Source organism: Aquarana catesbeiana, linkage group LG01 (assembly GCF_042186555.1).
Source record: "Aquarana catesbeiana isolate 2022-GZ linkage group LG01, ASM4218655v1, whole genome shotgun sequence".
NCBI classification, from domain to species: Eukaryota; Metazoa; Chordata; class Amphibia; order Anura; family Ranidae; genus Aquarana; species Aquarana catesbeiana.
In genome coordinates, this window is record NC_133324.1 from 455,427,315 (window position 1) to 455,571,493 (window position 144,179).

The following is a 144,179-nucleotide window of genomic DNA, read 5'->3' on the forward strand; positions in this document are numbered from 1 at the left end:
AGGTCTGGGCCAGGTACGAAGTCTGGACACTGCGCCACATTTTTAAGGAGGGTCACCTCCACTCGTTTGAATGGTTTCAGAACTGAAAAGCAAATATCAACCCCCCCTTGGATGTTCTTCAGGTTCATGCAGCTCAGGCATGCCGCCCGAGCGCAGTTCCCCAATGGGATAGACCTCGCCGTCCACTCAGTTGAATCCTTACTCACGGCCACTAACTTAGATGGTACACTGTCCTCCATCTACTTAAGACTTACATGTAAAGACACCTCCAAAATATTTCCCTTATTCACTGGATGGCAACTAGATATCCCCACCCTGACTGAGGAGGATTGGTCAGAGGGATTGCAGCAATGCATTCCACTTATGATCTCGGCAAGAGACAGATTTGTGCAGTTGAAGTTTCTGCATAGCGTGTACTACACCCCGCATAGGCTGTCCACTATTTACCCAGGGGTGGAGGATACATGTCCCAAATGCAAACAGTCGGTGGGGACCTTCTTTCACGTGGTTTGGTCGTGCCCAGTCCTTCAGACCTATTGGCGCGCAGTAGTGGCTGATATAAACGGAGTGGCAGTACTGCACCTAGACATAGATCAACTTGTATTCCTTCTGGGCATTACAGACAATCTGGCAACTACTAAGCATACAAAACTGTTTGTGTTTTATACAGCCTATTATGCCAGGAAAGAGATCTTGTTCAGATGGAAGCAACCGGATCCCCCTACGGTAAAGGCGTGGCGAGCCCAAGTAAATGCGGTACTACCATTGTACAAACTCACCTACACGGGCCGAAACTGCCCCCAGAAGTTTGACAAAATATGGGCGGCTTGGGTAGAAGCCAGACACCTTACAATATAAATGAATTCTGATATTCTCCCTCAGGAGATTAACCGATTTGTGGCAGGTGTGAAGACCCTATCCCTCCTTGCTAGAGATATAGATACATGGAGGAGTCAAACTCTGCAGAATAATAATAGGTCCGGCCCTTTCCTATCTCCTGCTTTCTCTCCAATTTCTTTCCCCTTCCCTTCTCTTCCCCCCAGGGCTACGGCTGATAGTCATCAGATTACTCTCCTGTGGGAACCCTGCCCCCCTCCCCTACCCCTCTCTCTCCCTTCTCCCCCTTCTTTCCCTGCCCCCCCCCCCCCCCCCTTCATTATAGACGGATCCTGGAGATTAATCCTGGAGGTTCCCCTGTATGTGAGCTACACTGACTCATATGAAGTTTGCAGATAAAGTTAGCCTTTGAAATTGCTCTTATATTTGAGGTAGCTAGATAGCAACTTGGATAAAAGATTCCCTACTTAATGTATACTACTGAGGTTATGCCAATATAATTTGTATACCCTGCTTTACTATGTTCCTGTTTATGATTGTAGCGCACTACCCCCGAAGGAGCTGCAATTTGTGTGTTCTATCCGTAAATCACATTTACAATACCACCTAGCCCATCGCAACCCATAGGAATAGAAACAGTCCATATTGTACTTTTCTCTTGCTTTTATTGGTATAACATGAACTGGGATAGGAAAAGGGTTTTCTGAGATGCTCTTTGTTGCTTCATAATATTTCCTTTGCCTCTCATGCAAAGACTTAGAACATTGCGGATAATGAAAAGTCACTCTGCCATAACTTCTCATTGGGAAGAAGGGAGTAGTCTGGTCCTTGAGAACAATGAAAGTGAATAGCAAAGAGCCACTCTGAATAACTCTTTGCATATAGACTTGGGTAGATTTACTAGAGAATACATAGGCTGTTGTAAGAAAGAGTCACTCTGAATAACTTCTTCACCCGTAGACCTTTTTAGAACAATCTGTATCTCTATTTGTGCTCGGAGCTCTACCGCCGCCTTTTGACCACTACTTCCCATCTGTACAGTACTTCCAAGTTGAGCTAAGGAAGAGATTACTCTGAATAATTCCTCCCACCTGACTTATTGGAACCCTAAGTCACAGGCCATCACCACCTGTCTCACTGACTTGCGTACCAACATCACTCAGCCCCTGGTAGTACCGTTCCCCTGGGCTTTCACTCACTTGATCAAAAGTCCATGTGCCACTCACAAATGATCGATCGCCCAGTTTTCTTCCGCTTAGTTGCTACTTCTTCCGAATGGTTTCTCCATCCCCTCTCTCCAGTTTGGCACGCTCCCCTCCCCGCAGGGGGCATCCAGCGACACCAGCAACTACATGCTGTGCAGTGTCACTAACGCCTCTCCTCCGTGTGGCCTGGTGCCCCCCTCCCTTCCCCGTAGGGGGAGGCTCTGCTTGGCTCCCCGCAGGGGGGCCCTCTCTCTGATCTCTCCCTCTCTGGAACTCCCCAGCATCATGTGACCCCAGCTTATATGGGAGTCCTGCCTCCTGCCAAACAAATTAATGATTGGCCAGAACTCCACACATGAGCTGCCTGTCACTCAGATCCCAAGTCCAACCTCTTTTCCAGAACCATTTCCACTGAAAGCAAGAGGAGGCATCTCTGGGTCCAAGCACAGGTGGCCACACCCTGCACTACACTGACACTCCCAGTTCTCAAAATAAACAACCAGGCCTGGTATCACAATGCAAGCCTGCCTAAATTTACCTGAAACCTTACTTTGTCATTTAAACTCAAAAAGCTCACCTACTTGAAAGTAGGTGCCCGCTACATGATGTATATTTTGTATTTACAAGTGTACTGTGCAGTTCATTCAATAAACATTCCCTATGTTAAAAAAAAAAAAAAAAAAAAAACTCCTGGGATAATGATCTGGTCAGTTAAGAGGGGGTGTTAATCCGTTTCAGCTGCTTTGGTGTTAATGAAATTAACAAAAAGGGGGACAAGATAGGCAGCAATGAGATGACCTCCAAAACAGGAATAGTTTTACAGGTGGAGGCCACTGACTTTTTTTGCCCTACTCATCTTTTCTGACTGTTTTTCACTCATTTTGCACTTGGCTAGGGTTAGTGTCACTACTGGTAGCATGAGGTGATACCTGGACCCTATAAAGGTTGCACAGGCAGTCCAACTCCTCCAGGATGGCACATCAATACGTGCCATTGCCATAAGGTTTGCTGCATCTCCCAGCACAGTCTCAAGAGCATAGAGGAGATTCCAGGAGACATGTAGCCAGTATCTGCTCCTAAGGAGGTACAGGATGAGCACTGCCAGAGCCCTACAAAATGACCTCCAGCAAGCCACTGGTGTGAATGTCTCATACCAAACATTCAGAAACAGATTTCATGAGGGTGGCCTGAGGACCCGACATCCTCTAGTGGGCCCTGTGCTTAATGCCTGACACCGTGGAGCTTGATTGCCATTGAACGCCAGAATTGGCAGGTCTACCACTGGTGCCCTGTGCTTTTCACAGATGAGAGCAGGTTCACTCCTGAGCACATGTGACAGACTTGAAAGGGTCTGCAGAAGCCGTAGAGAACGCTATGCTGCCTGTAACATCGTTCAGCATGACCGGTTTGGTGGTGGGTCAGTGATGGTCTGGGGAGGCCTTCTCTATGGAGGGACACACAAACCTCTACAGGCTAGCCTTGACTGCCATTATTCTAGGTATCGGGATGAAATCCTTGGACCCATTGTCAGACGCTACGCTGGTGCAGTGGGTCCTGGGTTCCTCCTGGTGCATGACAATGCCCAGCCTCATGTGGTGAGAGTATGAAGCCAGTTCCTGGAGTATGAAGCAATAGATACCATTGAATGGCCCCCACGCTCGCCTGACCTAAATCTAATAGCACCTCATCAGACACAGCGCATCAGACACCGCCAGGTTGCACCTCAGTCTGTTCAGCTCAGCGATGCCCTGGTCCAGATCTGGGAGGAAATACCCCAGGACACCATCCGTCATCTCATTAGGAGCATGCCCTGATGTTGTAAGGCATGCATACAAGCACATGGGGGCCATACAAACTACTGAGTACCATTTTGCGTTGCTGCAATGAAATTTTTGCAAAATGGACTAGCCTGCTGCATCATTTTTTCACTTTGAATTCAGCCCTCTGTAGGTTGATCATTTTCATTTCCATCAAACAATGTGGCATCCTTTCGTTCCTAACATATTACTCAGTCCATATAAGTATAGATATCCAGTATGATATTTTTCCCCATTGAGATATGATGTGTTTTCAAAGTGTTCTTTAATTTTTTTGAGCAGCGAATATACATATCTCACAAAAGTGAGTACACCACTCACATTTTTGTAAATATTTTATTATATCTTTTCATGTGACAGTACTGAAGAAATGACACTGTGCTACAATGTAAAGTAGTGAGTGTACAGCTTGTATAACCACTTAAGCCCCGGACCATTTGACTGCCCAAAGACCAGAGCACTTTTTGCGATTCGGCACTGCATCGCTTTAACTGACAATTGCGCGGTCGTGCGACGTGACTTCGCCCCCAAACAAAATTGGCGTCCTTTTTTTCCCCACAAATAGAGCTTTCTTTTGGTGGTATTTGATCACCTCTGCGGTTTTTATTTTTTGCACTATAAACTAAAAAATAGCAACAATTTTGAAAAAAATGCATTATTTTTTACTTTTTGCTATAATAAATATCCTCAAAAAATATATAAAAAAAAAATTTTTTTCCTCAGTTTAGGCCGATACGTATTCTACATATTTGGGTGGCACAGTGGTGTAGTGGTTAGCACTCTCGCCTAGCAGTAAAAAGGGTCGCTGGTTCGAATCCCAACCACGACACTACCTGCCTGGAGTTTGCATGTTCTCCCTGTGCCTGCGTGGGTTTCCTCTGGGTGCTCCGGTTTCCTCCCACACTCCAAAGACATGCTGGTAGGTTAATTGGCTTCTGTCCAAAATTGGCCCTAGTATATGAATGGGGACCTTGGATTGAGGGTAGGGACTGATGTGAGTGTGCGATGTACAGGGTTAGGGACAAGGGTCAGGGTTGTAGACACACACTTACTCAGGTTGAACTGGATGGACTGGTGTCTTTATTCAACCTTACTAACTATGTAACTATTTTTGGTAAAAAAAAAAAAAAAAAAAAACGTAATAAGCGTTTATTGATTGGTTTGCGCAAAAGTTATAGCGTCTACAAAACAGGGGATAGTTTTTTGGCATTTTTATTAATTTTTTTTTTTTTACTAGTAATGGTGGCGATCAGCGATTGTTATCGTAACTGTGACATTATGGCGGACAGATCGGACACTTTTGGCGCGATTTTGGGACCATTAACATATATACAGCGATCAGTGCAATTAAAAGTGCATTGATTACTGTGTAAACGTGACTGGCAGTGAAGGGGTTAACCACTAGAGGGCAGTGAAGGGGTTAAGTGTGTCCTAGGGAGTGAGGCTATGTGTGACACAACACTGATCACGATCTCGATTACAAGGAGCTATGATCAGTGTCCTGTCACTAGGCAGAACGGGAAAATGCTTTACATCAGCATTTTCCCATTCTTCCTTTCCATGAGACGATCGCAGGTATCCCCGCGGACATCGGGTCCGCGGGACCCGCAATCGCACTCACGGAGGTTGCGGCAGGCGTACGCGTGCGCGCCCGCAAACCGCTTCTTAAAGGGCAACATACAGGTACGTTAATCTGCCTGTATGTGCCCTTCTGCTGAAGTATATCGGCGTGAGCCGGTCGGCAAGCGGTTAACAGTGTAAACTTGCTGTCCCTTCAAAATAACTTAAACAGCCATTGATGTCTAAACCCCTGGCAACAAAAGTGAGTACACCCCTAAGTGAAAATGTCCAAATTGGGCCCAAAGTGTCAATATTTTGTGTGGCCACCATTATTTTCCAGCACTGCCTTAAACCCTCTTGGGCATGACGTTCACCAGAGCTTCACAGGTGGCCACTGGACTCTTCTTCCACTCATCAGTGATGACATCACGGAGCTGGTGGATGTTAGAGACCTTGGGTTTCTCCACCTTCCATTTGAGGATGCCCCACAGATGCTCAATAAGGTTTAGGTCTGGATACATGCTTGGCCAGTCCATCACCTTTACCCTCAGCCTCTTTAGCAAGGCAGTGGTCATCTTGGAGTTGTGTTTGGGGTCGTTATGTTGGAATACTGCCCTGTGGCCCAGTCTCCGAAGGGAGGGGATCATGCTCTGCTTCAGTATGTCACAGTGATTGTTGGCATCAGTGGTGGCTGGTGCTCAAGATTTTTGGGGGCGCAAACAAACTGAAAAGTTCTGAAAAAAAACCCCATCAATCGCAGCCACTGTGCCATCAAATGCAGCCACTGTGCCCCATCAAATGCAGCCACTGTGCCCCATCAAATGCAGCCTCACTGTGTCCCATCAAATGCAGCCTCACTGTGTCCCATCAAATGCAGCCTCACTGTGTCCCATCAAATGCAGCCTCACTGTGTCCCATCAAATGCAGCCTCACTGTGTCCCATCAAATGCAGCCTCACTGTGTCCCATCAAATGCAGTCTCACTGTCCCATCAAATGCAGTCTCACTGTCCCATCAAATGCAGCCTCACTGTGTCCCATCAAATGCAGCCTCACTGTCCCATCAAATGCAGTCTCACTGTCCCATCAAATGCAGCCTCACTGTGTCCCATCAAATGCAGTCTCACTGTCCCATCAAATGCAGCCTCACTGTCCCATCAAATGCAGCCTCACTGTGCCCCATCAAATGCAGCCTGTGTCCCATCAAATGCAGCCTCACTGCGTCCCATCAAATGCAGCCTGTGTCCCATCAAATGCAGCCTCACTGCGTCCCATCAAATGCAGCCTCACTGCGTCCCATCAAATGCAGCCTCACTGCGTCCCATCAAATGCAGCCTGTGTCCCATCAAATGCAGCCTCACTGTCTCATCAAATGCAGCCTCCCTGTCCCATCAACCCCCCCCCCTCCCTTGCTGTGGTGTCCTCTCCTCCTGCTGTGTCTCCTTCAGTGGGCACTGGCAGCGGAGGTAGAGGAGTCCGCTCCTCATACTTCCTCCGCTCAGGCACAATGGGAGAAAGAAAACCGGAAGTGACATCGTAACTTGGATGTCAATCAAACCACCCGGTCTTAGTAATACATACTACGGGCGCTGGGCGGAAGCTGTTCACCGCGATGGAATGTGCCGCTAGGCGGGACAAAAGCCTGCAAATGAAGCGCCCCGTCTGCAATCTCATGATTTTTTTTTTTATTTTATTTTTTTTTTTGTGACTGCCTGGAGAGGGGGCGGCGCCCGTGCACCCCCTATGGATGGGCTGCCACTGATTGGCATTCATGGTTTCCTCAATGAACTGTAGTTTCCTCAATGAACTGTAGTTTCCCAGTGCCGGCAGCACTCGTGCAGCACCAGACTATGACACTTCAACCACCATGCTTGACTGTAGGCAAGACGCACTTGTCTTTGTACTCCTCATCTGGTTGCTGCCACACACGCTTGACATCATCTGAACAAAATAAGTTTATCTTGGTCTCATCAGACCACAGCACATGGTTCCAGTAATCCATGTCCCTAGTCTGCTTGTCTTCAGCAAACTGTTTGTGGGCTTTCTTGTGCATCATCTTTAGAAGAGCCTTCCTTCTGGGACGACAGCCATGCAGATCAATTTGATGGAGTGTGCGGCGTATGGTCTGAGCACTGACAGGCTGACCCCCCCACCCCTTCAACCTCTGCAGCAATGCTGGCAGCACTCATACGTCTATTTCCCAAAGACAACCTCTGGATATGGAGCTGAGCACGTGCACTCAACTTCTGTGGTCGACCATGACGAGGCCTGTTCTGAGTGGAACCTGTCCTGTTAAACCGCTGTATGGTCTTAGCCACCGTGCTGCAGCTCAGTTTCAGGGTCCTGGCAATCTTCTTATAGCCTAGGCCATCTTTATGTAGAACAACAATTCTTTTTTTCAGGTCCTCAGAGAATTCTTTGCCATGAGGTGCCATGTTGAACTTCCAGTGACCAGTATGAGAGAGCAGGAGCGATAACACCAAATTTAATACACCTGCTCCTCATTCACACCTGAAACTGTGTAACACTAATGAGTCACATGATACTGGGGAGGGAAAATGACTAATTGGGCCCAATTTGGACATTTTCACCTAGGGTTGAACTCACTTTTGTTGCCAGTGGTTTTGACATCAATGGCTGTGTGTTGAGTTATTTTTTAGGGGACAGCAAATTTACACTGTTATACAAGCTGTACACTCACTACTTTACATTGCAGCAAAGTGTCATTTCTTCAGTGTTTTCACATGAAAAGATATAATAAAATATTTACAAAAATGTGAGGGGTGTACTCACTTTTGTGAGATACTGTACATCACCAATGATCCATGTCAGAACCAGATGGCAACCTATGAAGCTCTGGTGAACTCCATGCCCAAGAAGGTTAAGGCAGTGCTGGAAACTAATGGTGGCCACACAAAATATTGACACTTTGGGTCCAATTTGGACTTTCACTTAGGGGTGTACTCACTTTTGTTGCCAGCGGTTTAGACATTAATGGCTGTGTGTTGAGTTATTTTAAGGGTATAGCAAATTTACACTGTTATACAAGATTATATATATATATATATATATATATATATATATATATATATATATATATACATATACACACATACATACATACATACACATACACACACACAGTTTAAGGACTCATGCACACTGCATCTCAAAGAGGTGGCTCCTACAGGCTTTTGAGCTTTTTTGAGTTTTCATTTTTTTCTGCCTGGAAACTCCCCTCCATGTTAGCCAATGTGTGCATGCACACTATGGCTTTTTCAGGAGTTTAAAGGCATATGCTCTTACAGGCAGAAAAAACCCCACCGAACTCATGTTTTTGAGAAGCGATTTAGAGCAGAAAAGACGCATAAAGGCCCAAAAATGTGCGAAAAAGCATGGGGGAAGCTGCTTTAAGCGAAAAAGCTCAAAGCAGCTCAAAAACAAACAAACAATAGGAAAAATAAGCTGAAGGGAGGGTTTGTGAAAAAAAAAAGCATATGCTCAAAAAAGCCCAAATGAGCTCAAAGAAGCTCAATAACAATGAGCACAAAAAAAGCACAAGCTTCTTAAAGCTGAAATAAAAGCTCAAATGCCTGAAAGCCCTCGTTCACACTGAACACGGCTTTGAATTCATGCAAGTCCATCTGAACTCGCACGGTTTCAAAGCCGCATTTCAGTCTGACTTCCGGGGCGACTTGAAAGACATCTGTGTGGGTTTATGCACAGATGTCTATTGAAATTGCCCCAGAAGTTGCCAAAAGTAGTGCAGGAACTACTTTTGGAAATCGGTGCGGCGCTGCAAAGTCATGGGTTGCACCGATTGAGACGCTCATATTTCCGGCAATAGGCTCCGATTTTACATGCGATTTGGCATGTCAAATTGCGCCGATGTGAAAGGGGGCTAAAAACAGCTTTTGTTTTTTTGAGCTTCAGTGTGCATGAGCTGTAACTGAGCTGAACAATGTTTTGAGTGACACCGGCCTTTATGTATAACTAAAGGCAAATATTTTTTTTTTAGTTTGGATTGGGGGGAGATGGATTAGGACCCCTGTCAGTTTTTATTGCTGTCTGTGTCCCTGTTAGGGAGATTCAACCTCTCTATTTGTCCTGTTTACCCTTACTATTGAAAGTGAAAGTAAAAGAAAATCCCATATTTTGGACTGTCCCCAGATAGGGTTGCCACCTTTTCGTCAAGCCAAAACTGAACGCTTAAGCAGCGCACGCCAATTTTTTTTTTTTTTTTTGTAGTACATTAAATTCATTACCTCTGTACAAAGCAATGCACAGCAATTTTGTTATGTAGTATACACTATACATATATTTTTGTTATTAAATAACATTTCTAATCATATGGAATCAATCACAAGTGTCTTCCTTTACATCAGAGTCAACAGAGTTTCCCTTTAGATCTGATTTTGGATTGAGGAGTGTGGAAGCTATGATGGGGGCAGTATGTACAGGAGAGGAGTGCGGAGGGGATGATGGGGGCAGTATGTACAGGAGAGGAGTGCGGAAGGGATGATGGGGGCAGTATGTACAGGAGAGGAGTGCGGAAGGGATGATGGGGGCAGTATGTACGGGAGAGGAGTGGAGTGCGGAGGGGATGATGGGGGCAGTATGTACAGGAGAGGAGTGCGGAGGGGATGATGGGGGCAGTATGTACAGGAGAGGAGTGCGGAGGGGATGATGGGGGCAGTATGTACAGGAGAGGAGTGCGGAGGGGATGATGGGGGCAGTATGTACAGGAGAGGAGTGCGGAGGGGATGATGGGGGCAGTATGTACGGGAGAGGAGTGGAGTGCGGAGGGGATGATGGGGGTAGTATGTACAGGAGAGGAGTGCGGAGGGGATGATGGGGGCAGTATGTACAGGAGAGGAGTGCGGAGGGGATGATGGGGGCAGTATGTACAGGAGAGGAGTGCGGAGGGGATGATGGGGGCAGTATGTACAGGAGAGGAGTGCGGAGGGGATGATGGGGGCAGTATGTACGGGAGAGGAGTGCGGAGGGGATGATGGGGGCAGTATGTACGGGAGAGGAGTGCGGAAGGGATGATAGGGGCAGTATGTACGGGAGAGGAGTGCGGAAGGGATGATAGGGGCAGTATGTACGGGAGAGGAGTGCGGAGGGGATGATGGGGGCAGTATGTACGGGAGAGGAGTGCGGAGGGGATGATGGGGGCAGTATGTACAGGAGAGGAGTGCGGAGGGGATGATGGGGGCAGTATGTACAGGAGAGGAGTGCGGAGGGGATGATGGGGGCAGTATGTACAGGAGAGGAGTGCGGAGGGGATGATGGGGGCAGTATGTACAGGAGAGGAGTGCGGAGGGGATGATGGGGGCAGTATGTACGGGAGAGGAGTGGAGTGCGGAGGGGATGATGGGGGTAGTATGTACAGGAGAGGAGTGCGGAGGGGATGATGGGGGCAGTATGTACAGGAGAGGAGTGCAGAGGGGATGATGGGGGCAGTATGTACAGGAGAGGAGTGCGGAAGGGATGATGGGGGCAGTATGTACAGGAGAGGAGTGCGGAGGGGATGATGGGGGCAGTATGTACGGGAGAGGAGTGCGGAGGGGATGATGGGGGCAGTATGTACGGGAGAGGAGTGCAGAAGGGATGATAGGGGCAGTATGTACGGGAGAGGAGTGCGGAAGGGATGATAGGGGCAGTATGTACGGGAGAGGAGTGCGGAGGGGATGATGGGGGCAGTAAGTACGGGAGAGGAGTGCGGAGGGGATGATGGGGGCAGTATGTACAGGAGAGGAGTGCGGAGGGGATGATGGGGGCAGTATGTACAGGAGAGGAGTGCGGAGGGGATGATGGGGGCAGTATGTACGGGAGAGGAGTGCGGAGGGGATGATGGGGGCAGTATGTACAGGAGAGGAGTGCGGAGGGGATGATGGGGACAGTATGTACAGGAGAGGAGTGCGGAAGGGATGATGGGGGCAGTATGTACGGGAGAGGAGTGTGGAGGGGATGATGGGGGCAGAATGGTTAGGGATTTCCTGCAGTGTCTGTGGGGTGACCAAAGAGTGATGTTAGGAAGATAAGGAAAGGAAAGTGACTATGGAATGATGTCCCTCAGCTGAATGTATAAAGTGGTCTGGGGGTGATATAAGCTGGGAGGAGTTGGGGGCTCAGAAGTGGTCAGATAGTGATGTCTATAATCAAAAAAAGCAGCAATAAATCATACAGCAGGATAATTCAATGAAAACAATCTGGTATAAACTGTAAGCACATATACATATATATAATCCAGCACTCTGTATGTACTGTACAGATGATGTGAAGGTAATGTATGACAATTCATATATTATAACCCGATGTTATCCAAGCTCTGTACAATCAGAAGTGTAGACTCATCACATATACAGTACAGGGTTACATGAATGGTCACACATTACTTTCACATGATCTGGTCTGAGTGATTGGTGGAGGTTTGTATAGACATGTGTGCTGTTTAGGAGGTATCTGTCAGCTGTGATCTCATACTCCTCCCTCCCTATACACTCACTGTCTCATTCTCCTGTTACCTTAACCCTTCACTGCATCACCTGCAATACAAATACTCCTAAACTTTGCAGCTTTGCTTCCTAGGAGACTTTTCTCAGGCAAAAAAAATTCAGCTCACTCTTCCTCTGGCCAGCCCATCAGAAGCTTCAGTGAGCTCCGCCTCCCGATTCTCTCAGCACTCTGCACTGGTGATTGGAGGGTGGGAGGTGGAGTCAGAGATACCAGAGACTGCAGGAGACTGGAGGTGGGAGAGACAGAAAGGAGCTTTGGATTCCAGCACACACCGCAGGCACAGTGTACTTATTTAAAAGCAATGCAGCTGCTGCTGTCTCACAGTGACAGGTGTGCTGATGCGCCGCCCCCCCCCCCGCCTGAATGGTCTCTTCCTGTTCTGGGCTGAATCATGTGCCCAGGTTACAGGCAGTACAAAATCCTGGAACATGATTCAAGACCCGTACTGTCCGGGTGAATCCCGGACAGGCGGCAACCCTATGACCCCAGAAAAGAGGGAAAATATTTCAATGGACACACTAGTTCTGGTGACCTGGGGGTTCCCAAGAGATTTTCAGGGATTTCCTTTCACTTCCTGCTTGGCTATGGTACAGGAAGTGAAGGGGAATCTCCCCAATGGGACAAAGATGGCAAAAAAAAACCTTACAGAGATTATAACCCTCCCTTACTCTATCAAAAATGAAAAAAATAAGTTTTGCCTATAGTTCTACTTTAAGGTCAAGCACATTCAGGGACAAGGTTCTGGAATGCAGAAGAGCTGTGTAAATACTGGTACCACCATAAATTGTTCAGCCCTGTCATAGACTTTGAGGCTCCATTCACACTAACGCGTTTTTTGATGCATTTTGCATTTTGCATTAATGCATGGGAATTTTTTAACATGGGTTCCTATGGAACATGTTCACATCAATGCATTTTTGTGCCTCTGCGTTTTTGGAAAGGGTCGGGGACTTTTTTCATGCAAAACGCAGAGTTTTGCATGTAATAGAATTCAATGGACCAGCATCAAAAACGCAAGTCTAGCGTTTTTTACAGCGTTTTTGCCACGTTTTGCGTTTTTTTTTCTCTTTTTTTACACTGTATGCAGTATGAAAAAAACCACTGTAGAAAATAAAACGTAAAACGCTGCAAAAACGCGGCAAGCACCACAAAAAACACTGCAGAAACGCTCAAAAGCAACATGCATAGATGTGAATCAAGCCTGACAGGCTGTCTGCAGGGGGGCTGGATACTGCACCTGTCTCTCCTGGATGCACTGCAGATAGTCAGCTTCATATGTAACGGGCCTTATTTTAAACCTATAATACATAGTGCTTTAACAAACTATAGGGTTGACTTACTAAAGGTAAATAGTCTGTGTAATTGCAGTTGTTCTAGATCTGAGGGGAACATCCAAGGAAAATGGAAAACTGCATTTTAGCTTGCACATGATTGGATGATAGAAATCAGCAGAGCTTCCCCTCATTTCAGATCTTCCCCTCTGATCTAGAGCAACTGCACTTGCAGTGCGCAGTATATTTGCCTTAAAGGGGTTGTAAAGGTAAACGTTTTTTCACCTTAATGCATTCTATGCATTAAGGTGAAAAAACAACCGACAATACCGCAGCCCCCCGTTTTACTTACCTGACCCCTCGAAAGTCCCGTGCTCGCTACCGACATCCTCTTCGCTGCTCAGCCTGGCCGCTGATTGGCTACAGTGGCAGCCATTGGCTCGCGCTGCTGTCGAAAACATCCAATGACGAGGCGCGCCGGGGGCGGGCCCGAGTGATGCAGTGAGCGGCTATATCACGGGAGCGCGCCCGCAAGAACTAACCACCATGCGAGGGAGCTCGCATTAAGGTGGTGAGTCCTTGTGGGGAAACAGCCACCGAGGGACCCCAGAAGACCAGGTTCGGAGCCACTCTGTGCAAAACGAGCTGCACAGTGAAGGTAAGTATGACATGTTTGTTATATTTATTTATTTTAAATACCTTTACAACCCCTTTAAGGTCAGGTTTACAGCTTGCATTTTGCGTTTTTCAATACACATTTTTGATCCATTGAAGTCTATGGAACCAAAAACCAGAAGACAGTCCCCAGCCCTTTTCCATAAAATGCACAGAACTACATCGATAGGAAACCATGTTAAATGGACTGTACTATAGCGTGTTTCTGCAAAAACCACTAAAAAATGCATAGGTGTGAACCAGGCCTTAGTAATTCAACCTCTATATGTCTTTCAGATAGGGTTTACATCTACACCAGAAGAGCAGAAAGTGGTTAATAAGTAAATGACATTGTCATTCTAGTAATCTATAGAAGGCGGCCTCCATGGTCTGTGTGTGCTTGTCAGAGGAGGGGATAGAGAAGGGGAGTGAATACTGATGATTGTGAGCAAGAGAGGGTGGGAAGGATAGTCTCAGGCTTGTATATAGGCTAAACCCTCACTTCTGCATTTTTACTTGCTCACTGACCAACAAGGAAATCTATTCACCATACAGACTCTTCCCTCAAGTAAGTGTCATGATCTTCTTACACAGTGTGCTTGCTACCTCTCTGCTGTGCAATCATGAGAACTTAATGCTTCTTAGCTGCTAAATGCCTCTCATTTCCAGGGATTCTCCCCGATAATGAGAAATCTTTCCCTGAAAATGTTCTGTTTTTGTCCCTCTGTACAGCTTATAATAATGGTGGATAATAGTAGCATTAAAGAATTGTATGCCGACTGCATGTGCTTTCTTATCCAGGTTCGCCTTCATGGCAGGAGGTCGTTGCAATCTGAGATATGATCATGACACGCTAACTTCTCAAAAAAACATTGTGAAAATTGTTTTTAACTGTTGGCAGCCCTAAGGTCCCATTTACAGTTATAGCTGGGGGAATAAAAATGGGTATTAGAGCTGTGGTGTGAGTGATGGTGTGTGGTTTTTTTTTTTTCTCTCCTCCTTAACCGTATATGCTGGATGGATGGAGTGGTGCTTATGCTGTAGCTGTGATGCTTAGGGTCCTTTCACACTGGGGCGGTTTGCAGGCGTTATTGCGCTAATAATAGCGCCTGCAAACCGACCCGAAAGTGCAGCTGCTTTCATTCCAGTGTGAAAGCCCCGAGGGCTTTCACACTGGAGCGATGCGCTGGCAGGACGGTAAAAAAAGTCCTGCTAGCAGCATCTTCGGAGCGGTGAAGGAGCGGAGTGTATACCGCTCCTTCACCGCTCCTGCCCATTGAAATCAATGGGACGGCGCAGCTATACCGCCGGTAAAGCGCCTCAGCAGAGGCGCTTTGCGGTGGTTTTTAACCATTTCTCGGCTGCTAGCGGGGGGTAAAACTGCCCCGCTAGCGGCCGCATACCGACGGTAAAGCGCCGCTTACAATAGTGTGAAAGGGCTCTTAGCTTTAGGGTTGTGTCAAAAAAATGATTGTGTGTTTGGGCAGTATGAGCGAATGGGGGTCACACTGCAATTGTGTGTAATGCACATGATTGTTCTTTCACCAAATTAACTTCTCTCTGAAAAGAGATACACTGCAGATCACTTTATGAGCACTAAAGTGGTTTGCTGCAATAAAGCTAAAAATGTCAGTGAATTCTAACAAGTAGTAAATCCAACCAATTTTGCATAAAGATAATCTGTACTTGCATACGAATGCAAGATAACATGTATTGTAATTCTGCTTTTACTTTTCATCTGTGCTGCAGCATTGTATGAAATCCCATACATCAACAGGTGGATTGCATTTGCTGTTATTATTCTGCTGGCACATGTGAGAGTGCACCTGCTGTTTTGGATTGGAATGACACCTGCATTGAACAGGTCATGTAATTACTGGTAATCCCTCAGGTGTTATCCTGCTTTAACTTAATTGATGTAATACCTCGACCACTTTGACACTCCCTTTTAGGCTGGTTTCACACGGGCTTTCCGATCAGGACCGCCTGTCAGTTTTTTCAGGCGGACCTGATCGGACCATCCCTAGCTCTTTATGGAGCAGCAGACATGTGTCCACTGACACCATCAGCATCTGATCCAATCCTGTCTGCCAAAAACCTTGGCTCGGATGGAAACGGACAGACAGTCCGTTTCCATTTGATGGCCCCATAGAGAACAGTGGGGCTGTGTCTGCTCTGCATAGCGGCGTGGACACGGACCTGTCCTCCGCCTGCTCAGCGGGGTGATCCCCTGCTGAGCAGGCGTATGCAAGCTATGGACAAAGCCCGTGTGAAACCAGCCTTACACAAATAAACCGCACCAGTTTAAAATGACCTTGAGTACATTGAAGGTAAGTGAGTCAATAAAGCCAATGGTATACAGCTATAATCACAACCTTTATAATAATCTACTACTATGCAAAGCAGTCATAAACCAGCCATAAACGTGGAGATTTTTCAGTAAATGTGACTAGGCCCAGATTCCACCACATTTATTAGTTGACTTGTAACAAGACCACCAATGTCCAAACAGAAAAGCTACAAGAATTTAAATTTAAGGCAACCTCTGAGCCCCGGTTCACACAGGGGCGGCACGACTTGCAGGTCGCCTCACCGAGGCGACCTGCACACGACTTCCACGGCGACTTGCAAAATGACTTCTGTATAGAAGTCTATGCAAGTCGCCCCCGAAGTAGTACAGGAACCTTTTTCTAAGTCGGAGCGACTTGCGTCGCTCCTATTAGAACGGTTCCACTGTACAGATTGGGAGGCGACTTGTCAGGCGGCTAGGTCGCGTGACAAGTCGCCCCTGTGTGAACCGACACTTAAACTCAGAGATGGCCCTGCATCAGAGTTGCTTGCAGGGCTTTGAGATAGATAAAAATTATCTTTAAAGCGGAGGTCCACCCAAAAATAAAAAAAAATTACATTAACGTTCTCCAAAAAATCTATATTAAACAAAAAAAAAAAAAAAATTTGAAGGAAAACACTTTTTTTGTTTTGTCTTTCTTACCAGAAACACCTGTTGCTAGGCAGTCTTCCTATTTCGTGGAGCTGTTCGGTTACTTCCTTTTCCGCGAGCTGCCCCATTGTCTTCTGGGACCTGGGTGTGTCCCAGAAGACGACCGGGCCAATTTACAAAGCGCCGCAAGACTCACGCATGCGCAGTATGAAAGGGGCAGTGAAGCCGCAAGGCTCCACTGCCTGTTTCCCTTAGTTAGGATGGCGGCACCCGATCCAATGGACGGATCGGCCTTGGGGGGGGGGGGGCGGGGCCGACATCACAGGCTCGCTCACTTGACGACAGGTAAGTGCCCTTATTAAAAGTCAGCAGCAAAAGTCAAAAAGCTAGAACACTGCTTTAATAAAATGCATAGACAAGTGCTAATAATTAAGACAAGCGGAGACTGTCTGAAAACTGCAATTTGTCTTTTCGAAGAAAAAAAAAATTTCGTTTTACTTAGGCCCCTTTCACACTGGGACGGTTTGCAGGCACTTTTGCGCTAATAGCGCCTGCAAACCGACCCAAAACAGCCGCTGCTGTCTCTCCAGTGTGAAAGCCCCGAGGGCTTTCACACTGGAGTGGTGTGCTAGCAGGATGGGGAAAAAAAGTCCTGCTAGCAGCATCATCGGAGCGGTGTATACACCGCTCCTGCCATTGAAATCAATGGGACAGCGTGGCTATACCGCCGGCAAAGTGCCTCTGCTGAGGCACTTTGCGGTGGTTTTTAACCCTTTCTTGGCCGCTAGTGGGGGGGGGGGTAAAACCACCCCGCGAGCGGCCAAATACCGACGGTAAAGCGCCGCTTACAATAGCAGCGCTTTACCGCTGACGCCGCCCCTGCCCCAGTGTGAAAGGGGCCTTAGGGACCTTTTTTGATGATGCGCAAGTGGTGAATCTTGGTTAGGTCCTTCTAGAGGTGTTTGTAAGACCCCTTTCACATCGAGGGCGTTTTGCAGGCGCTATAGCATTAAAAATAGCACCTGCAATCCGCCCTTAAACAGCTGCTCCATTGTTTCCAGTGTGACAGCCCGAGGGCTGTCACACTGGAGCAGTGTGCTGGCAGGACGTCGGGAAAAGTCCTGCTAGCAGCTTCTTAAGAGCGGTGTGTTTACTGCCCCTCCACCGCTGCTCCCCAATGAAATCAATGGGGCAGCGCTGTGATAACGCCGCTATTGCGGCGCATTGCAGGCAGTTTTAACCCGTTCTCGGCCGCTAGCAGGGGGTAAAAGCGACCCGCTAGCGGCCAAAATGCGCCGCAAATCCGACTGTAAAACGCCGCTAAAAATAGCGGCGTTTTACAGCCAACTCTGTGTGCAGCTCCCCCAGCACCCCCCTAATATTATCTGAGCCCCATCTTGATCCAGCGATGTTGCAGGACAGACTCTGCTGTCCAGGACTCTCGCTTTTGATTGGCTGAGACACACAGTGGGTGTCATTGGCTCCTGCTGCTGTCAATCGAGAGAGAGAGCTCTGTGTCTGAATGGGCACAGAGTAGTGACTCGGCTCAGGTGCCCCCATAGCAAGTTGCTTGCTGTGGGGCCAGGAGCGCTGGTGAGGGACCTGAGAAGAGGATCGGGGCTGCTCTGTGCAAAACCACTGCACAGAGCAGGTAAGTATAAAAAAAAAAAGTTAACCACATGAAGACCAGGCATTTTCTGTCACTATTTGTTTACAAGTTTAAACTTTGGTAAAATAAAAAGGGGGGGGTGGGGGGGAGTTTAAACTTGTAATCAAAAAGTGCCTGAAAAAGCCTGGTCTTCAAGTGGTTAACTCCTTCCTGACCGGCGCACGCCGATATACGTCGGCAGAATGGCACGGTTGGGCAAATGGGCTTACAGGTACGTCCATTTGAATCCCCCACCGTGTCATTGCGTGGGCGGCGCGCACGCGTGGCGGCTGGGAGCTCCGTGAGTCGGGTCGTGGGTCCCGCTGACTCGAACACCGCGGGGATACCCGCGATCGCCTCACGGAGAGGACGAACGGGGAGATGCTGATGTAAACAAGCATCTCCTTGTTATGCCTAGTGACAGTCTCACTGATTTCTGCTCCCTGTCATCGGGAGCAGAGATCAGTGTAGTGTCACAGCTAGCCCATCCCCCCCCCCCCCCCTACAGTTAGTAATCCCTTCCTAGTACTGACTTAACCCCTCCCCAACCCCTTCACTGCCAGTATCATTTACACAGGAATCGGTGCATTTTTATAGCACTGATCGCTGTATAAATGACAATGGTCCCAAAAAATGTGTCAAAAATGTCCGACATGTCCGCCATAATGTCGCAGTCACAATAAAAACCGCTGATCGCTGCCATTACTAGTAAAATAAAAAAAAAAAATTATTAATAAAAATGCCATAAAACTATCCCCTATTTTGTAAATGCTATAACTTTTGCGCAAAACAATCAATAAACGCTTATTGTGTGTTTTTTTTTTTTTTTTTTTTCCAAAAATATGTAGAAGAACACGTATCGGCACTACACAGGCGCATTTAACCCCTTCATTGGCCGCTAGCTGGGTTAAAATGACGGTAGAGCGCCGCTAAAATAGCAGCGTTTTACCATCAACGCCTGCCCGCTCCAGTGTTGTGAAAGCAGCCTTAAGTAATAAGTCGTATAGAAAATGTCTTACATTTATTAAAACAAAACAGACCTCCAATCAGTTCACTTGTATGTATAATTTAGATTAAGAAAAAACTATATCTTAAATATTAAATACACAAAAACAAGTGATCAAAAAATAGGCTAACTTTACTGTTTGTGTGTGTTGTGGTGGTTGTTTTTTTTTTTTTTTTTTTTTTTTTTGGGGGGGGTTCTAAGTGATTTTCTAGCAGAAAATACAGGATTTTTACTTGTAAGCAACAAGAGTCAGAAAAGATTTAATCTTTAAATGGTTAAACTCCTAAATGGGGAGTTCAGTCCTTTTTGATAAGTATAAACATTGTATCTCTTTGCTTCTTTTCTCAGACTTGACAGGCTGCCCAGATAGGAGAGACAAGCCACTCCAAGGGAAGACTTCAGGCAACTTGCATTGACTTCTTTTACAGAAGTCATTTGCAAGTCGCGCTGAAGTTTTAAATTGGCCTTTTTTTTTATCAGCACAAACGGCCGATGCTGGTCAATTTAAAAATGCCGAAAATCGTCCGATATGTCGGTTGACCTCTAGTCTCTAACATCCACCAACTCTGTGATGTCGTCATGGAGGAGTGGAAGAGGACTCCAGTGGCGACCTGTGAAGCTCTGGTGAACTCCATGCCCAAGAGGGTTTAGGCAGTGCTGGAAAATAATGGAGGCCACACAAAATTTGGGCCCAGTTTGGACCTTTTCACTTAGGGATGTACTCACTGTTGTTGCCAGCGGTTTAGATATTAATGCCTGTGTGTTGAGTTATTTTGAGGGGACAGCAAATTTACACTGTTATACAAACTGTACACTCACGTGGCACAGATAGGTTGTGATTGGCCCAGTCTGTACTATGTGATCACTGTCTCATGGGGCTACACTAATTTGTCCACTGTATCTATGGAGGGAGCCATTGCTTTCTCACAGGCTGGACTTTTTTTGTTTTTGGGTTTATATATGCTTTGACCACCTCCTCCTGCTTGCAGATTAGAAATAGTGTTGTCATTAGGACCATTGTTATCAGATTCACTGACATATAAATGATTCAATCATGCAACATGTCTCATTTGAATAATCTATCTTGTATGACAGGTCAGTAATCATGGTTGTATCAAAGTCCTGGACAATGGTAAAGCACTTTGATGGTGCCCCAAAACCTGAAGATTTCAAGCTGGTTGAAAAGGAGCTTCCAGCACTCAAAGATGGAGGTAGGAGACTTCTGACTAGGATAAAGTAACACTATAACCATTAATTGCATGTGACTATGCACAGAATAAAACTATTGCTACATTAGTACATTGTTACATTTTTGTCATCATAAATGAAATGTGCTTTCCATTAGATGCATTCTATTTCATGCACCTTACAAAACTGTGACTTTAATAAGGAAACGTTCACATTTTTCTCTAACTTCCTATTGCCCACTGGGTTGTCCATTATTTTCAAGAACTAGTAGAGAGGAAGAAAAATGTTGGTTTTAGGGCTCCCGGGGTGCTTGAGAAGCTGTATGTAAAATAATTGTGCACAGGCATCTGATGACAGAATTCCTTTTAGTGTGAATGGTGTGAAACTCAAATGCTAATGGGCTATATCGAATAGCTACCAGGTTATTCGTTTTAAATGAACTGACAGTTCATTCAAAATGAATTGGCTACTTTCACACAGTATGGCATAAGAAGATTGCAACACATCTCCATCTAGTGGCCATAATGTAGTATTTCCCTGATTCACACTATTCTTGTGCAGCGTACACACGGTCGGACTTTTTGACCAGACTTGTCTGACGGACCAAATCCGGCGGACAATCTGATCGTGTGTGGGCTTCAGCAGACTTTTCCAGTCGCAAATCTGACAGACTTTAGATTTGGAACATGCTTCAAATCTTTACAACGTAACTCCGCCGGACCCAGAAATCCGCTCGTCTGTATGCTAGTCCGACGGACAAAAACCAACGCTAGGGCTGCTACTGGCTATCAACTTCCTTATTTTAGTCCGGTGTACGTCATCACGTACGAATCTGTCGAACTTTGGTGTGATCATGTGTAGGCAAGTCTGTTCGTTAAAAAGTCCCTCGAAGGTGCGCTGGAAAGTCTGTTGGACCAGTCCGGTCAAAGTCTGCCTGTGTGTACGCGACCTTAGTGTTACTAAACCCACAACTGTAAAATCAGTCTTTATATGCAGTAAAGCATGCTTGTTATACCCCTGTGAAACTTAAGGGGTTAATCCTCTGCATTGTGTAAAAAAAGGCTGTATGATCCTGTCTTCTCTGATCCTCCTCTTTAACTGACTCCAACCCATCTCATGATAGAACAGAGCATTAGGAGTCAGACTACACATGCTCTGTTTGGTGTGTATTGCTAGTGTTTTGGGTGTTTTTTTTGTTTTTTTTTTTATATGGCCCTGTGCTGACCACATGCACAGGGCCAATCGGCCCTGTCCACACAGAGGATTGTGGAGAATGAAAACTCCTCCTACATGCTTTAAGCAGAGACTGATACAAGTCACAAGACTGCTATATACTGCTGATAAGTTATTTAGTAATTTATATTTGCTAAAACAATTGCATTTCCTTGTTCTGTGTAAGTGGGAGACCAGATATAGTGAATGCAGGCTCCTGGGTTTAGTAACACTTTAAAGAAGAACATCTAGGTCAGATGTTGTTCATTAATAAGAATCGCATGAATCAGGAAAATACTGCATTACAGCCACTAGATGGAGATGTGTTGCAAGCTAGCTGTGTTGTGTTAAAGCAACCCATTCATTCTGAATGAACTACCAGTGCACCTTTTACACACAAGAAAATGCAACTGCACTGATTTTGGTAATGCAGTGCATTACAAAACTGGCTAGCTGAGACATTGAATAAAGGCTTTGGTAACATTACCAATACAGATGACAAATTCAAGTAGTTCTAAATTCCATCAGTTAAAAGTTAGCCTTGTTGTAAACCTCCAGACATGAAATATGAACAAAGAATATCCCTCTAAAGCGTGTACTTGTCTCAGTCCAGAGCACTGTGTCATTTTTGCCTGCTGCTTTGGTTTGCTCCTATCAGCATGAGTCCCTTCTGACAAGTTTACCTGACACCAAGAGAAAAAAGGTGATGGTGGAGGAGGCTCCAGCATGCAGCTTGTAATTGACAATTTTAGCTCTGTTCCTATGTGCTTTGTGAAGGGGGGTGTGTCCCTTCCCACCAATCATCTCTCAGAGCTTTCCTCACTGAGCTCTGCAGAGTGTAATTTCAGCTCTCTGCCCCCTCAGTTTTGAATGACAGTGGGAGGATTTGAAAGCTGCTATTGGACTAAATAGTAGTTCTGGATCTGCCTACTGATACGGGAGTGTTAGGCTGCCTTGTAGTGCAGCTGTGTTGGCAGTTACTATAGAGGTGATTTGGAGGCCAGTGTAAATGAATGGCAACAAAAATCATTGCAAATTATATTTGTTACCACAAATCCAGAGAACTACGGTAAGACTGTGCTGTATATTGTAAGATTCAATAGAAGCCGATTAATTACAAAAGCTGTGTTTCCTGAACCATAATCTTATTCACTGCTTTTGTATATCAGTAACTATGATTTGATTTATTTTTAATTTCATTTTTAGAATTGTTGTTGGAATCGTTATTTTTGAGTGTGGACCCATACATGAGGTAAATTAGATCAACAAAGTTGTTTTTTTTTTTTTTTTTTTTTTTTTTTTTATTAGTTACTAAGATCCATATGAAAGACCTAAGCAGGCCTCTTTATAAGGTTGGATCATTACTAGCATTATGTTAACTAGGTATGTCAGTCTAATATATCAGATGTTTTATAACTTTGTAGCCATTCGGTAGTACAGGGTTCTCCACTTTCTAAACAAAGGGCTAGTTTACTGTCCTTAAGGCTTTAAAGGGGCCAGGCTGTGGTTAGTGGGACTAGAAAACACCCTGGTGTCAGTGGGAGTTACCAGTGCCCTATGATTGGTTTCAGTGGGAAAATTAGTGCCCCATTGTTGGTGCCCGTAGGAGAAATCGTGCCTGATCGTTGGTATTCAAGGGAGGAATAGCGCCACATTATCGGTGGGAGGATTAGTGTCCCATCGTTGGTGTCAGTGAGATGATTAGTGCCCCATCAGTGGTGTCAGCAAGGCCAGATAAAGGTAAGCAAAGGACCATATCTGGCCTGTGGGCCACAGTTTGAGACCACTGCTGTAGTAGAACTGGAAGGTGGTCAACTTCTACAGAGTGATGAGATTCTTTTCTCTTAACAACTGCATAGATGAGGGCTTCAGAATAAATATTTTTAATTTCTACCTACAACCCCCCCCCCCCCCCCCCCCCCCCCCCCAAAAAAAAAAAAAAACTACATTACAATTGAAATGGAAGATAGAGTTGGCAGTAAGTGGAAGTCTGCCCAGTTGGCCCTTATAGCTGTACGTTACTTTTGATCAGCCATAAAAACAGTAATAAGTGGTAGCTAATTTAAATGTCAAAACCTAGATTTAAATAAATCAGTATTCCCAAAAGCAAACTTTTTATCAATTTTATTTATTTTTTATTTGGCAACCCTGACAGTCTGTCTGTCTGTTTTTCAACAAAACAAGATGTCTGGCAAATGTAGCACTTAGAGGGTTGAGACAAACCATTTACTACTGACGGGGCTGTTTCCAATGATCAGCTCTTATTTATGTAAAACCTTTATCCCAGAAGAGAAGAAAATTGTTTGTAACTGCTTATAAAGTGTTAGCCAGAGTTTGGCTTCAATTTGTAAGTGTATCTAAATCCGCTAGTGCCTCTAACATTCCCCTCCCCAGACTGACAATGCTGCTGTCCAAAGGCATCTCTGTCGCTCCTTCATCCAGAGGGGGGGCACTCTAATACAGGTGGTGTGTTACTGGCCGGGTCACCAAGTAAAAACTGAAGGGAAACGAAGCCTAAAAGAAAATTAATACAGCCACCATGTCTAATGATTGGTAAGCTGCAATATGACATTTTTGGTTTGGGCTTTAACCAGTTCCTGCCCGACAAATGGTCAAATAAAAATTTGAGATGGGTACAGTGTTGCTTGACCGTACAATTGTCATTCAAAGTGCAACAGCGCTGAAATCTGACCTGGACAGGAAGGGGGTGAAAGTGCCCTGTATTGAAGTGGTTAAAACCCAAAATGAATGTATAAGGATGAGCAGGTAATATAATTTTTAACTTAGAAGTACAGAAACCTTTACATATGTGCCATGGCTGCTTTAAGTGCATTGTAGGTGTACTAATCCTTGAAGCTGTGGCCGCTGGCAGGATTCTGAAGCTGCAGGATGTTTCTTGCACCTCCCAGGAACCTCAGCCAATGATTTGTTCAGGTTCTGCTACAATAGGGGATGAGTTAGAACCTATGTAAGCTTTTATTGCTGTCTGTGGTCTTGTTAGGGGGGATGTACCCTCACTCCTAATCCAAAAAGCATCAGGGACCATCACACATGGTCATCTCACATAATGTGGCTTTCTGCTCCCTTGCCTCTCTATTGGCCCTTAAGGTCACCCATCACAATATGTGGGCAATTGGGTGTCTGGAGGAGCAGGATGATCACAGCATGACATAACAAAATTTGGTTGCTCTTTTTTTGCATTCTAAAGCATCCCAGGTTTTCTGGTTTTCATGCTACAGATTAGGTAACTGCTGGTAGGTGCCTACAGAAAGATCCTGCTCCTTTTTTCATGACCCTGCTGGAGGATATAGGTTTGTTTTCCGATGTAGATGTGAATAAATGAACATTTTCTAATGTTACTTTTGGTATAACTCTTTTAGCCCTAGTACACACAGCCCGAATGTCGGGCGGCCTCAGCCGTTTCGATAGAAACCTGCCGACGTTCGATCCGTGTGTACTACAGCCGGTGCGGCCAAACAGGGCATGACCGAAAAGGTCTGCTGACCAGAGTGTTCTGGTGGGGGGCCGTCCCCCCTGTCAGAACACAACCGCACAGCAGGGGAGATTGCTTTGTTAGTACAGTGGCTCCAACCTCCTGAGCTGTCAGGGTTTTTCTTCTTCTTCTTCCTTTTTTTTTTTTTTTTTTTTTTTTTTTTTTTTTTTTTCAGCCTACTGGGTTGAACATTAATAGGTTTTTTTTTTTTTTTTTTTTTTTTTTTTATGTGTACGAGGCTTTTATAGTGGATTTTGTGAATAAAGATCATATTTTCATAATCAATACTTAATTCCGTTTACATTTTGTGTACTTTGGCTTTTATTTTATGTTAGAAACAAAGAGTGCTTTGATTGTATGTCATGTGCCTTGTTTTACATCTTACAGACCATACAGTAGCCGAATTATGAAGGAAGGGGACGTTATGATAGGAAGCCAGGTTGCCAGGTAAATCCTTTTCACCTCTACACAAAGAAAGAACAAAAAAAAATCTTATTTATATCTTTTAAAGTGGATACAGGAATTGAGGCCCTTTTTGTGCTACTACATATTGGTGTTTTGAAATTGGGGCTCCCACTTTCCTTGCTTAGCACCTGTTCATTTCTGGGTTTTTGCAAACCACTGACCAATGAATATGTAATAAAGAACGTACCTTGCCAGTGCTGCGGCAATGAAAATTGTCTGAAAGTTTCTAGCCTGGGCAGGCTTGATTACTATCTTCATCTTCTTCTGAGCTTACAGTGTGTGTGGTGAACCAGCAGGCTTCAAGTGGTTTTAGATCCCCTGACACTCTAGCTAAGGCATTTTAAAGGTGACAAAATAAATAGGGCTACATTTTAAAGTGGTTGTAAACCTTCCATATAGCCCGTGAAGTGACTGCCCTCAGCTGATAGAGATGAAACTTATCCTATTACATAAGTTGTACCTGTCTATTTGCAGTCTTCTCTACAGCTGTTCAAAGAACAATGTATAAAGCTTGTCTGAGATATCAGAAAAAAGGGGGTGGAGAGCTGAAGTTGCACTCTGCAGAGCTCTATGAGGAGAGCTCTAAGAGCTGATTGGAGGGAAGGGACATACACCCCTCCACAGAGCTGGGACTATCACTCTGCTAAACCTCTCTTGGTGTCTGGAAAACTTGTCAGTGATTCATGCTGGTAGCATTTTAAGTAGAATATGTATTGGATTGGCCTGCACAATTATGACAGCTGACTATCTTAGATTTCTACATAAGCACAGCAAAATTTTGAGAATGAGGCTGCACTCCACAGATGTACCACTGATAAGCTTATTGTGTATATCTGAAAATTCTAAACCTTTTGGCTAAAAGAACTGATCATCAAACTCCAGCTGCAGTAAAAAACTCGTTAATAAGCAAATGGCAAAGAAGCAAAGTGAGAATATAAAGTGTGCTGCGCTTAGGGTTGATCACATTCATGTAAACATGCAGAACACACAAAAAATTAATAAAGTCCCATTAGGTGATGAAACAAAGTGCTTGTGCTTAAATTGACATCTCCTGTGCAATGGTGTTAAAACTGGGTGCCCCACATAGATGTACACTCACCCTGGATGTTGACCAACTATTGCTAGTATGGTCGTTTAGGCATGTGGGGATACCCTAGGGAGCCTGTTGAAATGCCGTCTCATGCATGGAAGCACCTCATTAATATAGATGGAAATGACAAAGGAGAACCTTCATTGCGCAATGCCATAAAACCAACTTTATTAAATACACAAATTGAAATAATTCACTCACGTTTAAAAGTGCCTTATAGTCCTGGCACCCAGTGTTTGTAGCAGGTGATTATTAAGAGTAATCGGGACTGATGGGGGGGAAAAAACCGCCGTTTGCGGCGTTCAGCTCGATACCTGGTAGTTTTGTATGGCTGGAAGTAATGCGATGACGCGGTGAAACCATTGACGTTTCGGCCGGTCACAAAGCCATCATCAGGAAGTGGTCTGACACATAGCTGACACATTTCCTTCCCCAAAGGGAACACCGCTGTGACATGTTTGGTTTCTCATAGGGTTTAATTATAGAGATCATTAACTCTGATTAAGCCATAGGAGGCAGGGACGTGCAGTCAGGGGAGGCAGGTAAGGCAGAACCTCACATTAAATGAGCATAAAAAAATAAATCAAAACAGTCGACTTCGAGGGTTGTAGCTCGGCGACCAGGGTTCACAGAGACCCAAAGTTGACTGAAGTCCTACCCCACCACTGGTCAAAATTTGGGGCTCCTATACATCTATTGTTCCAGAGATATGGGGCTCCTTGTGCATCATGTCAGAAGCTAAATACAGAGCAGCCACTTTAAATGCAAGCTGGCACACTGTTTGCAGCAGACTGAGGATGAGCTCACAGTGCCTCTCCTCACTTGTCAGAGGCACTGAGCTCAATGGACAGTTTGAAGTCTTGGACCAATGGTAAAGTACCATTAGCCCCAGCTGTCCAATAAAAATGCATGTGTCTAAAAGACAAATGCGCCCAGCCCTCTTAACTAGAAGGAAAAAAAAACATGTGTTTATGTGTATAAGGTTTACCCATAACCCCATGTTTTTCTCACCGTTAAGGAGAATGAGAATCTGCTGCTGAAAAGGTACAAGCTAAATCTTATATTCTGTTATAAGATAATTTCTTATTTATCTATTTACTGTGAAATTACTGGTTTGAAGTTATAACTTCAGTAATTTGTCTGTTAAGCAAAGCTACCTGCTTGAGTACAGTACAGTCAATATAGTAAATTACCTCAAAAATAATATATAATAATTTGTATATTACTTATGGTAATTCACCCTTTGCCACTCAGGCCAATCCTGTGACATTTCTCTCCTTCATGTAAAAATCTCTTTTTCTGGCAAAAAAAAAGAAAAAGAAAAAAAATTACTCGGAACCCCCTAAAACAAAATCTCTTTCTCTTTCCTCCTTTCCCCTTTCCTCCTTTTTCTCTTTCCTCCTTTTTTTCTTTTTCTCTTTCCTCCTTTTTTCTCTTTCTCTTTATATCTCTCTCGATCTCTGGCATTTGTTACGTTCACTAACAACCAATTTGGAAAGGAAATTCCAATATCTATAATTTAATAGTTAGTAATTAAGTTATTTTGAATTTTCATTCTTATTTTCCGAATATTCAGAAAAATTTGGATATTTCAGAATTTGTCTAAATTCGTTAAACTAATTGCACATGTCTAAAATATGTATATTTTATCAGACACCCTAGAGAATAAAAAAAGTTGGTCATTGCAACATTTTGCACTGTATTTGCGCAGCAATTTTTTTCGAACTTTAGTGTTTTTGGTTTTTTTTTTTTTTTTTTTTTTTTTTGATTTATGGAACAGTCTTTACAAAAAAAAAAAAAGTTAACCTTTTTATTTTTTGTATATTATGAAAGATGATGTTACGCCGAGTAAATAGATACCTAACATGTCACGCTTTAAAATTGAGCACCATTGTGTAATGGTACTTTAAAAATCTCCATAGGCGGTGCTTTAAAAATGTTTACAGGTTAAAGTTTAGCGTTAGAGGAGGGTCTAGTGCTAGAACTATTGCTCTCTAATGTTGATGGCGTATGTAACTTGTGTGTATCTGGCTCTGATACTAGCCAGTGCCTCACCAGCCACTGACCTCAATGCACGTCCCTGCTAGGAGGGGCAAAACATATCAGAGCTGTGGCCTAGAGGAGGGGGACTGTCAACAGCTATACACAATCTTACCAGTGGGATGTCTGTGGAGTGTGGCTGGTTCTTCAATTTTATTCCCCCCCCCATTAAGCTTCAGCTTGTTTCAGTTCAAACATGTGGCATGTTACCGCACAGGTTAATGCATGAACCTCTGTCTGCAGTCTGATAATTGAAATTTTCTGTGAGCAAACTATATGTCCCACAATCCCAGGGTCCCTCAGTCTAGTGCAGGTGAAAACTAGCTACACAGTAATTGGATCTTCTAGTCACAAGCAGAGCATTCACAGGCGCGTGCGCACACACACAGCTCACTGATGCAGCTGGAAGATGTATTTTATTACATTAGCACTCCCACATTTGTGATGTAACACAGCCGATGGTAGTGCAGGCATTGGAGGTTGTGTGACCCAGGATGGAAAGTTGTCTTGTCTCTTTTGGTGAATAGGGACAGGCTAAGGGCTCATTTACACTTGCTTTGGCTTCAACACACATTAAAGCACCTACTGCTTTAAAATGCTTTTATGTGTTTTTGATGCTTTTTTGAAGCTTGACAGGTGCCCTGTGTGTGGCTCTCTCGTACCTGTGCCTCTCAAAGCTGCAGGTGCTTCAAGAGAGCTTTGCCATAGACTTCTGTGGAGGCTTTGAAGCACCACTAAAGCGACATGGGGCATAATTTTTGAAGCAAAAGCAAGGTGTAAACAGGACTGTAAGCTAACCATTTTATTTAGTGACAGGAGCTTTGACTAGCGTTCAGAGAGCTTTAACAAAGCCTGTCTGAAGCCTTGTTTTTGAAGCAAGTGTAAACTAGCCCCAACTGTAACAAATTATGGACATAGGGGAAACGATCAGCAATGACACTACAAACTGCAGCCACAACATGTGCATACCTCCTAACTTTTGAACTTCAGAATGAGGGACACTTAAGGCAAGGGGTGAACTGCGGGGCGCATGGCAAAATGTGGGTATGACTGAAGTCTTACCAGTGGGAGGGACTTGAGGGATGTGGTTAATCAAAACCAAGATTCCTTGTACTGTACCTATAAAATATGCAGGGTTCAAGAGTACCTTATATCCAGATTGCAGTGTTAAGGGGTGCGCTACATCCCGAGTGCAGGGCTGAGGGGTGTGCTGTGTACTACCAAGTTCTCCCCCCAAAGTACAAAGTCACCCCCCCCCTCCCATTCCAGCACACAGCTCTTATCCTGCCAGAAATCCTCACCCAAAAAAAAGCATCAGAGTGGGTCTGCTGCAAAAGAGCAGCTACAACTTATCTGGAGGATTGCAGGAAGTGGTTGATTGAAAGGATTGCTGGAAACAGATGACAGTTGTAGCCACTAAGATACGGCCAACCTCCCGGGAGTCCTCACGCACTGCTGTCTCTAGAAATTGCAGGGAATAAAGCCAAAACTATCCAGCAGGAGACCGCTTTGTGAGGAAAACACCAGTGTGGCTGCTGCAAAAGAGCAGCTACAACTTGCATCATCTGTGCAGTCAGCGGGGTTACTGGAGGATGGAGGAGCTTCTGCCGTGGCGCTAAGAGTGGCCCGCCCCTCCCTCCTCTCCTCTGATCTGCTTCTGCTCTCCTATATTTGAGTGTGGTGGGGGGGGTCTGTGTGGTCGATGGGAGAGTAGAGCTGTCAGTTGTAAAGCAGGGAGAAGTAAGCGTCGCCAGAGGGGGCAGAATGTTCCTGCTAAAGACCTGCTGGGGCCCGCATGCCCCTGCCTGGAAAGTCAATGGAGCCAAGTGCTGAAACTTGCTCTGGCACTGGGATCCACTTGGGGACATCAAGCCTCGGGACGGTCCCGATTAAATCCAGGATGGTTGGGAGGTATGCATGTGAGCCCATCATTACAATGTAACGCAAACCACACAGGGAATATGACTACACTAATAGCTGGGTAAAATTATTCAAAAGTGTATAATGCATTTTTTTTACATAGCTACATTGGTCCAATCTGGACCATTGTTAACTATGCACAGTATATACCATACCTGGCAGATGCCCCTGAAAATCACTGAAGCAGACACCACTACTCCAGGGAGCTCGACTTGCTTCTGAGTCCTATGCTGGCCTGATGCATTGTGAACACAGGAGGTCAGCCACTCTGCACGGGTGGCATTTAGGGAATGCTTTTTCTAAATGAATGTAAAGCGTTCCCTGATTGGATGAGGTGGAGACATCATGGTCCCCTGTGTTGAGAATGCAGCAGGCCAGCCACTCAGCATGGGACCCTTAAGCAAGTGGAGATCATTGGAGTCTATTATAGACTTCCAGCTTCCAAGGGCATCAGCCAGGTACGGTATATACATTGATTGGTTCATGCTGTAAAGATGTATACCCCCTCCATTTTCCTCCCCCCCCAACAAGCACTAGTGCATGTCACGGGAGGTAAAAGTGTGAGAGTCACATGCTCCTCCATACCCAGGAATAATATATTGTCTTGTCTGTTAGCAGATAACATATGTATGTGGTGTTGGGGTGGGGGGGCACTAAAGCAAACTTGTTTCTTTACTCTGAACTGACAGCACACAGGTTTGCGTTACGTGTTGACTAATATTGTTATTGCTGTGCTTCCTTTAGTATTCACTGTACACTTCTCAGCATTGCTTTCTGCTCTGTAGGGTAACGGAGAGCAAAAATCCTAATTTCCCAGTGGGAGGATTCTATGTTGCAAATGTTGGATGGACAACACATTTCATATCAGATGGCAAAGGACTACATGCATTACCCTCCAGCTGGCCTGAATCTCTGCCTAAATCACTGGCACTTGGAGCCGTTGGCATGCCTGGGTGAGTTGTACAGAACACTACTTAAAAATGCTTTCTTTTATTTATTTTCATTTTCCTCAAATAAAAATATAATCCATATTGAAAGGTAAAAAAGTTTTTCTGAACGTATGACTCTGACGCTGAAACAGCAGAACATTAAACATAGGAATGAGAAGGATGTAATGCTGATCACATGGATGGGAAAGAAGTGGGCAAAAGGTGTTAATATAGTGGGATGTCCATGCCCAGTCCTACAATGTCATGGTGTCTTAACACCTCCTGCTGATACCACCGTTCTGACAGTAAAAACCCTATACACAGTTTAAGGTTAAACAGCTTCTCTTCCAGTTTCAATGAATGGCTGTATTTCTTTTTACACTCCCTGCCACTGTTTTTTTTTTCCCTATGCTAGAATCACCATTAAGGTACTCCCCTTTTTTTTTTTTTTTTTTTTTTTTTTTTTTTTTTTTTGCAATCATATCTCCTCTCAAGCGTCTCTTCTTAATGTTTTTGTAGTCGTTTTTCAGAACTGAGGCCCTCCCAATCCCTTTTTATTTTTTCGCCCTTCTCTGGACTCTCCAGTTCCAGCACATGCTTCCTGAGGACTGGTGCCCAGAACTGTATGGCATACTCTAGATGCAACCAGACCAGACTCTTGTAAAGTGGCAGAATTATCATTTTATCTCTTGAGTAAATCCCCTTTTATTTATGAATGCTAATTTTTAGCTTAAACTGCGCTACGGTGAAATACATAAAAAAATAACAATTATAGCCGCGATTCATCTATGTAACACAAACAGTGAAATTAAATGAGAAAAAAGGGGGGGTTGAATGCGCTAAAACAGATTTGGTGATCATACACATCATCACCAAACCAAATATTTAGAACTAAGTGAAGAGTTCCCCTTTAGTGTATACAAAATATACAAAACACAGGTCAAATGAATAATCAATCCAAAAATAAAATGTTCAAAGTGATAATAAAAAGTCCATGTATAAAAAATAAATCACCCAAGTGGTATAAAAGTATCTTAAAGTTCCAAAAAACATAAATTCTTGCTGTGAGAAGAAAAAAAGCATGCTTGCTCCACCACCGTGAAATCAGACTGGCCGCTTACCAGAAACTCATGATTCCCCCCCCCCCCCCCCCTCGGTTACAGAGGATCAGAGAAAGCTGTTTGTTAATACTGCTTCGAACCACGACCAGTGGATCAGAGACCCTGTACCGAGATGGGACATCAAAGACTGCAGGGTCAGGCTAAAGATGTTCACACTGACAGGTACTCAGACATCAGCCCACAGCTCCATATAGTGTAAAATCATTGACTTTATTGGATAAGTAAAAGGTTAAACTCACATGTTAGTAGGCATGTAGCGTAGTCTGGAGCGCTGGCCGGAAGCTCACAGACAGCCCGTCCTACTGGAAACAACAGCAGCAGTAGGAGGTGACAAACACGTTGCCCCGCCCCGCGACGTGCCCCTGCAGCGTGTTCTCGTCGCCTCCCATTTTATTAGCTAGACTTTTAGCGTTTGTGTACATTCCTGCTTGTTCGTTGTTTTGAGGCTGCAATTGGGATTGGGCCAACTTACCTTGTGTTTAGGTATTCTAGTTATTCTACCATTAATGCCCCCATTTATTACCCGCTGAACCTTGCTCATTGCTGGCAATCACTATATCGAGTCCCTCTTCTCCCCCCACCACCTAGTTTAATATTCCCTCTAACTTTCTGGCCATCTTCTCTCCAAACAGAGCTGCGCCCTCCCCATTTGTAGATGCAGTCGTCCCTGCTAAAGTGCTGGTAACCAAATGAAAAGTCAGCCCAGTTCTCCAGGAACCCAAACCTCTAGTTTCTGCACCAGTTCCTCAGCCACTTGTTAATTTCCCTAAGCTCTCTGGTGTGGCTCCAGGTACAGGCAGTATTTCTGAGAATACTACATTGCAGGTCTCCTCTTCTTTCAATTTCGCTCCCAAGTCCTTAACATCTTATTATAATGATAATTTTTTTTATTTTTTTTTTTTGGACACTCCACCTCCCTCCTAACTTTGTCACTGGTACCAATTTGTACTATGACAGCGGGGTCCTCCCCAGCCTCATGCAGCAATCTGTCCATATGATTCATGATGTGCCAAACTCAAGCACTCGGTAAACAGACCATTCAGTGATCACGGTCTTTGTGACAGGTAGCCCTATCTGTCCTTCTAATAATTGAATTCCCTACCACCAGAATCTGTCTTGCCCCGTCCTCACTGGAGGAGTTGTTCCCCTGGCAGCTAGGGGAGTTGCTCTGCTCCAGCAATGCCACTCCTTGACTGGCCTCCCGACATCACGCAACAGGGCGTACTTATTGGGATGTGCCAGCTCAGGACTGGCCTCCCTGATGCTTTCCCCTCTACCCTGCCTAACTGTCACCCAACTACTCTGCTCTTGTGTCTGCTCTCCTGTATCTCCACAAACCTCTGTGCTGGCCCCTACCAGCACCTGAGGGGTATGGTCCATACTCTTTCAGGTTGGCAATGCTTTGGAGTGTTGCCAGCTGCTTCCCTAGATTCAGGACCTGGACTTCCAAAGAAGCATGCGGCTCACATTTTGTGCAGCAGTATTCGCCCTCAAACTGATGCTCAAGGAACTGTACATGTCACATGATGTGCACCGAGTCGCATTACCATACCTATTGGACATCGTACCCACTAATTTTCATTGGGATAATCCTAGATGATTAGGAGTTGTTCTCTGCTCAATTTATTGATTAAACTCTCTATTCTATTCCTGATTTACGCAGCCCTCTGCATTCTCTCCTCCTCTGGCTCTCTGATCACACGGTCCTCGGCATGCTTTCCTCCTCGCAGTACTTAGTTACTCACAGTACTTCCAGGTACTCTTAGCACTCTCGGTTCTCACAGCTTGCAATACTCCCAGATACACTCAGTTACTCACAGCTTTCAGCACTCGCAATACAACCAGTCACTCCAAGCACTCCCAGTCACTTTACATTGTCCCTAGTGCATCAGAAACTGGCCAGGCCCATAGACTGCCATCTAATGTCTACGGGTACCTTAAAGTGGAACTTTAGTCAGAAAAGTAAGTCCTGCTAGAGGTCTTCAGGCTGGCCCCTTTTGCAGGTATAGCTATGTAAAACATTACAAATAAGTGTTTTATACTATTTAACCACCTCAGTACAGTGCACTTACACCCCCTTCCTACCCAGACCATTTTTCAGCTTTCAGCGCTCACAATTTGAATGACAATTACTCAGTCATGCAACACTGTACCCATATGAAACTTGCGTCCTCTTTTTCACACAAATAGAGCTTTCTTTTGGTGGTTTTTATAAATATAACAAAAATAGGGAATGGCGCTGTGCAAAAAGGATGTATTGGTATATGATGTGTGTTTAATGGTGGTGATAGGTGTGCCAATGTGACATGCTATAGCGGACACCAATAAGTGGTACCCTCAAAATGCACCCCTGTTTTATCCCACGTGTAGATAGGAAAAGTAGGAATTAATAAATAGTGATAAAAGAATGCTAGTTGATAAATAAATTAGTGAATGACAATAAATATAAAAACAGCTATGATCTCATATAAAAATTATTAGTATTAATAACCACTAATAATATGGTGTAAAAAGATATAAGTGCAAAAAGTGTCAGGTGCAGTACAAGTGGCAATATTCCAGCCACTACTGGATGATAGAAATAAACTGCAGATGTTAAATTAGAATAAAGGGTGTCCACAATCCTCTATAAAAAACAAAAAATGCAAAACAATATGTGTGAAAAAATTCATATATACCACATACACAAATGTGAGGTTTATATAAAAATTTTTTTGTAAAGTAGAGGGTATCCACAGTCCTCTGTAATAAAGTGCTAGGAATGCAAAAAGTAGATACGTGGAAAAAATGTCATATAAATATACTTTAAATGTGCAGATATTAGGACTCAAACCAGTAAATAATTAATATGTATATATAGAGATAATGAACTAATTGATAACAGTATAGAGTCCCATGTGAAAGTGGCCAAAGAGTTCATATGATGTCTTCCACCGAATTTCCTCCAAATATTTAAAACAAACTCCCCCTGATGTGATCCCACTCACCGGAACGCTATACCCCTGCAGGGGTATAAGCATAGGATGTTTGTACGCCAGATGCCGATCAAATCCAGGTGCCAATCAGATCATTATGTGTTGGTATCCCCTCAACCCGGATCAGCCACTCGTGAAGGAGAAGGGGGAAGATGACAATCCCCTGTTGTAATCCTATTTCCGGCCGGACATCCGCTCCAGAGTATTATATGTAATAAAAGAATTGCTCCACATAGCGTAACTCCATAAAGTATCTTTTATTTGTAGATGTTTAAACAATCCAAAAGGAGCATAATGAATCCAAAGAAATAAACAAGTATAAAGGGAGAGGAGGGAGCATGCAAGCTCTCTACCTCCACTAGCCGTTCCGGGACGCAGCGTAGTGCACAATTGCCGCTTGCGTTCCACCGGTCAGCTATCGAAAACCACAGTAGCAGGAAGTGACGTTGTGCGTGCCAAGATAGTCCCGCCTTACGCGTTTCGTCACACGGACGTCATCGGAGGCGTTTTTAATCACTACTGTTTTTTTTATTTTTTGTGCTATAAATAAAGTCTGTAAATTTTGTGGGGAAAAAAATGCCTTTTTCTTTGTTTCTGTCATAAAATTTTGCAAATTTAGTCATTTTTCTTCATACATTTTGGCCAAAATTTATACTGCTACATATCTTCGGTAAAAATAAGTGTAAATTATTTGGTCTTTGTGCAAGTTATAGTCTACAAACTATGGTGCAAATCACTGAAAATTGATCACACCTGATGTACTGAAGGCCTATCTTTTTTTGAGACACTAACAAGTCAGGAAAGTACAAATATTCCCCAAATGACCCCTTTTTAGAAAGTAGACATTCCAAGGTATTAAGTAGCATAGTGAGGGGTATTTTTTTTTTTTTTTCCCAAAATTTAAGAGCTATCTATCCTATCCTATCCTATCCTATTTATTTCTATCTATTTCTATCCTATCTCATCTTCAGGCGTTCTACGAGCATAAATGACACATCTCATTTCTCAACCACCTATTACACTTTTGAAGGCCCTGGAGCACCAGGACAATGGAATTGCCCCCAAAATGACCCCATTTTGGAAAGCAAACACCCCAACGCATAATGAGTCTTTTGAACGTTTTTTTTTTTTTTTTTTTCAGAAGTTTTTGGAAAATGTGGAAAACAGAAAATGCTTTCAAAGTTGTCCATTTATCAGATATTTCCAACACACAGCATGTACATAGCAAAGATGACACCCCAAAATACATTCTGCTACTCCTCCTGAGTATGGTGATACCACATGTGTGAGGCTTTTACACAGCCTGGCCACATACAGAGGCCCAACATCCAAGTAGCACCATCAGGCATTCTAGGAGCATAAATGACATATATAATTTCCTGGCAACCTATCATTTTTGAAGGCCCTTCATATTTCTAACACATAGCATGTACATACCAAGAATTACAATCCAATATAAATTCTTTCGCGGAAAGGGTAAAAAAAAAAAAAAAAAAAAAAAAAATTACCTGTGCTTTTTAGTAGTATCCACAAAGGAGAGCACTGGTCCAGGCAGCAGGCAGGGATGTGCTTAGGGACAGCAATAGTAATTATCCAGGCAGCAGGCAGGAATATTGTCTATAGTCAGCACAAGGATATTGTCAGCACAGCACAGTCCGTAGAAATTGTCCAGGCAGAGACAGCCAGCACAGCCATAATATTGGTCCTGGTACACTGTTACCTGCAGACACTCATTGTACCGCTCTCCATCCCTTCATAAACATACTGCCTCTTGCTACAGCTAATTATTTGCATAGTCCAGGTAGCGGTGTGGTCCGTTCATGCGGCAGGCAGAGACATGATGGCAGTAAGTCAGCAGCAGGCTGAGGGCCGCAATCAGGTAAGACTTGTGCTCAGGGATAGAGGCTTCGACCCACCCAAATCTCTATGAAGACTCCAGACCCTAATCCGGAAATTCCGAAACCCGGAGGAAACAAAAAAATTGATTTCTCCATCCGGAAAAACAATTCTGGAGCCCCTCGCATATGTGATACCCCTGTGTACTACAGTAGCAGGGCAACAGATCAGTCCAAGCGGTCGGCAAAAGCATAGTCCATAAAACAGGCCAGGGTCAGTTCACGTGGGGCCAGTCCAAACGGTAGGCAAAGGCATAGTCACAAAACAGGCCAGGGTCAGTTAACGTGAAAGGCAGTGGCATGGTTGTTTGGGGAAGCATGGAAAATGGTCAGCACAGATGATGAAAATGGGGAAATGGTTAAAAAATATGGGCTAATATTTTAGGGATGTATGATAAAGGTGGAAGCATTCACCAATGCAAAGGCCAGGTTGGGAGGGACACTGGGGACAATGGTAGCTGGTATCTTTTCGAAATCCTCTTTTGGTGCACACGCAACCCCCTTTTTTTTTTTTTTTTTTTTTTTTTTTTTTTTTTCTGTCTTTCGGCCTGCTTCAGATGGTGGAATGTTGAAGGGGAAGTGGCGCTCATGTCGGCAAACAGCCTCAGAGCGAAGGTCTTCTGGGGGGTGTCTTTGGTGATAGATGAGGGACGTAACCACTTCTTCTATGAATTGTAGGAAGGGGGCGGGGCTTTCTGTGGATTTGGTGTAGACTACGTAGGAATTATAAACGGCCAAATGGATGAGATAAATTTGCTACCTTCTTGTACCAGAATCAGGACCTCCTTATCGACAAATAGGGCTGAATCATTTGATCATTGAAATCCACCCCCCCCCCCATGTAGAGATTATTATAATCTTGGACACATACTGGCTTTTCAATGGGACCTCGTCTTCTTTGAACCTCAATTGTAGTGTCGTCATGGATGGTGGACATCATGTGCACGTCCCTTTTTTATCCTTCCACCTCAAGGCCAACACTTTGTTGCATCTCAATGCTGCTCTTTCCCCCCTTCGCAGCTTTTTGTTTGCTAGAGATTGTGGGAAGCCCTTCCTATTTTTTCTGGAGGTTCCGCAGGCCAGGGTTTTTGCAATGTATAGGTGTTTGAAAAGGGGCAGGCCAGTGTAGAGATTGTCAAGGTATATGTGATATCCTTTGTTCAGAAGTGGATATGCCAAGTTCCATACAATCTTTCCAGTTGTGCCCACATAGGCCGGGCACTCAGGGGGCTGGAGCTGGGAATCTTTTCCTTCATATATGCGGAACGCATACAAGTATTCCGTGGCTCTCACAGAGCTTGTATAATTTTACTCCGTATCTGGCCCTTTTGCTAGGAATATATTGCTTTATTCCTAGCTGGCCTGAAAAGGGTACCAGGGACTCAGCGACACGTCTATTCTGATCGGGGACATAAAGTTCTGCAAATTGTTGGGAAAAGAAATTTTATCAGTGGGCGAAGTTTATATAATTTGTCGTAATTTGGATGATTGCGGGGAGGGCACTGGGTGTTGTCGCTAAAATGAACAAAACGCATTATTTCGTATCGGGACCTGGCCATTACGGCAGAATAAATGGGCATGTTGTGGATGGGATTAGTGGCCCAATAGGCATGTCCTTCATCATAAATATATATTTTTTTTTTCTTTTAAGCCCCATGTTTAGGGTGAGGCCCATAAACAATTTTAACTCCTCCAAATTCAGATCTCTCCACTCAAATGGACGGGCATAGGATGATTGGGGGTTGTTGGCAATATACTGCTGGGCATATAAATTTGTCTGGTCCACAATGAATTGCAGCAAAGTGTCGGGCAAAAACAGATAAAAAAAAAATCAATTGCTGTGAAATTTTGGGTGTTGGCCTGCACACCTGGCTGTGCTGTGAAAGGGGGAATAATTGATGAACCAGAGTCGGATGGCAGCCATGTTGGGTTGGCAAGACCATCTAGCATATATGTAGAGGCCCTGGCTCTTGGGGGACGTGACACTCCAGTAGTTGGGGGATTTGAATATCCAGTGCTGGTACTCAGGCGTGATGTGGCAGTACTGGGTCTGGGCATTTGTACCTGGGGCCTATAGCCGGCGGCAGCGCTGGTACTAGGCCTGGGAATTTGTTCTTGGGGCCTATTGCTGGTGGCAGCGCTGGTACTGGGCCTTGGAATATAATCCTGGTTTCCAGGGTGCCGTGCCCTTTTAGGAGGCACCCATTCTTCCTCCAAATCATTTGCGGATTTCACTATTGGGTTCAAATGCCGAATTTGATTCAGAATTGGAATCTGATGAGAACTCCCCGTTGCTCTCATCAGTCATGGAGAGGATCTGGAACGCCTCCTCACTGGTGTATAATCTTTTGGACATGACTCTGATAGCTGTGTGACAGATGGCAGGTGACGTTTTATTGATAGATGATGACGGTGTGACAGCGATGGTCACTGATGGGTGACAGGCCAGGGACACTGATGGGTGATGGTCAGACGGGTGACAGGTCACGGTCACTGATGGGTAATGGCTGATGTCACTGATGGGTGACAGGTGATGGCTGACGGTCACTGATGGGTGATGGCTGACAGGTGCACCGCTGACGGTCACTGATGGCAGTCTTATGTGACAGGTGCACTTTATGGGGTGATTGTGGTGACTGTTGGGTGACAGATGACGACACAGATCGGTAACTCGCTGCTCATGGCTCTTCTCTCCTCACACTGGAAATGGCGTGTGAGGAGAGAAGAGCTGGTAACAGCTAGTTATCGCTCTGTGTTTACATTTAGTGATCGGCTGTGAAAGGATCACAGCCGATCACGTGGTAAACAGCTGCCGGCCAATGGCTGTTTACCATCGTCGGTGACGAGCAGTGTTCCCGGGAACACGCCGCCACCAACGTGCATGCGTGGCGCGCTCCCGATCATGCGCTGTGCACAATGGGGGCGGTACCATCTGTCATCAGCCGTGACCTCATCACGGCCGATCACGTGGTAAACAGCTGTGCCCAATGGCTGTTTACCCCCCTCGGTGGTGAGTGGTGTCTCCGTGACACGCCGCCACCGAGGGTACAGGGATGCGCGCACGATCGCACTCATTCCCTGTTTAAAGGGCATATGATGCCATCCCAGAATGTGAGCCGCGCCACCTGGCCATCATATGGCGGGCGGCAATCGGTTAAAAGCCAGTAATAAACTGCCTTACCCTGCTCTGCACATGCTCAGTTGCTCTCCATTTTTAGGCACTGCTGAGTTTGTAGAGGCCGATTTGCTGACTGCCTTAAAGCAGAATTAAACCCTCCTATCCTTTTACAGCCAAGGAAGCTGTTCGTTTGATCTGCAACTGCCATGGTGCTGCACATGTGATCAGTTACGACACCAGCCATTTGATGGTTTGACAGTTTAGTACACAATCAAATCAAACTTCTCCCCCTTTTTTTTTTTTTTTTTTCTTATTTTTTAAACCAGTAAATCACGCTTTACTGCTGGGGCTTTGGGCTTCAGCAAAATGGCAGCCTCCTTTAGACAGGATCCAATTAACCTACCAGCATGTCTTTGGAGTGTGGGAGGAAACCGGAGTACCCGGAGGAAACCCACGCAGGCACAGGGAGAACATGCAAACTCCAACGAACCAGCGACCCTTCTTACTGCTAGGCGAGCGTGCTATCCACTGCACCACTGTGCCGCCCGGCCTATATATAAACTGACCTATTGAGTAAGGACTTGTACATATGGGCTTTAGCTTATATAAACAGTATGTACAGCAAGTTTCTACAAAGCACTTTTTAGGCAGATTCAAGTACCTTTTGTTAAAGCACCCATCAACTTCATTTTGAAGAGGTTAAACTTTAGATCTTAATAGGAGTGCTGGCTGTTGCATTAGCTGCTATCAGGCTTTAGTAAGCTTCAGCATTCCTTGACACTTGGTAAGACTGCTAGCAGCTTGTTCAATGTGACATTCAACACTCCCGTTTGGGATTTATGTTCAACATCTTCTTACTAGAACTGACGATTGCTTTAACGGCCCTTTGTTTAAAACTTGTTTAAAAAAACGTAAACGCTTGCCATATACACTTGTCTTTTAACATTTCGAAGCCTGTGTGTACAGGGACTTGGGTAAATAACCATGTGAAAAATTGAGTCATCAGTCAGAATGCACCCAATGACCTGACTTCAGTTAAGTAATATATAATCTATTGCTGCACTTTGCACTACTTTCTTGATTTCTTATCGGTCTCATTAAATATTCGTGAAGATATCCCAACAATTCAAACCTTTAGGCTGGGTTCACACTATTGTGCTGCAATAACACATGTGTTGCTGGCACTGCTGCTCAACAGGGTGACCTCAGCCAGCCCTAAAGATGTTTTACTTGTTGAACATGCTAATAGGACAAGCTCACTATAGGTTGTGAATTTCAGAGTTGGGTTATGCTTCTGTTCTGCACAACGTTCTTATAAAAGTGATTGAAAATGTACAAAGCATAGTTTTTTTATCCTGTTCTGTGACCAGAGGTGTTTTGGTTTTTACTCTGCATTTGGAAAGTTTAAGGTGGAACTACAGGCACAGGCAATTTTAGAACTTCTAAGAAGGGGGAGGGGGTAGGGGGGAATATAACCCCTAGTCCTATCTATGTACTAAATGAGCACATTGCTGCTCTGTACTCAAAGTCACAGCTCACATACCTTCTTGTCCGCAGCCCTGTTTTCATCAGTCCTCCTGTGTCAAGCCTGGCCCTATCAATTTAGCAGGGGGGTCATGAGGCAGAGAAGGAACTCCCAAATTCAGGGCGCCAGGGTACAGTAGTAATCCCTGCTCTGCAGCTATTAAAAAAAAAAAAAAAAAACTTTCCTGGGCCCTGCCATGTTTGTTGACAATTACGTTAAAGTCCTCGCCTTTTCTAGATCAATGTGCCAGGACCTTAATATAATTGTCAGGAACGCAGAGGCAGATTACTCTGCTTGAACCCACAAGGGATTAAATGGTCCCCCCTTTATGCTCCTTGTTCCTCTTGCATCAGCAGTAGGTTGACCAGATGGCTTTCAACTCATGTTCATTTTGTAGCCAAGTCAGGCTGCACAATGTTCTTACACCCAGTTGCCCTCCCACATATCCAAAAGATTGTGGATGGTATCTTTGACTCACCAAAATTGCAGGCTACCCCCCCCCCCCCCCTTTTTTTTTTTTTTTCTCTTGCTTCTGTATTTTCTGTCATTTGGACTTATTTTAGATAAGCCTCTAGAAGTAACATTTGGTGCTGCAGCAATACCCTGGACATGTTTTGGAGTGACCCATCTCAGGGGCATTATTAAGGTGGATTAGTGTACATTTGTCACCCTCTGAAGAGTGGATTAGTTTTCAGAGGGTGTTTGACAGGCAGTGAAGAAGAGTTATGTCGTCTCCTCACCGACTGATTTAATCCCTAAAAACGTGCACCACCTCGCTGCAACTGCTTTCATTGTACACGGCTGTAAGGTGGCCCCATTCAGTGGAATGGGTTGCATTCCGCCTCCAAACATGACAGTGGGGGTTAATTTTTTGTAAACTTCCATTTGCTGCAATCTGTATGTTACATACTCAACACCCCTGCATTCTATGTATTACTTACTCCAGACCCCTGAATTATGTATATTGCCCACTCATGATCCCTGAACTCTGTATGGTACTCATTCCTGACCACTGAACTATGTACATACCCATTCCTGACCCCCTGCGCCCTGTACATTAAACATTCTCAACCCCTGAACTATGTACGTACTCCTGAAAGTGCACTGTGTAAATTGCATACTCCTGACCCCTGCACTCCGTACATTGTATATTCTTGACACCTGAATTCTGTAAATTCTATACATACACCTGATACCTTCACGCTGCCTCTTTCTCTGCTGGATGCCTGCGGGCTAGTGGGAGGGATGGTCTGGCTCAAGCCCCTCCCCTGTCAGTTATACCTCACGGGGTCCCATGATGTCTAACAGCTGCTCTGCATGAAAGCCTTGGGGTCCTATATTTGGCCCACCTCTCACCGTGGTTCTTCATAGAACACTTTGTATTCTGTGAACTAACAACAAAAGACCAGGCATTATCTGGATGGTGGTGGGGGAGCGGGTGAATGACATTGGAGCTTCTGTGTATGAGAGCTGCAAAGTACAGCGTTGGCTCTAGTGTAAAGAATTTATGAATTGTACAGTATAGAGCAGCGATCTTCTCATTTTTATACACCGGACTAGAGTTGTGTTGTTTTGTTTGTTTTTTTTTGTGTGTGTGGAGGTGGGGGGGTTACACTTGTGCTTCAGAAAATGTAAAATGGTCTGTGCCTGGAGTACCTGTTTAATGGCATCGTTATTATGTTTGTGCACTTTGCATTTTTCTGCTATGAAGAATTAACTTGCATCCATATTGTACTGTCTTTTCTGGTCTCTGGATGGCACTAAATCAAATTAGTATCATGAGGAATATATTTATTTTAAATGAGCACACATTTTAAGTTTTTTTTTGTGTTTTTTTTTTTTTTATTGCAGTATTTTATTTTCATATAATTTTGTGACATCCGAATTACTAAGTGCTTTGTTTACAATATTCTGGTTAGTCTAATAATTACAGAGATTTGTAGATTAACCTGCATTTAAGCCCCATACAGCCTCCTTGCATGTCTGTTGAAATAAGACATTAGCCACACATTTTCAATGAGTTATGGACTTGTGAAGACATTGTGAGAAGGGAGGTAAAGCTCAACCGTTGTTTAGTATTGCAATACACGAAGCGGAATCTCACCATGTAATTTAAAACTTATGAATGCCTCCCATGTACATATGGCTGTAGCTACAAGCATCATTCTGATATCCCCTCACAAAGTCAAGGACGTCATTTTACTATGGCCTGGTAGTTAAAGGTTGACATGTTTGGTATCCCACTACTCGACAGTTGCAGAAATTTGTAGACATTTCCAACTACCGTTTCATATATTTTACAGGGCCTCTGCTTTCAGAAAGAGTGAGTGTGAGGTTTTTATGGTTTAAAGGGGGGGGGGGGGGGGATTGCTTTGGAAGCAAAAGGGTGTTTTTTTTTTTTTTTTTTTTTTTAAAAACTTTTAAATAAAACCATATTAGGGCTCTTTCAAACGGGACGGATCCGTGATGATCCGCCCCATGAACATCCGCTTGCTCAGCGGGATCGCTCCGCCGATCCCCCGCTGAGCAGGAAGATGACAGGTCACCTGTCAGAGCGCCGCTCTCCCCTATGGGGGATCGGGTGATGACGGACCATAGAGTCCGTCGTCACACGATCCGATCGAAAACGGATGGAAAAGTAGGTTTTTCCTCCGTTACACTTTTTCGGATCGGAGCGGATGTCAGCGGACATGTCACCGCTGACATTCGACGCTCCATGGAGGGTCCGTTCAGGTCCGCCTAAAAACTGACAGGTGGACCTGAACGGACAGTCCGTGTGAAAGAGGCCTTAGTGTATGTTCTGCCTCTCTGAATTAAGCACTGCAAGTGTGATCTGTAAAACTGATCCAGTTGTGGCAAGAAAGTTTTATAACTTGCGGTCTCAGGAGTGCTAGCAGACATTGACTCGATCCAAATGACATCCTGCAGATTGTAACAAGCTTTAATTTAATTTTTTTTTTAATTTGACTCCGTGTCATTAACACCAAACTTGGTTATTTAAGCCTAACTCCAAGTATTAGTGAAGTTTAAATAGTTTGGCTGGGCCAATCAAACTATTTACTCCATTGACAGATGCAGTAGCTGTGTGCGCTGTAAAAACTGTATGTAGCCTCAGCTATGTGTTTGCGGCATCGGGATGGAGATTTCCGGTCTTGCTCCATAACAAAATAGAGTTGGGCTGAGCTCTGCTCAGTCCTTTACGGGAAACTTTGTATTCTATGCACTATACAGGGCTTCCTCCGATTTGGCTGAGATGGAGTGGCGATCGGATTACATCATGATCTCCACCTCAACCAATCAGATGAAACTTTGTATTCATTCATACGATACAAAGCTTCCTGTGAATGGCTGAACAGTGCAACAGACACTGTGGTGAAGGTTTACAAAAGCTGGAGTGTGCATAATCTGCAGTTCTGCATAGACGCCAATCGGCTTCCATGTTTTATTGTCAAAACTTAATTGAACAAGTTGACGTTAGAAGCTGGCTACCATGCAGAGCTGCATCGGATTCTGTGTGTAAAAGCTGATATCACCTCTGTATAGAGTTCCTTTTTAAACAGTAACTGAGATATCTGTTTAGCTCATTTCAGAAACATGCAGACTTGACATCCAATGTGAATTTGTCTGATATTAGTTTCAGTGTAATAAAACTGTTTAGTTGACTTCTAATTGAATGTTCTGGTTAATAGTTCAAAATAGTACAAAAGCCACCACAACTGTGATTTAACATGTGCTTTCATTTTTACAGTCTGACAGCATACTTTGGCTTGTTGGAAGTCTGCAGTCCCAAGGAAGGCGACGTGGTTCTTGTTAACAGCGCTGCTGGTGCTGTGGGTTCTTTAGTGGGACAGATAGCAAAAATCAAAGTAAGTTTACCTTTTTAAAATAGTGATTTCCTTGTCATTTTTATTTTTTCCCCAAAAAAGCTCATATGAATTTTTAAATGAAGCCTACCAAAAGAAACGTGTTCTGTCATTGCTCACCTTCTTTTGAACATGCTACTCGCCTGGCTCTCAGGCAGGTCACATTGCTTCCGTTCTTTGAGGCACTAGCCCTAAATAAGTTTGCTGCAAGAGAAGTCAGAACTCGTAATTGACAAACTTATTGTAAGTCAGTGGTTCAGAGGCCAGAAGAATACTGTGGAAGCCAGGCAATTATTTTCAGAAGGTTAGTAGGGGATGCCTTACAGATTTCTTTTAGAGAGCAACTCCAAACAAAAGATACTTGGCATAAAATGTGCTAATGCTTTCTAGATACATTGCTCACATTATAAACCCAGAGGCAACCCAGCTTATTTCTAATCCTAGAATCCTACAAGGGCTGCTTATTTATATATTTCAGTGTGGTGCTGCCTGTCAAAGTATATGCTGTGGAACTTCCAAATTATTCTTCATTGTGTGTGATCACGGCTGCAGAGGGCTCAGGGAAGCACAGGTGTTGGAAGCAATCTCCTTTTCTAAGTCATTCAACAAAAGATATTCGTCTCTCCAGACTGTACCCTGGACTCTGCTCCTAGACTGCCAGGCTCCTAAGTATTTATGGGTTGTTTCCCCACCTTTTTGTCCTCACCTCCCAGGTGTTGGTGGGAACTCCATGAATATTCAGGCTGTAGCCTCTGTTCCTCAAATCCTCTAAGTTCCAGAACTATCCAGAGAGTTCTAGAAGCAAAGGGGAGGCAACAGAGCCGCACAGCCTTTGAAGCACTACACAGTCCAAAAACAAAATAATCCTGCTTATTTGCCTAGAGAAGAGCCAGACTAAATTTACCTATGCTAGCGGCTAGGAGGTTGCTACATAACTATTGTGGTTTAAGCACAGCAACTATAGCAATTTACATAGCACTGTGCATATGACACATCCCATTGATCAGGTAGGCTGTTTCCCCTGAGACTAAATGTTGCAAAAATGACATGTTTAGGGCCTGGTCCCACTAGGTGCATTGGGACTGTGCTTGACCTGCACAGACCCAAGACACGGCAACTTTGCCTTTTTGGTTACAATCGGCTCAGTTCACAACACTGATGTGGGTTGTATATCATGAAAAGTACGATGCCATACTTTTATTTTTTTCCACCACATGCTGCAATACGATCCACTGCTCTGCAGCCAATAGCACTGCAAAAAATGTCACAGAAATTTCAGTAAACTTTGAGGGGGGGGAGAATAGAAAGGTTGCTGTGTTTTCAGCACATAAGCACTGCAGCATTCTCACTGCATGCCAGCGGCTGTGTTCTAACACAACTGCTGATGTGAGAGTCCTAAAGTATCGCAGCTATGAAGGTAATGTCCCTTTCATACTGATGGATTGATCAGGTCCGTCTGCCAGTCTTTCAGGCGGACCCGATTGGACCATCCAGTGCTCTCTATTAAGCAGCGGATGTCAGCGGACAAGTGTCCGCTGGCAACCGCAAGCATCCGATCCACTATAAACAGACAGAGCGAGCCACTGAGAGCCAGAGTCGGCTGCTCCACCCCCTCCACAGCTCAGCGCTCCAGTGAGCGAGGAGGGGGCAGAGTAGAGAGGTGTGGCTGCAGCTGTCTGCTCAAGGAGCTGGGAGAACCGAGTGATTGGCGGTGTTCGAAGGCTCTGTTCTCAGTGTTGGAGGCACCGGGGGACAGATGCAGCATTGGACTGATGCTGCATCCACCTAGGTAAGTATGAATCGTGGAGGGGAATCCTTTTTACTTCTCTTTTAAAGTATCTGTGTACAATTTCCGTCAGCCCCAAATCAAAAACGCACAGCGAAGAGACCTATGACCTGAAATGAATTTTCAAAAGTAAAAATGTGTGTGGTTTTTTTTTTTTTTTGTCTCATCAGGGCTGTAAAGTAGTCGGATCTGCTGGCTCAGATGAAAAAGTTGAGTATTTAAAGGAAATTGGTTTTGATGAAGCTTTCAACTATAAGACAGTGGGCTCTTTTGAGGAAGCACTGAAGGCAGCATCTCCAGAGGGCTATGACTGTTACTTTGAGAATGTAAGTTTGCTTGAGCGTTATGTATTGTAGTAATTAGAAAAAAAAAAAAAAAAATTACTTTGCTTTTAACTGAGAAACATTTTTTATTACTATGACCTGCTTTGGGTTACTAAATGTTTGCATTACATAATTAGCCTCTTGGCAAAGTAGTTACATGTCTATGCAGTAACATGTACAAATATGCACCGTCATGATGACAGCAACAACCGTTTTTTTTTAACGGTGTTTGTAAATGTGAATGAGTTGTATCACTGTGTTCATTATACATCCAGGAGCAGGACCATTATGGAAGCAGCAGATCTCAGTTCTATCAGGACCGTTTTATTCATGGAAGCCTGTCTAAAGGATACTTTGACATGTTGTCTGAAACCTAAACCCATTTGATCCTTACAATTTCAAACCTATGGTAGAAATTAGGGTTGCACCGATACCAATTCTAGTATCGATACTGAGTATTTGCCCGAGTACTTGTACTCGGGCAAATGCTCCCGATGCTTCCCCCAATACCTTTGCATCCCAGAAGTCAGTGGGTGGGAGAAGGCGGAGCGCGTGTCCTGGCACAGTGAGATTGCTTGCAGCAGAGGAAGGTAAGCTTATGGGGCAGGGGTGTGGGCCGCAGCCGTGTGCCATCCATCAGCATCGGTGACCTGGGCTGTCAGTCGTTAACAGAAGTGACGGCCCGAGTCTCCGTCAGAGGCTGTACACTGCATCTCCCATCTTGGTACACCCAGGACTCGGCCTCAGTAGCCTGCAGTCACAAAGCGGCAGCGGACCCGGGTCGGTGATCCGGGCCGTCAGTAGCTTACGGAAGTGACGGCCCGAGTCTCCGTCAGAAGCTGTACAGTGCATCTCCCATCTTTGTACACCCTGGACTCAGCCTCAGTAGCCTGCAGTCACAAGGCGGCAGCGGACATCTTGTTACACCCCGCCCATATAGTTCACTAACTATATGGGCGGGGTGTAACAAGATGTCCGCTGCTGCATTCTGACTAGGCTTACTGAGGCCAAGTGCAGGGTGTATCAAGATGGGCTCTTGTATACTCATTACTTATCGATTTTTTTTTTTTTTTTTTTTTTTTTTTTTTTTTTTTTTTTTTTTTTATTTTATCGTGCCAGGCTGCCAGCAATTATTTTAGTGCTGCATTATTTTCAGTGCCACTGCCTACCAAACCGTTTCACCTATCTTTGCCCATAAGAGCACTTTCACACTGAAGAGCCTTACAGGCGCTACAGCGCTAAAAATAGTGCCTGCATAGTGCCTGTAAAGAGCCTCTCCTGTGTCTCCAGTGTGAAAGCCTGAGGGTACAAAAAGTCCTGCAAGCCGCATCTTTGCATCGCTATAGAAGCGGTGTATTCACCGCTCCTAAAGCGGCTCTTCCCATTGAAAACAATGGGGCAGCGCTGCAAACCCGCCAGCAAAGCGGCGCTTTGCGGGCGGTTTTAACCCTTTCGGCCGCTAGCGAGGGTTAAAACCGTCCCACTAGTGGCCTAATAGCTCCGCTAAATATAGCGCCGCTTTACCGCCGACGCCCACAATGCCTCAGTCTGAAAGTACCCCAAGTGACACTTATTAGTGCCACATACCAGTGCCGCATATCAGTGTCCATCAGCCAGTGCCACCTATCAGTCCTGCATATCAGTGCTGCAAATCGGTGCCCATCAGTACGTGCCACCTATCGGTGCTCATTAGCGCTGCTGCATATTAGGGTATGGGTTATTAGGATACAGGATATCGCACTACCTTCTTTGCAAATCCTCATTCTACAGAGGAAAAATTGTTACATTCTCTCGCTGTGGTGCATGCAGTAAAAGTTTACTTGAAAGCATCCGCTCAAATTCAGAAAACCAGTTCTTGTGCTGCCAGATGGGCCCAATAAGGGGCCGGCAGGTGCTTCGTGGGCAGTTTGTCATCACGTGTCTATGGCTCAGATTCGCAAGGCCGCTACTTGGTCTTCAGTGCATACATTCACTAAATTTATCAAGTGGATGTTAGAGCTCAAGAGGACTGTGTTTGGTCAGAGCGTGCTGTAAGCAGCAATGTAGATCCTTTACGACAACCGCCATCAGACTAATCACGGTTTCCCTTCCCTCAAGGGCATTGCTTTGGGATGTTCCAGATAGTAATTATTATGGCTGCTCTGTGTCCTATGATGTACGATGACGAAGATTGGTAGTTGTTGGTTTTTTTTTTTTTTGTTTTTTTTTTTTTTTTTATTTTCCTACATTATTACCTGTAAAATCAATACATTTTACAGGGGAATTTGTCTGGGAAATTTGTTGCTTGCTACAAAACTGAGATACTTCCCGTATTGGAGGGGTTATATAGAGGGCAACTTCCTGTGTGGTGTGTGTGTGTGTGTGTGTGTGTGTGTGTGTGGGTTTTTTTTTTTTTTTTTGATTGCCAGTGTCCATTCACCTATAACAGTGGTTCTCAACTCCAGTCCTCAGGACCCACCAACAGGCCAGGTTTGCAAGATAGCTGAAATACATCACAGGTGATATCATTTGCTGCTCAGTGATTGCAGTATTCCAATCTGCAACTCCCCAAGGTAATACTTAAAATCTGGCCTGTTGGTGGGTCCCGAGGACTGGAGTTGAGAACCACTGACCTATAAGCAGCGTATAACCCAAATAGTAGTTATTAAGGCTGCTCTGTGTCCCGTGATGTACTCCAAGAAATGGATTTTACAGGTAAGAATGTAGGAAGATCCAATTTTTAGGAAACTTCTGGGTCTTGCAGAAGTCTTGCCTACTTATGTAGTGGAACGCGCACACAGAGTGCCAACAGGCTGTCGCTATCAAGGAGCTCCATCTAGACCTTTCCTGGTCCAGTTCCTTAATTATAGGGACCAGGACAGGATTCTTGGTGAAGCTAGGAAACACCCAGATCTCTCTTATCAAGATTCTGCAGTGCACCGGTTTCTGGATTTTTCTGCTGAACTTCAGAAAAAAAGAAAATTGCTAAAGTCTGCAAAAAGCTATGCTGTATCCTAGCCGCCTCCGAGTCCCTTATGGGGGAACTGAGATTTTTTGATTCACCTGAAACCACCAACGCTTGGCTCCTGACTCTCTGCAGAGTAGATCTGCCAGCTTAAATGGCTTGTTGTCTCTGGTGAGTTGTACAGTATCCCATCCTCTTTCTCCTATCAGCTCCATTTCTTTAGTTTTCCCCCTTTTTTATGGGGTGTGGGTTTTTTTTTTTTTTTTTTTTTTTGGGAGACCTGCAAAACTATTTACTGCTTTCATGTTGGGGGTGCCTGCAGGGCCACCCACTCCTACTTCTTGTTTTAGAGCCCTTTCTATGCACAGAATATCATTTTCACCTATTGACATCTGGTTGTTGCTGTTGGCAGCCACAGGGCTTTTATGTTGGTACACAGGTTATATCTCTGCACTACGGGCAAAGAAGGTGTGTTATCCCTGTAGGACTCTTAACAGTGCCTTCTTAAAGAGTATTACCCCCCCTTCTCAAGACTGCCTACTCAAGGACACACCAAGGTCACCCAACGAGGGCTCCTAGTAGATCTACGAACCTTAATTTTGTCTGAGTAGCATATTTTTATACTTCAGTTTTGGGAACAAATTGCTAAGCCTAGTTTATGTTGGGGTTTCAGTAGTAGGGAGTTTTATTTTATAGTTCTCGCTGCTCAATTTCTCCAGTTTTTATGTGAACACCATTTATTCATTTTAATTTTTTTTTTTTTGCTTTCACACCAATATACGGTGGCAGTTGTGTACTTAGTCACTGAGGTTTTTTGTATACTCTACAGGTTGCATTACTCCCCTGCTGTATTGTATGCCATGGCTATGTCTGAAATCAAGTTGGTTTCCTGGAATATACAAGGCCTGCCTCAATCACAAATCCAAATGCTCCCTCCTATTCAAATGTCTCAATTCGCATAAACTGCGCATCCTGTTTTTTACAGGAGACCCATCTGACTGGTATTCGTATCTTGGCCCTGAGCAGATCCTGGGTTAGGCAGGCTTTTCATGCAATCTATTCCACATATGCAAGAGGTGTTGCTGTACTAATAAACCAATCCCTACCATGCAAAGTGGAGAGAGTCATAACTGAACCTGGAAGTAGATATGTCATACTACTACTGGATCTCCATTCAGTCCTGTGGGCCTTTGTTAAAACGAGAAATTGGCCCCTTATCAAACTACTTGTGTCTTTTATTACTGAGGATTTTAATCCAATTTTGGACCCTAAACTTGATTTCTCCAACCCACACCGTACTGCTAGTTCTGATCTGATACATTGGGCAGACACCTTCGCTCTCACAGAACTCTGGAGGTGGAAGCATGTGAACTCCAAAGCCTTCTCCCATTTGGCTGCAACCCATAAATCGAGTTTCAGGATTGATCTTGCTTTTGGTAGCTCTTCAGTTCTATCTAAACTGCCTGAGGCTTCCCATCTTCCAGCAGGACTCTCTGACCATTCTCCATTGGAATTATGCCTCCATCTCGGAAGTCAGAGGGACCTGGGTCCATGGAGACTGGCTCCCCAATGGGTTCAAAATGAAAACGTTGCTGAAATAGTGTGTCAACAAATTGAATCTTTTTGGTCGCTCAATGATGACACTGCCTCTCTGGCAATTGTGGGGGATGCCTTCAAGGCAACAATGCGAGACAATTACTTATCGTCAATTAAAGCCATCAGAGATGATTGCAATTCAGAGACAATATGCTTAGAGAGCCAAGAACCTGAAGCATCTGTCTCCTTTGCGGAACATCCCACACCAGATGCCTATCACCATCTGGCCCAAGCCAGAAGAGCAGTGAATCTCCATTACACAACCCTTAGGCTATGTTTCCACTAGTGCGTCCCCAAAGTCGCGCGATTTTGCCGCGATTTTTTACCGCGATTTTACCGCGACTTTTTACCGCGATTTGAAGCAATGCCTGTATCTATGGACCTCAAGTCACATCAAAGTGGGACCAAAGTAGTGCAGGGACTACTTCGAAGTCGCTGCGACTTGAAGTCGCACAGATATGAACGGTACTCATTGGAAATCATGGGAAACAATTTGTCATGCGACTTTTCAGTCCCAAGTCGCATGAAAAGTCGCACTAGTGGAAACAGAGCCTTACATAAACTAATGTTCATTTGTTTGCGGGCAGAATCTTTGAGTCAGGTGACAAAAACGGGCGCCTTTTGGCTAAACTAGTGGCAGATCCCCCATTTATCAGACTGGTCTCTGAACTGCTGACTGTGGCTGGAGACCACATTTCTGATCCAAAAGCCATCCTTCAAGAGTTTCATACCTTCAAGGAATTGTACAGTTGACCTTGGTGCCCTACCTCTAAAGCCATTTCCTTTGAACTCCTAGAAGTTATCATTGCCCTCAATGACAGGGAGGTAGAGACTTTAGAGGCCCCGATATCCACACTTGAAGTAGAACTTGCTGTTTCCTCACTTCCTCCATCCAAAACCCCGGTACAGATGGCCTCCCAGGAAATTGGTACAAAATGTATGCAAAATGCTTAGCCACCAAACTTCAGAGTCTCTACTCCTCATTATTTGAAAACCGAATCCTTGCTCTCCACTATGTATTATGCCCACATAGTACTCCTCCCCAAACAGACCAAGACTCAAAAATGTTGTGCCTCCTACAGGCCAATATCCCTGTTTAAATTATGATCCACAAATTTTGGCCAAGGTCTCTGCCGCCAGACTATTTTAAGGTTTTTCCTGCTTTAATTAACATAGGCCAAACCAGTTTTATGCCAGGGAAGTCTATGGATATCAAATTGAGGCGACTACTCGCACACCTGCAGCTCCCATCCTCACATTCCCAAACCAGACTATTGGTGGCTTTAGATATAGAGAAAGCCTTTGATACGTTGACCTGGAGTTTTTATATGCTATAGGTAGAACAGGCTTTCGAGTTTAGCCCTACTTTTTGCAGATGGATCAATTTACTATATAAGTACTGGGTAGCGCAAATTTAAACTGGGAGGTTTTCAGTGGAGTGGGGAACAAGGCAGGGCTCTCCTCTCTCCCTGTTCCTGTTTGCCCTTGTTATAGTGCATCCGGAAAGTATTCACAGCGCTTCACTCTATCCATATTTTGCTATGTTACAGCCTTATTCCAAAATTGATTAAATTTGTTATTTTCCTCAATTCTACCAACCATACCCCATAATTACAATGTGAAAAAAGTTTGTTTGAAATCTTTGCAAATTTATTAAAAATAAAAAACGAAAAAAAAATCACATGTACATAAGTATTCACAGCCTTTGCCATGACACTGATAATTGAGCTCAGGTGCATCTTGTTTCCACTGATCATTTTTGATGTTTTTACAACTTGATTGGAGTCCACCTGTGGTAAATTCAGTTGATTTGGCCAAGATTTAGAAAGGCGCACACACCTGTCTATATAAGGTCCCACAGTTAACCGTGCATGTCAGAGCACAAACAAGCCCTGAAGTCCAAGGAATTGTCTGTAGTCCACCGACAGGATTGTATCGAGGCACATATCTGGGGAAGGGTACAGAAAAATTTCTGCATCATTGAAGATCCCAATGAGCATAGTGGCTTCCATCATCCATAAATGAAAAATTTGGAACATCCAGGACTCTTCCTAGAGTGGGCCGCCCTTTCAAAGGGGGAGAAGGACCTTTGTCAGGGAGGTGACCAAGAACCCGGTTGTCTCGGACAGAGCTCCAGCGTTTCTCTGTGGAGAGAGGAGAACCTTCCAGAACAACCATCTCTGCAGCACTCCACCAATTAGGCCTGTATGGTAGAGTGGCCAGACTGAAACCACTCCTCAGTAAAAGGCACATGACAGCCTGCCTGGAGTTTGCCAAAAGGCATCTGAAGGACTCAGACCATGAGAAACACAATTCTCTGATCTGATGAAACAAAGATTGAACTCTTTTGGCCTGAATGGCAAACCTCATGTCTGGAAGAAACCAGGCACCGCTCATCACCTGGCTAATACCATCCTTACAGTGAAGCATGGTGGTGACAGCATCATGCTGTGAGAATAGTTTTTTCAGTGACAGGAACTGGGGGACTAGTCATGATCAAGGAAAAGATGAATGCAGCAATTTACAGAGACATTCTTGATGAAAACCTGCTCCAGAGCTCTCTGGCCCTCCAGACTGGGGCGAAGGTTCATCTTCCAACAGGACTACGGCCCAAAGCACACAGCCAAGATAAGGGAGTGGCTACGGGACAACTCTGTGAATGTCCTTGAGTAGCCCAGACCTGAACCCGATTTTTCACATCTCTGGAGAGATCTGAAAATGGCTGTGCACCGACGCTCCCCATCCAACCTGATGAAGCTTGAGAGGTCCTGCAAAGAAGAAAGGAAGAAACTGCCCAAAAATGGGTGTGCCAAGCTTGTAGCATAATACTCAAAAGGACTTTAGGCTGTAATTGGTGCCAAAGGTGCTTCAACAAAGTATTGAGCAAAGGCTGTGAATACTTGTGTACAGTGCCTTGAAAAGGTATTCATACCCCCTTTTTAAAATGTTCCACATTTTGTGTGTAGCACTTGCCCCCGAAGGAGCTGCTGATTAATTCTTATATCCGTAATTCACGTTTACCACCTAGCCCATAAAATAGAAACAGTCCATATATTGTATTTTTCTCTTGCCTTTATTTGCGTAACATAAACTTAGGAGTAGTTTTCGAGATGCTCTTTTGTTGCTTTATAATCTTTTCTTTGCCTCTCATGTAAAGACATAGAATCATTGCGGATAATAGGAAATCACTGTGGGTGATTTCTTCATCAGGGAAGATGGAAGTAGATTTGATAGAGAATATTTGGTAAAGTGTCACTCTGAAAATATATCTATATCTCTATCTCTCTATAGATCTCTTTTTACCACTACTTCCCATCTGCATGGTACTTCCAAGTTGAGCTAAAGAAGAGATTACTCTGAATAATTCCTCCCGTCTGACTGATTGGAATCCCAGGGCGTTGTTTAACCCAAAGTCACAGGCCATCACCGCCTGTCTCACTGACTTGCGTGCCAACATCCCTCAGCCTCTGGTAGTACCCTTCCCTTGGGCTTGAACTCACTTGATCAACAGTCCATGTGCCACTCATAAACGATCGATCGCCCAGTTGCTTTCCGCTTAGTTGCTACTTCTTCGGCAATAAGTTCTCCATCCCTTTCCTCATTTCTGGCACGCTCCCTTCCCCGCAGGGGCGTCCAGCGACTACATGCTGTATGGTGTCACCAACTCTTCTACGGGTTCCGGTCCCCCACCCTCCGCGCAGAGAGGCTCCGTTGGCTCCCCGGAGGGGGAACCTCTCCCCTCCAGGAACCAGGCTAGGCTTCCACTCCGAACTCTCTCCTCCCTTCGACCATGTGACCCCAGCTTTTATATGGGAGTCCCGCCTCTTGCCAAACAAATTGATTGGCCAGAACTCGCACATAAACTGCCTGTCACTCAGATAACAAAAAAACAAACAGGCCTGCTATAATGGTACAAGCCTGCCTAAATTTCCCTGAAACGGTAAGCTAGCAAAAAGTGTATGTGTATGTGTAAATGTTTGCTGTTGGGATTTTATGTTGTAGACCAACACAGTGGCACGTAATTGTGAAGTGGATGGAAAATGATAAATGGTTTTCCAAATTTTTTTACAAATAAATTATCTGAAAAGTGTGGCGTGCATTTGTATTCAGCCCCCTTTACTCTGATACCCCCTAACTAAATTCTAGTGGAACCAATTGCCTTCAGAAGTCAACTAATTGGTAAATGGAGTCCAGCTGTGTGTAATCTTAGTATAAATACAGCCGTTCTGTGAAGCCCTCAGAGGTTTGTTGGAGAACTTTAGTGAATAAACAGCATCATGAAGGCCAAAGAACACACCAGACAGGTCAGGGCTAAAGCTTTGGATAATTTTAAAGCAGGTTTGGGTTATATAGAAAAAAAAAACAACAAATATCCCAAGCTTTGAACATCTCACAGAGCACTGTTCAATCCATCATCTGAAAGTGGAAAGCGCATGGCACAGCCGCAAACTTACCAAGACTTGGCCATTCACCTAAACAGGCCGAACGCTACGTCACTTCCTGTTTTTCTAAGTTGGTGGAACGCAGCGAACCGCTGCTGTCCCCACCTCGTGTCCATCTCTCGCTGTTTGTATTGAGGCTTGACTACCGTGCTAGGAGTCTGCCATATACATATATTGCATATATGTTATTTGGAATGTCCTTTTGATAGTTTTTTCTTTTGGAGTTTTTACTGTTTTTCAATAAATGAATTTAATTTTACTACACCATGGGAGCTCATTATTTTTTCTCCTATGAGGGACTCATTAAAGATCATGCTTAAATCTACCTGAAGATGGAGGTCTACCTTTGGAACAACATTACATGGTGGTGGACTGGTCGCAGTAGTTACATCTACATGCGTATTGCCCCATTGGGGTGATTGGATTTGTTGAGTGGGAACCCTTGAGGGGGAGCACAAAAGTCACCTGAGGACACTGCAAGCACTCAAGTCACCATTTGTTTCCTGTCACACACACCTGAGGACCATCAGACATACACTATATGGACTGTCATTTGCTTATCTATGTGTGAACTTTTTTTCCCATTTTTATGGATTTAGATTATGCCCGCATAGTGCGGCTTTACTTTTAATTATTATTATATATATTTTTTTTCTGCACTTTGGATATATACATAGGATATTTCTGATTATGGTTGATCCCCATTGGGATATGATTATTATCAATATTTTTATTCTTTATTTTTAGCTTTATTTCTATTTTTATCACTGTCGCCTACGTTTACACTCTAGTAGCTGGAGTAATTACTACTAGGAAACCAACAGGGAATCGTTATATGCCTTACTGTGTAATTGTGTCCCATACTTCTTTGGCCTTTAGTTATTGGGACGTACATGCTACGGTTATACGTGCTCATCGTACACCCATAAGTTGTGCCCTGTGGCCACCCGGGGGGATCCTGTATGGTCACTCAGGCACATACTCTTATGATGCATATGATGTTAGTACATTACTCATTCATACGTTATAGACACATTTACACTTGAAGCACTGTCATGTTATCTGAGGTTGGGATTATATGCATTGAGCATTCTTGGGGTACACTTATCTGTGGTGCAGTTTTTTCCTATCCTACACTTACGTCTTGTTGCCAATCACCAGTAGGTAGTGCCACTTACCCCCCATTTTTCTGGTTTTTCAACTATTAGTCATGCACTCCACAAATCATCTGGCCTTTATGGAAGTGTGGCAAAAAGAGCATTGTTGAACGAAAGCCATAAGAAGTCCTGTTTACAGTTTGTGAGAAGTCATGTGGGGGGACACAGCAAACTTGTGGAAGAGGGTGCTCTGGTCAGATAAGACCACAATTATATATGTGTGGCCTAAAAGCAAAACACTGTGTGGTGGAAAACCAACACTGCACATCACCTTGAACACGCCATCCCCCTCTGTGAAACATGGTAGTGGCAGCATGTTGTGGGGATGCTTTTCTTCAGCAGGGGCAGGGGAGCTGGTCAGGGTTGATGGGAAGATGGATGGCGCCTAATACAGGGCAATCCTAAAAGAAACCTGTTATGCCACGTACACAAGACCGGTTTTGCCATCGGAATAAACTCCAAAGGTTTCTCCGACGGAATTCCGCTCAAGCTGTCTTGCATACACACGGTCACACCAAGGTCCGACCGTCCAGAACGAGGTTACGTACAACTGGACTAGAAAAAGGAAGTTCAATAGCCAGTAGCCATTAGCTTCCGTCTCGTACTTGCTTCAGAGCATGCATCGTTTTTGGCCCGTCGGAACAGCATACAGACTAGTGGTTTTCCCGATCGGAATTGGTTCCGTTGGACCTAGAAATGGAACATGTTCTAAATGTTTTCGTCAGAATTTTCGGAAAAAAAAAAAAAAAAAAAAAAGTCTGAGGCATACACACGATAGGAATAGACGATGAAAAGCTTCCGTCTGACTTTTTCTGTCAGACATTCCGCTTGTGTGTACACGCCATCAGAGTCTGCAAAATACTTGGGACTGGGGCAGAGGTTCACCTTCCAGCTGGACAACAACCCTAAACATACTGCCAGAGCTATATAAAAACCAATGGCAATTGAAACAGTCCAAAATGTCATGCAACTTCAAACTACCATAGTAGCGCTCATGTCAATCCATCTACATATGATACGCTCTTATACAATTCCTCATATAAGCAAGAAAAAGTCCCATGAAGTGGTTTTAGGTCAGTGAATCAAATTTCTTATAGGTGATGAAAGTTCATATATTCGTGCATCACACACATAGGCTTGTCACCACGTGAGAAGAAACTGCATGCGATCGATGACAACACTACGGTTTGCCTTTTTAATGCTCCTATTATTATCTTTTGCTTGTATGTATAACCTGTAAGGGGGGTTTGTTTTGGCTTCAGTAAATTAAGTTAAACAGGATTACGCTATGTGGCTTTTTCATCTTCTCACGTGATCCTGATTTACTGGAGCCTACCATACCCAATAAGAATACTAGCAGAGTCGGTGGATATTCCCGAGAAGTGGCAACAAAAAGATGTGTTTTGTGACACTTGAATTTTTTTTTCAGATTTCTGGTGGGTTTAACCCCAAAGGGGTGAGTTTCTTCTCACGCGATGACAAGCCTGGGTGTGTGGTGCACAAATATATGAACTCATCACCTATAAGGCCTCTTTCACATGAACGATCCGTTCAGGTCCGCCTGTCAGTTTTTTAGGCGGACCTGAACGGACCCTCCATAGACCTCTATGGAGCGTTGGATGTCAGCGGTGACATGTCCGCTGACATCCGACCCGCTCCGATCCGAAAAAGTATAACTGAGGAAAAAACCTACTTTTCCATCCGTTATCGGATCGGGTGACGACGGACTCTGCACAGTGTGCAGAGACAGACCTGTCATCTGCCTGCTCAGCGGGGATCGGCGGAGCAATCCCCGCTGAGCAAGCAGATGTTCACGGGGCGGATCATCACGGATCCGTCCCGTGTGAAAGGACCCTAAGAAATTTGATTCACTCATCTAAAACCACTTCATGGGACTTTTTCTTACTTATATGAGGAATTGTATAAGAGCGTGTCATGTGTAGATGGATTGACATGAGCGCTGCTATGGTAGATTGAAGTCGCATGACATTTTGGACGGATTCAATTGCCATTAGTTTTATATAGGATTTGTTTTTATAGTAGCTGCTAACCCCAATGATTTTAGATTATAAGCTATAGTTTTGACATTCATTAATGAGGAAAAAAAATGAACTTAAATGATTTTAGCAAATGGCTGCAATATAACAGAGTGAAGAATTTAAGGGGGTCTGAATACTTTCCGTCCCCACAGTATATAAAGCACTTATGCCCTTGGTTCATTTTGGACTGGAGGGCCTGTTTTCTAAGTGGCAGAATGATATCCTGGACATGGATGCAGAGGACTGGGAAGATGCTTGGGAATACCCTTTTTTGCAGTTGTTAGAAGGCGAAAGAAGGTTTATATTTTGGACTTTGAGTATACCTCTATGATCACTAATCTAATCTCTTAAAAGGATAGAAACCGAAATTATCTAAACTTTCCTTCATTAAAGACTTTTTTTTTTTTTCATTAAAAAAAAAACAAAAAACTTTTTAATATCTGTTTTTATCCTTTTTTTTTTTTTTATAAGCAATCCATAGAGGTATACTCAAAGACCCAAATATACCCTTGTTTTGCCTTCTATGTCACATGTATCATTAGAATTCTTCTCCATTCTACAAATTTTAAGCTTTCTTGTTGTTTAACATTTTTGCAATTGGTTTCAGTCAGAGGCCATTTCATCTAATCAAAATTATTCACCAGGTCTGATGCCACAACTTTATTAAAATTTATCCAGATGCTTCTTCATGCTGTTGGAAGTATGGCAGTGGAGATGCAGACTTTTGTCACCTGTTGTGGTCCTGTCCCCGGTTACAATGTTTTTCCCTTAATGCGATTTCCATTCGACAGACTGTCAGTCTGCTTGCTGGCCCTGGCGGGCACCCTGACTCACCAACGAGCAACCGACTTGTAAGCCTATTGCTGCTCTATGCAAGGGAAGCTATAATTCTAAAATGGCAACCCGAAGTGCCCTCTTTACACTTCTGGAAGGCCTTAATTCTGCTATGCCGTTATACAAAGCCACGTTTCACTCCAGGGGATGCGAAGCCAAATTTGACAAAATATGGAATATTTGAATCGCACACAACTAATGCCATTCAATAATTACTATGACGCCAATTGACCTTTTTGCTATTTTCTACTGGTTTGTGCTTTTTAAAGATTCCCAGATATTTTGGTTCATGATTATCCTTTAGTGTTGGACCCAGTACACATTACACCTTTCCATTTACTGTCCTAAGAATGGTGTTTGTTAAATTTGATTAGCTATACTAATCTAGTGGATACGAGCAGTGTAAAGTCTTTAAGTCTTTGTTTATAGTGTTTCTGATTTGAGATAATCAGTGTCACAAGTTGGACTATGTTAGTGTTGTGATTTATTTATTTTTTTGCCAGTTAATGCCCAGAGGCTTTGTGTACCAATCTTTACCTCCTGGGGGAAAAAAACAATAAAAATTAATTTACAAAACAAAAAAGAAATGATATTGTGGCTCAATTTTTTTTGTTCCCCCTTTTTTTTTTTTTTTTTGTTTCTGTAGAATATCCGTTTTCCTGTATTCACTTTCTGCAGAATTGAATTGTAGCTGATCATTTTTTTTTTTTCTGCTATAGGTTGGAGGAAAGTTTGCAGATGCTGCCTTGCAACAAATGAAAACATTTGGAAGAATTGCTGTATGCGGTGTTATCTCCATGTACAATGATGCAGTGCCTCCTTCAGGTAGAGTAATATTTTTCTTTCAAAATATTTCAAACTGCGCAATACTGCAGTGAAATACATGCATATGACTTATTTTGCAAGTAGAATTCTATTTTAGCATACAACTGTTTATTATCTGATAACTGGAATCTATTGCATCTTTAAAGGTTAACTCAGACTTGATGTTTTTACTTTTGTATTTTTTGTATTTTTTTTTTTTTTTTTTTGTAGGACAGTGATTAAGGTTTTATGGAATGGATGACATGGTTTTTAAACCTGTTGTCTGCCACGTTTTGAAAGGCATCTGCTGTCTCCTCAATCTCTCACTTCTGCTGCTTGTTTTGCTTCCCCTTTTTTATATTTCCTGGTTTAGACACAGAAATGTAACCAAACCTATAAAGAGGATCTGTTTTATAAATGTGTTCACTCAGCTTTCTTCCAGGATTGACATATATACGAAGAATATAGTTAGAAAAAATGTGACTGTTTTTGATGAGTAAAATAACATTATTTTACAATCTATTTGTTGGGTAATTCGATTCTCTAAACACCAGGTTGGATTTAGCTTTAAATAGTTTGGTTGGACCAAGCTGGTTCAAACAACCTTACCTTCACTAACCGATGCATCCACAGAGGACGCTATTAACCTGTATGCAGCATCAGTTACATACAGTATGCAGCATTGTGCTCCATAAGAGGCATGCAGACTGCCTTTCCTGTTCAGGGCTGCTCAGCCATTCACAAGAAGTCTTTGTAATTTTATGAATGAATCAAGGCATTCTCTGAATGGCTGAGCTGGAGAGGTGGACAGGTGCCATCACCATTTTGTTTTCTGGGAATAGAAAGGGAAGTCCCCATACGGCTGCTGGAACTTAGAGCTGTATACTGTATGCAGCTGATGCTACATACAGTTTATACAGCTTTCCTAGCAGGCACATGTATTCATGAAGAGAATAGTTATAAAGGGCTAGTGGTTGTCCCAGCCCACCATATACCCCCTAAAACTGACATTTCACTTTTGCGTAGGTTTAAAGGGGTGGTAAACCCCCTTCTTTTATCTTTATAAAAAATAGAAAAAAAACACATGCCTACACTTTCCTGCTCTGTGCAATCGTTTTGCACAGAGCAGCCCCAGTCCTCTTCTTCTGGGGTGCCCCACCGCCGTTCCAGGCCCCTATTTAATCGGGTGCCCCCACGGAAAGCCGCCTTCCATGGGGGGGGGGGGGGAGGGGAGAGGGGAGAGACTCTCTCCCGAATCCCACTGCTGCATCTGTTGACACAGACAGCGGGACTCGGCCCCTCTCCCATGTCACTGGATTCGATTGACTGCAGCGAGAGCAAATGGCTCCTGCTGCTATCAATCTGTCCAGTGAGGAGAGGGACAGTGGCTGGAGCCGCTGCACTCATGCACATTTGCTGGATTGGATCGGGTAAGAAAAGGGGGGGGGGGGGGGTCTGGGTGGAGCTGCAGCACAAAAGGTTTTTCACCTGCATGCATTAAGTTGAAAACCCTTGAGCCTTTACAACCACTTTAACTGTTCAAGTATATAAAAATAAATGGAAATATCAGTTGACAAACATAGGACATTAAATATTATATGAGATTTTAGTGGTTGTATTTTTAAATGTTAAAGGTTTGTGTGTTTTTTGTTTCTAAAATAACAAACTCCTTCTACTTACCTGCTCTGTGCAATGGTTTTGCACAGAGATGCCCCAATCCTCCTCGTCTCGGGTCCCCCACTGGTGCCCCTGGCTTGTGCTTCCTCCCTCCAGCAAGCCGGTTGCTACTTGTGTGGGCTTGATCCCAAGCCACAAGGTGTGCATCGATTGACACGCCTAATGTGGTTCGGACCTGTACCCAACTCCTTCAACGCTGAATTTTATTAACAGCAGCAGGAGCCAATGGCTCTCATTGAGTTGAGTGATGAGGGAGAAAGCTGTGCAGCTGCCCTTGTGCATGAAGCTGGACCGAGATTGGCTAAGATAAATATTTAGGAGAGGCTGGTGGGGGGGAGCTGCACCTATAATAAAAAAAAAAAAAAAAAAAAAAGGTTTTTTTTTTTTTACCTTAAAGCGGGGTTCCACCCAAATTTTGAACAATATCTGTATGTATTCTCTTCCTTGCCTAGATGCTGACATGCCGTTTAAAAAAATTTAAATCGCCGTAATTACCTTTTTATTTTTCTACTCTTCTTTGCACTTCCTGGTTCTCCTCCCGTGGGAGTAGGCGTGTTTCTAGCCTCTCCCAGACTCCTGGAAGCTAGTCTCAGGCTTCCCAGGATGCCACTGAGCATGTGCGGGAACGAGCTGTGAATGCTGGGAGCACAGCATTCACCGCATCCAGGAAATAAATGCTTGTGAGCTTCAAATGCCCACAATGAAGATGGAAACCGCCTGCAGTGAATAATATAAGTTATTCTTTCCGACGAAATCTGACACAGGCGGACATATTACACACAATATGTGAGTATGTAATGCTGAGAAGAAAAGTTTGTGAATGAACTAAAAAAAAACAAAAAAAAACAAAAAAAAAACGATAGGTGGACCCCCGCTTTAATGCAGTAAGGTAAAAAACCTTTTTAGAACCGTTTTGATCTAATTTTAAAGGTAATATTCAATCTTTAAATAGTTAGTTTGGGCCAAGCTGGCTCCAACTTTTTTTTTTTTTTTTTACTGACAGATGCGCCTGCTGGGGGAGCTGTACAAACTGTATGTAGCTTCAGCTACATATACTATACAGCGCTGTGTTCTGATAGTGGGGCAGAGCCCTCTTGTCCTGTTACTAGAACAAAATGGATTCAGGCTGAGCGCTGCTCAGCAATTCACAGGATGCTTTGTAATGTTATGACTAAATACAAGGCTTCCTGTGATTGGCTAAGGTAATGACAACATCCACCCGTCTCTCCACCTAAGTCAATCGCAGGAAGCCCAATATAATGTTTGAAAATTTCATTAAAAAATACAGCATATCAAATTTTTATTGTTAAATCATATTTACATTGTTTTGTTTGTGTGTAGCCCAAAAGGAATGACCTTTTGATCTTCACAGGACTTCAGTTAAAGCCTAAAGCAGACCATACATTTAATTCCTACAAATCCAACAGATTGCTCGTACAGATGTTGACTTCTGTACAACCGGCCTGCCCATACATGGATAGAAATTCTGACTTTACCTGCTGAACCAAATTTCAATCCATGTTTGACCGCCTTAACTCCAGGTTTACTATAACTTTAATATTAATAGTAAAAACATAAAATCATCAAAATAAGGAGAATTCATTAACACCTAGTTAAACAAACACATTTTTTTGTTATTTGTTTATATACTTGTAAGGCTGCTTTAAAGTCTAATGCCCTGTACACACGGTCGGACATTGATCAGACATTCCGACAACAAAATCCATGGATTTTTTCCGACGGATGTTGGCTCAAACTTGTCTTGCATACACACGGTCACACAAAGTTGTTGGAAAATCCGATCGTTCTGACCGCGGTGACGTAAAACACGTACGTCGGGACTATAAACTGGGCAGTAGTCAATAGCTTTCGTCTCTTAATTTATTCTGAGCATGCGTGGCACTTTGTGCGTCGGATTTGTGTACACACGATCGGAATTTCCGACAACGGATTTTGTTGTCGGAAAATTTTATAGCAAGCTCTCAAACTTTGTGTGTCGGAAATTCCGATGGAAAATGTGTAATTGAGCCCACACACGGTCGGAATTTCCGACAGTAAGGTCCTATCACACATTTTCCGTCAGAAAATATGACCCTGTGTACAGGGCATGAGTCCTCGTTTAATAATTTGATCGGGCCAAGCTTGCCCAAATGAACTACAGTGCCTTGCAAAAGTATTCACCCCCTTGGCATTTTTTGTGTTTTGTTGCCTCACAGCCTGGAATTAACATGGATTGTTTGAGGATTTGCAGAATATGCCCACAAATTTGAAGAGGTGTGGTGTGTGTTTTTTAGTATGAAATGAACCACAAATAGGACAAAATAACTGAAAAAGTCAATGTGCACATCTGTTCACCCCCCTAAAGTCAATACTTTGTAGAGCCACCTTTTGTGGCTATCACAGCTCCAAGTTGTTTTGGATAAGTCTTTGAGCTTGCCACATCTTACCACTGGGGTTTTTGCCCATTCCTCCTTGCAAGACCACAGATTTTCTATTGGATTGAGGTCTGGGCTTTGACTAGGCCATTCCAACACATGTTTTCATTTAAACCACTCAAGTGTTGCTTTAGCAGTGTGTTTGGGGTCATTATCCTGCTGGAAGGTGAACTTCTATTCTAGCCTCAAATCGCACAGAGTGGTACAGGTTTTGCTCAAGAATATCCCTGTATTTAGCACCATCCATCTTTCCCTCAACCCTGACCAGTTTCCCAGTCCCAACTGCTTAAAAATATCCCCAAAGCATGATGCTGCCACCACCATGTTTCACTGTGAGGATGGTGTTCTTTGGGTGATGTGATGTGCTGGGTTTGCGCCAGACATGGCGTTATCTTTGAAGGCCAAAAAGTTCAATTTTAGTCTCATCAGACCAGAGCACCTTCCTCCATACATTTTGGGAGTCTCCCACATGCCTTTTTGCAAACTCAAATAGTGGCATTTTGTTTTTTGCTGAAAGTAATGGCTTTCTTCTGGCTACTCTGCCATAAAGCCCAACTCTATGGAGCGTACGGCTTATTGTCGTCCTTGGTACAGATACTCCAGTCTCTGCTGTGGAACTCTGCAGCTCCTCCAGGGTTACCTTAGGTCTATGTGTTGCCTCTCTGATTAATGACCTCCTTGCCTGGTCCGTGAGTTTTAGTGTGCGGCCGTCCTCTTGGCAGGCTTGCTGTTGTGCCATGTTCTTTCCATTTGGTTATAATGGATTTGATGGTGCTCCTAGGGATCATCAAAGATTTGAATATATATATTTTTTTTTTTTTTTTAATAACCTAACCCTGACTTGTACTTCTCAACAACATTGTCCCTTACTTGTTTGGAGAGTTCCTTGGTCTTCATGGCAGTGTTTGGTTAGTGGTGCCTCTTACTTAGGTGTTGCAGCCTCTGGGGCCTTTCAAAAAGGGGTGTGTGTGTGTGTGTGTGTGTGTGTGTGTGTGTGTGTATATGTATATATATATATATATATAATTTTGTAATGACCGATCATGTGACACTTAGTTTGCACACATGAGGACATAATTTCACTAATTATGTGACTTCTGAAGGTGATTGGTTGCACCAGAGCTTTTTATGGGCTTCATAACAAAGGGGGTGAATACATACGCACATGCCAATTTATCATTTTTTTTATTTCTGAAAAATAGTTTTATGTATATATTTTTCTAATTTTACTTCACCAACTTAGACTATTGTGTTCTGATCCATCACATATAATTCAGATTAAAAAAAAAAAAAAACATTGAACTAAAGGCTGTAATGTAACAAAATGGGTAAAAAGCCAAGGGGGTGAATACTTTTGCAAGGCACTGTATTTCCTTTTACTAGCAGATGCGTCCGCTGGGAGTGCTGTATAAACTGTATATAGCATCAGCTACCTAAAATCTACAGCGATGTACTCTGGCAGCGGGACAGGTACTTCCTGTCCTGTTTCCAGAACAAAATAGTCAGGCTGAGCGCCGCTCAGCTATTCACAGGTGGCTTGGTATTTTATGAATCACATGAAGCCTTATTCATTCATAAAATACAAAGCCGCCTGTGAATGGCTGAGTGGTGCTTGGCCCAACTCTGTATTGTTCCAGGAACAGAACAAGAAGCCCTCATCCTGCTGCCAGAACACAAAGCTGTATACTGTATGTAGATGATGCTATATACAGTTTATACAGCACCCCCTGCAGGCGCATCTGTTGGTAAAGGAAATTGTTTGGGCCAGCTTGGCCCAAGCAAATGATTAAGGTTGTTGTAAACATGGAGTTAGGCTTTAAAACAGCCTTCTAAGTAAATTAAAAAATAACAAAAAATGTGTCTAGGCATAAACTTGTTTAAAGCGGAGTTCCACACAAAAATGGAACTTCCGCTTTTCGGAACCCTCCCCCCAGTCCCCTCCTCCAGTGTCACATTTGGCACCTTTCAGGGGGGTGCAGATACCTGTATAATACAGGTTTTTGCACCCACTTCCGGGCATAGACTCCCGCGGGGGGTCTACGCCACTTCCCATCCCCCCCACTGTCTGCTGGGAGACACACCGGTCCCAGAGACAGCAGGGACCATTCGGATTGCGCAGCGCGACTTGCACATGCGCAGTAGGCTTCACTTCCTGATTTCCTTACCGAAGATGGCAGCGGCAGCACCCGAGGACCAAGGGACGGTTCGGCCTTGGGTGCCGACATCGCGGGCGCCATGGACAGGTAAGTGTCCTCATTTTAAAAGTCAGCAGCTGCAGTATTTTTAGCTGCACCCGATTTTAAAAAAATAAAAATAAAAAATTTTGGTGGACCTCCGCTTTAATTCTACTGTTATAGTGCTGATTTTATTATCTTGCCATTAATATGTAACTCTAGTTTCTCATTTTGTTTGTTGCTTTTGTGTTGCATGAAATTGAAAGCTGCTTTAGTTTCAATTTATGCTTTTTACTACACAATTTTTTTTTTTCTTTTGTTTGACCAGTGTTTTTGTTTAAAAAAAAAAAAAAAAAAAAAAAAAAAAAAAAAAAATATATATATATATATATATATATTGTTCCATCCTTTTGTCAATGAATTGAAAATAAGACCATTTTTGCAGGACAAAATTACCAAAGAGGCTTGTTTGCATTTTTTGCAGAAAGATACTGTATATGTATTCTTCTGAAATAAGTTATGAAGTGTATAGATAGGCTTTACAAACTTGGGTTTAGATAAACTATCAGGTCTCACCTTTTCCTGGCTGGGTGAACCGCTGTTTTTTTTTTTTTTTTCTTGAACTTTGTGGTACAGATGTAATTAAAAGCTTGCTATGTTGTATATTTACCAGACCAAAAGGAAGCAAATAGGAGGACTTTTTTTGTGTACTTTCAGGACTGAAACTGTATGATTAAGGTAATAGGGACGTAAGCTATATTTTTACTTTAATATGGGTACATGGATATGGCCACACGCAGCAAGTATTCCAAGATCTTTCATTTGTTGCAAGGCAGCAAATGAGCCACTGTACAGGCGCCAGTTTAAAAGCCAAGTACAAATCGCAGTCCTTAGGATAACTCCTAAATATGTGAAGAAAGTCAGGCATTGATCCTTCATGATTACTAAAGACTTCTATGCATGACCTTCATGGGACATATATTTATCTCTTTATTTAAACATTTTTCCATTGTTAATGTTGATACTTGTTCATTAAAGGACCTGCCATACAGCCAACTATCCTGTTTAAACAACTCCGAATGGAAGGGTTCATTGTGAGTCGCTGGGAGAACCGGTATGAGGAAGGTGGAAAGCAGCTCCTGCAGTGGGTTTTAGAGGTAAGACTATTACTCCAGGTATTTACACTTAGCATTCATTAGAGAACCAACTAAACAAGGCATTACTGCAAACAAGTTTTAGGAGCCAAAGTACAGTGTGTGCTGATGTCTGTGTGATGAGGATTGGTATAGGTGGTCAGTAGACTTGTGAAAGAATGAGCAGATAAAAACACACGTGCTTTAAACAAGTGCCTCATTAGGGGCTTGCTGTCATTGGTGGTCATTACCGCTGAGGAAGACCCGTTCAGGACGATACATGTGCTGGAGTATCCTAGGACGTCACTGCAGCCACCTTATCTACCGATGTCTTACTATGACTGTACTATTCACTATTCATCCCAGCACTAGGGTTATAGTGCTATTTATGTGAGTACCTTTCTTTTAATAAAGGAAGTTGTTTTAGCCACACAGTGTGCACTATATATTTTTTTACATTTCATGTTACCCTGGCTGAAAATTGAGAGCAACAGAGTGTGGTCCTTTAAAGTGATGTGATCGCTTACCTCATTGATCTACCTACTCAAGCCTCCATCCATGACCACTGAGAGTGGTGAAAGCCTTGTTTGACCCATCTGTTAGTTCAGGGGTCCATTGATTGAGGTGAGCGGTTTGGCTAACTAACTAGTGGTGGAATCACGGATCTGCATTGCACCTTATGAATATTTGTGAGCACCCTCACAACCGTAGAGGAGACTACTTTCTGTTTACACTTTTTTTTTTTCTCTCATTTTCCACATCTAATATGTTAGTTTGCTGGTTACATTTATAGCGCTGCACTGTTATTTTTGTAGTACTTTTAAAGGGTTTTTATATGTTTACCTTTTAGTGTTCAGCTGCTTGTATTTCTAGTTAGGTTATTGTTTTTGCGCTGACTGAATTCCACTAAATGACACTTTGCTACAATGTAAAGTAGTGAGTGTACAGCTTGTGTAACAGTGTAAATTTGCCGTACCCTCAAAATAACTCAACACACAGCCATTAATGTCTAATGTCTAAACCACTGGCAACAAAAGTAAGTACACCCCTAAATGAAAATATCCAAATTGGGCTCAATTAGCCATTTTCCCTCCCAGGGTCATGTGACTGGTTAGTGTTACAAGGTCTCAGATGTGAATGGGGAGCGGGTGTGTTTAAATTTTGGTGTTATCGCTCTTACTGGTCACTGGAAGTTCAACATGGCACCTCATGACAAAGAACTCTGAGGATCTGAAAAAAAGAATTGTTCCTCTAAAGTTGGCATAGGCTACAGGAAGATTGCCAAGACCCTGAAACTGAGCTGTAGCACGGTGGCCAAGACCATACAGTGGTTTAGCAGGACAGGTTCCACTCAGAACAGGCCTCGCCATGGTCAACCAAAGACATGGGGCGTATGCTCAGCGTCATATCCAGAGGTTGTCTTTGGGAAATAGACCTATAAATGCTGCCAGCATTGCTGCAGAGGTTGAAGGGCTGGGGGTCAGCCTGTCAGTGCTCAGACCATACGCCGCACACAGCATCAAATTTGGCCTGCATGGTTGTTGTCCCAGAAGGAAGCCTCTTCTAAAGATGATGCACCAGAAATCCTGCAAACAGTTTGCTGAAGACAAGCAGACTAAGGACATGGATTACTGGAACCATGTCCTGTGGTCTGAGACCAAGGTAAACTTATTTGGTTCAGATGGTGTGAAGCGTGTATTGCAGTAGCCAGGTGAGGAGTACAAAGACAAGTGTGTCTTGCCTACAGTCAAGCATGGTGGTGGAAGTGCCGTGGTGTGGAGAGCTACAATTCATTGAGGGAATCTCTCTCTCTTTCTTTCTCTCTTTGTCTCTTTCTTTCTCTCTTTGTCTCTCTTTCTTTCTCTCTTTGTCTCTCTTTCTTTCTCTCTTTGTCTCTCTTTCTTTCTCTCTTTGTCTCTCTTTCTTTCTCTCTTTGTCTCTCTTTCTTTCTCTCTTTGTCTCTCTCGCTCTTTCTTTCTCTCTTTGTCTCTCTCGCTCTTTCTTTCTCTCTTTGTCTCTCTCGCTCCTTTCTTTCTCTCTTTGTCTCTCTCGCTCTTTCTTTCTCTCTTTGTCTCTCTCGCTCTTTCTCTCTTTGTCTCTCTCGCTCTTTCTCTCTTTGTCTCTCTCGCTCTTTCTCTCTTTGTCTCTCTCGCTCTTTCTCTCTTTGTCTCTCTCGCTCTTTCTCTCTTTGTCTCTCTCGCTCTTTCTCTCTTTGTCTCTCTCGCTCTTTCTCTCTTTGTCTCTCTCGCTCTTTCTCTCTTTGTCTCTCTCGCTCTTTCTCTCTCGCGCTCTCTCTCTCGCTCTTTCTTCCTAAAGAAGCTGAGGATGAAGGTGATGGACTGGCTAAGCATGTCTCCAGACCTAAACCCTATTGAGCATCTGTGGGGCATCCTCAAACGGAAGGAAAATAACTAATTAGGCACAATTTGGACATTTTCACTTAGGGGTGTACTCACTTTTGTTGCCAGCGGTTTAGACATTAATGGCTGTGTGTTGAGTTATTTTGAGGGGACAGCAAATTTACACTGATATACCAGCTGTACACTCACTACTTTAAATTGTAGCAAAGTGTACTGTAATTTCTTCAGTGTTGTAACATGAAAAGCTATAATACATTTACAAACATGTGAGGGGTGTACTCAATTTTGTGAGATACTGTACATATTTGCACTACATCATTACAATATATGAACATTTCCTGTGTTTTTATGCCTTTTACTGACTCTGTAAGCACAGAAAAATCCATCTGCCTGAAATGGATGCAGCTCCTAAGTTTAAGTCTGTAGTGAACTGATAAAACAGCATTTTTGTGGAGTGAATGGTGTCACTCCCCTACCCAGTTGTCTTTTTGCTAAACTACTTAAATCCTTCCCCCTATCCTATATTTTATTTATTTACAACGTGGTCAGTTTTTAATAGGAAAACAAAGGGACTAGCAGAAACACCAGGGATTTCACAAAAAGTAAGCATACAAAAAGAACAGGATACTTTCTACGATACATGTACAAGGTACAGCAGGCACATATTCAGGAATATGAAGTGTTGGGGTAACAAACGCTTTTTAAGCACTGTTTCTGTTCCAGCTGCCTTTTTGAATCTCCCTCCACTTCTTGAAGAGACTAGCTTTAAAGTGGTTGTTAACCAATGTAACTTTAAATTTTCTTCAGTTTTTTTTACTGTAATGGCCCCCTGTGACTGACTGTGCTTTATTAAAAAATGCTGTATATACCTTGTTTACAGAGCGCTGATCTGCACTCATTGACCTGCCGCCTATCTCCTCTCTCAGCCTGACAGATGCAGCGGGTGGGGCCGCCCGCTGCATCTGTCGGGCCGAGAGAGGAGATGGGTGGCGGGTCAATGAGCGCAGATCAGCACTCTGTAACCAAGGTATATACAGCACAGTCACAGAGGGCCATTACAGTAAAAAAGATTGTATTCCAAATAAACATTAATTTTAGCAGCAGGACGGGAGGGGGCAGCGCGGACACGGAGCTTACAAGCAGAAAGCGGAGGGGGGAGAGGACACAGGAGACATAGCGCAGGCTGCGGCTGATGAAGGCACGCACATTGACAATGGTGTCAGGGCTCAGCAGCCCTGAGATATCATGGTCAACGTACAGGGGCCTTGGGCTCCAATGTGTCCATCACAAAGCTGATCTTGCAGCCCTGAGATATCATGGTCAACGTACAGGGGCCTTGGGCTCCAATGTGTCCATCACAAAGCTGATCTTGGACTACAGATGAATCCTGAACTTTGAGAATCGACGTTCAATTTCGCAGCTCCATTTTTCTCAATTTCACATCAAGACTTTGCAACAGAACATGCTCAAAACATTGGACAAAGCCAGCCTTTGCCTAGAGTGGGGATATGCGATTAGCAGACCTCCAGCTGTTGCAAAACTACAAGTCCCATCAGGCCTCTGTCTCTGGGTGTCATGCTTGTCGCTGTCATTCTTGCTATGCCTCATGAGAATTGCCGCTATGCAACAGCTGGAGGTCCACTAATTGCATATCCCTGACCTAGAGGAACATGATCTGGTTACACTTCTGAACCAATATGTCTGTCTTGGTGGCTTCTGTTCCCAGCATTGTCGTAGGACTTTTTTTTTTTTTTTCCTTCCTTTTTTATATTGAAAGATTGTCTCAAGTTATACAAGCTTCATGGTTGAAGCAAGGTTCTTGATTATCTGTCTGTCTGTTTTAGAGATGTTGGTCTATGGGAGAATCAAAACAGTCGGCATGATGCCGATTCCAATCGGCATCATGGAGTTTCTAGTGATTGATCTCTTTACTTCATTTAAATCCTTCTGACAAGTCCTCCAGTCTTGGTTCAGTGGGACAATGCCACAGCTTGCATAAATCACCAGTGGGGCGTCAGGAGTGCTGCATCAGAGGGGAATCGGGAGGTACAATCTAATCTTTCCTGGGTGGAGTTTTTTTTTTTTTTTTTTTTTTTTTCCTAATGATCTATACATTCCCATGATGGGGAACATCAGACAGGTTGATTTTTCACAGCAATGTCTGGATGGGGGGGGGAGATGTATCTCTCTAGAAGGGGTTTTGGGACTTGCGTCTGTGTTGGGGGACATCAAATGTGGATCTGTTTTTTCGTGTTAACAAGAACCTGGACAGAGTTGCCTTAAAGCGCAACGCCACTTTTTTGTTGAGAAAAAACATTTCCCTCTGGGTGATCTATGTACATTACAAGGATTTTACCAAACTTTGTTGCAGATTCCTACCTTTTGTTATTCTGTGTGTTTATCTGTGCTCATTTGGGAAATGGGGTAATTTGGGAGTGGCTTCATAATTGTCAACCAGCTGTGGCACCTGCAGGACACCAAAGCTGCTGGGCTTGCATCCCTTTAGACGTGTTCCCATTTGTTGCAGGGGGTGTCTGAAATCTGACTTGTATCTTAGTGCAGACTTCTGAAGAAAATCGGTGAGCCAATCACACAAGCAGGAAATGTTTCTGGGGGGCATTCTGTAAACATTCTGTGTACAGAATACCTCCAGATAGCCATATTGCATTGTATTTTCAGAAATTTACAGCAGCTGCAGATTGAAAAGGAAAGGTCATTTTTTAATAACCTTCAATTACAATATGAATTGTGTCGCAATTTTGTATGCTATATTTATTTTTTGCTATATATATATTTTTTTTTTTTTTTCCCACGAAAGCACATGGAACCCAATAGAGGATGCAAGGGATACCTGGTCTATGCCTTTTCTCTGCTGAAGTTTTTACCTTGTCTACTTCAAACAATCGACAGCGAGAGCATTTGTCTTTTTATAGCTCTGGATTGGCCTCAAGAGTGTGGTCTGCCGATCTCGTTTATTTGTTGGTCAATGTTTTGTGGTCAGATAGATCACTGGGATCACAGCCCTGACGTATCTTGTTTTCGTTCGCTGGCTTTGATGGCCTGGCTATCGAAAGCCAGGTTCTGGGAAACCACAACATTGCAAATTAAATTATTTCATCCTTGCCTAAAGTTCATTAATATGCTTCTTGCAAGATTTATTATTGCACTTGGGTGGCTTATTTTCACTGGTTTTTCTCACATGCCTTTTCAGTGGACCCTTTTCTTCCTTTGCTTCAGTTGGGGGTAGATCAACATTTCGCCCTTAGTACCATCAGTCAGTTATTTTTCAACATCCTCTTGCTAATAGTTTACTGGTTCATACCCATCTGAACCCATTCAGAACATTTTCTTGACTTTGTTATTCTGTATGGTGGACTTTCTTGTAGCCATCACTTTGGCTAGAAGGGTCTCTGAGTTGTTAGCATTGTCCTGTAAGGAGCCCCATATGATTTTGAGACCAAGGACCTCCTTTTTGCCCAAAGTGATCTCTGCTTTTCACCATGAAGATATTGCGTTACCAGTTCACCCTATGGTTGGCTTTCTCCATTGTCTGAATGTGGTAGGGCCTTCTGGGTTTATCAATTGGCCACTGCTTATTTTAGCAAATAGATTCCCTGTTTGTTGTCCTAGAATGTCCTAAAAGAGGTTATCCAGCTTCTAGGACAACTATGTCTAACTAGCTTCAACAGATTGTTGTGTAGGCTTATGAGTTGTAAGATAAAGTGCTTCTTTTTCATGTTAAAACCCACTCCACTAGAGCAATGAGTACTACTTGGATGTTTTGTAATCCAGTGTCTTAGAGAACATGTGAACAGACAGCTAGTTCTCAGCCTTACAGATGGAAGTTCTACAAGATTGATGTATCTGCCCTTTGAGGATGGTAATTTCAGCCAAATATTTTCACAAGTGGCTATTTCCCTTTTTGTTTTTGTTGGTCTGGTTTACATTTGGTGTTTAGGTGTCTACCCCCAAGTTTGGACTGCTTTTGGACTTCCTTAGGTTGCTTTATCAAAGTTGTGTTCCTCACTGGATAATATAGAAAACAGGATTTTTGTACTTGCCATAAACTACTTTTTCTCAGAGTCCATTGTTGGACGCAGCACCCCTCCCCTCATATGCTATGGTTTTCTAGTTGGGCTGCTCGCTACAACTGAGCAGATGTGAGGTAAGCAGGTTTATAGCCTCAAGGGGGCTTCAGTTGTCTTTGTTCACAATGTCCATCTTTTCTGTAGTTGGGATTAAAACCCTAGGCCACTTATTATCAAAACTGTGTCCCTCAATGAACTCCAAAAAAAAAAGATTTTAAGGGGAGTCCAAAAATCATTTTTTGCAGTTATTGAATAGACCTAAAAAAAATGCTACCAATGGCATATTCAACATACCAAAAAATAGCAATTAATAGTCTTTTTATACTTCCCTTTTTTTTTTTTTTTTTTTTTTATTATTGAAGGGAAAAAAAATGTTTTCTCTGACTCACATGATGGTATAAATTTTTTTTTTTTTTTTTTTTTTTTAAACTTCATTTTCGTTTTATTTTTTTCAGGGCAAATTAAAATATCATGAGCACATCACCAATGGATTTGAAAACATGCCAGCAGGATTCATGGGTATGCTCAAGGGAGAGAACATTGGAAAAGCAATTATCAAAGTGTAGATTTTCATTACTGGGAAAAGAAGAAAAACGGTTTTGCTGACTTCTTTGGAGGCCACATCCTTATCCTCTTTCTTACTGGGCCAGTCACTGACCTACAAAGCAGGTGTTATAGCATTTCAATGGCTGCATGCTTCTTCTAAGGATGACCGTCCTGAAAACTGTGCCTTTAAAAACAAATCGTCAGTGACATTCACCTTAATTCTGGCCTGTCCGATTACCTTCAAAAAACAAAAACGTTTTAAAAAAATAAATGAATTTAATAATAAACAACCTGTGAACCTCATGTGTGCCTAAGCTTTTGTATTAGAATAACTGTCCATTAAAAGGTTTGTGTTAATCACATTTATTGTATCCTGTTTGGCATCATATCATGATTTTTTTTTTTTTTTTTTTTTCTGTAGGGTTATATATTATAGCTCCGTGATTTGTAAGAGTTGAGACAAATAATTGCTTTACATATTATTTGTGTAAAAGGGCCACCTTTTCCATTATAGGGGGTCACAGGAACTTTGTGACAGCATTTTTGGTCCTGTGTGCAGGACTTTCTTTTCCACTGTAAATCCTCATGAACTTATGACAAATTTATAAGGATTGAAATAAGTAATTGTTCTTGGATAATCGGCTACATATTTCACTTTTCCTAATATTGTGGTATGTATGGATTTTTTGAATTCTACGTGATTGACTTGCTCTAAATTACTTCAATATTTGTTTCACTGCACCTATGTCACACCTTAAAACCCTGCTAATGCTAATTTAACTGTAAAAGAAAGTAGAAGCTAGCTGAAAGTTCCCATCTCCAATTATTAGAATGTTATTATCTACGTAAATTGGGTGATAATTTGTGTTGGGCCGTCCCTTCTTTTTACCTTTTTGTTAAATAAATAAATCACTGATGGCTTTGCATATTGCACTTATAGCAAAGTGTTGCTAAAAATTTACATGAAGGGAAAAGAAAAATTTACACAACTTTCACACTGGGGCGTTAGCAAGAAAGTTCCGCTAATTTTAGCGGTGCTTTACCGCTGTTATAGCGCCGCTAGTGAGGTTAAAAGCGCCCCGCTAGAGGCCGAATAAAGGGTTAAAAGCGCCGCTGCGCTTTGCAGGCGCTTTGGCAGCGGTGCCCATTGATCCCAATGCCAGGGGCGGTGTAGGAGCGGTGTATACACCCTCCCGCACCGCCCCAAAGATGCTACTTGCAGGACTTTTTCTAACATTCTGCAAGCGCACCGCCCCAGTGTGAAAGCACTCGGGCTTTCACACTGGGGCTGCAGGGGAGGCATTTTTCAGGCGCTATTTTTGGCCCAAAAGTGCCTGGAAAAATGCCCCAGTGTAAAAGGGCACATCCACTTCCACTGTACATAGAATGCACAGAACGGCAGAGGCGCCTAACAATAGAGGTAATTGAGGTCAAACGGGCATAACAGGGGAAATCTTTATGAGTATATAATAGAAGCTTTACAGAGTTTATAATAAATTACTATTCTGATAACTCAACAAACTGTGTAACATTTAAAGATGTACCTGTAAATGGTAGTTATTGCATATGCAGTTTAAACATTGCCAAAATGCTTTGTATAGAGTTAGTATGATGCAGCATTTCTCTCTAACTCTTTCTCTCGCGTGCTCTCATTATAGCATCACCTGCTGGAGTAGGTTGCTGGGCACAAAAAAAAAAAAAAAAAAAAAAAACAGCCTAGGTTGGCCTCTGCTGGTGTTCAACTCTCCCTTCCCCACCTGCTAGCAGTGCTTTAGTTTCTTGCACCGTGTCAGAAAATAGGACCTCAGAATCCTATACTGTTTTTGCCAATTTTTTTTTTTTTTTTTTTTTTCCGGTTATTTGTGGATTCTTCAGTCAGTTGCCAGGTGGGTGACAAGCTGGATATGTCTAGATCCTTATAGCCCAACCCCCAGTCTGGCCACTAAGCACATGTATTTCCATGCCAGCCAGTCAGTGCCCACATACCGGATGGCACTCTGTTCTCAGCTAGAGGAGACCTACCATTACCCTAAAGGTCCTAGATAACCGCATAGAAGAGACTGTGGACAATAGTGACGGGGGGGTCGTCGGTACTCTCTGCCTTGCATCAGGTTTCTACAAGCTGCAGGGCACATCTCCGGAGTTCCTCTGCCCTCTCCCCACCTCTGGGAGGTTTCTGAAGGGTGCAAGGCAGTAGTTTTCTGAGTGTTGGTTACTACCATGGGTGCAGAAGCCAACGGTCAGCCCTTGATACTATGCAAGGCCATGACTTTGTAACCTACTCAGGCCAGAACCTGTGGCTGCCATGTTAACTTTGGGCTGTGAGTATTCCTCTGGTGTGCCTTCCACTAGCCTGCTAACAGCCTTGGATATATCTCCTGTTAATGCTGTCTGCCTGAGATGACTGGGAGGGAGGCTGGCTCCTCCTGGAGGGCCATAGGGACAAGGTTTTATCACTGGTGTGTGAGGATTTTGAGCTTACTTGCAAGGAATCCTTACACTCCCCAATTTGTGCAACTTGCAAGACTGCCTCTGTCAGTCACGTATCCTGTCCTTCGGACCCCCTCTCTTTGGAGCCTTAAGGGGCTTCCAGTAATGCGCTTTTTTTTTTTTTTTTTTCCAGCCTTTTACCTCCGCCATGGGTGGCTTTGTTTTGTGTATATGCACGTGCTGCTTCAGAAATCCTGTAAAAGTTGCCCATCCCCTTTTTTCACTCTTCTGTTTCTTTTAAAGAGTCAGATATGGAAGGCACTGTTTCGGTGGTGGACCAACCTACTTCAGGATCTTTTGTCTGTCCTATCCAGTAGTGAAGGTGAGGTGTCCACTTCTGTTATGCTTTAGGAAAACAAGCTGGCGTCATTTCCGTCCAGGAGATCTTAAAGGTCGAGGATACCCCTGGTAGCTCTTGGTTACCTCAGTTTCCATTTGGTACCCACAAACCTAAGTGTTCTGCTAAGGTCTTTCCATATATCTCCTACTTTGATGACTTTATCTACAAAAAGTGGCAGCTTCCAAGTTTCTAAGACTGGTTTCACATGGGTGTTATCCATAATGCGCATCCGCCTGCTCAGCAGGGGATCTCTCTGCTGATCCCTGGATGACAGATATATGGGGCTGTCAGATAAAAACGGTCCGCCTGTCCATTTCCCATCCCACTGTCATCTGATCCGCTGGACAGATGGGAATTGGATTTCCTAGCCGTCTGTTTTGGTGGACAAGATCGGATGCTGGCGAGACATCTGCAGCTCCATAAAGAGCCATGGCTGGTCTGTTCGGGTCTGCCTGAAGAACTGACAGGTGGACCTGATTAGACTGCCCTTGTGAAACCAGCCTATATGTTTCTTGATTTGCTATCCTATTAGCCCCTTTGCAAACACACTATATCTAAATGACGGCTACAGCACAGCTGCACTCTACCGTGAGGCCATCGTATGACATCCTCCCGTGCTCATACTGCCTGCACACAGTGGCTTTTTGCTCCAATCACAGATCATTGCCAATTATGGTGGCTCGTTACCACATGATCAGCAGTGCCCAATCACAGGTGATCACGGATGTAAACAGGATTTGCCGGTTATTGACAATCCACCCCTCACGCTGAACGCATGTGAGCAGAGAAAAGCCAAAAACCAGCAAATCCACACAGGGGACAGCTGCTCTGACAATGGGGCACTGATCATTCGTGTCCTGATTATCAGTGCATCCTCACCAGCGCACACCAGTGGAGAAAAATTACTTATTTACAAAATTTTATAACAGAAAAGCTTTTCAAAATTTTCAGTCCTCCTTTTTTTTTTTTTTTTTTTTTTTTTTTTTTTTTTTTTTAGTTTTGTTTAGCAAAAAATAAAAAACCCAGTGGTGATTAAATACCACCAAAAGAAAGCCATCTCTGTCTCATTAAAATGAAAAAAATGTAGTTTGGGTACAGTGTTGCATGACCGTGCACTATTCAACCAAAGTGTGCCAGCACTGAAAGCTGAAACTTGGCCTGGGCAGGAAGGGGGTGAAAGTGCCCAGTAGGCCAATGATTTAAGAAGCCCTTCCCCCTTTTTTTTTTTTTTTCCCTGTGGTCTTTGCTCTGGTGGTGAATCCTCCAGTGTCTAATCCCAATAAGGCCAGGGTCAAGGCACAGCAGTGCAGGAGTCATTTTCTTTCAAAGGGTCTAGTTGCAGTGAGAGCTATCTATGCCATCACTAGAGCTTTAAAGTAATATGGCTACAGGTTTCGAATATGGAGCATAAGATCGCTGCTTACGCGGATGACCTTTTATTCTTCCTTACCAACCCGGAGGGTTTGTTACCATCTTTACTCCAATATTTTAATCAGTATCTCTCTAATTTTTCTATGAACTAGGCTAAATGTTAAATTGACTCCGAACACTGCCCTATTATACAAGATGAATTTCTGTCCATTGTTATCCAAAATGCAAATGCATCTTCAATTCTGGCAAGCTCTTACTTACATTTGGTTCGGGAGATGCAATGCATTTAAGATGACAATGCTCCCCCAGATTTTTTACTTAATGCAAGCAATACTGATTAAATTACCTCAAGCCTTCTTCCTCTCGTGCCGAACAATGATAGTCATTCTATGATACTTCTGCCTAAATCCATGGGGGGAATTGGGCTGCCTGATCTGATCTCATTACCGAGCTGTACATTTTTCTAGCGTGGTATCATGGTGCATTTCCCCGAAGTAAGCTTTGGGTGCAAATCGAACAGGCATCACCGATTGTTCTGTCAACTCTTATTGGGTTGCCCATAAACACTTTTGTGAATTGAAGTCGCATCCCACAATCGAGGCTACAATTGCAGCTCTCACTCAGACGTTCCCTAAAAAAGGCCTTTCTCCCTACCCCTCTCCATTAACTCTGGTGATTCATAACCCAGATTTCCCGTCAGGGGGTAGATAATAAACAACTCTGGGGGTTGGCAGGGTTAGGCACTTTGTTACCTCACAGGGATGCATGTCCACACAAGATCTACCCAGCCTCATACAGCCCCCTTTGAGCACCTGGTCGGCCTTTCAAGTGTCACATTACATAAAGTCTATACCAGAGGTGGGCTTGTACACTAGGCCACTGACTTTTTTTGAGCGTTTAGGTGCGGAGGGGAAATATGTAGCATTGATAGTGCACATGTTGAATGCTGCCCGGGCCTGTATCCCTAACCTGTGGAAGAGTACCACCACGCCATTTCTGAAAGAGTGGTTCTCTAGAATAGACGAAATTAGGATAATGGAAAATATGACAGTGTCCATCTACGGAAGAGAGGAAGAAATTAGGAACACCTGGTGGTCATGGATGACCTTTACTTGCACACCCCTTTTTACCGATTGTCTAGCTTAGCAATTACTCATTCTTGACCCATGTGGGTCTGTCAGTTATGTCTGAGGATCCCTAGGGAGGGGGGGAAGACGGACATTGTGAAGTTCCTAGTCCTTTATCTCCCATTAATTGCTAACTTTTTTGGTTTTGTCTTTTTGTTTGTTTTTTGTTTTTCTCTTCCTCTTAGGTAAACAACCTTTCCAGATCCACAAGTGTTGGGGTCAGGAGAGGGTATTTTTGTCCTTATTAAAGTACAAAAGGAATAATAAAGAAAGAAAGAAAAAAAGAATTTAAGTTGCGATAAGAAAGTAAAGCATTTTAGGTTAATAGCAGTGTCACATATATTAGAAACACCCTGTGATTATAAAGTAATCTTTTGTATACAGGAATTAGGTCATCCACTAGCATGGTAATGAAGATCATGTTTGGACCTGATTGCATGCTTTCGGGTGTTATTTTGGATTGATTAGGTTATGAAACAATATTAAGGGGCTGAATTTATCTGTATTTTTTTTTTCCATATAACCTATTAATATCAGATCTAGGTTGACGGCTAGGTCTGCCCCCTATTCTACTCTGTTACTCCTTTTTTATTCATTATTGCTCACATGTTTTATAATAAAAAATGAATAAAAAGTTTTATATGTTAAAAAAAGTAATATTAAAGGGAGATTTTTTTTTAAGAATAACAAACATGTTATACTTGCTCAGTGCAATGGTTTTGCCCCAATCCTCCTTCTTGGGTCCCCCACTGGCACATTAGGCTCCTCCTTTTCTCCAAGTTCCCCGATAGCAAGCCACTTGCTATGGGGGCACTTGTGTGTTCTTGCTCCCGAGCCCTGCTCTGTGTGTCCATTGGGACTTGCTCCCTCCTCATTGGCTGTGATTGACAGCGGTGGGAGCCAATGTCTCCCACTGCTGTCTCTCAGCCAATAAGGAGGCAGAGACCCGGGACAGCAGCCACTGATGTGCACATCACTGGAGCGGGCTCGGGTAAGTATTAGGGGGGCTGGGGGGAGCTGCATACTAAAGTTTTCTTTTATCTTCATGCATAGAATGCATGAAGGTAAAAAACTTTCAGCCTATGGAACCACTTTAATTTGACCAGTTTTGGCTTCTGCTTTGGTCTCTCAGACATTAAGTAAGCCAACCTCTTTGGGAGGCATGCTGGAATTCTGGTCAACTCGGGTGCTGTGCAGGTGCTGGAAGCATGAGCAGGAGCCGATGAGGCGTTCGTACGTTGTACGTGTGGATTTGCCCAAAAGGCAGACGAGGCCAAAATGAGCGTGGTTGAAAGCAAATGTTTCTTCTGGTCTGTAGCTCGTAGCGTGCCACCTTTCCTGTTCACTAAAGAGATTGTGGAAAAAAAATAAGCTTCATTTGGGCCAGCAATGAGAGCCTCCAACAAGGTGTCAGGGCAAGCATTAACCTCAAGTCGATGGAGTGGTTAAGTATAGTCAGTGCCGGGACAAGGTCATCCGGTGCCCAGGACGAAGTTGAAAAACTGCGCCCCCCCCCTCCCCCCCCTGTGAAAAGCTACAGCGCCTACAGACGATAGGATCTATACTAATGCATCAGTGACAGTGCATTAACCCCCTTCCTGCTGCATATTACCAATACCATTGCTAATTAAGCAAACTCCCCTCAGAGACTGCAGACATGATACAAGAGATCAATGCAGTCTCACCAGTGCCCATCAAATGCAGCCTACCACTGTGCCCATCAATGCCGCCTCAATGTGCCCATAATCGCAGCCTCTCTGTGCCCATAGTTTCAGCCTCTCTCTTTGTGCCCATAGTTTCAGCCTCTCTCTGTGTGACCATAATTGCAGCCTGTGTGACCATAATTGCAGCCTGTGTGACCATAATCGCAGCACCTCTGTGACCATAATCGCAGCCTCTCTCTCTGTGACCATAATCGCAGCCTCTCTCTGTGACCATAATCGCAGCCTCTCTCTCTGTGACCATATTTTCAGCCCCACTTTGCCTATGAATGCAGACTCACCATAGCCTGCCCTGGATGCATCACACAGCTGACATCTCCTGCAGCGCTGTGTGTCACACAGTTGGGTCTGTGTGTGTGTTCGGCGGCGTAACAAGGTCCCGCCCCCCTAGACTGGCGCTCCCGGCGCTGTGTGTCAAACAAGAGGAGGAGGTGGGAGGGGAGCGCTGCAGCCACAGATCAAAGCGGCCTGTAGCGTGGCCTCTACTGCGCCCCCCTTCCTCCAGTAAATGGATCCGCCCCTTCTGCCCACCCCTTGTACCGGCCCTGAGTATAGTAATTCAACAGTCGCCAATAAGCCAGGGAACCATCTAAAGACTGAGGGGGTTATTTACTAAAACTGAAGAGTGCAATATCTTGTCCAGCTCTGCATAGAAAGCTTCCAGGTTTTATTGTCAAAGCTTAATTGAACAAAGTGAGTTTAGAAGCTGATTGGCTACCATGTACAGCTTCACCAGATTTTGCACTCTCCAGTTTTAGTAAATCAACCCCTTAGTCACACACTGAAAACAGGCCATGCAGTCAAGTATCTGTCCCATGCCGACATCAAAAGCTCTTCTAGACCACTTCCCCTTAAGCAAAGGCTCTTCTCATATCAATCTGCAAAAAGTGGCAGTACTGGCAGCCCTGAGTCCCAGCAGCCGGCCCATTTTATTGAAGGGGGCCATGCCACAAGCGCCCTTCAACTGCATGCATTTGTGGTTGTGGAATAGTGGATGCGCATTGTTCCTTTCCCCCCTATATTGATGGCTGGCATGTCTCTATTGATGGGCAGTATGCTCCACAAAAAATGGCAGTATGCTGCTCTACCACAAATGGTACAGTATACTCCACCACAAATAGTATAGTATGCTACCTTCAGAACAAATCCACAGCATACTTAAATTACAATTAGGCAGTGTCCAGGCAGGCTGGTGTGGAATACAGCTAGAGGAAGTGCCTGTTTACTCCTTGAGTAACACGTGTGTATATATACAGGGGCAGGCATCGGGCGTGAGCCCCACTCATATCAGGAGCGAGGTCTGCCTGTAGCCATGACAGGCAGAACCTCTTCCCTGCCGTACCAGGAGTGGCTGCTCATGGGGGTGCTTTGGGTATCTTTTTGGGGGTGCTGAAGCACACTCAAGCACCCCTCTGGCACCACCCCTCTCCCTAACTAAGATCTCCCTGCACCTCCTGTCCAGGTGACACTCTTGATACACTAACAGAGCCATTCTAAGCCATTTTACTGAAAAAATATTTAAAATACTATTGGTCCCTTTTTTGGATCTCTCATTCCACTGACAGGAAGGGGTATAGGAATGTTAAACTGAGGAAATTGTCCTAATAAGTGCACAGGTGACAATAAAACATAACAGTGGTTATAAACCCTCCCTGCTCTATTCAAAACTAAAAATCAGGATTTGACTGAAGTTGGGCATCATCAATACAATGTTGTAATAGCAGATACTGCCAGGAAAGGTTAAAGTGGTTGTAAAGGCAGGTTCTTTACCTTAAAGTGTCATTAAACCCAAGTTGGTAAATTCTGTCTTTACATAGTATATTGCGCTGTGTGCATGGTGATGTGGAGTATGTGAAGTTAAAACTTAATTGCTCCTGGCTTTTGGTGGCAATCCCTCTTTCCCTGTGTCCCTGCTACAGCATGTGAACATCTAGATCCCCCATTGCCACAGTTAATGCGTTTGTTCCTTTTTCTGTTGCTGTACAAGCTGTTCATTCCTCCCGTTTACCTGCTAGGCAGTAAATAAAATAAATACAGTGGCAAGAGGATGGACCAGCTGCCAGTCAGGAATCTAAGTGGGACATTATTGTTGGGATCCTCTCAGAGACTGAAGAGGGTCTGCTAAAGTCTGCATTCGGTTGATTCTGGGTCACAGGAGTGAAAAAGTAAGTGCACTCCTGTGACCTACATGACAAGTATGACCAAACAAGCTTTGGCCATACTTCTCTTAACCCTTTCAATGCCAGATCCATATGGAGTATAGACCTACAGCACCGCTTCCAGCTGGCCAGATCCATACGCTATACCTGTGCATCCCTGTGTGGGTAAACACAGCCCTCCATGGCTGTATGCTTTAGTACACCCCATGTGAAAGAGGCCTTAATAAAATTTTGCAGGCATTTTGTAAGTTACGTATGTTGTGTGCAAATAAGGATTTTAGTGTTTTCTATTTTATAAAAAAATAATTTGATAAACATTTGTGCAATTATTGTGGGGCCTAGAAAATCAGCAACTTATTTTATTTTTTTTTATTTTTTTTTTCCTCCTGGTTTTATGCTTTCAGAAAATTTATGGTTTGAAAGCTGTAAGTGAAAAACAATAACCTTCAGATTTTGAGAAATTCATTTTTTACAGTTTTGCATACCTTCGATTTTCATCATTTCGCAAAAAGGCACAACTATAAATGAACAAATCTTTGTTATTAACTTAATACAGGGTTAGCTTTTATATTTAATAGGAATTTAGCTGGAATTTTGTAAAATTTCCTGTGTTTGTATCTGCTAATAATGATTTTAGTGTATTTTTGGTGAAAATCTTATATTGATAAACATTTGCATAAATATCACGAGGTCTTAAAAATCGGTAGCACCTTCTTTTTATTCTACTGGTCATGTGCTTTCAGAAAATATATAGTTTGGGGGCATTTTACAATTTCTGAAAACTCTAAAGGGAAATTTTTTTTTTTAAAAAAGCAATGGAAAATTTGCAAAAATGGTCTGGCCATCTGACTTTAAAAGTGGAGCAGAGGGCCTGGCACCCATGTTTTGTAGACTTTCGATGAGTAGACAATGGGGTTGATTTACTAAAACTGGAAAATGATAAATCTGGTGCAGTTGTGCATGGTAGCCAATCAGCTTCTGAATTCAGCTTCTTCAATTAAACTTTGACAAAAAAAATGGAAGCTGATTGGTTTCTATGCAGAGCTGCATCAGATTTTGCTCTCTCCAGTTTTAGTAAATCAGTCTCAATGTATCATTTTATCTCCGGTGTTTCCATGTGAATGAAATTATGCATTGTGACAGAACCGCTCGGCACCCCGATTAGGTAGGTGTGGGAAGTGTAGCGCTAATACTGAAACATATATATGAATGAAATTCCAAACACTAAAGATGTTAGTAAACAATTCACACCTGTGTGAGGGAAATAATAAACTTAAATTTCTCCCATATAAGGGAGAGTGCAACACAAAATATGAAAAATTCTGAAATGTGCAACACTAAAATATAATGTGTAAATTTCTGTATTGTGTTTTCATGTATACCAGATCATCTCAAATGGAATATCACAGTCTCTTATGATAAGAGACTCAAACCATGAAGCAAAGAAATAAAGTAAAAAATAATGCTAAAAAAATTCAAGAATGTGCCCACAATCTCTCAATCAAGTTCATAATTCATATGATGAAAATTTAGTCCAAAAAAAATTATTGTAAAAATGGCTGGAACAGCCCAAAGGTGCAAAACAGATGATACAGTGCTATTCTTCTCAATGATGATCCCAAACAAGATAGAGGATGAAATACTCTTACCGACTTCGGTGGACTCAAAGGCCGTTGGCGGTGAGTCGAACGAGCTTGAACTGTCATAAGATGGATGACCGTATGAGTGTGGTCTGTGATGGTAGCGAACCTCCTCCTTGGATGGGGGACCAGGTGCCTGCCCAAGTGGCTGACACGATCACCGCCGTCACCAATACAAGCGAGCCATGAGGTTAAATTAGATGAGTTCAGTATATGGTGAAAATCGCCAGTCCTGGAGTCTCATAAACGTCCTATTCGGCGTCCTGTTTTCCCTTTGCAGCCTGGGACACTGGTGTGATCTTACAGGGATCCAGAGGAGGCTGGTCTGATGAAGAAGCTGTAACCCCGATTAGGTGCTTCCTTCTGCCAAACAGTGTCTTCTGCCCTCCTACCTGTTCCGAGCAGGCCGAGAGCCAATACTAGTTTTTACCCCATGCATCATACACAGAAAAGATGTTGCAGTAAAATCCAAAGGAATTACTGTTTATTGAGATTCAGACACATACTTTATACCCCATATGAGGACATTCCCCTCTTAAGGATATTAGCATGACAATGCAAACTTCAAACACCAATCCAATTAACAACTAACAGTGATCTTAATTAACCAGTAATCTAATTAAAAAAACATATGACATCCCACAATAGTTTGCTAACAAGGGGGAGTTCGCACAATACAAACAGACCAAAAGAAACAATAGGTGATCCAATTAACAATGGGAGAGACACAAAATTGTATATTCTGTCCACTAGAAAAGTCATCAGAAGATAAATAATGTCCCAGCAGTCTGATACAGTGGAATGAATGTATCTATATAGATCTCTTGAGGATTTTGGTTAATAAATATTTATGTCCCAAGTGAAGGAGCTTCTCCAACTCAGTCTGCAGGGGGGCCATTATATTCCCTCTGACCATTAGCCTGTATAAGATTAATATTACACCTTTCCATCCACTCTAGAAGGGAAGCTTTGTTGACCTTATTCAGAGAATTAATTCAAGCCACGCTCTCAGCGTCCATTAAATGGTTGTCCATCATTATAGAATGATCTGCTTTCTCCATGGGCCATAAGCAGTGGGTAGGAGGCTTTCCCCTAGTCCTCTCCAAAAGCCCTTGTCATGAGTGGGGCTGTCACATACATCTACTGGGATGGTGGAGCTTTCAGAAGCAAAACCATTATGCGAGCAGCAGATCTGGACAGTGGATTCCCAGGTCCACCAGGACTATTTTATTAAATAAAGTCTGTCCAAGAAGGACTCAGTAAAATAAAAATAAAAATTATTCAAATGTAACGGATACTTGGACATGTTGCCTAAAGCAGCCTTCAAGAAGGGTGCTGCCTGAGGTCGTTAGGGGTGATACAGCATCCTGGTTGAGAAAATGGGTGGATCAAGTGCTCAGTGTGTCTATGTTTAGAGTTTCGGCTTCGCTGGTCTCAGCCCTGTATAAATAGCCTGGCAGAGCTCTGAATTTTACAAAATGCACACTGGGAGCTTGATCAGGAAAATGAGCAGAACAGTGGAAGGGAGAGGTGTCTTCCTGAGTCCTAATTTCTCCACCTCTCACTACAGGCAGCAGTGCAAACTAACCATTCACCCGACAATACAAGTGCAGGCAAAGTCTGAATTTGGCAAAAAGGCTATTTGTGTGTGTGTGTGTGTGTGTGTGTATGTATGTATACAGAAGTTTATGTGTGTGTGTGGGCAGGTTGTGTACAGTTTTATAGCTAGACAGTGGCTGACCCAAGCTGGGAAGAGATTTAGATTGTGTTTTGCTGTTCCCAGGCTTTTTGGGCCCAGCCCATCTGCCTGGTATTATTAAATGGGGGAAAAGCTGAGGACCGTGGCTGCCGATTCTGTTCCTACTTTACGGAATGATTAATGCAGAAGAGGACTGGTGGGCCTTGCAGTCCATCAGAGGCACTGGGAGTCCAGAGATCTGACAGTTTCAGGGGCACACCAATTATGGACTACTACCATTAACTAACCATTCACCCGACAATACAAGTGCAGGCAAAGTCTGAATTTGGCAAAAAGGCTATGTGTGTGTGTGTATGTATGTATGTATACAGAAGTTTATGTGTGTGTGTGTGGGCAGGTTGTGTACAGTTTTATAGCTAGACAGTGGCTGACCCAGGCTGGGAAGAGATTTAGATTGTGTTTTGCTGTTCCCGGGCTTTTTGGGCCCAGCCCATCTGCCTGGTACTATTAAATGGGGGAAAAGCTGAGGACCGTGGCTGCCGATTCTGTTCCTACTTTACGGAATGATTAATGCAGAAGAGGACTGGTGGGCCTTGCAGGCCATCAGAGGCACTGGGAGTCCAGAGATCTGCCAGTTTCAGGGGCACACCAATTATGGAGGTATTCCTGGGCAGTCTCCTAGAGATACTGTAGTTAGGGACATTTTAAGGACATGTTCATGTTGAACTGTACTGTTCTTATAACTCAAGTAAAAGTTGCATCAACTGTTCTAAGCCTGGTCTAAAGTCATTTACAGGGGTGCATATTGGTGCATCAACTGTTCTAAGCCTGGTCTAAAGGTTTTTAAAGGGGTGCATATTGGTTCCTGGCATATCAAAAGACCTAGGGACAGTAAAGTACATATGGGGTATGACGCAAAACCATTACAAAGGTCTACTCGGCAAGCAAAGCAGGAAGAGTATTTCAATTGCTATGGGTAACCAAGGACTACTGTAGGGTAAACTGCGGGCAGTCGTCAAGTGTGGTAACTGGTGTAGGTGCTCTGGTAGGGAGGGGGGTCGGTGATTTGGTTCCCTCCCTAGCAGTCAATTTCCAGTAGCAACCGGAACTGAACCAACCTTTTTGAAGACCCATAGCCTGGTCAATTGATATGGAAGAGTAACAGTTAATTATGTGCATGGCAGCACCCCTTTCTGTCACTGGGAGTGAGGTGCCAGAGGTATGCTGGACTGGTGGAGATGGCATGGTCTCAACAATGTCGCTCCCACATGCTATATTTAGCAGAAGTGTGTCTAGTGACACGGAACAACATGTTTCAGAGGAACTCTGTACTTTTATTGCTGCACGAAGTGACATGGCCCATCTCTAAGTCAGGGAACAGCCTTAACTCGATTCTCACATGACCGCAGTCCCCACCTGGTTCTGGGCACTAAAGAGTGCATGCACTGTGAAAGTTACCCCCACAGCTGTTAGCCTGTGACTTGTACGGCTGGGCAACCAGATGATTTAGAAAGGGAAGGGGGTAGCTCATGGACTGTTGGTTCTAACTTTTAGGATACTTAGTTGCTCCGTATAACAGTGTCAGAGGTGCCAGTACTGAAGACCAGTGAGTTTCAGATGGGAAAAGCCATACATAAGTCATACATAGAAAGATGAGAGGAATTTCATAGTTCATACTGATATATAGCAATTACACATATTTCTTTCTCAATTACTGTGGTATTACCAACTGAATTTTCAATCGTAAATGATTAATTTGCTCTAAATTGCTTCATTATTTGTTTTTCTGCACCTAATGTCACACCCTAAAAATCCTGCCAATGCTAACTTAACTATAAAAGATAGCAGAAGCTAGCTTATTCCAATCTCATATGATTAGAAAGTTAATAATATACTTAAGTAAAAGTATATGCCATACACACCCACTGTTCATAAAATAGCAGAAACATAGTAAAATAAAGTAAATGGTGGGAGCAAACGTGCATGATTGGTGCAGCATTCTCTTCTCCCCTTACATAAACATTCCATTAAATAACCAGACCAACATCTTTTCCAGCTGGGTTGATACATTTTATTGGGTATCAGCCACAGCTTGATAAAATGTAAACATGTAAACAATAAACAAGTATACCGTCAAGACAAGACCTAATGCAGAATTTCTTTCATAGTGCTGAGTGGCATAACACTTATTTGCCAGCAATTTTCAATTTTTTTCATAAATCATTTCAGTCCCTATCCACCAGGGTTAGGCTCAGGGGTTTACTTGGGCTTCCTGCCAACAATTCTATTGAAGACTCCGTACCTAATCTTCAAACCAAGTAAATGGACCAACATAAAATTACATGTCACAACACAAATATTCAAAGCAAACCAATTACACGTCTCGTATTCAGAAAAGCTAATACATGAGTACCTGAAGACAGCAAAACAACTGAGGCTACCATTCATAAACCCACTCATATGATAAGCAATTTTTTTTAATCCCAAATGATGAGAACCAATTGCTTCTAATAATGGTTGGAGCAGACAGACTCCTCTTGCTGAAAAATGTGCAGACTGAGGGAGTCATGTTCTTCCAGTTGGTCAGTTGGAACATCAATGAGGCCCCCTATCGAATTTGTTAGTTTTTCAGTGCCTTTATTCCCCAGTCCTTTTGGAAAAGAGCACTTATGTCATCCGATTGGTGGAGTGTTGCGCAGTCCTGCATTACAGTGTCAATAAAGCATGTCTACTCAATTGCTCCTGTTGCAAAGACCTAGAAGAAATTAGATCTTCGATCTCTCTAATCTGTTCCTACTGACTGCCTACATTGACTTTAGTCACCTCTGGCCATTCGACTTGCCAGTCATTGGGATGCTTTGCTCTTACCCTAAGAATGTTCATTTCTTCACTGATGGTGCCAATGTCTGCAGCCTGGAATTATGTTGTCCTCTGGTCTTAGAGTCTCTCCTGTCTTTGGAGTCCTCTTTGGCTCAGATGGGTTTAGCTGGGTCCTCTGCCCTTTGGACTGACATTTCTTACTACAGTTATGTAAAACTTTATAACCAAAATTACCCAGTTAATTTCTAACTAATCTCCAGACGCCATACATTACTTTGTCTGATTTATCTGCAGCTTACCCCTGAGTAGTTGGAGTCTACTGCTGTCATTCCCAAGTTAATTAAGACCATTTCATTTTGGCCTGATTCACACTTGTGCAGGTTTGCAGTTTGTATATTGCAGGTGCATTTTGTGTTTTTCAATACACATCTTTAAACCATTGAAGTTTATGGAACTAAAAACCAGAAAAAAAAACCCTGGCCCTTTCCATAAAATGCACAGATGTGAACTACATCCATAGGAAACCATGTTAAATGGAATGTAGTGTGTTTCTGCAAAACTGAAAAAGCATTAAAAAATGCATAGGTGCGAACCAGGCCTTCAGCTCCTTTAGATGCAGTGCACCCTATTTGAAATGTAGAGGATATGCCTGTTGCTTCTACCAGTGCTGTTTCCAGGCTTGGGCCATATAGGTCCTAAAGCAGCAGAGACCTTCCCTTTGCACTTGCTTTTCCAATTGTCCCTTGCTGGCCTTGTCCCTGTTTGGTACAGATTATAATAAGTAGTCCATTCCCTCTGTGCATCCAGTTATATCTCGCCTTAACAAGGCAACTACTATTCTGGTGGTGGATGTACCGGGTGGATGGACCCGAGTCTCCTGAAGATGCATATGGCTACTTTGGCTAAAATGCTTGTCTGGGAAACTGACTTGTAAGAAGCGTTTGATCCACATGCCCTTCAAGGTATAATGCCTCTTTGAACTGATCCTTGACTGTGGCGTTGAGACCTGCCAAGCTGTGCTTCTAGTTCACTCACAAAGTCTGGCATTCCAACTCTGCCAAATCCTCAGAAAAGCTTTCTTCCACATGAAAGTTCTCTCACTCTTTCGATATTGTGGGGACGTCTGTTGACTTTTGTGGACATTTGGACATTTAGATTACAGATGCTTGGGTGCAGGAGGTTGTATCCCAAGGTTACAACCTCAAATTTCATTACTTGACCACTCCTTTCTTTCTACTTTCAAACCTTAATTAATTTCCTCACAGCCTGGCAAAATGTTATCTGGCTTTCTGAGGTCTTCTGGACCAATGTGTCCAAGAGCTCCTGTCCATCTTGTGAAATGGTCCCAGGGATTTTACTTTAATCTGTTTACTGTACAACAAATTTTGTATGGAATCCACCAGATTTTTCATTTCCTTCACTTCATCAAAGAGCCTTTTTGGCTTTTGTAGACATTAAAGATGCTTTCTTGCATGCTCTCATCTTTTAAGCATATCACCACTTTCTGAGGTTTGCTGTGGTGGTTTGGGTGGATCCCGAACATTCAGAAGTCATTGCTAAAACTGACTCATTGCTTGGAGTATGTCTGTCTGGTTCTGGGCATTTCTCAAGCTAGTATGTTCCTTCCCCAGAAAAAGCTTCAGACTCTATATTTAGGTGTGAACTTTTCAGTCTAGAAGCTGGCAGTCTCCGGTTCTGTATGAAAGTCTGAGGCTGATGGTAGCCTCCATCAAGTCTGTTCCCTTTGCTCAATTCCACTCCATTCTTTCATCTTGGGACAAATTGGTACAGGACAATTTGATTGACATCAAGGACCAGGCTTGATGGTTCAAGAATCTGGCTCTGGAGTTGGGGGAATTCCTTTATTTAATAAACAGCTTGCAGCTTCAAGTGATTTCACTCTTCCATCAGTGTTTAACTAACCTATTGGAGGGCCATTTGAGCTGAAATTGGTTGGACATCAGGCAAGAACCAGTAGTCTTGTAGCATTACGTTAGGTAGGACAGATCCCATCCTGGGCAGAACTTCATTTTTCAGACTTTTTTAATCAAGAACATTCTAGGTGTGGACAAATGTTGGGCATGCTTTCTCAGCGGGCTGTGTCTGGGCCTGGGAGAGTGTTTTCTACACTCTGCAATATTCCAAGACCTGTGTCACAGGTGGGAGACCCCTGAGGTGGACTTTCTGGTTTTCAGGGTCAACAACACCTGGAGAGGTTTCTATCAAGGTGCAGGGATTCATTGGTTGAAGCAGTGTGTAGTGCAACCCCCGCAGCAGCCGCTAGAAAGATGCCCAGGGTTCCTTTTCCCAACACTTGCCCCGCAGCCAGGGACATGGGCACAGTCACTCCTCGGTTTAATGAAAAGTCCAGTGGTTCTTCTTTTTGTGTGTGCGTTTTTTTTTGGTAACTTGGATAGGGTTATTGAAATGAGTGGGATAATCCTAAAACTATATACAAACGGGAGGACACTTATCTTCTGTAGAACTATAAGCCTGTAGCAAACTTGAGGATTGTAATCCTCAAGAACACTCCAAGCAAAGTCATTTCACAGGGGATTAAATAGACTAAGCTCTTCAGGGCACTTGACACTATGTCCCTTTTACACACACACACACACACACACACACACACACCTGACTCTAACTCACAAGGGAACCGCCTCAACCCAAAGTCTCTAGGATTTCTCTCACCAGTCTGTACTCACAAATGTCCTTTTGAAAGTTGAAAGTGTCCTTTTGAAAGTTGCCTCCTTCCAACATCCAATGTGACACCTTAACCCTGCAATACCTAACTAGATCCTCAGACAACAATCCCTCAATTCACTTTCTATAGCTTCCAGCAAAGTAGGCCCCACAGGTCGCCCACCTGAGGCCTCAATACCCCACAGGCACATGACAGGAAGGCCTAAGGGGGCAATCAGCTCCCCCCCCCCCCCCCCTTAGGTTGTGTTCTCCTTTTAAGGAAAAAGACCTGGAAGCTCTGTGTCTCAGGGTATTTATACAGACCCCCAGCAGCTATCTGGGCCACCCTCCCAGGGATTGACCAGGGCTGTATAAATAATCATGCTGCTGATTTGCCTTGCTCCACACATATGTTCCAGAGCAACCCACAGTTCTCCAGAGAGCAGAGAAAGCAAACAAACCTGCAGCAGGTTAAACACTGGACAGACGAGAATAATCAACACTGTTTCCAGTGAGCCAAAACTAAAATTGCCCAAAAAATATCTGCAGCTTCACCAGATACAGTGAGCAATCACCACATTTTTTTAATCCTAGCACCTACATCTAGGAGGGTGCTACACGTGGTATATATGTGTGTTTCTTTTTCCTCATGAAAATGTAATTTTCAGAGATTTGGATGTATGCAAATTATCCGAATGGGCATAGTAACAAATGTCAATGAATCAAAAAAATCTTTCAATGAAATTAACAAATGCATTTGTTTCAGTCAGGTGATATTTCAAATTTGTTTGATAATTGGATTTGGATAACAAATGGATCTGAATTTCATTTGTTAATTCAGATGCACATGATGCCAGTCAATATTGTCCAACCAGCTCATGCCATTTCTTATGGTGGTTTGAACTAGCATCTGAAAGTATCAGACCCTTCTGGTTCAAATCCATCTGATTTGATAATATAGTTAATATATAACAATCTTCCAAAAAACTGTAACATATTTTGAATCTACATGTGATATGGAAATAGCATATTACATATTAGTAAGAGTTGTCTAGTGGTCTCACAAATATTTAAGAATGCCTTCAAGCCTTGGCTAAGGGATTATAGAAGGACAAAGTTTAGTTGACTCAAGTGATGTGAGTGTAAATTAACTATATTGACAAACCAGTGGGGAATGGGTTGGCCACTTCCCTATATAAAACACACACACAGCTTGTAATACGTGTCCCACATCAGAGCTGCCTCATGGAGGCACACATCTGTGATCACCTGTGCCATGTTGCGTGTAACAGCAAATGGGACCCGTGGTGGGAAACAAGCATCTTTATTTAAGTATTCTTCTCATATTTTCTTTATCTGTATCTGTCATTAATTTTAATAAATGTTATACTTTTAAGTATTTGTGTGACCTCTCTTTGCACATATCGAACACAACCTCAAAAACATGAAAAAACAACCTGGACCAACGAATATACGAAATGAATGCCGAACATGCAAAACTAATTCTGAAAACGAACCAGGTCAACATAACGAATATGTCGAAATTATGGTAAGAAAATACAAAGCATTTATATAAAGAACTGCAGCCTCTATCAATAAATCCACCCTAAGGTGAAAATAGAAAGATATGGGAAGAAAGGAATAGAAATGGCGCTGTTCTTACTTTAAGATGTTCCAGATCCTCTAAATGCGTGAGGGATTCCTGGTGTTAGTATGTGCTATAGTGCATAAAAGGTGCAAATGTGCAAACAAATTAGCAGTATTAAATGTGTGAATGACAAAAACATGCAAAAACACAAAAAAAGCAAAAAATACAAAAGACACTAGTTAATGTCCACACCAGTGGCGTAGCGTGGGTTGTCAGCACCCGGGGCAAGGCAAGTAATTTACGCCCCCTAACCTGTGGACATTTAGCACCCAAGAATGGGGGCCCAGGTTCCTCCACTCACAGCCTGAGCCTCTGATTGGCTGCCTGCAGCCTTTTATTATTGGTTAGAGCTGATATATCTATTTGATTACAGTAGTCAAAGAGATATCTTCTCAGTATCAACCAATAATAAAAGGCTGCGGGCAGCTAATCAGAGGCTTAGGTTACAAATAACAAGGAACACCTATATACAGCAGAGCAGGCAGCCAATAATAACCCAGGCATAAGGGTTGTGCATATTATTTGGTGCTAGACATACTACAGGAGATGGTCAGAGAATGCAGACAAAGTACAGGAGATGGTCAGAGACTGCAGACATAGTACAGGAGATGGTCAGAGACTGCAGACATAGTACAGGAGATGGTCAGAGACTGCAGACATAGTACAAGAGATGATCAGAAACTGCAGACACAGTACAGGAGATGGTCAGAGACTGCAGACATAGTACAGGAGATGGTCAGAGACTGCAGACATAGTACTGGAGATGGTCAGAGACTGCAGACATAGTACAGGAGATGGTCAGAGACTGCAGACATAGTACAAGAGATGATCAGTAACTGCAGACACAGTACAGGAGATGGTCAGAGACTGCAGACATAGTACAGGAGATGATCAGAGACTGCAGACATAGTACACGAAATGGTCAGAGACTTCAGACATAGTACAGGAAATGGTCAGAGACTGCAGACATAGTGCAGGAAATGGTCAGAGACTGCAGTCATACTATAGGCATTTTTTCTCAGAGAATAAGTGCAGGACCTTAACCACACCACCACCGCCTAACAGTGGGAGAGTCTTAATGGAGCATTGTTAAATGCTAGTGGTGCATTCTGCACAGAGTGCAGCGTTCAGGAGTGCAGTACATACAGAGTTCATGAGTGTACTGCGTACAGAGTGCAAATATCAGGAGTGTGCTATATACAAAGTGCAAAGATGAAGATTATGCTACGTACTGAGTGCAAAAATCAGGAGGACCCTACGTACAGAGTGTAACGTTTAGGAGAGAGCTAGGTACAGAGTTCAGAGTGCACTGCAAACAGAGTTCAGGAGTGTACTGCGTATACCGTGCAAACTTCAGAAGTGCGCTACGTACAGAGTGTAAAGATTAGTAGTGTGCTATATACAAAGAGAAAAGATTAAGATTCTACTACGTACAGAGTGCAAAGTTCAGGAGAGCGCTATGTACAGAGTGCAGGGTTCAGGAGTGCACTATATACAGAGTGAGGAGCTCAAGAGTGCACAGAGTTCACGAGTGCGCTACGCAGAGTGAGCAGAGTTCAGAAGTGCACTGCATAGAGAGTGCACTGCAGAGTTTATGAGTGTGCTATGTACAGATTGCAGGGCTCAGGAAGGCATATCTCACAGGACAGTTTACAACCCCCTTCCAGTAAGAGCTCTCCTCTCACCCCCAAATCCTCTCTTCCCCACCTACAAAGTATGAGAGAGAGGGGCTGCTACGGAAGAGCAGCTACAACTTACAGTAGGAGTGCAATGCCAGGTGGGGAGAGGGTGCATTAGTGCAGAGGGGGTATAGGCGATGATATTAGTGCCAAGTTAATGGGGCATTGGTGCTAAATTGGGGGGGGGGGTGGCAATGTGCTAATTTCTAACTTGGGGGAGAGTTGGAACATTGGTGCTAAGTGGGGGGAGGGGGGCAATGGTGCTAAGTGGGGGGATGTTTGGGATAAGTGGGGGGAGAGGGGCACACCTTGGGATAAGTGGGGGATATTAGGGATACATGGGAGGATAGGAGAAACATTTGGGATAAGTGGGAGTAGAGGGACATTGCAGATAAGTGGGGGGGGGGGGGAATTTGGGATAAGTGAGAGTAAAGGAGGGGCATTGGGGATAAGTGGGAGGGGAGGGGGGATATTTGGGATAAGTGGGGGGAGAGGGGACATTTAGGATAAGTGGGATAATGGGGATAAGTGGGGGGGACAGGAGGAACTTTGAGGATAAGTGGGAGGATAGGAGGAACATTGGGAGGACGGGAGGGACATTGGGGCCCAGGAGGGACTTTGGGATAAGTGGGGGGACAGGAGGGACATTGGGGACAAAGTGGGGGGACAGGAGGGACATTGGGGAGACAGGAGCGACATTGGGGAGAATTGGGGGGACAGAAGGGACATTGGGGAGACAGGAGGGACATTGGGGATAATTGGGGGGACAGTGGAGAGACAGGAGGGACATTGTGGATAATTGAGGGGACAGGAGGGACATTGGGGAAACAGGAGGGACATTGGGCAGAGATGGGGGGACAGGAGGGACAGTAGGGAGACAGGAGTGACATTGGGGATAATTGGGGGGGCAGGAGGGACATTGGGGATAATTGGGGGGACAGGAGGGACAGTGGGGAGACAAGAGGGACATTGGGGATAATTGGGGGGACAGGAGGGACAGTGAGGAGACAGGAGGGACATTGGGGATAATTGGGGGGACAGGAAGAACAGTGGGGAGACAGGAGGCGCATTGGGGGGACAGTGGGGAGACAGGAGGGACATTGGGGGGGCAGGAGGGACTTTGGGGGAGACAGGAGGGACATTAGGGATAATTGGGGGGACAGGAGGGACATTGGGGGAGACAGGAGTGACATTGGGGATAATTGGGGGGACAGGAGGGACATTGGGGGAGACAGGAGGGACATTGGGGATAATTGGGGGGACAGGAGGGACATTGGGGATAATTGGGGGGACAGGAGGGACAGTGAGGAGACAGGAGGGACATTGGGGATAATTTGGGGGGCAGGAGGGACAGTGGGGAGACAGGAAGGACAATGGGGATAACTGGGGGACAGGGGGGACAGTGGGGAGATAGGAAGGACACTGGGGATAATTGGGGGTACAGGAGGGACAGTGGGGAGACAGGAGGGACATCAGGGATAATTGGGGGGACAGGAAGGACAGTAGGGAGACAGGAAGGACATTGGGGATAATTGGGGGGACAGGAGGGACAGTGGGGAGACGAGAGGGACATTGGGGATAATTGGGGGGACAGGAGGGACAGATGGGAGACAGGAGGAGGGACATTTGGGGACATTGGAGATTAGTGGGGGGAGATGGTGATGCTCTGTGTATGTTTGTAGCGACTAGTGTACACTGTGTGACTGTACTGTACATCGATCGTGTCACATACCACAGTTCACTTGGAAGATCCCCGGCAATGTCGTTTCATTACATGTGCCTGTGGGATAGAGCAGGCGGCTCTGCGCCAGCCCCAGACTGGTTGCCACAATAGGGAAAGGGTAGATTCAGTCCGGCACGGAGGAGAAGACGATGGCGGCAGCTCACACAACGAGGCAGAGGCGGGGCTCCCAGAGCAACCCAGCCTCTGCCACCACACATGACCCCATTCGTTCAATCACTGGGCAGCCGCTGCCCATCCCTGAGCCGGAATATGTCGCCTGGAGCGCAGCGAGTGAAGCTGTCCATACACATTAGAACGGAGTGACACTCGCACCGGATTCTGCACTGCGCCCCCCCTAAATTTTGCGCCCAGGGCCACGGCCCCCTCCGCACCCCCCACGCTATGCCACTGGGCACATTAGCCATACACCAGTCATGCTCCTTGTGGGAGGGGGGATATTTGGGATAAGTGGGGGGGAGAGGGGACATTTAGGATAAGTTGGATAATGGGGATAAGTAGGGGGGACAGTAGGAACTTTGAGGATAAGTGGGAGGATAGGAGGAACATTGGGAGGACGGGAGGGACATTGGGGATAAGTGGGGGGACAGGAGGAACATTGGGGCCCAGGAGGGACATTGGGGATAAGTGGGGGGACAGGAGGGACATTGGGGACAAAGTGGGGGGACAGGAGGGACATTGGGGAGACAGGAGCGACATTGGGGAGAATTGGGGGGACAGGAGAGACAGTGGGGAGACAGGAGGGACATTGGGGAGACAGGAGCGACATTGGGGATAATTGGGGGGACAGGAGGGACAGTGGGGAGACAGGAGGGACATTTGGGGACATTGGAGATTAGTGGGGGGAAATGGTGATGCTCTGTGTATGTGCGTAGTGACTAGTGTACACTGTGTGACTGTACTGTACATCGATCGTGTCACATACCACAGTTCACTTGGAAGATCCCCGGCAATGTCATTTCATTACATGTGCCTGTGGGATAGAGCAGGCGCCTCTGCGCCAGTCCCAGATTGGTTGCCACAATAGGGAAAGGGTAGATTCAGTCCGGTGCGGAGGAGATGACGAAGGCGGCAGCTCACACAACGAGGCAGAGGCAGGGCTCCCAGAGCAACCCAGCCTCTGCCACCACACATGACCCCATTCGTCCAATCACTGGGCAGCCGCTGCCCATCCCTGAGACAGAATATGGCGCCTGGAGCGCAGCGCGTGACACTGTCCATACACATTAGGACGGAGTGACACTCGCACTGGATGCTGCACTGCGCCTCCCTAAATTTTGCGCCCAGGGCCATGGCCCCCCTCCGCACCCCCCACGCTACGCCACTGGGCACATCAGCCATACACCAGTCATGCTCCTTGTGGGTATATAACCCAGTGTTTAAGCAAATATAGCAAACAGGTGCCAATGTTAATGACATGATGTGTTGGTTGACCCAAACTGATTAACGTAAAGAAAAACAGCTGTATGGAGGTAGGAAAACTGGACAAAGGAAAACCATAATAAACAGGTGAGGTAGCAGTACATCTGGTGGTAACCTCCAAATCTCACACCATGGCAATAGTGACAAATAACAACGAGACACTCATCCTGTCCCCTGTGAGTTCTCTCTTATACAGAAAATGTGCAGCAGACAGATGTTGCTAGATGTGCTCTCCAGAAGCACAAACAAATGAGCAAAGTTGATTTTGCCCATAGTTTCCATTTAACTCCCTATTGCACAGTAGGGTTAATGTACATAGAAAGGCAAAATACAACCAATGGCTCCATGGCACTTCGAAGGCTGTTCTGTCACTTTCATAAATTTGCTCTACAAAAACCTTCATTTTAGTGCTTTTGTGCACAAATCCCCTGTTCTGTGTCCCTTTCTTTGCATGCGGTGATCAGGAACAATCCGAGGGACTGATGTAAAGGCAGGTATGAGGCTTGATTCACACCTATGCATTTTTTGTGCTTTTTGCATTTTGCAGATTTGAACTACAGAACGTGTTCCATAGGAAACCATGTTAAATGGACTATAGTGCAAACTTGAAAAATGCAAAAAGCACTAAAAATGCATAGGTGTGAATCAGGCCTGAGAGAAGGAGCCTGTGCAAGGGTGCAATGCTAAATGCAATGAATTAGAAGGGAAAGCTGCCAGGTGCATACACTGCTGAGGTTATCTCAATTTGAATGGCAGCTGGAGAGTGTTGACCCAACACCAAAACTTTCTTGCTAAATTGGGAACTGGCAAGAACACAGGGAAATTGCAAAGTACTAGCAATGGATTTGAAATATTAGCATAATATAACTACAGTACTTGAATCTGTAATAACTACGCAACTGAAGTGAATTGTAATTACTGATACAGTATGTTTACATTATATAGTTACATAGTCAGGTTAAAAAAAGACACAAGTCCATCTACCAATAAAAGGGGGAAAAAAAATCATACAATCCCATATACACAATCATATACCCACAGTTGATCCATAGGAAGGCAGAAAAACCCAGCAAAGCATGATCCAATTTGCTCCAGCAGGGACAAAATTCCTTCCTGATACCCCGAGAGGCAATTGGATAGTGTCTGTAAAAACTTTACCTATAAATGTTAGTATCCAGTTATATTATGTACATTCAGGAAAGAATCCAGGCTTTTTTAAGCCAAGCTACTGAGCTAGCCAGAACCAGCTCTTGGGGGAGTCTATTCCACTCTTTCACAGCTTTTAAGCGTGCCCCTTGTCCTCTGTGATGACTCATCACCAGTTCACTATAGGGACCATTTATGTATTTATACATGGTGATCATATCCCCCTTAATCTCCTCTTCTCAAGAGGGAATGGATTCAGTTTCTCTAATCTTTCCTCATAGCTGAGCTCCTCTATGCATTTTAGCAGTTTGGTTGCCCTTCTCTGCACTTTCTCCAGTTCGCAAATATTCTTTTTGTGAACTGGTGCCCAGAACTGAACTGCATATTCCAGATGAGGTCTTACTAATGATTTGTACAGGGGTAAAATAATCTCTCTCTCTCTCTGGAGTCCATACCTCTCTTAATACAAGAAAGGACCAAAACACCCAGATCCTTCTCCACTATGGATTCCCCCAGTTGTACTCCCTCTAGTATGTATCATGCATTCATATTCTTAGCCCCCAACTGCAAAACTTTACATGTATCTACATTAAACCTCATTTGCCACATAGTTGCACAATTAAACAATGCATTGAGGTCAGCTTGTAAGTTGGAGACCTCCTGTAAGGAAGTTATTCCACTGCATCGCTTGGTGTCCTCTGCAAACACTGAAATTGTACTTTTAATCCCAGACCCTATATCATTAATAAATATATTAACCACTTCAGCCCCAGAAGGATTTGCCCCCTTTCTTGACCAGGCCAATTTTTACGATACAGCACTGTGTCGTTTTAACTGACAACTGCATCCCCACAAATAGAGCTTTCTTTTGGTGGCATTTGATCACCTCTGGGGTTTTATTTTTTGCGCTATAAACAAAAAAGAGCGAAAATTTTGAAAAAAACAAAGTATTTTGTAGTTTTTGCTATAATATCCCAAATATTTTCCTCAGTTTAGGCCAATATTTATTCTTCAAAAAAAAGGGGGGGAGACACCTGGGGGAGGAGCAGGTTGAGGTACCGGCTCCGCCCAGGTAAAAGAATTCTTCAACAAGGAACCAGCAAAATAGCAAAAATATAATTTATTATAGAAAAATGACTCCACATATACACCAAACGAAATCAAATAATATGACAATAAGTGAACCAAATACCACCACTCAGGATAAAATAGACAACGTTGTCTAAGGACAAAAACAACACACAGATGGCCACCACTAAACATACAAGTACATCAAACTGACTAGATAGACAAAAACAGTCTCATATATATGTGTCTATAGAGTAATGTTGAAGGCCAGGAGGTAAATGTATGCAGCCGTGGATAGTGGGAGTCCGCCGTGCACGCTGCCAGTAGCAGACCTAGAGTGTAACTGGAGATATGGGCAGCAAAGATTGCTGATTATAGCACTTGCAGATGAGTACCCAGCCGTAGCTGGTGACATGCATTAACAGCTGTGTGGAGGCTGTACATGGGTGAAGGAGGGAGTGTGTGCCTGCGTGGGTGGTAATAAATAAACACAACGTGTTTGCTGAATCGTGGAGAGGAGACACAGATGATATTATGGTGACAGTGGTCAAAAATTGAAAATACTGGGTAGATACAGTCTCACCAGTCCATGGACATCAGTGTGTGGCAGGCATGCAGAGCACTCCGATCCAACTCAAGTCTTCTCAAGTTGTGCAAGACAGCTAAACCCTCCTCTGGCCAAGTAAAAGTAGCTTGTAGGTCTGTATGGACGGATACCGGCCAGGATAGTGGAGATTGGAGGCGTGTTACGGCGTACCGCCAGGATGCGGTATAACTCCTCAAACACTTCCTGGTTCCATGCGGCAGGGCTTCAGCGGCTTGGCGGATCAGATACCCAGGGGTGATGGGTGGATCCGTGTGAGTGCTACGTAGGGCGTGATGGCGTCATGCTGACGCGTTTCATCCGTCAAGGATTTCTTCAGAGCATGCGCCGTAGCCAGGGCGGGCAGCTTATATAGCCATCCCAGTTACAGACGTGAATACGTCGGCTATCGGTTGTCTAGGCAACAGCGCAACAAATAGACAGCCATTCATACCATAAGACAACAACAGATATAGGTAGAACGGGCCCGTCCGTGGGTGCAACACCTCCTCAAAATCATACAAAAATAGATAAAAAGGGGAAAGAAATAAAATTAAAGATAGTACTGAAAACAATAAGAGAATAAGGTAGATATGGGAATCAAACATGAGTGAGCATATCATCATATAAGCAAGAACAGGAACAGAAGAACAGAAGGCGTCTCCATTGATGTCTAGGATGTTAGAAATACTGACAAGTTGCACTCATTATTTAACCCATGTGGGGACATACTGTCAAGGGTATATATCCACATTTTTTCTTTCTGGCAGAGAATCCTGTCGAAATCACCCCTTCTGAGGGGAAGATTCAACCTGTAGATACCCTTGACAGTAAGTCCCGTGGGATCCCCACCATGGTATTTAAGAAAGTGCAAGGGGATGGGGCGCTCGTCATCCTTACTGAGGATGCTCTGGACGTGTTCACTGATTCTGATCCTGAGTTTCCTTTTGGTTTTTCCCACATATTTTTTGCCACATGGGCATGTGAGCATGTAGACTACTCGTGTAGTATTGCAGTTAATAAAGTTATAGATTTTGAACTGTCTCTTACCATCAGAATCAGTGAACACGTCCGTGCGTTCCACATACTTACATATAGTACATCTACCGCATTTAAACATGCCCCTCAGAGGTGAGAGTTGAGTAAGCCAGTTTTGGGTATGGGACCTTTGGTATTCGGAATGGATCAGATGATCCCTGAGATTCTGAGAACGTCGGGCGGTAAGAAGAGGGCGTTCCCCCACTATCTCACCGAGAGCAGGGGAGCCAGAGAGAATATGCCAGTGATTGCTGAGAATGGTCCTAATCTGTTCCCATTGGGCACCATATTTGGTAATAATCCTAGGGGGCCCATGTCTGTCTTTGGAGGCCGTAGACTCCCTGAATTGCTTTCCAATTCAGAGGAACACACCCACCTGTGATCTCTAGAGCCTTTGGGTGTTTTCAAGTAGCTTTATTTACATGCAGATGCTGTTAGGGTACTACCCCCATCTGCTAACACCTATATTGAACTAAGCAAAGTTTTTCAGTTCATAAGTTCTTTTTTGTTTGTTCAATATTTATTCTTCTACATATTTTTGGGTCACGCAAAAGTTATAGCGTCTACAAAATAGGGGATAGCTTTATGTCATTTTTATTTTTATAATTTTTTTTACTAGTAATGGTAGCGATCTGCGATTTTTATCAGGACTGCGACATTGCGGCGGACAGATCGGACACTTTTGACACTATTTTGGGACCACTGACATTTAAACAGCGATCAGAGCTAAAAATAGCCATTGATTACTGTATAAATGTCACTGGCAGGGAAGGGGTTAACACTAGGGGGTGATCAGGGGGTTACCTGTGTTCCTAGGTGTGTTCTAACTGTAGGGGGGATGGGACTAACTAGGGGAGGAGAGAGATCGATATTCATACTTAGTATGAACACACGATCTGTCTCCTTTTTCCTGAGAGAACTGGGATTTGTGTGTTTACACACACAGATCCCAGTTCTCGTTTTGTCACGAGCGATTGCAGGTGCCCAGCGGTCATTGCGCTCGCCGGGCACGCGCATCGGCTCCGGGGACCGGCAGCGCGCGCCTGCTGTGCCATCTCAAAGGAGCGATGTACAGCTACAGCGATTTGCGCACCTGTGCCAACCTGCCGCAGTATAACTGCAGTGGCTGGTCAGCTAGTCGTTAAAATGTAAGCTTCCCAACACTGAACATTGGGGTACACCACTAATAACCTTAGGCCATTCAGAGTATGGATCATTAACCACTTCTCTCTGAATCCTGTCCTAGCCAGTTTTCTATCCATTTACAAACTGATATTTCCAAGCCTGTAGACTTTACCTTACACATTAGTCGTGTGTGGGGAACTGTTTCAAACGCATTTGCAAAATCCAAGTATACTAGGTCCACAGCCACCCCTCTGTTAAAGATTTTACTTACATCTTCATAAAAAAGATTTGTCTGACAATTTCTGTCTTTCATGAATCCATGCTGTCTGTTGCTTATAATACTTTTTTCCAGCAAGAACTCCTCTATGTGGTCTTTTATTAAACTCTGTAATATCTTACTAACTATAGAAGTTAACCGCTTCAGCCCCGGAAGATTTTACTCCCTTCCTGACCAGAGCACTTTTTGCGATTCGGCACTGTATCCCTTTAACTGACAATTGCATGCTCATGCAACGTTGCACCCAATCAAAATTGACGTCCTTTTTTTCCCACAAATAGAGCTTTCTTTTTGTGGTATTTGATCACTTCTGCGGTTTTTATTTTTTGCTCTATTAACAAAAAAAGAGCGACAATTTTGAAAAAAAGCATTCTTTTTTACTATGGCTATAATAAATATTCCCCAAAAATATATAAAAAACTATTTTTTTCCTCAGTTTAGGCCGATATGTATTCTTCTACATATTTTTGGTAAGAAAAATCTCAATAAGCGTATATTGATTGGTTTGTGCAAAAGTTATAGCATCTACAAAATAGGGGATAGTTTTATGGCATTTATTATTATTAATTTTTTTTTTACTAGTAATGGCGGCGATCTGCGATTATCGGGACTGCGAAATTATGGTGGACACGTCAGACAATTTTGACACATTTTTGGGACCATTGGCATTTATACAGCGATCAGTGCTAAAAAATGCTCATCATGTTTTTTTCACTTTTCACTTTTCACATTTTCTCACTTTTTTCACTGTTTTTATACAAATTTTTCTCATTTTCATACATTTTCTTTCAGAACACCACACTTTCAATCATCCTCACAAATGTGGAATGTGTTGCAGCAATTGGGCATGCTATGTGGAGGTTTTCTTAGCTGGGGTGGGGTTCCTTGACAGACCGGGGGCAGGGGGTGGGTGGCGCCGCAGTTCAAATTCTATTGTAGCCACCCAGCCGGCTCCACTTCTTGTTTGTTCTCGCCGTTACTTCTTGTGGTCTGCTCTAAAATGACGGCCGGTGGAGACATTGTCTCCGCCGGCCGCAAAAAATCAGGAAAACAGGGATTTCCCGGGACATTTCCCAGGAAACGTTAAAATCGGAAAAAGGGTCAAAATCCCGGGAATGTCCTGGGAAATTCAGGACAGTTGGCAAGTATGTCTTTAGCATATAGGTTGTACCCCAATGAAAAGTCAGCCCAGTGCTCTAGAAACCCAAAGCCCATTAATAAAGAGATTTTCTATATTTTGCAAGCCATGGCAAGAACAATTACATACCAAAAACAGTTTATTGCCTTTCATTTGCTAAGTCATTCTTTGTGAAATGCAGGTTTACAGTTGCTTGAGTCATTATGTATATAAGACAAATATATGCCCAGAATATAACAGAGCATGAGCAGCTCCATGAAAATACAAACAAGAATATGACTTTTTGCCAGGATATCTTGGTGTGGTAAACAGGGCATTGTTAGTGCAGCCTATAAAGCTGCACAGACATTCAGATAGAACCACCTCCTTACTGAGAAAGTGTGGATATTGTGCAGTTGACTGTGATCTTACCTGGTTTTGCTATCTTGCAGTCTCCACAGAATGGTGCTGTCTCGTTCCTGGACCCTGGTGAAGCACTTTGAAGGGGCACCCAAATTGTCTGACTTCAAATTAGTGGAAAATCAATTGCAAAAAATAAAAAATGGAGGTAGGTGTGTTTGTGTTCCTTAATATATTAAAGAATTATTCCATATACTGTACTTTATATCTGTCATACCTTGTTTGGAAAGGGAAAGGGAAAGGCCATTATCCCATTAAACCCTTTAGCAACAATCTTTCTGACACTTTTGAGTTAATAATGGATGAAATCTCATTGGTTTTTATGTGCTACTGCACTTGTTACATTATATTGTACTGTATACTGTGTTAATATATACTCATAGGCATGCTATGAATACTGTTAAATGTAAAACTCCCTCCTTAATTTAACTAGGTCTTTGCTACCTTATGATAACATAACACCAGCGGAAGTTCATCTCTACGTGCACAAATATTTGAATATCAATTTACAACTATTATTAAAGCAATGCATATTGTACAGCACAATGCAAATGTTGTTTGAAGTAGTTGATAAAGTACACACTTTTAGTCATTTGTATTACATGTTATACTGTTTTTGTCAGTGTTGTAAGCTGTCAACTAATTTAGTGTATTTTCATTCTACAGAGGTGTTGTTGGAAGCTGAGTGTTTCAGTGTGGACCCATACATGAGGTACGGAATTATTTAAATATGTCATGATTAAGTGTATTAAAAAAGGGTTCATTTATCAGTCACTTGAGGAACTCTATCCAAAGGTCTTATTAAGTTTTCAAATGACAGCAGGCTGGTATCAGTGGTTGTAAACTTCTTCCATTGATCTTTACTGCTTGTCAGACCTCAACTTCACTGGATAGTCTTCCAAGATTCATACAAGGGAAAACTGTGGATAATATGTATGTTGAATGGGCAGGAGGAAAAAAATCACATGTTACAGTATCTGTCATTGCCCAAGATTATTATTGAACACCTGAATTAAAGTGATTTAAAACCCAAAACCAAAAATGTTATATATCGCAGCTTACCAATCATTAGATTATGGTAGCTGCATTTGTTTTCTCTTTTTATTGTCCCTCTTTGTTTCCACTGGTGATATGCCCCCACTCTGGATGAAGGAGCACAGGGGGCATCTTTGGAAAGCAGCATTGTCAGTCTTGGGGGAGGGAAGTGTTAGGTGTACTGGCAGATTTAAATACACTAACACATTGAAGCCAAATTCCAGCTAACATTTCATAAGCAGTTACAGCAAACAATGTTTTTCCTTTTGGGATAAAGGTTTTGCATAAATAAAGAAAACTGATTTTGAAAAACAACAAAATTACTGCCCAGATAACCAGAGAAATATAAAAGAACGAAAGCCTAAAAAAGAAAATGAATGCAGCCATAACATTTAAGAATTTGTAAGATGCAATATAAGAAAAGTTTGCTTTGGGGTTTAATACCAATTTATTCAGAGATTTAGCAGGTGTTTGAACAAACATCAAGCCCAACCAGCTCTAGATATCCTTGATGACTATGGCTCATGCCCCAGTCTGAGGCAAGCCTAAGTGGAGATAAACTCTAAATACGCATACTCTTTGCAGAAAAGCCTAGGGGATAGAAAGAATAAAGGTGACATTGTTAGCAGGAGCAATTAGCTTGCTTGCTACTAGATGGCTCTGTTGTATAGTATAGGGAAAGTGATAATTGGGTGTTAGATCCCTTTTAGAGGAAATCTCCCTCTAGTGAGATAGTGGGTGGAATTAGTACCCATATAAATGTGTGGGAGGGACCTAGCATAAGATGGGGCATGGGAGCCAAACACTCCAGAGCTATCTGCATTTAATTGGTTACTGTCCAAGGGCCCTTAAAAGGGCCAAAACCGCAGGTGAGGTGTTAGGAACAGCTGTAGTCTCCCTGACTCTTTTGAAGGCCTTTTAGGCAAAGCTGGGGTCCTCTGATGTGAATACTGGTGACACCTGGGGGAATGAGTTTACATCTGGGAGTGGACCCAGCTGGGCAGAGCTATGGAACAAGACTTTGGTAAAGGAAAACTAGTATACTAATGAGGGCAACTTAATTATTATTCTCGGTGAAGGAAGCTGATGGCTGTGGATATAGTATACATGAGAGTGGTCCCAACTCAATGGTGCTCCCAAAGAGAGACAGTGTCCATGAATGATGGATTACAAATCACGTGTTAGTGTTCTGTGCCTAAATGAAAACTAGAGAATGTCTACTCACACACCAAGGAATTCTCTTAGTATGTCAATGTGATGTCAGATACCATGGAATTCATACAAAGTTACAGTAAAGTGCAGCAAATGCATTTTGTGTGTGGACAGTCCTTTATTCTTAAATATTAAGGCCTATGGCTTAATAGCCTATGGCTGTGGCCAGGAGTTTGACACAATATGGCAGAGGGTTCCATAAACAACGGACGGGTAGTTGTCTTATGCAAGAAGAACTGGGACAGAAACAGTTTGGCACCAACACCTAGCCAATCACAAGCCTGCTTACAGCATTAATATTTATTATATTCCCAAACCATGCCTTTAAGCAAGGAGGTTGTGTGAGATACAGTGGGAACGGAAAGTATTCAGACCCCCTTACATTTTTCACTCTTTGTTATATTGCAGCCATTTGCTAAAATCATTTAAGTTCATTTTTTCCTCATTAATGTACACACAGCACCCCATATTGACAGAAAAACACAAAATTGTTGACATTTTTGCAGATTTTTTAAAAAAGAAACTGAAATATCACATGGTCCTAATTATTCAGACCTTTTGCTGTGACTGCCTGAAGAGCTCAGAGACAGAATTGTGGCTAGGCACAGATCTGGCCAAGGTTACAAAAAAATTCTGCTGCACTTAAGGTTCCTAAGAGCACAGTGGCCTCCATAATCCTTAAATGGAAGACGTTTGGGACGACCAGAACCCTTCCTAGAGCCAAACTGATCTATCCGGGGAGAAGAACCTTGGTGAAAGAGGTAAAGAAGAACCCAAAGATCACTGTGGCTGAGCTCCAGAGATGCAGTCGGGAGATGGGAGAAAGTTGTAGAAAGTCAACCATCACTGCAGCCCTCCACCAGTCCAGGCTTTATGGCAGAGTGACCCGACAGAAGCCTCTCCTCAGTGCAAGACACATGAAAGCCCGCATGGAGTTTGCTAAAAAACACCTGAAGGACTCCAAGATGGTGAGAAATAAGATTAGCTGGTCTGATGAGACCAAGATAGAACTTTTTGGCCTTAATTCTAAGCGATATGTGTGGTGAAAACCAGGCACTGCTCATCACCTGTCCAATACAGTCCCAACAGTGAAGCATGGTGGTGGCAGCATCATGCTGTGGGGGTGTTTTTCAGCTGCAGGGACAGGATGACTAGTTGCAATCGAGTGAAAGATGAATGCGGCCAAGTACAGGCATATCCTGGACGAAAACCTTCTCCAGAGTGCTCAGGACCTCAGACTGGGCTGAAGGTTTACCTTGCAACAAGACAATGACCCTAAGCACAAAGCTAAAATAATGGAGTGGCTTCACAACAACTCCGTGACTGTTCTTGAATGGCCCAGCCAGAGCCCTGACTTAAACCCAATTGAGCATCTCTGGAGAGACCTAAAAATGGCTGTCCACCAATGTTTACCATCCAACCTGACAGAACTGGAGAGGATCTGCAAGGAGGAATGGCAGAGGATCCCAAAATCCTTGTTGCATCTGTCCCAAAAAGACTCATGGCTGTATTAGATCAAAAGGGTGCTTCTACTAAATACTGAGCAAAGGGTCTGAATACTTAGGACCATGTGATATTTCAGTTTTTATTTTTTAATAAATCTGCAAAAATGTCAACAATTCTGTGTTTTTCTGTCAATATGGGGTGCTGTGTGTACATTAATGAGGAAAAAAATGAGCTTAAATGATTTTAGCAAATGGCTGCAATATAACAAAGAGTGAAAAACTTAAGGGGGGTCTGAATACTTTCGGTCCCCACTTTATATAGTATATTCATGACTCATATTGTCCTTCCCACACTGAATAACCATAACAGGCAGAAGCAATCAAGCCACTTAGCTTAAGGAGGACTTGCATAGCCTATAAAAAGCTAAACACTGTTCGGCCTTGGGACAGCTAGGTGAAAAAATATTAATTTTAATTAGAGATGGAACAGCATAGGACAGGGTCCATACGGGACTTGTACAGTATGTCAGAAGTTCTTGAATAATAAAGTAGCAAGATTGCCCACAATATTCAATAAGATTCTTTTGTGTTACTCACTTGCACTAATAGAAAAATGGCATGTAATCATGTAAAACATGTAAAGCTGCCTCAGACATTTTCTGTGATATCCCAAAAATTAATTTTATCATTGTACCAGGCCATACAGTAAGAGAATGATGAAGGAAGGAGACATCATGATGGGAACTCAAGTTGCAAGGTAACATTTTATTATATCTTCTGGCTGCATAATTCATGGAGTTTTTCTATTACTGAAAACAGTCATAAAAGTATCCTATTTCTTGGTAAGAATGAACATAGGATACATAAATAATATATCTACATTTGCTATGTTATTTTTAATGTTATTACATAACGTCATTTGAAAATGTAAGAACACCCCATCTAATGTGCCTAATCGGTAAAGGTTATATACTTGAAAAAATTACTTAAAATTGACATGGTGTTTCCAATCTTATAATTTAAACTAACAAAAATGCAGATTTGTCACCTGGAAAAAATAAATACATCGCAACATTTACCACTATTTCATGAAAAAAAATCATGAAAGTAGAATCAGGTGTTCCAGATTAGGCACCGATAATTAGAACCTTCTTTAAGTTGTGAGTTGGTTACTGACACTTGATAGTTTCTCATTAATAAGCAGCATATCCATGTGTTTTTTACTTCTTGTAAATTAAAGTGATTGTAAAGTCTTGTTTTTTTTTTTTTTTTTATAAAAATAACAAACATGTTATACTTACCTGCTCTGTGTAGTGGTTTTGCACAGAGCATCCCAGATCCTTCTCTTCTGCTGTCTTGGCCCCTCCCTCCTGGTGAGTGCCCCCACAGTAAGCAGCTTGCTATGGGGGCACCCGAGCCGAGTCACGGCTCCTTGTGCCCAATCAGACACGGAGCTGTGACCCGGCCCGCCCCCTTTCTCTCCTCATTGGCTGACTGACAGTAGTGGGAGCCAATGGCATCGCTGCTGTGTCTGAGCCAATGAGGAGGGGAGTCCTAGGATGGCCGAGGGTCTCATGGACATCACTGGATAGAGATGGGCTCAGGTAAGTATTAGAGGGCTGAGAGGGGCTGCTGCACCAAGAAGGCATTTTATCTTAATGCATAGAATGCATTAGGATAAAAAAACCTTCTGACCAGGGATCGGCAAGGTGTCCATACACGGACACTGATGTCCATGAGCGGTCCTTGCAGAGTCCGTGGCCGTCGCTGAATTTTTTTTTTCGTACTGAGTCTGCTGCTCTCTATCTGTCTCACTGAGACCGTCCCTCCATCCCCCTCGATGCGATGGCTCCTCCATTCAGCCACTTGTCTCCAGTCCCTCCTGTGTACTGTAGAGATGTAGATCTGGCCAGCGCGGTGCCGGTGCCGCCCACTCAAGTGGTGGTGGACACCTGCGTGCGGAGTGATCTGTTGGAGGGACTGTGCAGTGCAGGCAGCGGCCGCCCAATGCGGAAGGACCCGAGAACAGGCAGCCTGAGCCGAGGAGGAGGAAGCAAGGAGTGGAGTGGAAAACATATATATTCTTTGCAGGGGGAAAGGCCAGGGGGTCTGGAGTGTGGTGTAGGAAAACCTGGGGAATATATACTGGTGAAAAGGTAAGAGTAAGAACACTAAAGGAGGGTCTATTCTATGGGGGACCTGCCCTGGCCTGCTTTAAAGGGGGATCTATGGGGGACCTGCCCTGACCTACTCTGGGGACTCTGGCCTGGCTTGCTCTAAATGGTATCTATGGGGGACCCTGGCCTGGTCTGCTCTAAAGGGGGATCAATGGAGGACCTGCCCTGGTCTGCTCTAAAGGGGGATCTATGGGGGACCCTGACCTGGCCTGCTCTAAAGGGGGATCTATGGGGACCCTGCTCTAAAGTGGGATCCATGGGGGACCCTGGCCTGGCCTGCTCTAAAGGGGGATCTATGGGGGACCCTGGCCTGCTCTAAAGGGGGGTCTATCGGGACCCTGCTCTAAAGGGGGATCCATGGGGGACCCTGACCTGGCTTGCTCTAAAGGGGGATCTATGGGGAATGAGCAACAATTCTCGACCAGGCCAAGGTCGTGGAACCCTATGCAACAAACCACCTGGTTTCAATAAGAAAATGCAGCACTCGCTTCCCATCCCAAACAGATTCTCAGTGCTCTTCTCCTGCAATACCAAGAGACTCACTCATTCCTCGACACCATCAATGCCACCATTAAGACATGGAAAGCCACTATACAATCCTCTAAAGGCATCCCGTTATCTTTGCTCTCACATATACCTCTGGAGACACTCCACAGTCTTACACCTAACATCAATTTCTCAGACTGGATCACCACAGGCATCTCAAATATTGGAAACCTATATGAAGGTCCCACACTCGTGTCCTTCCAACAGCTACAGGCCACCTGGCACATTGGGTCTACAGACTTTTTCATAAATACCTCAGGATACGCTCAGTCCTATCTAAGGTAAAATGGTCAGAAAACCTACTACTCAGGCATATGACAAGATTTTTCAACCTAAACGCCCATTATCGGCGTGAAATCTCATATATCTACAAACGCCTCCCCAATACCTGCCACACCTCTAAGACCCCAATGATGCTAAAATGGGAACATCTGCTACAATGCTCCTACACCCCCTAACAATGGCACCACTCGCTCCAAACGCCTTTGAAAATCTCAAGATGTGTACTACATTGGGAAACTGTCCAAAAGTTATTTCACAATTGGTACTTTACACCAACCAAACTTGCCCGCATCTACCCATCTTCCACCAACCTCTGTTGAAGAAACTGTGGAAACCCCGGAAACCCAACTACATATTTGGTGGAACTGCCCAATCCTCATCGCATTTTGGACTATGCTCTCTAGATTCCTCCTCTCCATTCTTTTAACCCCTGTATCAGTGGCGTAGCGTGGGTTGTCAGCACCCAGGGCAAGGCAAGTAATTTACGCCCCCTAACCTGTGGACATTTAGCACCCAAGAATGGGGGCCCAGGTTCCTCCACTCACAGCCTGAGCCTCTGATTGGCTGCCTGCAGCCTTTTATTATTGGTTAGAGCTGATATATCTATTTGATTACAGTAGTCAAAGAGATATCTTCTCAGTATCAACCAATAATAAAAGGCTGCGGGCAGCTAATCAGAGGCTTAGGTTACAAATAACAAGGAACACCTATATACAGCAGAGCAGGCAGCCAATAATAACCCAGGCATAAGGGTTGTGCATATTATTTAGTGCTAGACATACTACAGGAGATGTCAGAGACTGCAGACAAAGTACAGGAGATGGTCAGAGACTGCAGACATAGTACAGGAGATGGTCAGAGACTGCAGACATAGTACAGGAGATGGTCAGAGACTGCAGACATAGTACAGGAAATGGTCAGAGACTGCAGACATACTATAGGCAGGGCATTTTTTCTCAGAGAATAAGTGCAAGACCTTAACCACACCACCACCGCCTAACAGTGGGAGAGTATTAATGGGGCATTGTTAAATGCTAGTGCTGCATTCTGCACAGAGTGCAGCGTTCAGGAATGCAGTACATACAGAGTTCATGAGTGTACTGCGTACAGAGTGCAAATATCAGGAGTGTGCTATATACAAAGTGCAAAGATGAAGATTATGCTACGTACCGAGTGCAAAAATCAGGAGGACCCTACGTACAGAGTGTAAAGTTTAGGAGAGTGCTAGGTACAGAGTTCAGAGTGCACTGCAAACAGAGTTCAGGAGTGTACTGCGTACACCGTGCAAACTTCAGAAGTGCACCACGTACAGAGTGCAAAGATTAGGAGTGTGCTATATACAAAGAGAAAAGATTAAGATTATACTACGTACAGAGTGCAAAGTTCAGAAGAGCGCTAGGTACAGAGTGCAGGGTTCAGGAGTGCACTATATACAGAGTGAGGAGCTCAAGAGTGCACAGAGTTCAGGAGTGCGCTGCAGAGTTCATGAGTGTGCTATGTACAGATTGCAGGGCTCAGGAAGGCATATCTCACAGGACAGTTTACACCCCCCTTCTAGTAAGAGCTCTCCTCTCACCCCCAAATCCTCTCTTTACCACCTACAAAGTATACGAGAGAGGGGCTGCTATGGAAGAGCAGCTACAACATACAGTAGGAGTGCAATGTTAGGTGGGGAGAGGGGGCATTAGTGGCGGGGGGGTTGGCAATGTGCTAATTTCTAACTTGGGGGAGAGTTGGAACATTGGTGCTAAGTGGGGGGATGTTTGGGATAAGTGGGGGGAGAGGGGCACACCTTGGGATAAGTGGGAGTAGAGGGACATTGCAGATAAGTGGGGGGGGGGGGGGCGTTTGGGATAAGTGAGAGTAGAGCAGGGGCATTGGGGATAAGTGGGAGGGGAGGGGGGATATTTGGGATAAGTGGGGGGAGAGGGGATATTTAGGATAAGTGGGATAATAGGGATAGGTGGGGGGGACAGGAGGAACTTTGAGGATAAGTGGGAGGATAGGAGGAACATTGGGAGGACGGGAGGGACATTGGGGATAAGTGGGAGGACAGGAGGAACATTGGGGGCCCAGGAGGGACATTGGGGATAAGTGGGGGGACAGGAGGGACATTGGGGACAATGTGGGGGGACAGGAGGGACATTGGGGAGACAGGAGTGACATTGGGGAGAATTGGGGGGGACAGGAGGGACAGTGGGGAGACAGGAGGGACATTGGGGATAATTGGGGGGACAGTGGGGAGACAGGAGGGACATTGTGGATAATTGGGGGGACAGGAGGGACATTGTGGAAACAGGAGGGACATTGGGCAGAATTGGGGGGACAGGAGGGACAGTAGGGAGACAGGAGCGACATTGGGGATAATTGGGGGAACAGGAGGGACAGTGAGGAGACAGGAGGGACATTGGGGATAATTGGGGGGACAGGAGGGACATTGGGGATAATTGGGGGGACCGCGGGGAGCCAGGAGGGACATTGGGGGAAAATTGGGGGGGCAGGAGGGACTTTGGGGGAGACAGGAGGGACATTAGGGATAATTGGGGGAGACAGGAGGGACATTGGGGATAATTGGGGGGACAGGAGGGACATTGGGGGGGACAGGAGGGACATTGGGGATAATCGGGGGGACAGGAGGGACATTGGGGATAATTGGGGGGACAGGAGGGACATTGGGGAGACAGGAGGGACATTGGGGATAATTGGGGGGACAGGAGGGACAGTGAGGAGACAGGAGGGACATTGGGGATAATTGGGGGGACAGGAGGGACAGTAAGGAGACAGGAGGGACATTGGGGATAATTTGGGGGGCAGGAGGGACAGTGGGGAAATAGGAAGGACATTGGGGATAATTTGGGGGGCAGGAGGGACAGTGGGGAAATAGGAAGGACAATGGGGATAATTGGGGGACAGGAGGGACAGTGGGGAGATAGGAAGGACACTGGGGATAATTGGGGGGACAGGAGGGACAGTGGGGAGACGGGAGGGACATCGGGGATAATTGGGGGGACAGGAGGGACAGTGGGGAGACGGGAGGGACATCGGGGATAATTGGGGGGACAGTGGGGAGACAGGAGGGACATTGGAGATTAGTGGGGGAGATGGTGCTGCTCTGTGTATGTGCGTAGAGACTAGTGTACACTGTGTGACTGTACTGTACATCGATCGTGTCACATACCACAGTTCACTTGGAAGATCCCCAGCAATGTCATTTCATTACATGTGCCTGTGGGATAGAGCAGGCGCCTCTGCGCCAGTCCCAGATTGGTTGCCACAATAGGGAAAGGGTAGATTCAGTCCGGCGCGGAGGAGAAGACGATGGCGGCAGCTCACACAACGAGGCAGAGGCGGGACTCCCAGAGCAACCCAGCCTCTGTCACTGCACATGACCCCATTCGTCCAATCACTGGGCAGCCGCTGCCCATCCCTGAGCCGGAATATGGCGCCTGGAGCGCAGCGAGTGACACTGTCCATACACATTAGGACGGAGTGACACTCGTACCGGATGCTGCACTGCACCCTCCTAAATTTTGCGCCCAGGGCCACGGCCCCCTCCGCACCCCCCACGTTACTCCACTGCCCTGTATCCCTCATGCCTCAAATGGTACTATTGGGTCTGGACATACATTTATGGCCCTGACCTTCCCACACGGTCATCTCCCACGTATTTATTGCTACTCGACTAGCTATTGCCAAAAATTTGAAAACCCCCCAGCCCCACTTCTAGCTCGGAGCTAATTGCCCTTCTGAACAACCATTGCCTGATGGAATTTATGTACATCAAAGCACACCTACACATTCCTAAATTCCAAAAGCACTGGGATCTTTGGCTCAAACATCCTAAATGCCTACCTCTCCCATGAATGCACTACCGCATATTTGAAACCCTAATGACTTGTCCACACACAATTGACCATATCTTTGCTTATAAATCTGTTAAACATAACACAGTGCAGATGTTTAACTTTAATTGCTAAACCTATGTTAGACATATTTAAATGCATCTTAAATTACCTATGTATACCTTCTGTTGATACAATAACCTATTCATCATCTGACTGTTCATATGTTGATCAACTGTTCAACCTTGTACTTTCTACTCTGTATAACTTTAAATTGAGTATATAGCATTTATTGCTGTTTAACATGTATTATTGTTGAAAATGCAGTATGTTGAAAAAGTCAACAATTTCCATGGGGTGTATATACTTTTTCACACGGCTGTCCATTTATTGTATTTATAGTATAAAAATAATTAATGTAGAGTAAAAATAATCTCATTTGTGTTTTTTCATATTTTCATTTATGATTTCTTTGCATTTAACATATTTTAGGCATGTTGTTGTTTACCTGTAAAATCCCTCCTTGTGTAGACATCTAAAATCCTCCATCTTGGATGTGAGCCTCCATTTTGGATGTGATGTCAGGAGCCCCAACAGACTCAGCACTGTCACTGAAGTGCCACTGTATAGTACTGCCCTCCACTCCTCCCCTTGCTGCTACATGAAAGGTTATATAGGAAAGTGAGGAGGGCGCATAGGATCTGGGTCAGCACAGATCGTAATTAGACACTCCCAATTCCCTAGCAAATTCAGAGACACATTGAAAGTAAAACAAAAACCAAATGAACAGAAATAATGTTGGTACTTATTTATTATATGTGATTTTTCTCTGTGCTTTTACCTGCTATCGAGTTGGATTGAGTTGGATAAATAAATATATTCTTACTTGCTGAACGTTTTTAGGAATGCAGGCATTTTTTTTTTTACTTAACAAATAGAGAAATATCTCAGCCACCACACACCATACTACAAGCCCAGCTTGTAATAAGTAATAGCTTCTTCAGCCTAACTTCATCAAGGCCACGCCCCTCTACATGTTTCGCCCCACCCACGGGGCTTAGTCACGGAGGTAAGGTTTTGTTTACTGATGTAAATGCTGATGTTTTTAAAGCAGCGATTAGCGGTGTTTGATCGCTCGGTTCTCAGTATTAGAGCTGGCAGGGGACAGACGCAGCATCAGACTAATGCTGCATTCCCCTAGGTAAGTATGAATCTGAAAAAAAAAAAACATATTTCTCTTTTAATATATGTGTTTAAAGGGAGCATAAACATGTACTACTTATAGATCAGTTATAAAAATATAGACATTTGCGTCACCGGTCAGTATTTTTATGCAAATAGGCACATACACCACACTCCCTTAACTAAAATAAAGGTAGAAGACCCTTTACTCATGTGTACACATACCCACAAATATGTGTGAATATGTGCAAATACATGCAAGTGCTATAGAGCCCATCCTTGCTTTTTTTTTTGCCAGCAATTTCTGGTGTTTATACTGTACATCAATACAGTGTGCAAGTACCCTGAAAAGTAGTACTAAAGCCTCACATTTTTTTCTGTTCTAATCACATTTCTGTGCACAGATTGAGCAGAGGGCAATATGAATACAATAAAGAGAAGCACTTTCAATTTGTAGCGATCACCATTGCAGCCTTTGTATTCCTAAGCACGGCTTCCCTGAGCTTCCGCACACTTATCAATTCTTAGAATATCCTCTGATCCCCCTACTTATGTGCACGTCAGTGTCATAGCTGGGCCAAAACTTTCAAAATAATATTGCAGCCCTAGCATAAAAGCTTGTTTCTCTCCTTGCCTAAACCTTAGTAAAGTATTATGAGCCCATGTCCAGCTAGTGCCAAAGGTTGTGCTATCAAATGTACATCTATTAATACACAATAGGGTTGTTGGTAAAAATTTGAATACACAATCTTTTTAATCAACCTATTAAAAGTATGCTTCTTTTGCATTTAAGCTATATTGTATTACATTTTTAGGGTTTTGGAAAGCAAAGACAAAGCATTTCCAGTTGGTAGTTATGCTATATCAAATGCTGGCTGGACTACTCATTCCGTCTCTCAAGGGAAGGACCTGAGTCCTCTACTGCCAAACTGGCCTGACCATATCCCCAAGTCCCTGGCTCTTGGAACAATAGGAATGCCTGGGTGAGTAACTACAATCTATAAATGAATCATAAAGCTGATCGGTAGCCCTTTCTAAAAAAGACACAATAATATCTTTAATTCAGATGATGTTGTTAAATTTATTTATCACCTGTGAATTCCAAAGCTTTGTATTTGAGATCACTTGTAGTTTATTCTACTGATTGTTAGTAGATAACAGATAAAGGTCTGTTGCCACTGTGCAGAAAAGCCCCTGTGAATTTAGAGAAGCGCAGCCAATGGCAAGTACCAAGCTGTGATAGAATGTAGCATTTACAGATCATGTAGTGGGGCATGATGAGTATATTCTCCTGAATCCCTACCTGTCGGTATTACCACTATGCAACCAGACAGCCATTTCTTGGCAGAAATGAAAGCCAATAAAGGAAAAGTAGATGCAAAATTAGAATCAATAATGCAAAACAGGTTCTGGATGGCAAGGAGCACATATATAGTCGTGCTCAAAAGTTTGCATACCCTGGCAGAAATTGTGAAATTTTGGCATTTATTTTGAAAATATGACTGATCATGCCAAAAAACTGTCTTTTATTTAAGGATAGCAATTGCATGAAGCCATTTATTATCACATAGTTTTTTGGATCCTTTTTAAATCATAATGATAACAGAAATCACCCAAATGGCCCTGATAAAAAGTTTACATACCCTGGAATGTTTGGCCTTGGTACAGACACAGAAGGTGGTACACACAGGTTAAAATGGCAATTAAAGGTTAATTTCCCACGTTTGTGGCTTTTTAAATCACAAATAGTGTCTGTGTCTAAATAGTCAATGAGTTTGTTAGCTCTCACATGGATGCACTAAGCAGGCTAGACACTGAGCCATGAGAAGGTAGAAAAGAACAATTAAAAGACCTGCATAACAAGATTATGAAACTTAACAAAGAAGGAAAGGGATATAAAAAGATATCCAAATCCTTGAATATGCCAGTCAGTACTGTTTAGTCACTTATTAAGAAGTGGAAAATTAGGGGCTCTTTTGATACCAAGCCAAGGTCAGGTAGAAAGTATGCAGCCCCAACTGGTAGAAGAATTGCTCAGGATACAAAGAAAAACCCACAGGTAACCACAGGAGAAATTCAGGCTGCTCTCCAAAAAGATGGTGTAGTTGTTTTTAGGGAGCACAATTCAACGATACTTGAACAAAAAAGAGCTGCATGGTTGAGCTGCCAGAAGGAAGCCTTTACTGCGCCAATGCCACAAAAAAGCCAATGAGGCATGTCAAGGTGTTGTTGGGCATATTGTAACAAGACTTTTTTTATGGAACTTGTACAGCAAAAGCTTCTGAAAACTTGACCGTGCAGCTCTTTGTTGTTCAAGTACCATCATATTGTGCTCCTTAAAAACAACCACACCATCTTTTTCCAGAGCAGCCTGTATTTCTCCTGAGGTTACCTGTGGGTTTTTCTTTGTATCCTGAACAATTCCTGTGGCAGTTGTGGGTGAAATCTTTCTTGAGCTACCTGACCTTGGCTTGGTATCAAGAGATCCCCAATTTTTCCACTTCTTATTAGGTGATTGAACAGTACTGACTGGCATATTTAGGGCTTTGGATATCTTTTTATATTCTTTTCCATCTTTGCAAAGTTTCATTACTATTTTCAATATTAATGACAAAATTTCACAATTTCTGTCAGGTTATGAAACTTTTTTTTTTTTCCACAAAAAAGATTTTATTGAAAAATAATCACAATTACATGTATAAGCAGTTGAACAGACTTTGACAGATATTCCATGACATTTTATAGAATAGTGATACAATAAGTGTTGATGCCATTGACGTCATGGGGAATTCAAGCGTATGGTAGGATAATAAGAATGTATAAAAGAAGAACCATCTAAATACTTTACAACGAGACATTTTCTGTATACAAGTATTATAGGAATCAGGAGTACCTTGTGTGGTCCATTTACACTAGGGTCAGTTACAAAGTAGATAAGAGAATTAGACTTGTGTGAAACTAAAACAGGAAGGTCTGTCTCTATTAGGTTCCCGACTGTGTCGTGTTGACACAGTCTGATATTGCGGAGAGGTTATGTCTGGGTATGAATAAGAGGGGGATATGCATTGGGTGAGATGTGAGTACTGGAAAGATTTAGAGGGAGAAACTGTAGGGATAGGGAAAACAGAGGGGGGAGAGGGAAAAAGAGGAAGAACAGAGAGGAAGGATATACGTAAGGTATTAGGTTAAAGAAGGGGGGATAGGAGGCCGCCTCCCCTCCCCAGCCAGCCCACCCCGCAATCAGGGGTTTCTGAGGTCCCCACGTCTTTCAAGAGAGGGAGAATACTATATCGGGAAATATGACTTATAACAATTAGTGCTTTTGAAATGAGTCCAGCAAGCCCATAGATTGGTGAATTTTTGTATGCGGTCTTGTGAAATATATATCAATTCTTCCATCTCCTCTATCTTAGCAATCTTTGTCAACCATTCTCTGACCGTTGGGGGGCTGGTTGAGCGCCATTTTACAGGAATGCATAATCTGGCTGCATTTACCATATGCATGGCCAGTGATCTGTGGTAGGATCTTTTAGGTAAGGTTGTATGATGAAGGAGATATTGTGCTGGTTCGAAATTCAGGGTGTATGTAGTTACTCGTTGTATTATGTCGTGAACCTCCCTCCAGAAAACCTGAATGATCGGGCATTTCCACCATATGTGGATCATAGAGCCCACTTCTTTATTACACCTCCAGCATGTATTTGGGATTGAGGGCGAGAATTTATGTATGCGAGATGGTGTTCTGTACCATTTGGTAAGTATTTTATATCCATTCTCTTGGATGGCAACATTTAGTGAACCTTTGTGAGTATGGATATGAATGGTTTCCCAATCTTCCTCAGTGAGGTCTATGTGTAGATCTTTGTTCCAGGATAAATGGAGGGATTCAGTATGTGAGTGGTGTGGCGTTTCTTGGAGGAGAGAATAGATGGTGGATATTAGGTGTCTTGGGGGCGTGTTCTGGGTACATAGTGATTCAAATGGAGTTAGTTTTCTCGACCATGTATTACTGGAGGTTGTAGAGGAAAGAAAGTGTGTCAGCTGTCTGTATGTCCAGAAAGGAAAGTTTTTTGTGAGGGATATTGATTTGAGATTATCATATGATCGTAGCCGGTCTGTATGGAAAAAGTGGTGAGCTTGGACTTTTTCGTGTGGCCATTCTTGTTTTAAGAATGTGTTTGATGACCCCGGGGGGAAGTCTGGATTTCCCCTCAGGGGAGTCAAAGGCCCTGGTCGTGAAGATAGTTGAGAGGTTGTCATAGCGGAGGTAAAGGCGAGTAGTGACGGGTAAATGAGTGGGTGTTTCTTGATTGGTTGTGTCCAATGTTTGGATGAGAGCCAAGGAAGGTTGTGTAGATGGCCAGGCATAAAGGAATTTTCTAGAGTCACCCAGGGTTTCTCTGTTTTGTTGGTGCACCAGTCCACTACCCTAGTTAAATGGCAGGCCATGTAATACTTGTAAAGGTCTGGAAGTGCAATTCCACCTTTGGTCTTACTGCAGGTCAGTCGAGAGTATTTGATTCTTGGAGGACCACTCTTCCAAATGAAGGTCGTACATGCCTTCTTATATGAACAAAAGAATGCAGGGGGTAGATGAATTGGAATGGTCTGCATAGGTTATGAAACTTTTGAGCACAACTGTACACTGCAGAATAATACAAAATAGACGATAAAAGCTGCACAAACATGGACTCACAAAAAATTCTCTTTCACCCAGTCAGGGTATCATGTGGCTGAAAAACATACTCTCTAAAAGACTCTACAGCAACAGAGTCAAGCTGAGAGGTGGAACACCCACTGCAACTAGAGTATATTGGTAGCCATTGAGGAGGGGCTCCTCACAGTAGCTGTTTCTTTCTGGGAAACTGCATGCCATTAGATTCTGGCTCACTTGTCAGTTCTGACATGGAGGGCCTCTCACCTGGCTACAGATCACATGCCCAGCTACCTCTGCCTTATCAAGTGTGGCCTGTCTGAATTTTGCTGTCGACTGCCCCTGGTCGCTGCTATTCAGCCATCTGAATGTAGCCTTAAACTGATCTTTTCTTCAACATAATTACAATTTGATCAGATAAATATATACAGTAGATTAACAGAAACAGGCTGCTAGAGTGGCAACAATAACTGTAATTGGCTGGAAAATTTCTAGAGCAGGCTAAGAAGTTTTAAATTAAACACCTGATTGGTTGCTGGGCTACACATACCTATCTTTTCCTTCAGCTTTTTCCTACTGATTGTAATTATGTTTATGTTTAGTCTACAGTGGGCTGGGGTGGCCTTCATTGTAACTGGCACCCCAATATACTGTACAGTGGAGTACAGTGCACAATGCTACACAAGGAAATAAAAGAAGGGCTTACCACTGCTAATGAGTCTTTTAAGGTGCAGGTTCCAGGGCACCAGCTTGGCTTTGCATACAGGGTAGGTTTTCAGACTTCAATGGTTGCATGCCCATTTCAAGTCAGTGAAACTACTGTAAGTAAAACAAGAATCAGTATGATGACCATTCACAATTAAAACATCTTTTTTATGGCAGATCCCATTATTCTATCGTTAATGATTCCCTTTATAAATATACATTATCTGTCCCAGGACATAGTAAGTAAACGTCCTCTACACATCCCTTTCCTGCACCTAGGAAATAGGGAGTAAGCATTATTTATAGAATAGTTCTAGTACTGCTCATAACTTATTTTACCATAGAGTCTTCTTTGACTTTATATGGCTGCAGCTCACCTCTGAATATTGTGCTCACTTTTATATACTGTATCATTCTTATATTCCAAACAGTTTAACGGCATACTTTGGTTTACGTGAGATCCTCTTTGCAAAAAAAGGTGAAATACTTCTTATCAATGGAGCAGCTGGAGCTGTGGGATCCATAGCTGGCCAAATAGGAAAAATCATTGTGAGTAACTTTATTATTAATAGCCCTTTTCTACTGTATACATTACAGCTGGCATATTATTAAACCAGCTACTCAATAAGCTCATATAGCTTTTACTGTCATGTATGGAAATACACTTATTTAACTTCTGCCAAGAACATTTTTAGCCTTTCAGTGTGGCATCAGTGGACCTAAATTAAAAGTGTAAAGATTTGATGATTAACCACTTACAGACTGGAAGATTTGCCTGCTTAATGACCAGGCCATTTTTTGCGTCACTTTAACTGACAATTGCGCGGTTGTGCGAGGCTGTACCCAAACAGAATTAACGTCCTTTTTTTCCCCACAAATAGAGCTTTCTTTTGGTGGTATTTAATCACCTCTGCGGTTTTTATTTTTTGCGCTATAAACAAAAAAACACGACAATTTTACAAAAAAAAAAAAACAATATTTTTGACTTTTTGCTATAATAAATATCCCCAAAAATGTTTTTACAAAACAAATTTCTTCATCAGTTTAGGCCAATATATATTCTTCTACATATTTTTAGTAAAAAAGAAACTACAAACTATGAGAAAGATTTATGGTATTTTTATTATTTTTAGTTTTTTTTACTAGTAATGGCGGTAATCTGTGATTTTTAGCTGTACTGCAACATTGTGGCGGACAGATCTGACACTTTTGACACATTTTTGGGACCATTAACTTTATACAGCGATCAGTGCTATACAAATGCACTGATTACTGTGTAAATGTCACTGGCAGGAAAGGGGTTAACACTAGGGGGCAATCAAGGGGTTAACTGTGTTCCCTAGTGATTGTTTCTTACTGTATGGGGATGGGACAGACTGGGGGAGGAGACATATCACTGTTACTACTTAGTAGGAATAAACAATATGTCTCGTCTGCCCTGAAAGAACAGGGATTTGTGTGTTTACGCACACAAATCCCCGTTCTAGCTCTCATTCCCGCAATCCTGGGTGGCCAGCGGCGTTCCGCGCACACGCCTCTAGCAGCTCTAAAAGGGGATGGTGTGCCTATACGGCAATTCCCGGGAACATGCCACTTTGCCGACGTATATGGGCATGAGCCGGTCGGCAAGTGGTTAATAGTGAACATTTTGTCAGGATCAGAGGCGTAAACAGGTTCTTGTCAAACAGTTCAGTGAATGTAAGTAAGTCCTCTTTACTTGTCAGCAAACATAAAAATAACAGGCTTTGTCTTCAAATTCAGCTCAAGCAAAACAGGTGAAGCGTCTCATGAGTACAATACACAGTCCAATATACTTAATATGATTCCCAGCATGTTCAGCTACAGCACACAGTGGGGGAGATTTACTAGAACTGGTGCACATAGAATCTGGTGCAGCTGTATGGATGAAACCTCATGCCAAATTTATCAATAAAAAATGGCGTGGAGTCCCCCCCCCCCCCCCATCCATACCAGGCCCTCTGGGTCTGGTATGGATCTTAAGAGGGAACCCCATGCCAAAATAAAAAAAACAGTGTGGGGACCCCCCAAAGACCATACCAGACCCTTATCCGGGCATGCAGCCCAGCAGGTCAGGAAAGGGGGGAGGAGTGAGAACTCCCCTACTCCTAAACCATACAGGCCACATGCCCTCAACATTTTCTGTTCAGCTGTTTAATAAGCAGAGCTGAAGGGGAAGTACCTGCCCTCCACAATGAACCCTGTCTTGAACCTGCCCCAAGCTGACTCTCCATAATCTAAAAATGTATTTTGTGCCTTAGCAGAACTCTAAGGCCCATTCACACTGTTAAAGTGTTACTAAACCCACAACAGTAAAATCAATCTGTATATGTAGTAAAGCATGCTTGTTATACTCACTGTGGAACCTAAAGGGTTAATGCTCCTCATTGTGTAAAAAGGTTGTTTGATCCTGTCTTCTCTGATCCTCCCCTTCTTCTTCAATTCCCAATCCATCTGCTGATAGCACAGAGCCCTAGAAGGCATTCTGCACATGCTCAGTTTGGTGTGTATTGCTGGAGAGTTTTTATTTTTGGGAGGGTGCACAGGTCCAATCGGCACTGTCCAGATAGAGGGTCAGGGGTCATCCAGCCATATAGGATACTCAGAGGAAAATGAAAACAACTCCTACAAGCTTTAACCAGCGCTCAGCCGAATACTGGTAGAAGTCATAAGACTTCTATATACTGCTGATAAGAAAAGGTATTTAGCAGTTTATAGATGCTTAAATAATTGCATTTCCATGTTCTGTGTGCTGTGGGAGACCAGATATAGTGAATGCAGGGTCCTAGGTTTAGTAACACGTTAAGGTCAGGTATGTTGTGTCAACACACATGCATTAGGCTGCATGTTAATGTGTGTTTCATCAAAAAAGCCCTTTAAGATGAATGGATTGGCAACATACCACAGTACACTAAAACAGACATGTATTATTTTATGCAATGCAGCACACCACAACACACAGTAGTATGTTACTGTGCATTGCACTTCTGTGCAGTTGCCATGGCAAGGTGTGTTCGGGTGCCATGAAGAATAAATGGCTCCACATCTCACCAGCATGTGTAGCACACATCACCCTGCATTGCAATAATGCATATTTTCCAACACCAGTGCCCTAAAAGATTTACCTTTTGTCTAGAAATCCTCCTGAAACAAAACAGTGCATTGTCCGGGCACTTCTGTTCCTTGAGTCTCATAGCTATATATCTGCAGTGTGAAATTACCTAAAGCACTGCTGCCTCTGACTGCTAATCTCATGATCTGGGGCGAGATCTATGATGTCTCTAGTGTGCTGCTCACTGTTCTCCTTACTGGAGAGGAAACTGTACCTAAGAAACTGCACTGAATACAACCGCCTGGGCCCTCCTACCCCTTCATCCTCACAACTGCTAATCTCATGATCTGAAGTGAGATCTATGTGCTGTGCTGCTCAATGTGCTTGATATAACTCTCTTGCTGTTTCTTAAATATTTCTACACCAGTCATGAAATCACCAGTCCTGCTCCTCTAATAAGATGACTGTCTCTATACAGAAACACAGTGCAGAACAAGGGATGGTAGGTCAGTAATAGAGAAAAGATGGGAAAGGCTGAATGTTGCCCATTGGTAATGATGGTGACTAGTCTTTTGGTCAGTGCTTGCAAACCTTTGGGGTGGGGGGGCATTGGTGCTCAGTAGGGGCTCACTAATCGTTTTATTCAATAAAATGCACACTCACATGTATACAAACAGTTTGCGTTTCAAAAGGAAAATCCCAAGATGGCTGCAGGCATCCATTGTGCTTATGCATAGGGTACTTGAGTACTGCTCGGACCTAGAAGAGGGGCACATACCCCGAAAGCTTGTCCTGAAAATTGTATATTAGTGCAAATAATAAAAAAATTATCACAGACAGTGCTCAATTGTTTGTCGCAAGCAGGGCTGCTGATAGTGGGGGGACCACCAGTCCTCTTGTATGGGGCCCGAGCACTCAGGGGGGCCCACAGAGGGAGGGGGATTAGTGACAGATGACAATTGTGTCTCTTTTCCTCCAGCAGCTGAAAGCTGCTCTCCTCCCCTCTCCCTGCTGCCAGCTTTTATCTGCTAAGAAAGAGACAGTCGTCCCTCAGTAATCCCCCTCCCTGTGTGGGCCCCCCTCCTCTCAGCACTGGCTCTAAGGTTAGCTCTACTCCTGAGTTTCTCTCTCTAACTTAGGCTCTTCTGGTTTGTGTTTCTCATTGAAGCTTACTGGCAGAAAAAAATGTAAACCTCTCCTAAACTTGTCTAAACTTTGTACAAACAATGAGGGTTATTTACAAGAGGCAAATCCACTTTGCACTGCAAGTGCAAACTACAAGTGCAAAGTGCACTTGAAATTGCACTGAAAGTGCACTTGGATCCGAGGGGGACATGCAAGGAAAATAAAAAAAAACAGCATTTTAGCTTGCACATGATTGGATGATAAAATCAGCAGAGCTTTCCCTCATTTCAGATCTACCCCTCAGATTTACAGCGACTACACTTCCAAGTGTACTTTCAGTGCAATTTCAAGTGCACTTTCGTAAATAACCCCCAATGTTCTATATGAGCGTTTTTTTCCCCTGCCAAGTGAACTGGAATTTTTTTTTAAGCCCAGTGTGCATGGAGCCTAACTTTGTTTCTCTCCTTCTGATCCTGGAGCCTGTATATTTTTTTCATCTCATCTTCATTTTTATTTATTAACTTAGATGTATCTTTTAGATTTAGCAGGAATTCTGTGAATTATGTTGTATTTGTGTCTGCTAATAGTTTTATTCTATTTTTTAGCAAAATTTAACTGCAATATGTTCTTGGGGGGGCCTGTCAGGTAGTCTGTACGGGGCCCCGTCAGGTAGCCCCGTGATTTCTATCAGCAGCCCTGGTCGCAAGTGCACTAATACGGCTTCAATCACCGCAAGTAAGATATTCAGTGACTTTGTGACTGCTTTATGACATATGGAGATTTTTGTGAGTAGTAAAATTATTTCAACACCAGTTTGTTGGTTGATTAGGATTACATATAAATCTACACTCAATTGATTTAAACAATCTGTTGTTGACTATGAATCAATACCACTAGTGACAATGTTATGAAATTTGGTGAGCTGGCACACAGAAAATATCAACTTGGTTAAAAGTATCATAAAGGTATATTTAACTTTTGCAGGCCAGTTGCTTTAACAACTGCTTTATATTTGTTACATGTTCACGTTCACATAGCATAACCCAAAGGGTTAGTTCACCTTTTAAAAAAAAAATTAAAAAGGTAAACTTATGCCGTGTACACACACGGTCGGACTTTTCAGCTACAAACAGACTTTCAACAAACTTTCAACTGACTTTTGGCGGACTTTTAACGGACTTTCTAACGACCGGACTTGCCTACACACGATCACACCAAAGTCCGACGGATTCGTACGTGATGACATACACTGGACTAAAATAAGGAAGTTTATAGCCAGTAGCTGCCCTAGCATCGGTTTTTGTCCGTCGGACTAGCATACAGACGAGCGGATTTCTGGGTCCGGCGGAGTTACGACATAAAGATTTGAAGCATGTTCCAAATCTAAAGTCCGTCAGATTTGCGACTGGAAAAGTCCGCTGAAGGTCCAGTGAAGTCCACACACGATCGGATTGTTCGCCAGATTTCGTCCGTCAGACAAGTCCGGTGGAAAAGTCTGACCGTGTATATGCTGCATAACACCCTCTACACTCCTGGCCCCAAATGATGAGCTGCCACTGCCCACATAGCCAGTGTAGTAGTCCAAGGATTTGAAATATCTGCCCCCCCCCCCTTCTTAATGTAGGGCTTCCAGGACAGATCAGGCGCTAACCAATCAGAATCGCTCTGATCTGTCCTAGAAGCCCTACCGAAAGAAGTAGGAGAAAAGTAGGGATTTCAAATCCCTGAACTGCTACACTGGCTGCGTGGGCACTGACAACTCCGGTTTCTATGGGTATCTAGAACAGTTCTTCTCAGAGGACTTAAAAAAAAAAAAAAAAAAAGGGAAAATCGTATCTATTGCAATGTTTACTGTTGTTTTACTTTGAGAATCAAATTGTAATTTTAACACTAAGAGCTTTTATTGGTGTGTCTTAGGGGTGTAAGGTTGTTGGATCTGCTGGCTCAGACGACAAGGTGAAATATTTGAAAGAAATCGGATTTGATGAAGCTTTCAACTACAAGACAGTGGGCTCTTTGGAGGAGGCACTGAAGAAGGCATCTCCAGAGGGATATGATTGTTACTTTGAGAATGTATGTTGGTTCTAAAAGACAGGGCAACTGAAAATATTAATTACTCTTCCCAGTTACTTAAATGTCAGTAAATGTATTTTGAGCGGTCTCTGCTTAGATCAATACTAGACAGCACTTCCATGATGAGGAATTGAGGTAGAAGCACAGCTTTTCAGTGGGGGGGGGACTATGCAGCTCCCAGCAGCCAAACAGCCAAGATTTACGTGTAACATGAACAGGCAAGTTTAAGACCTCATGCATATAGGGTTTAAAACTGCCTCTTTTACAGGCACTTGCCTGTAAAAGCACCTCTGGGAAATATAAACAACTTTCATGTTTTCCATATCCCATTTTCCTGCATTTAGGTGTTTTAGCTTTAAAGCAGGGTTGGATAAATTTAGGCAAGTTCTGCCCCTGCTTGTACATAATTATATTTTCTTTAAACACAGCTAAACTGAGTGCACCTAAACATAGTAAATTATCAGTGTGAATGTCCCCATTGATGCTCATCAATGTATTTTTATGTGTTTACAAATGTCCTCGAAATGCATATAAAACCAGGTTTGACAGTACCTTTGTGAATAAGGCAGTCACCTGGATGCTTCTGCTTTCAGTACTTTGAGACACCAACCAGGAACAAGTATGGAGATTAGAAGGTCACAGGACATATAGTTTAGATCAGTGACTTAAGCCTAGTACACAGGGGCCGAATGTCTGGCGACATCGACCGGTTCAATAAAAACCATCCGACATTCGGCCCGTGTGTATGGCAGCCGGTACAACGGATTGTTAGTACATCGACTCCGGCCAGAGCTGTCAGTTTTTTTTCCTTCAACCTGCTGGGTTGAAGGAAAAAACAACTCTTGGTGTGTACTAGGCTTTAGGAAGTACAGAAGCTACTGGACTGACAGACTATCCCGTGTTTTTAGGAGAGTTCAGAAATAGCAACCTCCATACTTAGTACAGATTTCCTTTAAATTCCTGGTGGAGAACAAAAATTAATGTGGTTACATAAGATGATACACCAAAAAAATCAAACATTTGTGGACATCTGTCTTTATGAACTTGTTGGACATCCCTTTTCCAAACCATGGATATTAGTATAGAGTTACTCCATCTTTCAGCTATAACAGCCTCAATTCTTCTAGGAGGGCTTTGCAAGCTACTGTAAAGTGCGTTTCTTTTCTCCTATTTCCTTGTGCATTTTACAGGAGATCAGGCATTGTGCTTCCTTAAAACAGTAATAACCCCCCCCCATGTATCATATTGCAGTTTATTTATTTTCACCTGTTGATCCAGCCAGTAATGTGTTAAATTTTAACCTCTTTTAGAAGATCAAGCTGTCCAGCAAAACTGGCAGTTTGATGTTTGAGACAAACCATTTAACATGGACAGGGGTGTTTACAATGGTCAGCTTTTGTTCATTTAAGTAAAAGCTTTATCCAAAAAGAAACAAAAACAAAAAAAACCCCAAACAAACTGTTGCTGTAACTCTTTAAATAATGTTAGCTTGAGTTCAGTTTTAGTTAGTCAAATTCATCTAAATCTGCTAGTCTAATGCCCCGTACACACGATTGGACATTCCGACAACAAAATCCATGGATTTTTTCCAACGGATGTTGGCTCAAATTTATCTTGCATACACACGTTCACACAAATCTTGTCAGAAATTCCGAACGTCAAGAACGCGGTGACCTACAACACTCACGACGAGCCAAGAAAAATGAAGTTCAATAGCCAGTGCGACTCTTCTGCTTGATTTTGAGCATGCGTGGCACTTTGTGCGTCAGAATTGTGTACACATGTTCGGAATTTACGCGAACGGATTTTGTTGTCAGAAAATTTGAGAACCAGATCTCAAATTTTGTGCGACGGAAATTCCGTCGTACGGAATTTACGGGGAATGTATGGGGCATTCCACTACCCTCTCCTCAGATTAACAATGCTACTGTCCAAAGGTGTCTTTGTTGCTCCTTCAGTGGGCTGGAGACACCGTAAATTGTGTTAATGTCCATGTAACCTAGTGAAAATAAAAAAAAAAAGCCTAAAAAAGAAAACACATGCAACTGAAAACATTTAATAAATGGTAAACCGCAATACATTATTTTTTGTTTTCAGGTTTAATAGCGCTGTAAGGACATATATCTTGTCAATGGTTGCTCAGTAAATGTATTTGCTTTCACACATGAATCTCTATTATTTGGTTGTGTATATGTAGGTTGGTGGATATTTTGCCGATGTGGCTTTACAACAAATGAGACTGTTTGGAAGGATTGCTGTTTGTGGAGCTATTGCGCTATACAATGATGAAGTTCCCCGAAAAGGTAAAGATAATGCAAGGGTATTTGTTACCCTTCTTTAGCACAAGAGGTGTGTTGCAGCTTTGATGTGTCAACAAACTTTAGATGCAAATGACTATTCTTAAAGCGGAGTTCCACCCAAAAATGGAACTTCCGCTTTAAGTACTGGTGACCCCCTGCCACATTTGGCATGTCATTTTTTTTTGGGGGGGGGGGGTACCCAGTTTTGACGGGCACCCAGCTCCCACTTCCTCTCCTGGCGCCGCGGCACTGGAAGAATGTTCACCTCTCCCCCCTCCCATCTTCAGGGACACGTCACAGGTCCCAGAAGATTGCCCAGCCATTCTCAAGGCCCACACACGGCTCGTGAAGCCACAACCGGGCGCCCACAGTTACAATGCCGGCTCCACGGAGAAGAGGGGGAGATGTGCGAGGCTTCGCGCGCCCGCATCGCTGGACTGTGGGACAGGTGAGTGTCTGTTTATTAAAAGTCAGCAGCTACACTTTTTGTAGCTGCTGACTTTTAAATGGGTGGAATTCTTTTTTAAGTAACCCATAGATGAGTATTTTTTTTTTTTATTTTGTTAAACCATCATTACATTCGTAATGTAACAAATTGAAATGTAGATGAAATTTTCGTTATTCGCAGATTCGGATGTATTTGAATTACCGAATCACAAAAGTAACGAATTTCAACTAATCTGAAATAAATTATAACAAAACAAATGATCTGAATTCTAATTCAAAAATGAATTTGAAAATGAATTTGAAATAGAAAAAATATTGCAATAAATACAGTAAAGTGAAATAAGATGATGATTCTTACTTAGGCTGCTTTATAGAATAGAAATAAATAGAAAATAATAGAACAGAATAAAATAGACTAGAAAATAAAAGAATAGAATAAAACAGATTAGAGTAGAAAATAAAGGAATAGAATAGAACAAACTGAATAGAATAGGAAATAACAGAAAAAAAAAGAATAGAATAAAACAGATTAGAAAATAAAATAAAAGAATAGATATAGACAAGATAGTTAATAATAATAGATAAGAATAAAATAGAATGGAATAGAATATTCCATATATATATATATATATATATATATATATATATATATATATATATATATATATATATATATATATATTTTCTATTCTAATGTATTCCATTTCTTTATTTTCTAGCCTATTTTTTTCTGTTCTATTCTGTTTTTTCTGTTATTTTCTATTATATTCTGTTCTGTTATACTCTATTCTATTCTTTTCGATTCTAATCTATAAAGCAGCCTAAGTAGGAATCATCATCTTATTTCACTTTTATACCTTGCTGTATTTATTGCAATATGTTTCGATTTTAATTTCAAATTCATTTTCAAATTCATAAAAAAATAACGAATATACGAAATGAACTTGAATACACAATATAAAATTCTGAAAACGAACCTAATTTAACATAACGAATATGAATAAACTAAATGATTTATCAAACAAATCTGAAACAAAACAAAACAAATGTTTCCGTCCTGCACATCTCTACTCGATTCCCCCATCCACCAGCTGAGCTATTGCATTCTGACAGAATACACTGACTAATGCCAGCGTCACTTATTGAGCGCTAAAAATACAACAGGGCAGTTGTACAGAAGTCGATTCCTATTGATCCGACTAAATGTCAATCCATATATGCCAGACTTTACTGAGTAAAGGGAGTGAAGAGATTGGAAATCTTATCTGATTTTACTCCTGGCATAAACCAGAGTGAAGACTGTCTGTGGGGAGTGATAATGCCTACAGACATGGGGAGTCATTCATATCATGCATGCCAGACTTTCTTATGTCTATGGGCAGCTAGAGCTATTTCCACAGTTTATGTCTTTTAACAATCTCACATCCAACAGTGCACACGTGTTCCCAATTCAACTCTCAGAGCAGCAGGGCAAGCTACCAGTGCCCACTGGTGAATATCAGTATAAATGAGTCCAGAATATCGAGAAAAATCTCCTTGTCAAACAGTCTGTTAAACCATCCAACAGATCTATATTTCCGCTACGATGTCCCAACCAGATTCACTGAATCATATTATAATAAATGGGTCCAATAAAGCTTTATCGCCTCACCCCACTGCTTCCTTGTCTTCTTATGTTTATATACCCTCATGTGTATTCCCCCCCCAAAAAAAACCTCATATACTGTATGTACAGGCTACCTGCATAAAACTACACTAAGGGGAAGATACAAGACCAGTCATCCTGCACTAGGACAGAGAACAGCAGTGACTGGTCTTTATTATAGGAAACTCCTAAAGGGAGGTCAAGTTTCACACTAGATTAATGCACAGATCTGGAAGAAATGCACAAAGCAAACCACGATTCAAGTAAGAATACACATTCATATTTAGACAACATTTGGTTATCCCCAGAGTTCAGCTTTAAAATAGCATGTTTGCCGGCCAGATCTATCCACATGCCAGATTGAAATTTAAATCTGATATCTGTACCTTTCTTGCAGGGGAATATGTCCACCTTCCACTAATTTTCAAACAATTGCGAATGGAGGGATTCACAGTTCAACGGTGGTTAAACAGATATGACGAGGGCCTCGAGAAACTAATGCAATGGGTTGTAGAGGTAATTTTCTTCCATACAAATGAGCATGTATACAAATACTAAACATTATATTTAGTCAAAACATTTTATTTTGTTTGTGATAGATTGGGAAAGGAGTATGCCTCTGTTGGGTTTTCGGTTGCTGGTTGTGTCACCACTGGTGAGATTTCCTTTCACGTTTTAGCAGAAAGGGAAGTGAGGTACAGTATCTCACAAAAGTGAGTACTCCCCTCACATTTTTGTAAATATTTTATTATATCTTTTCATATGACAACACTGAAGGAATGACACTTTGCTACAATGTAAAGTAGTGAGTGTCCAGCTTGTATAACAGTGTAAATTTGCTGTCCCCTCAAAATAACTCAACATACAGCCATAAATGTCTAAACCGCTGGCAACAAAAGTGAGTACACCCCTAAGTGAAAATGTCCAAATTGGGCCCAATTAGCCATTTTCCCTCCCCGATGTCATGTGACTCATTAGTGTTACAAGGGCTCAGGTGTGAATGGGGAGCAGATGTGTTAAATTTGCCATTATCGCTCTCACTCTCTCATACTGGTCACTGGAAGTTCAAAATGGCACCTCATGGCAAAAAACTCTCTGAGGATCTGAAAAAAAGAATTGTTGCTCTACATAAAGATGGCCTAGGCAATAGGAAGATTGGCAAGACCCTGAAACTGAGCTGCAGCACGGTGACCAAGACCATACAGCGGTTTAACAGGACAGGTTCAACTCAGAACAGGCCTCGCCATGGTTGACCAAAGAAGTTGAGTACACGTGCTCAGCATCATATCCAGAGCATGTCTTTGGGGAATAGATATGCTGCCAGCATTGCTGCAGAGGTTGAAGGGGTGGGGGGTCAGCCTGTCAGTGCTCAGACCATACGCTGCACACTGCATTGAATTGGTCTGCATGGCTTTCATCCCAGAAGGAAGCCTCGTCTAAAGATAATGCACAAGAGAGCCCGCAAACAGTTTGCTGAAGACAAGCAGGTTAAGGACATGAATTGCTGGAACCATGTCTTTTGCACTGATGAGACCAAGATAAACTTATCTGGTTCAGATGTTGTCAAGCGTGTGTGGTGGCAACCAGGTGAGGAGTACAAAGACAAGTGTGTCTTGCCTACAGTCAAGCATGGCGGTGGGAGTGTCATGGTCTGGGGCTGCATGAGTGCTGCCGGCACTGGGGAGCTGCAGTTCATTGAGGGAACCATGAATGCCAACATGTACTGTGACATACTGAAGCAGAGCATGATCCCCTCTCTTCAGAGACTGGGCCACAGGGCAGTATTCCAATATGATAACGACCCCAAACTCACCTCCAAGACGACCACTACCTTGCTAAAGAAGCTGAGGGTAAAGATGATGGACTGGCCAAGCATGTCTCCAGACCTAAACCCTATTGAGCATCTGTGGGGTATCCTCAAACGGAAGGTGGAGGAGCACGAGGTCTCTAGCATCCACCAGCTCTGTGATGTCATCATGGATGAGTGGAAGTGGACTCCAGTGGCAACCTGTGAAGCTCTGGTGAACGCCATGCCCAGGAGGGTTAAGGCAGGGTTAATGGTGGCCACACAAAATATTGACACTTCGGGTCCAATTTGGACATTTTCACTTAGGGGTGTACTCACTTTTGTTGCCAGAGGTTTAGACATTAATGGCTGTGTGTTGCGTTATTTTGAGGGGACAGCACATTTACACTGTTATACAAGCTGTACAGTCACTACTCTAGATTGTAGCAAAGTGTCATTTCTTAAGTGTTGTCACATGAAAAGATATAATTATTTACAAAAATGTGAGGGGTGTACTCACATTTGTGAGATATTGTAAAATCTTTCCAGCAGGGATACAGTAAGCACAAAAGCATTTTTCTGCAGAATAAAGAAGGGTTAGAACGTCTTGCAAAAGTGTATTTTGATGTCCATGCCTTAGTGGTATCTCCTCTCCTTACTTCTTGTTCTAATGTTACAGGAACAGGAAGTAAAGGAAATTGACCCCAAAGGGGTCACAGGCAATAACCAATACCGGAAATAAATGTTAACTCTTCCAAACCCTTTCAAAAATGTCAGAGTTAGACTTTAACTGTGACAAAATGTAGAAGTGGACCTGAACTCATAAAGTAAAGATTTGCTATGTTATACTGTAAGATAACATAGAAATCTAAATTGCGCCTAGGCAGTTACACTAAAAATTTACCTTTTGTCTTCAATTCCTCCTTTAAATAGCAGTGTGCTTCCTGTGCCTACTGCCTCATAGCTGTATATATGTATTGTAGAATTCGAAATCACTGCTGCCTCTGTCCGCTAGTTTCATGAGATTTGGTGATGTCAGTGTTGAGTTGTGTCAGTGTTCTCCTTGCTGGAGTGAAAGCTGCAGTGGAAAGATCTTCCTGCTTCTATTTCATTTGTTTTCTGAGCTTCTCATACTGCTGCTTGATTATTTCTCCATCAGTCACCAAACCAAAAACTATCAGGGGGGCAGCTTTAACATGAGAAACCAAAGTTCTTTCTCTATCAATGTGGCTGCCCCCACAAAGAGACACAACATGGTAAGTCAGTCCTGGGTAGGGTTGCCACTGTTCTGTCAATTTCTCCAACCCATCAGAAACTCCAACCATGTCACTTCCGGTTTCTTTAAAACCTTAGTAATTGGAGATTTTGATGAATTGGTGATTGGATACAACATCGGCAACTGAATAGAGTCCGGTACAGGAAGATTGAGCTATTTTGACAGCACAGCGGCTAACTAGGACAAAGTTGTCGTAGCCTCTGAGGTGGCCATTTTGTTGGCTAGTATCAGAGCAGAGTAAGAATCTCTGCTCATAATATCTGCACCGAACTCTATTCAGTTGCCGGTGTTATATCCAACCACCAATTGGTCAAAAACTCCAATTACTGCTGGTTTAAAGAAACTGGAAGTTAAGTGGTTTGAGTCTCTGACGGGTTGGAGAATTTGACAGAACACCACCTCATCCCTTTAAACCCGAACACATATGAATTACACAGGTTCTGAGGCTAATTTAATGCAGATAAGGCACCAAGTGAGTTTAATTACCACCTTAATAAGCCACAGAACTTGTGTAATTATTACTGTATGTGTTCGGTTTTAAAGGGATGAGGTGGCAACCCTAGTCCTTAGGAAAAGATTAGCTGAGGAGAGAACATAGGCAATGCTGGTGCCTAGTCCTTTGCCCTCTACTTGCCTTTCATTGGACACAGATTTCACAGTTCAGGTCCTCTATACAGTAGGGCTGCATTTGCTAAAATTGTAACCAACTCTGTAAGCACAAGATTAACAATACAATTATCTTCAAATAATCTGTTATCTTTGTTGAGTTCTTAACAGATTTACTCCAAAACCTTTCAAAATATTGTAAATTCTGCCCCATACTTTAAACTGGACAGTTCTACACTAAGGGGTCTACTCTATTTATAAATGTTTTCACTCAATATATCACACAGCTTTCGCCAGGACTGAATTCTTTCTAATTATATTCAATTGACAAAATGTGTGAATCTTAGGTGAAAATCATGTGAATCCTGTGATAAAAAGCCCCTCAGTTTTACAGGGTATTCCCACATTAATGCTAAAGCTTAGTTAGAACCACAGTGCAGCTGGAATGCACATGTCAGCATGTGTGTTAGCACAAAATATGAAAATGCATGTGTTGTGCGCTGCGGTGCTTCAATGCTGTTAGATCATTTTGTTCAATAAATTTGTATTATTTTCGACAAGCTGAATGATACATGGTAAAGGAAATAAATTGTCATGCTTACAGAAGCCAGCATAACATTGGAGAATAACATACTGTAATATGATATTACGTGTTGCAGTTAGACCTTAATGGCACCCGAATGCACCATGTCAACACATATTAATTTTAGCGCATCACAAAGCACAGTAACACACTACAGGGCATTGTGGTGCGCTGCCTTTAGAAAAAAAACAGTACATACACCTTTTTTGTTGCATTTTAGTGCACTAGGGAGTCCAATCAAATGAATGGCTTGCCCTATGCAAGGCACGTTAACACACTTCATGTTATTATTGCACCACAAAGGTGTGAGTGTAGACTAATGTGTAATTTCAGTTTTAGTGACATCATTGCAGGCTAAACACCAATATCCACTTCACCAAAATGACTTGCTTGATGGAACATTAGTATAAGATCTGCAGACCACACTGACTATTCTGTAAGAAAATGAATGATTGTAAGACGAAAAACTTGTTTCACTGTGACAGGTAATGTGTATTCAGGAGGTAAATAGTTGCTGTTCAGTTGAGTTCAGTGTTGCAACTAGGATTGCCACCTTTTCTGGGATAGGCTTCATGCACACTGGCCTACATTTACAGAGGCCACGGGAAAACGCAAAACACGGCAAAATTGTGGCATGTTTTTGCAGTAGTTTTGCCACGTTTTGCATTTTCCTGCAGCCGGCAGTCAAAACGTTCCTATCCTGAACTCGATTCTTCCGTGTTTAGGGGAGGAAGGTTGAAGCTCACCTAAACTCGGCAGCTTCTAAACTCTGCTAAAAACCTATGTGTACATTGACACATAAGGGTTGATTTACTAAAGTCAAATAGACTGTGCACTTTGCAAAGTGCAGTTGCACTCTGGAAGTGCAGTTACTCCAGAACTTAGAAAATAAGTTTACACTTCACTTTGCAAAGAATACCCAATCACCTGCAAGGAAAATTAAAAAAAAAAAACAGCATTTTTGCTTGCACATGATTGGTTGATAAAAGTCAGAAGAGCTTCTGCTCATCTACTAAACTCTGGAGCAACTGCTCTTGCACTTTTGCAAAGTGCACAGTCTATTTACCTTTAGTAAATCAGCCCCGTAGGTTTTTACGAAGTTGAGTTTAGAAGCTTTGGCAAAAAAAAACGCCAAAAGCTCCTAAACTCGAGTTTAGGAGCTGCCAGTATAGGTTAGTGCAATGTTTCTCAACTCCAGTCCTCAATGGTCCTTATGGTCTCGTTCCTTTTATTAACATTAGCAAAAAATCTATTTTTTACTGGCCATACTAGTAAAATATTGGCCAGGTGGCACACCTAGTTGTAGCAATGGTAAAATAAATAAACAAATCTCAGTTGCTATCAGTGATATACCGTATCCATCTATAGCCAACCAAGTGTGTGTCTGCGTATGCAGTGGATTGGACCAAAGTTACTGTGTATATTGAAGTGCTATAATAATTTAAAGAACAATTTATTTATTTATTTATTTTAATTTTTATTTATTAATGTATTAATACATTTTTATTTATTTTGTATTTAATTTATTTATACATTTATTTTTTAAAGCCTTACTCCAGCCAAAATATATTATTTAGTATTGGAGAGAGTGGTGAAATGTTGGCATGTCTGTCAAGTTTTTATTTCTGCTTATTACCCCCAGTGGGGAGATTTTGCTTTACATCCTGTCCCTGTAATACCATGACAAAAATGGGAGAAGTTGTCCCTGGAAGGCACACGTAGCAATAAAAACATTGGGGTTGATTTACTAAAGGAAAACAGACTGTGCACTTTGCAGCATGCAGTTGCAACTCTGCAAATGCAATTGCTCCAGAACATAGTAAATAAAGTAAACCTTCACTTTGCAAAGAGTACCCAATCATGTGCAAGGAAAAAAAAAACAGCATTTTTGCATATGATTGGATGACGGAAGCCAGCAGAGCTTCTGCTCATTTACTAAGCTCTGAAGCAACTGCTCTTGTAGTGTGCAACTGTATTTTAAAAAAAGTGCACAGTTTGCCTTTAGTAAATCAACCCCATTGTCCCTGTTTTTGTATATATAGTGGGAGATTGTTTACTCTGATAATTGTTTTTGATCATTAACATATTACATGTCTTACTTATACAAATCAGTACAACGGTGACTCATTTTTGGTTGTTTGTCATTTCACAGGGGAAGCTGAAGTACCATGAACACATCACTAAAGGCTTTGACAACATACCCTCTGCATTTATTGGAATGCTGAAAGGAGATAACATTGGCAAAGCAATAATTACAGCAAAGTAATGTCATTATGCATTGGCTGCGGAAAGTGACAAACACTGGTTTATGTTCAGCCACAGATGCTTTATGTATAATAGGGCCATTTTTAAAAAGGTCAGAATTGCTATTTTGCCACTTCATTTTCATTAGAAATATGGATTCTGCGCTTTTATAATATTATGTTCCTCTCTGTGCGGGGCTACGACCCCTTTTCTTTTGGAATTTTAACAACACCTGAGTTCTGAGTTCTTTCTTTGTACAATGAAAAAAAATTAATAAAATGTCTTTAAAAAAACAAAGAAAAAGAAATATGGACCCTAAAGTTTTGCCTGGTAAGAAAGGTCTGTACAAAAGTTAGAGTCTACAGACAGGTATATATATATATATATATATATATATATATATATATATATATATATATATATATATATAGTGTGTATGTGTGTATATATATATATATATATATATATTATATATAGATCAATCCTAATGTACTGACAGCCTATCTCATTTCTTGAGACTTGAAAATGTCAAATGTCAAATTTTGAAAACTGTACAAATATCCACTATATAACCCATGTTTGGAAAGTAGACAGCCCAATGTATTTAGAAAGAGGCATGGCAAGTTTTTTGAAGTTGTAATCTTTTGTCCTAATTTTTTGGAAAATGAAGAGATTAAAAAAAAAAGGTTTTTTTGCATACTGTCACCAGTGCTGTAAAGCATCATCATATAACTAGTTTGGTGGTGATCAGGGATACTGACTGGTGACAGTATGTAAAAAAAAAAATATATATATATATTTTTTTTTTAAAAGTTTATATTTTTTTATTATTTTATTTTACTTTTTTTACGATTGTTTACGTTTTTTTTTTACATAGTGTGACCAGGGCAGTACAGTGTTACCATAGTAACACTTTACTACTCTGGGGAAGTGATCAAGATTTTTTTTTTTTCTTACACACTATGATCGCTTATAACAGTAATAATCACTAATCACTGTTATACGCAACCATTTGTTATGAATGAATCTATTCATATCAATGTGAATTGTGATTAGCTGTGACTGGTCAATCGCAGCGAGCAACAAAATAAGACACAATGAATGGCTATGAATAGAAGCCATCCATTGTGTACAATTGCCATGTGATCTGCTGTGATTGGTCACAGCGATCACATGGTACCAGCAGCAGCCCGGTACACTGATCTGTCTGCCTCGCGAAAGTTCTGGGGAGGATGTAATATGATGTCCACCCAGAACTAGAGAGGTCCCGCCCAGCTGTCATTGTACTTTAGGCCAGACGGGAACTGGTTAATCTCTTATTGTAATAAACTTGGTTTTTAAGGAAAGCACAGTGATTTTATGATTAGGCCCCTTGCACATGGAGTGAAGTCTGCAGTGTTTTGACATCCGTGCCCCCTCAGTTTCTACCTGGTGTGGACAGGGATGGAACCCTGTCGGCTCTATGGGTGGCTGGATGTAAATGGATTCCCCTGTCCGTTTACATCAGGCTACCTCTATTCTTGTCGGGAAAAAAAAAGGAAGCAGACCTCTTCCATTTTTCTTTCTGGACCTGGAGGTAGACGGGTGTAAACGGACACTAATCTGTGTACATTCACCTGTTCATAGGACTGCATAGGCCTTCTGATCAGGTCTGCCTAAAAAACTGCCAGGTGGACTTGACTGGAATGCCCATGTGAAAGGAGTATTATGAAGCTGAGCTGGGACTGTTGGTAAACCTGTGGAGGAGGATGATTAACCCTTGAGAGGCTGGTGTGACCCCATATCTATTTTAGCCTGAAGGGGACAAAGCTGTTGTGCTCTCCTGTTATTGAAGAGGTCCAATAACACAAGTGAGAGCACACCCTAAAGACGTGGTTGGTGGAAGTGGATCACAGTTTGGCACACATGCAGTCTGAAATTGTACTGGGGATGAAATGAAGATGCATATGATTGATGGATACACATCATAGTGACTTTTATATCACATTAATTTCACTGTA

The 144,179-nt window shown here is 43.2% G+C and overlaps 2 protein-coding genes across 2 annotated transcripts; both read left to right on the forward strand.

Moving 5' to 3' along the window:
* Window positions 1-14,275: 14,275 nt before the first annotated feature.
* LOC141101731 (prostaglandin reductase 1-like) lies at window positions 14,276-76,993 on the forward strand. The gene is made up of 10 exons (XM_073591028.1): window positions 14,276-14,432; window positions 20,555-20,670; window positions 23,066-23,111; window positions 25,740-25,799; window positions 31,653-31,820; window positions 46,179-46,296; window positions 48,250-48,405; window positions 62,134-62,239; window positions 69,543-69,661; window positions 76,541-76,993. The coding sequence occupies exons 2-10, from the start codon at window positions 20,565-20,567 to the stop codon at window positions 76,649-76,651; spliced, it is 990 nt and encodes a 329-aa protein (XP_073447129.1). The 5' UTR covers window positions 14,276-14,432; window positions 20,555-20,564; the 3' UTR covers window positions 76,652-76,993.
* A 30,881-nt stretch (window positions 76,994-107,874) lies between these two features.
* On the forward strand, window positions 107,875-142,486 carry LOC141101742 (prostaglandin reductase 1-like). Its single transcript, XM_073591040.1, has 9 exons — window positions 107,875-108,092; window positions 108,611-108,656; window positions 112,334-112,393; window positions 120,481-120,648; window positions 125,456-125,573; window positions 131,137-131,292; window positions 133,490-133,595; window positions 136,082-136,200; window positions 142,088-142,486. Exons 1-9 carry the CDS (start codon window positions 107,987-107,989, stop codon window positions 142,199-142,201), a joined length of 993 nt encoding a protein of 330 aa, XP_073447141.1. The 5' UTR covers window positions 107,875-107,986; the 3' UTR covers window positions 142,202-142,486.
* The last annotated feature ends 1,693 nt before the right edge of the window (window positions 142,487-144,179 follow it).

Bases quoted from the DNA above. Each gene is read 5' to 3' on its own strand.
- LOC141101731 (XM_073591028.1), top strand. From the start codon at position 20,565: ATGGTTGTATCAAAGTCCTGGACAATGGTAAAGCACTTTGATGGTGCC. The intron at 31,821-46,178 runs GTGAGTTGTACA...TCATTTTTACAG, and splicing joins GGAGCCGTTGGCATGCCTGG to TCTGACAGCATACTTTGGCT. The intron at 46,297-48,249 runs GTAAGTTTACCT...TTGTCTCATCAG, and splicing joins GACAGATAGCAAAAATCAAA to GGCTGTAAAGTAGTCGGATC.
- LOC141101742 (XM_073591040.1), top strand. From the start codon at position 107,987: ATGGTGCTGTCTCGTTCCTGGACCCTGGTGAAGCACTTTGAAGGGGCA. The intron at 108,093-108,610 runs GTAGGTGTGTTT...TTCATTCTACAG, and splicing joins GCAAAAAATAAAAAATGGAG to AGGTGTTGTTGGAAGCTGAG. The intron at 133,596-136,081 runs GTAAAGATAATG...CCTTTCTTGCAG, and splicing joins TGATGAAGTTCCCCGAAAAG to GGGAATATGTCCACCTTCCA.